Source organism: Primulina huaijiensis, chromosome 15, assembly GCF_012295235.1.
Source record: "Primulina huaijiensis isolate GDHJ02 chromosome 15, ASM1229523v2, whole genome shotgun sequence".
Lineage (NCBI taxonomy): Eukaryota > Viridiplantae > Streptophyta > Magnoliopsida > Lamiales > Gesneriaceae > Primulina > Primulina huaijiensis.
Genome location: NC_133320.1, coordinates 2,468,598 through 2,608,325, shown reverse-complemented (window position 1 = coordinate 2,608,325; position 139,728 = coordinate 2,468,598). Strand labels below are relative to the sequence as shown.

The following is a 139,728-nucleotide window of genomic DNA, read 5'->3' as shown; positions in this document are numbered from 1 at the left end:
TTTTCACTTTATTTTTTGATCTCCTTCAGTTTTAAATTGAATAATTTAGATTCACTTTCAAAACTTTTATTGTGATTAAATTTGTTTTACTTATGAGTTTTAATGCAGATGGTTTCTCAAACGGATAATTTGTGGTTTGCTTAATTTTTAACACTAAGGGTGACACTCTATTCGATAATTGAGGTTGGTTTTACATTCATTTTATTGTTTTCTTATTTCGAAATCCAATTTTATGCTCGATGAATAACACGTTGCTTCTTTTCCCACATCATTTCTTTTTTGTATTGTAAAGATATTTTAAAGTTTGATGTAATTGTAATTTAATCATCAAGTTTTATTTCCACCATTAGTCAATGCCCTCAAATGTTTGATAAAATGTGCAAAAATAGTCTGTTTGTGTCATTAGTAGTGTATTTGTTAATTTCAATAGAATGGTATCAAATTCGACTTTTTGATTCCGTTTGTATTGTGTTGAGTTAGATTTTATAGTTTCCAAGTGTCAAGGATTGATCAAACCAAAGATAGACCATATCAAGGAAGAAAAGAGCAAGAACAAGAGAAAAATTATATTGTGATACATCTAAATTCTGCTCATTTAGGCTTCACAAACTTAAATGAAAAATTAGAAAATTTTCCGTGTCAAGGATTATCATTGATACTGAGGGTCAAGAGTTAAGGATTGCCGTGCTTTTCTACCTATGAAATTAAATACAAAAATACTACCTTTTAAAAAAAAAGAAATAATAATTATTACAATTCTTTATTATCAATAATCAATGGTGTGCAACCTGCCAAAAAAAATCTAATAATCAGATCTTCTTCTGCTGCCAAGTATTTGCGTTGTTTCCTCTGTAATCAAGGTTGTTTCTTCTCTGTTTTTACTGTGTTGTGATCGCCTGTTGATTGTTCTTCATGTTGAAATGGAATTTCCCCTTTTTATTGTCTGCTTTTTGTCTCCCATTAGGGCCCCAGGGTTATTCAAGATTTTGGCTTTTGGCCTTCCATTAGCTTTCTTCGTGTTTTGGTGAGTTTTGAATTATTTTGTTCATGTGGAATGGTATAACCCTGATTCTCTCAAATCTTTAGAATGATTTTTCGAGTTTGATTGCCTGGGAATGCTTTTGTAATCAATGATAATCTGTTTGGTTCGTTCTTCGTGTTTTTCAACTTCTTTATTTTCATGGTCCATGGAGGATTGAAGCCGAAGAAACAACGGTTCACTGACCCCTGTCTCACCACATGGTAATTTCTTCTTAAAAATTGTGCGATTTGTTTACTTTACACAAAGAAATATAAGGCCTCACTTGGTAGCATGTATGTCATCTCAAGAACCAAATTGAATCCGAAATAACACAAATTGCGTTTTTGATATGTCGAATTTGCTTTTTTAATTTCTTTTAAAAAACATCCATATCGTTGTACAAAATGACCTTACGACATCTAAGGCCCCAACCAAAAATTGGATTTTGTGTGCATATAAAGCCGATGAATCGAAGATAGTGGATTCAAATGAATTGCTCCTAATTTTGCAGGGTTTCATCCAATAGGAGATTCAAGATTGTCATACAAAAAACTATGTGATGTAAGTTGTTCCTTGCTTACTACTCCATGGTATTCAATCCTTTACATCTTTTAGCTTTCCTCTTGGCCCTTACAGTGAAGAATAACATAATTGGGCAAATTTACAGTTTGTTTAATTTTGAACTTCTATTATTATAATTTTCATGTTGCTGCTGATGCAACGGAGGAAGGGAAAAAATAATTTCAAAAAGCATATAGGTTTTCAAGATCGATAAGGTGGAGCAAAGATGATAAGGTGAATAGCTAGCTGGGTGTATGTTATTTTAAAAAAAAAAAGATGATGGGTCTACCACTTTGTTTTTCTCGAAGAGTATATTGCTTGACATGAATTTTTTCTCATCCCTATTTGATTTATTGTTTTTTAAATTGTCTATCATCCTTTTTTGGTTATTAATTTTTTAATTCACTTGGAACAAATTCCTCTTACCATCATCGTGTGTTCCAACTTCGCATAATACTGCTTTTATTGAACTAAAAAATAGATTTTCATTTATGTCAGTTTTAATAAAGTTTTTTATTTTAGTATATTCAATCTATGTAAGTTTTAAAAAATANTATGTTATTCAAAAAAAAATATTGAATAATCAAAATTTTTTGATGTTTGCAAGCTATACGTATTTCTTATAAAAGTTACATAATCCACCAATATTCTATAACGAAACAAATATGGCCAAAAAATAATTCATCCTTCAAACAAAATCTAATTATAATACTCTCAAAATATGATATAATTAAAAATATGTACGTAATCAATAATATTTCACCTAACCATTTTTTAATCAAAACCCCTGACCCTGTCTACTTCCTTATTTGGTAACCATTCAACCCCATCTTTTTAGACACATTAATTGTTAATGTCGTTAATAATATAAGCCGAGTAACCCTACTCATATTCACAATAAAAAGTAATACTATTAGAATAAAAAATAATATTTTTTCATAGATGATCCAAATAAGAGATCCGTCTCACAAATAAGACTCGTGAGACCGTCTCACACAAATTTTTGTCTAATATAATAATATTATATGTCAATAAAAACAATCATCCCCTCAAACTTTTAATTAAGAGTGTATATATTTCAACTACAGTTAATTTAAAAATCAAAAAGAAGGAGTTTACCCTAAAAAATTAAAGAAGAAATTTTTAAAAATAATAATTAAACTGGGCCCCACCTCCACCACTATGCTATAAATTTCTGCAGGATCATTCTCCGTTTCTCATTTTCAGTTGCGCTCTTCCTTCAGCTTCACTCCATCTCCATTTCTCCAGCTTTTTCTGTCAACAGAATCAGTTCTCCTAGCTCAAAATACCCTTTTCTCTGCATGAATTTTGATCCTTTTTTGAAGATCAATATATATAGGTTATTTTTCACCTTTTTTTGTACTGATTTCTTCAAGTTTAAATTGTGATCGAGTACAAGAAATGGTGGACGTGGATCGAAGGATGACTGGTCTGAACCAAGCTCACGTGGCGGGTCTCCGACGCCTCTCTGCACGCGCCGCCGCCTCTCTGCCCTCGACGCCCCTCCCTCCACGCAACAGTCTTGTCTCCTTCGCTTCTCTCGCGGATAAAGTCGTGACCCATTTGAGAAACTCGGGCATCCGGGTCCAACCTGGGTTGTCCGAGGCAGAGTTCGCATTAGCAGAAGCAGAGTTCGGGTTCACCTTCCCGCCGGACCTGAAGGCGGTGCTTTCGGCCGGTTTACCAGTCGGAGCGGGCTTCCCCGACTGGAGATCGGCTGGCTCGGCACGACTCCACCTTCGCGCCTCAATCGACCTACCCATTGCTTCAGTCTCCTTCCACATAGCTCGTAATGCATTATGGTCCAAATCATGGGGGCAGCGGCCATCCGACCCGGAGAAGGCCCTCAAGATGGCCCGGAACGCCTTGAAACGGGCCCCGCTTTTGATACCCGTTTTCAACCATTGCTACATACCTTGCAATCCCTGTCTTGCGGGAAACCCCATCTTCTACGTCGACGAGAACAGAATTTTCTGCTGCGGCTGCGATTTATCGAACTTTTTCGACCGCGAATCTTCCCTTTTTCATCAAAGATCCGACACAAATGGTCTCTCCAAGCAAAGATCCATTTCTGGGAAATCAGCGGGATCGTTCGCCAACTACTCGAGAAGGAGTCTGGACGCTATCTCCGCCGGACGAACGCCGAGATGGGTAGAGTTCTGGAGCGACGCCGCCGTGGGACGCCGGCGGAGAAACTCGAATTCGTCATCGTCCTCTTCATCTTCGCCTGACAGATATTTCGACATGCCGAAATTCGAAATCCCAAAATGGATCGACGAGTACGTGACTCGGATGGGATCCGTTCTGAGAGGAGGAGGATGGACAGAATCCGACGTCTCGGAGATCGTACACGTGTCAGCATCTGGGTTCTTCGAGGGCGAGATGGTGATGTTGGACAACCAAGCAGTGCGAGACGCTTTGCTTCTGAAAACAGACCGGTTCTCGGATCTGCTCCGGCAAGCAGGCTGGAGCTCGGAGGAGGTATCCGATGTATTGGGTTTTGATTTCCGACGGGAGAAGGAGAAGAAACAGGCTAAGAAGCTGTCTCCTGAGTTGATAGAGAGAATCGGGAAACTGGCTAAATCGGTGAACCGGTCATCTTTGTCGTAAATCGAAGATTCCTTAAGCTGTTGTTTTATCACCCTATCCAAGTCTCGTGTTTCATTTTTGCCTCACACAAAACTTTGGCTCATAGGAAAATATAATTGTGAAAAAATCAGAAAATCAAGTTATTTTATAAATACATATATTAAAAAGTGTGTAAAAACAAATATAGTTCAACATGTAATGAAACATATAATAAATATATTGTTTAATATTAATAATAAAATTGTTTTTTTTTTATAATCTTCGTGTAATTTTTTATTTAAATATAATTTTACGTGTTTAAAATACGATAAGTTCAAGTTATCTTTAAGGTAAAATCTCAACTTCAGCTCATATTTTGTCATTAATATTATCTTATAAACTATAAGATAAATGATTGAAATACAATCTAAATCTAATCAGCATCTCATCAACCGTTTAATTAAATAGATGTTAAGCAGGGGATAAATATTCAAGAAACAGAAGGCGTAACGTACACGCACGGATGGGGAAGGCGGTTGTGAAAGCGAAACGACGACGTTGGGTGGGGCACTGTGTGTTTGAAATGGAGCGGCATGGTGCGCTAACGAGTAGGGCGTTGCAATTTACGTTTGAGGCACACTCACTCACGGAACCTAATGTCTCTGACACCTTTACATCTCATTAAATAAAATTCGAGAATAATACACTTGTTGGTAGATTTTATTTCATTTTGTTAACCCAGTTGCTACTTTCCGGCACTAATTTTAAATATAAACTTGTTATTTAAACATAATGTCTCGCGGATCAATTTTAATAAAGTTTAGATTTGAACTTTTTTCACTTTATCTAATTCAGATATCTCCCTTGAAAGGAGATATTTTTATGCCAAGTTTCTTTTTTGTGAGATGAAATATGAATATAAAGAAGATAGGAAGTGGAAGTTGGGGTGATGTCTTCTATTGAGATGAAATATGAAAGGAAAAAAGTGAGAAAGGGAGAGAGCGTGCATTGGAATTTGATCAAAATAGATCTGTTTGGATATTCCAACATTTAGCTTTTGCCAGACACGACACCGAGGTAAGGTCTGGTGCTAGTTATGTGGTCCGGAACTAAAATCATTCATTCGTTTAAGGTTTCTTTTAGTTGCATAACGTTACTTGAATGTTTGGGAAGAAAAAAAAAGCTCAACACCCTCAAGTTAAAATAATTACCATTTATTATACTTGATTTTATTATTTTATTTTTGAATAAAAATAGAATTAATATTAAACAATATCAGAAAGAATTGCAACAGAAATAACTAAGGAGAGGTGGTCCTTCCTATAAGATCAGGCAAAGAAACATCTGTCTTTTTTAGAGCGTGTGCTGCATGATTAGTTGATCTACAAACAAAAATAAAAGTACAAGATGTTATATCGTTAGATAAGAATCGGAAGTCTTCGATAAACAAACCTAAACTAGAGTGTTCTAGTTCTGGATTATTTAAAACATCAATCCTCAAAACATCATATTCAATTGAGAGATGCAAATTCTTGCGCCAACTAAAAGTTTCTCTGATTCCCAACGCTTCGGCTACAGTTGGATTATTATTGCATGTAATTTGCCATAAATTGCATCAATCACTTGGCTTTGTGAATTCCTCGATATGCGCCCATAACCAATATGTGGGTTGTTTGCAAATAAGGTTTGATATACAGGACATGACAACTACTCTTGGAACCTGAATTCGGAATTCCTGATGATAGTGTCTTCGACATAGATCCATCGCATATAAATTACTTTTTGATACTTAAAATAAAATCGTATTTTATATCTAATATATATCGATACATAAAATTTACGAAACAATATAAAGTATTGTGATTGTGATCCATATACAATATCATTGTCTTATGCTCTTTAATACATAGAATCGTAAATTTGCGTCATACAAATTAAAATAATGAACAATCTAACTAGTAATGTTACACCAAATTATAGGTGGGATACATGTAGATCATTAGTGGGAGATGGAGCATTAAAGAACCCTGTTCCCTGTTGGCGGCGGAGGAGGTGGTGGCAGCCTCACATGTCCGTCGTGTTACTGAGTTTACGGTATCAAGATGTTGAATGTTTTCCGTTGATTGACAATGTAATTTATCCTTAGACAAGTTTCGATGAACTTTAACTCATAAAAACTTTTTTTTTTAATGTTAATATAAATGGGATATCTAGTTTAATTAAATATCATATTTGGCTAAATATCAAGTGTTCTTGGACCTCGCTTCTGATCCAACCCGAAATTTATTTCTTGTGAACAAACAATTTAGCGTGGTGCTACTGCTCCATAGCAATAATTAACAGTTAGATTATATTGTTTTTAAAAAAAGTTTGAATATTATAATTATAATTATATTGTTTTGAAATAAAGTTTGAATATTGTAATTATAAGAAAAGTATTACTTAGTTTGGGCCTGGTTGGAACCCAGATTTTACCAAAATCCACAATCATTTGATCAGACCCATTTATAGCCCCGATAACCAAATGAGAATGACTATATTAGAACGTAGCCTACAACTAGAAATGAAAAGATAAGGATAAATACGATAAAATATATATTAACTGTTTGATATTATTATAATAAGATCATTCAAATCTCGTATTCATGCTTTCTTTTTAGGCAAAAATTTATGTGAGACAGATATCTTATTTGGGTTATCCATGAAAAAATATTACTTTTTATGGTAAGAGTATTATTTTCTATTGTGAATATCGATAGGGTTGACCCGTCTCACAGATAAAGATTCGTGAGATCATCTCACAAGAGACATACTTATAATAAGATAATTCAAATCTCGTATTCATGCTTTCTTTTCATTATTCTTTCTATTTTTTATTATTAACTTTCTCGCGTAATAAATGCGGACGGTTATCGAATTTAAAATAATTATAATCATACTCATGATAGATAACATATGAGTAGGTGATAATTAATACATTTATTGAGACAACTATTAAATTAAGTCCGACGTCTCTCACTTGAGAATAATGTTAAAGGCGTGTATCCGTATATCAATTTTTACGATTATTATATAGTGATTCAATTATATCNTAAACTTGAAATTACAAATATGATAGAGTAGTAAAAATCTGATCAAAAATGAGTTGTAATTGTTTGATTAAACATAATAGTTTAGTCATCTATGATATGGATGTGAGAATTAATGTAATTTTTCAATTAATTGAACTAAAAAAAGTACTATGGAGATGGTATTGATATCATGTACTTGTGCTAGCTCGATCATTCGTAATGACACTAGCGACGGTTTTTGATAAACCGTCGCTATGTTTGCGACGATTTTTGATAAACCGCCGCATTCAAACACTAGCGACGACTTTTAACACACCGTCGCTATATTAGCGACGGGTTTTGATATACCGTCGCTCATTTAGCGACGGTTTCCATACACCGACGCTATAATAGCGACAGTTATTCATAAACCCGTCGTCTACTAAAATAAGCGACGGTTTCAGAAAAACCGTCGCTCCTATAGCGACGGTTTTACACCAACAGTCGCTATATTAGCAACGGTTTAATGACACCGTCGCTATTTTGTGCGACGGGTAATATACCCGTCGCCATGTGCGACGGTTTATTTAATCTGTCGCCATAAGCGACGGAATTTTGTACCCGTCGCCAATAGCGACGGTTTTACGTAACTGTCGTCGATCTAGATCGGCGACGGTTTGGCAAAAACCGTCGCGAATGGCGACGCGTTTTTCGACTACCGTCCCTATAATTCTTTATATACCGAAGTTCGCCAACACCTTACAGCGATTTTCGCCTATTCGGATTTTTTTCTTTTTACTTGGACTCTATCAATTTTTTCGTATTTTCTGTTTTTTTTATTTGTACTAACATTTTTTTGTATTAATTTCGTAGATTTGCTCGTCGGTGTAATATTTCATCGTTACGTGGATCTGCATATCTTCGCGCAAGTAAGATTTTTAAAGTTTTTTTTTTATCGAAAATTTAATATTTGTGGTGTATCGTATTTATGAAATTTTGCGTAGTATTTTGATGACTTTAATTTTTTTTTACGCAAAACCGTAGCTTAATTAAGCTACGGTTCTTTAAAAAACCTTCACTTTATATAGCGACGGTTAACCTTCACTTTATATAGCGACGGTTATGTAACACCGTCGCTTAATATTAGCGCCGGTAAAGTTAAACTGTCGCTAGAATAGCGACGGTCTTGTTAAGAAAAACCGTCGCTCAAGGCGACGGTTTTTGAGAAACCGTCGCTGCAAAATAGCGACGCGACCTCCTGTTACGGTTTTTAAAACCGTCGCTTTTAGCGAAGGTTTTGGCCGTCGCTAACCCTTTTTTTTTTTTACTGCTATTTGACATGCTCGCTCGAGTAAGTGTTTGTAGTGAGAATCGAACTATTGACTATTGGTCAAACTTTTACTTATTCCACTAACTCAGTCACTCAGGTAGATTTGTTAGACGAGTCCCCCGATCTGCAACCCACACGGGCTAGCTGGTTTTCAGATGAGTTGATAAAATTTTGAACCAACCAGCTTAAATTATTTGGCTGGACAGGCTAAATGGACGGGTTCAATCCAAAATTGACGACTCTACCCTCCAGAACTAAATATCATGTATCTTAGTACATTTCTAGGTGTGTGACACATATATATGAGATATCATATATCAATATAAAATCGAATTTAAATATGCTAGAATTTTGTATAAAGTGTAATTATATTGTATGCATAATCGACAAACATAGAAAGGATTAAAATTAAAAGGTCATGTTAAAATCCGATTGACCAAGAATTAAATCTATAAGGTTGTATTTGAATTGATAAATTTGATTTTAGAAAGAATATGAAAGATGAATTTCAAATATATTAAATAACAATATCAATTACTACTAACCTTGCAGATATTAACTGAATTTGAAATCCACTTAATTTTATTCATTGCAAGTAAAGAAATTTGAAATTCTAAAAATTTATAAAATTGTTTATCCTTAAACATATGTATTTTAATTTATTTACGTGTCAAAACGTGATGCTCATGTATATCAATAGCTGTGTATAAAAAAAGGAGTATGTGCTGTCTAGAATTGACCCCCTAATTAACCATTGAAAAGTTTTGATATTTCACCAGCCCCCTCTTAGCTGGACTTGTGCTCAATATTTAGTTCTTGAAAATGGTGGACCTGCTTTGATTTAGTATGAAATGCAAGTTCTTTGTAATTTTGATGAAGAAAAGGACAATATATTTAATCAAAGCTTCAAGGATAGCAAGAGTTGTATTCTTCCATCTACCTTTGCTCCATTTTATAATCAGTTTTCACATTAATAATGGGTGCAATAAAACTAATTTGACCATTTAGAAAAACACAAAATTCGTCCTTTTTTTACTTTTAGTTTTCCAGAATGTTGGCATGACATTACGATTCCAATACCAAATAAACCACATTATCACAATTATACCAAAAGTTTGATCAATTGGATAACAAAATGCTTATATAGGTCAACTAATAAGACCGGGAGTGAGAAAAAATATCGAATTTTGAGTATACAGAAATTATCCGAATTTTCGGTGTATCGAAAATTTCGGTACAGTATGGTAATACTACCGAATTTTTCGATACGGTAATGGTATACAATTTGAAAATTTCGATATATACCGGGATACCGAAAAATATATAAATTTTTAAAATATATAATATTTTAAAACAATAAATTTATAAAATTTTAAAAATATAAGGTTTTTTTGGTATAAAACGGTATATACAGATACCGTACTAAAATTTTCGATATACCATACAATTTCTGTATAATTGGTATGCTAGTTATATGTAATTTCGGTATGTTATAGGTACAAATTTTTTTATACCGTAATTTTCGATACGATACGATACTGTATATCATCTCTAAATAAGATCAATTTTGCTTCATTCTCTAATTTATTTCTAAAAATCTCGATACATGTGTTAAATAATGTGCAAAGATGTCTAAACAATATAAATAAAACGTGTATGTTCCACATTCACAAAAACATTGATCAAAACATCAGAACTCAGTATCGAAAAAACGATAAGTCATTGGATGATTTACGTTATATGTGTCCAACTTGAAATCATGGTGATGTAAGCTAAGAATCATATATTAGATAATTGACGTGAATAGGACAAATGAAGCGTTACAACGATTGATTACTCCAGGGTTGGAAGACGGCGGCAGTTGACAAATCCAATCAAATTTTTATGGAAGAAATTAATTATTTGACGTTATTATTAACTGCGCACAACGTGGTGCTTTAAAGTTCAATCATATTTTGGAGATGGATCCTGAGATTCTTTGATTTAAATAATATCGACTAGTAATTTGGGTTGTTGGGTTAAAGTATTTAATTCGCATTAATCAAAATGAAATGTTTTATATTTTGTTAAGTGGTGGCATTTTAATTAATGAAACTTAACTTTTGTAAATCTTAATATACAAATAATGGAATTATAATCAAGAAATCAACTTTCATTAATGAACCATCAACCATATCGACTTTACATGTGTAAATTTCAATATAAAATTATGAAAATTGTTATCAAATAAATTAACTAGCATTAGTGGTCCATCAACCATTAAGATTTGAATAAGGTTCTAAGAGTTTGTATAGTTATATCACGAAAACACAACTATCTTAGGAATTAATTTTACGAGATATAGATCCGCAAAATCGTTATCCGCTCTTCTTATATCTAGTTATACTAAAATAATTAGCTCTTCCATCAATACATTTTTCGTCGTGACAAAATAATCTCTTAAATAAGCCACACTTAATACTGATACAAATCGAATTCGAATCAATCAAATCCCACACATTTGCAACATTTTACGAGCCGTGCCAAAATTTATTATATTTTTTTGTTAAAAAAAAAAAAGAAAACTAAGTTTTTATATTAATTAGATTAACTCTTTAATTAATTATCTCAAGATTTATCTATGTTATATTTACACAAAATGTTCACACGAAGTAAAACAAAAAAGCACGTGGAAAACTAGTCACCGCAGTTGTCAGCCGGGTCGGCTATTCAGGTTCCCACGAAACATCGTTTTCAAGTACCCAAATTTGACACCCGTCTGCGTCACCTATACGTACAAATCAACTCCAAAATCCTAATATAAATAGAATAGACGTCTTCAAATTTTCAAAATCAGTGTGCACATACACAGTCTCGTCGATCGCTTCGTCGCTTTAGATATTGGAGGGTCTGATTCAGGGGTACAAATCGGCCATGGATTGGGTTCGTGGTGGAAATTTGGGACACGGGAGTTTTGCTACGGTGAATTTAGCTATGCCCAGAAGACAAACTTCTCTATTCCCGCCATTGATGGCGGTGAAGTCTTGTGGAGTCGTGCGTTCTTCTTCACTGATGAACGAGAAGCTGATCTTGGAGGCGCTTAAAGATTGCCCACAGATTATACGTTGCTTTGGAGACAGCTTTTCGTACGAAAATGGCGAGAAATTGTACAATGTGTTGTTGGAGTACGCTCCCAGTGGTTCTTTGGCTGATAAACTCAAGAATACCGGTGACGGGGGCCTGCCGGAATCAGAAACCCGGCGGTATACAAAAGCTTTGCTCAAAGGGCTACATTATATCCACAAGTTGGGCTACGTGCACTGTGATATCAAACTTCAAAACATTCTCTTGGGCCCGAATGATAGCGTAAAGATCGCGGATTTCGGGTTGGCGAAGCGGGCAGGAGGGCGAAAAGAGAATTTTTCGGGGTGTGAATTGAGGGGCACACCTCTGTACATGTCGCCAGAGATTGTTACCGCTGGAGAACAGGGGGCTCCAGCGGATATTTGGGCACTGGGGTGCGCAGTGGCGGAGATGGTCACCGGGACTCTTGCATGGCATTGCTCCGACGTGGCGGGGCTGCTGCTTAGAATTGGCGCGGGAGAAGAGTTTCCTGAGGTTCCCAAAAGTTTATCAGAGCAAGGAAAAGATTTTCTTGGAAAATGCTTTGTCAGGGATCCGAAAAAGAGATGGACGGCTGAGATGCTCCTGAATCATCACTTTGTTTCAGATTATCAAGATTTTGATTTTAATGAAGAAACAGAAAACAAAGCTTTAATCTCTCCTACATGCCCATTTGATTTTCCCGAGTGGGAATCACCGGTATCAGGTTCTTCTACGACTTTCGCCTCGTCGGAATACCCCCCAGAGTCTGGTTCTTGGTCTATGACTCCAGCCAGACGGCTGCAAACGCTTTGGATTGATCAATTTCCTGATTGGTCTGTTACCGAAGATTGGATCACCCTGAGGTGAAGCATAGCATATGGATTCCATTTTTGTAGATCTCCGGTGGTTTTATTATTTTCTTACAAAGAAATTCGTTGATATTTTAAAACATAATTGTACACAAGAGTAGAGATTTTAGGATTCATACATTGTTGTTGTAAACAGTATTCAATTCATCAAAAATTGATCTTGCAATTCATAGCTCCTCTCACCCATCTTTTACCTCAGTTGCTGATCTCTCAATGCTACAGCTTTAATTTACATTTGCAACCATGTTGCAACTTCCCTGGAATAGTATCATACAGAAATGAAAATTGAATTCGGGTAATCCGAAAGGACGAAACGGGTTCGGTCTAACATGAGAAAAAACGATCTTCTCGGGCACGATATTTACTAGGTGGGTTTTTTTTTGTTCAATCTGATCGAAATAATTTTTTTAGCTAATTCTTCAAAACAAAGCTAAATTATTCAAATATTTTTTTTCCCAAATATATATAAGAATCAACCATGCCAAAAGATCACTGCCCTTTTAAAGTGAAGACGGATGATGCATTAACTTTCTAACTTGAACCATCAATACAGAATTCATCGCCTTCCAATTCACCAGTACGGCTACTCAGCCTGATTCCATTGTATGAGCTGATAGATGAGAAAAGCAAGAATGACTATCCATCATGGTTGAACAAAACCCATGAAGATCAACGGCTCTCCGACAGACACGAGTACTTACCCAGTAAAATGTGGTGAAAACATTGGGTTGTTAACAAAACGGGAAAGGTTTACACTACCGCCTAAAAGGTCTTCTCCGGGGAAGCATGAGTGCTCTAGTGCATTTGACTTGATACTGGATGGTAGCGCATAGAAAGGAAGTAAAGCGTTTCCTTCGGAACCTACTCGGCAGCATTTAATTTCATGTAGAAGAGAAGGTTAGAAGATCTAATTAATGATGTGCAGACATGAACTGATTATTTATTGAGTGCGAGCGTTCAATCACCTGTCAAAGTACTTGGAGGGCAATCCTCGATTCTATGGTTAAAATGCAGAACATCCTCCTGACAAATTTTCTTCACACGTAATAAATATTAAAATTTCAGATCAATCTATATAAACTTTGCAGCCTGAAAAAGGAAAAACCAAGCTTACTGATGAAGATTTGAGCAACTGATATGGTCCAAAATGTGCCCGCATTGATGATTCTGTTTGAAAATCTGTTCTTCAATTGATCATGATTGAGAAACCGGAATCCGGCATCCGTTCAACACAGTCATCTTGTAGACTGAGTATGGCTTCAATCAAGGTCTCTTGATCAATGGAAACTGCTTTTGTCATGTTCATACTTAAGAATCTAGTTCCATCGCAGCTGTCTGGTCTAGTTTGAGGGATTTGATTTGGATGCAGGATTCCAGGCAGGCAGATAGGGTCCATACTTAATCCATTTCGCACAGTAAGCATCTGGTGAATCGGATCGGTACATAAAACATGATTTTAACCTTTAATCATAGACAAATTTCACAAAAACAAATTGACCGGTGTGAACATTCTTTAAAAAAAAACCAGCCTTACAAGACTGGTGGACACTGCTTGATACAAATATTTTAATGGTTTCATTTCTCAAGTAAGACTAGAACAAATGTGTCTCATCCTACTTGGAATTTGAGAATTTTGAGCAAGTTGTATACACTTGGGCGAAAAATAACACAATACATGATTAGGTAGCCCGATTTCAATTGATGGTTAAACAACTTAATATGTCTAGATAAAATATTTAACACGGGGGGTTTGAAACAACTCTTAAATCTAGCGAGCTACGAAACCTTGAGACATGACGATTATCAAACTCAATCTTCGATGCTTTTCAAGCTAGCTTTATACTTTCACTAGAACTAGATGCTACTATTAGATAATGTATCATTAACCGAAGTTAAAATTAGTTTAAAATAGCTGAAATACATGATACACAAAAGGTTTACACACAGCTTTCAATCCAAACATGAATAATTCAACCGGAAAACAACAAGCCGACACTCTACTCACTTGTACTTGGAGCTGAAGCTGCTTGAGGTACTCGATCGCTTCATGATCAAGCATTGAAGCCTTATCCGTCTGGAGAAAATCATGATATCACTCCATCACCATATTATTAGCTAAAAGTGAAACACATGACATCAAACACCAAGTCCAGGTTTTCCTAACCTTGTTCGAATACCGATGTTAAAACATGTATATGACTCAAAGTCTGGAAAAGCAAATAGAGTACAACTTTTTCTGAAAGATTATGAACTTCAGCAGCTCTGCTTCTCTTGGATGAATTTATATGGTGTACTGCATTTAGCGCTGTTTCTTCCACCGATGCTTCAATGGCTTCCTACACATAATCAAATAATATGAAAACAGCTATTCTTGCATTGTTTCAATGTCTTATCGTCCGCTGTTCCATAACATTAAATCTTATCCAATTTTTTCTTTAATATATATAGATTGTATTGTACTGAAACATTAATATAATAAGAGCATTAAAAACTTCAAACTCACTAGATTTGAGAATTCCTTATTAAAATCTAGTTATTCTAAAACAAAGTGATAAAGTTTATTTCGAAATAAAACAAATTGTCTTTTATGTTTTTAATGACTGAAAATATTTATATTAGTAACTTAAATAAACTTTCAAAATGAAGGAAAAAGGTCATAAATCCAAAGCATAATCACGCTGATTAATATATATCTCTTATCTATATTCTATATAAAATTAAAGGATGAGGGTGAGAGGTTTTATTACGTGGATATAACATTTTTTGCTCACAAATTTTTTTGTGAGACGATTTTGCGAGTCAATTTTGTGATACATATATCTTATTTGGGTCATCAATAAAAAAATATTATTTATTATTGTAAATATGAGCGTGATTAACATGTATCACATATATAGATATGTGAGATCATCTCATAAATGACCTTTTCTTTTTGTATTTTCATTTTACCATTTATCTTCACTTTTTTTTTTGTTGTTGTTAAAAATGAGTTATAAGAGCATGCAACGTGTATATATTATACTAATATATGAAATATGTTACCCACGATATCAATTATCGTTCGACCAAAATTTTGAAAAATCTTTAGAAATTTTTTAAAAATACCAGTCATCTCTATATCAAAAATATTATGGGTAGATCTCTTGTCAGACGATCTCACGAATCTTTATTTGTGAGACGGGTCAACCATATCGATATTCACAATAAAAAGTAATACTCTTAGCATAAAAAGTAATACTTTTTCTTGGATGACCCAAATAAAAGATCTGCCTCACAAAATACGACTCATAAGACCGTCTCACACAAATTTTTGCCAAAAATTACATGCATCTTTTAAAACATATTTTATTATATATTAGTAAATTATGCACAAACGTTGTGTGTAAATATAATTTATATAAGATTTTAAAATTTTTTATTAATACTTCATTTTATGTTTAATTGAATACTAATTTATAGAAATTAGTGAGAGAGTAATTTGTGAGATGTAATATTAAAAATAAGTTGTAATGACAATTTTAAGAAAAAATATTGATATAAAGATAATTTGAAAAATAAAAGATGAATAAAATAGATTGTTTATATAATAGTGATATATATTATATAATTTGATAAAGAGATTATTTTAAGATTTTAAATATCAGTGAATCTAATCAAATTGTGCCTCCTATAAACCTTCTGCCCCAAAATTTATTGACCTAAATTCTTTGTTCAGAATCACATCGCAAATTAAGTAACAATGGCTGAAGGAAAGCATCAAAAAATCAATTCTGATAAGCTGCCCCATGTAAGTTATAGGACCCTTGATTTTTCCCATTTAATTGCAATTAATAATTGAATTAATCTCGACTAAGCTTCTGTTTTGATTTTGTTTGAATTTGTGATCAGTGGAAAAAACCTGGAAGAGAAAGGGATATATCTGAACTGCGGGCTGAGCTTGATGTTTTGGGTTTGAAAATCGTTCAGGTTACTCCAGATGGTAACTGTTTCTTCAGGTATCAATTGATTTTTTTTAGCATAAGTTATTCTTTGTGTAATTATTGTGCATGTGCTCATGAATTGATGAAGCGTGTGAATTATGGAGTACATATTCCTGGATTAATTAATGTGCGGTGATTTTGATCACCTGACTGTTGTTCGTTGCAGGGCATTGGCTGATCAGTTGGAAGGGAATGAGGACAAGCATGAGAAGTATCGAAATATGGTAGTTCGATTTATTAAGGTATACTTTTCGAGACATCCTGTTTCAGTCTAACATTGGATGAAGATAATTTGCAGTATTTATAAGAGATCACAAATATGATGAATGATGAATGAGTTTCCTAGTTTGTTATCTCATCTTTATTTTTTAAGAATTACCATAGATACTCCTAGTTTGTTATCTCATCTTTATTTGTTAAGAATTACCATATATACTGTTATTGTGCTACGACGGCGTCAAGGGCATTTACAACTTGAGTTGCTTTAATCATGGCTTGCATGGCTCTCGTGGGGTTTAAATGTAATAAGTTGATTGAGATCTTTTGTCTCAGCTAAACCCGAAAGCTGAAAGTAGTTGCATCTTATTTTTTAACAAAGTAAATTTCAAAACAAATTTTTGTGAATCTTTAGTTAATTGTAGAATAAGATGAATGTCTCGATCTCCAAGGTCACTTGAAAAGGAAGCAGCGGTAGCGAAGAGTAAAAGCTTGCGTCTTTTTGTAAGATATGTGCGGGCTGGAGGGAGGCAAGCTTTATCACAATGTAGATTACTCTTCTAATCATCAACGGGTGTCCACCCAGTTTAGGCTTCTTTATTGTGTTGCATAACTATTTACATTGATATTTGTTTTGGAACCAAATCAAAGCGACATTACAGATTGTCACATCATTTTCTTCCTCAAATCCAAGTGTGAAATCAGAAATGCCATGTTTATGCATTGGGCAAGTGTTTTGTTCAAGTTTCTGCTTCATTTATTGTACTACAAAAATCAAAAGGAATTAATCTCTAGAAATACTGATCCATGAGTTACACTTGGCAGAACAATCGTGAAATGTTTGAGCCCTTTGTCGAAGATGAAGTTTCATTTGATGAATATCGTCGGTCCATGGGACAGGAAGGCAATTGGTCAGGACATGTGGAGTTGCAAGCAGCTTCTCTCGCCACGCATTGTAACATATGCATTCATAGAGTGTGTTAATTATTCTTTCCAGATCATTACTTTTACAATCGTTCATGATTTTAAACTTTTCCAAGCTTGAATCATGGACAGCATCAATATCTTTCCACTGTCAATTTATACTGTGGAAATGTTTTGTAGTGTTTGGAATAATTATCAATTTCCACACCTTATTTGTACAGCATGGGTCACCTAGTTTGTATGCTCAAAATTTTGATGTACATGAAGCTCCACAAATTCACCTGTGAGTACTACAAAAATTTCAGAATTTAGTTGTCTTTAATTGTTGGCATACTTACATTCTTGTAATAACAAGTTTTTATATTAGAGGTCTGTTATTTGTTTTTTTGGTCTTTTTGTCCTGTATTGTTTGTTACGATTTTTTGTCATGTAATAATGGATAGGGTTCTTCTGTTGTTAATCTTCTCAAGTACCATTGCGTGATCCCTAATTACACAAAAAAATACCAAAAAAAAAAACCCTGTAAGTCTTTGGATCTTTGTTGATAACCATAATAATATCTGTAACCGTCTGGAAATCTCAGCTGGGAAATGAAGACGTGCCCTTGGAGTTTGACACTACAAGCAGAACAAGGTGCGTTGTCTTCGAAGAATAAGTCCAGCTCTTGCCATAAATCTTGGAGGTTGGGAAGTACTGTGTGACAGAGCGTGAGCCTTGTTTCATGTCTTTCAACTTAGACCTAATATCGAACATCTGAGAGGCATTCCCAAGATCAGAATACATCTTTCTAGCAGCATCCCAAACTTCTTTTGCTATTGTGAACCACAAGTAACGGCGACTGATGGCAGGTTCCATCGAGTTCACCAGCCACGCTAGAACAATAGAGTTTTGGGTCAGCCAAGAAATGTAAGATGTGTCAGTCTTGGCATGTGTTAAACAAATCGAATTCAGTGCAATTTTTTCGGTGCATAAAGAAGTGTGCGACATCAAAGTCCCCTTGCTTGAGTTTATGTGCCTTATTCCATCAATCAAATATTTGAGAAAAATTCTCAAATTTAGAATAGGCTAATGCTATGTGTCCCAATCTCCTTCACCGTAGGATAGAATACATATATCTCCAATATTATCCTTTATCGAGCGAATCAGCCAAGCCATCACCGTCGAGTTTTCGATATCCCATATTCGGCATTAGAAATCACTCGGTTGTGCTTTAGGAATTGATCCGTCCAAATAGCCGATTTTGTCAATGCCGTGAATCACCGTTGAAGGTGAATTTGACCATTGAAGTTAGTTTTTACCTTTCAGTTTTTAGGTTGTAATTTGCAGAGATGCGGAGGAGTTCTAAATTAATGCAGCGGGAATAATTGGAGAGGTGACGGTGAAGTTTGTATCCCAGACATTTGTCTTTCTCAACTTGCTTTTTAGCCTTTAAATCTTCCGGTATTATAAAAGCTAAGAGGAGAGACAATTAATATGTTTTATTTTTACCGATTAATAATTTACGGTATACGCAATTCTCAGTCCTATATTTAGAGGAAACTGAGTGAAGAAGGAAAATAATGAACCCTTAAAACTAGGGATAATGTTAATTCAATTTCTATAGTAACAGAATCAATCTAAGATTTTATGTAGCTATTCTGCCTACATTTCAATTCGAAGTTCTTTAACTGCTGCCAGAGATGAACTAGCATGACATTATTCCTTAGTGGGTTGGGATTTAGTTGCATATATTTCTCTCAGCCACTTTTTGATTTACACCTTCATTTATTTCTCGATCTGCTACTTATTAGTTGTTGCTTGTTCAATCATAAAGTGGATGGAGTTTGCAACTGTAGAAATTCTTCTTCCTTGAGTTGACAGGATATCCTGTCTGAAACTGCTGTGTTGAAAGTTCATATGCTGAAGATTGTCATATTATCAAGGAATGGATGTTCCTATTTAACTAACCATGTTTCCCATATCTTCATTGTCAAGTAGTTGAACCTCCTAAAACTTAGTTTTTCTCACTTAAATTAGAATCATATCATTGGTGCCCGTTAATACATTTCGTTTGTTCTTCTTCTGATGAAATTCTCTAATTTCATAAATATTGTTTGCTATTTTTTTCCTTTTCTAAATTTGCACGTGATCTGCAGATATGAGTATATAAATAGAACCAGAGATATATGATATGAAAAACCAATAATGCTACCATTCAATCATATGGTATTCCGCTATTTTTCGTTAATCATTGGCTCTCTGTTATGAAGCTTTGTTTCGATGATTTTTAGTGTTCTTAATCCTCTTCATTGAATGTTTTCTGCTTTGTTTGTAGCAAATTTACTTGATTTCCTATTAATATTTTTGAGGATTTTTAGATGAACAACAGGATATGAACCATGGACAGCATGAACTATGGGTTGAACACAAGGCACTTGAACATGATTTATCTAGCAATGATGTGGAAAGACGTTGCAATGTGAACATTACACGTGCTAATGGAAAGGTTTCTCTTGCATAAGCTGGACATTTACTATTTATAGCATAAATTTTTTGTATTTCCACACTTTTCAAGATGATTTTCCATTTTTTTCTGTTTGCAGAAAAAATTAAAAAATAAGGCCTGTCTATATGATTCAAAAAAGAAATACAAGCCAAGTTGCAGATCTGTCGCGGGGAAATCTTCTGGCAGATTTCCTGTGTAGGCCTCTTAATCAATGACCTTAAATAACTTTGTTCCACGCCATACTGAAGTATATGTACAGTTCTTATTTTTCTGAAGTTTTTAAGATGTCTCACAATTAAAGTCCTAACCAAGGGGAATTTGGAATGCAATTCTAACCTCAATATCTAAACCATATGCATGGATGGAAGGATTAAGGTGTAATGATTTCAAATCAAGAATTGCAAATCCACTTCAAATTTTCAGTTGCTATCAACTGCAACCTGTTTAGCAACAATTCTGTGCTATTTTTCATCATTGAAATCGTTTCATCCCCTGTGGTTTTTGCCAACAGTCTCAAATATTTTATTAGGCTGTACGATAAGCTCTTTTAAAAACTAAAGCGAATATGGATTTGAAATAGTTGCCAGTGGTAGTCCTAGCATGGTAATTTTCTCTCAACTTACATGGTGCTGTTACCTTGACAGTAACCAAACTGATGAACATAGGAAGAGTTGGAAAGACAGAAAGCTGGGTCGAAAAGGTTAGCTGCTGCATCCAGCTTTCGTTAATGTAGTAGAACTGCATTGTGTTTGGGAGATCTCTGTTGCATGGGCTGGATAAGGAACATTTTTAGCTGTTTCATTTGTGGAGTTTCAAATGTTTTTCCTTTGTCTAGGCGTCTACAATTGCATTTGGGCATGAGAATTTATTTGCCATTGATGATTTTACCACAGGTCCCTTTCATGATAACCTTTGCTTAGCTAGGTCATAGAGAAAAAAACCATGAAGTGCAGAAACGTAGCATTTGATATCTTTGTTATATTAGCACACTCACATAATCGTAACTCATCCCCAACCCGTTTCCCATCAGCCCTAAAATAAAATTAGAAGCAATAAAGTGTTTTTTAGTCTTGGGTTTAGCAGCTTGCCATATTATTTATCACTCCTCTCTCTTTCTTTGTCAGTATATTCGTTGATTTGAGAATAAATGTGAACCAATTTATGCATGAAGAAATTTTATATTATTCTTTCAAAGGCTAAGAAAAAAAATACAAAGGAATTCGGTAAAAGGCAGCTGAATTTCTAAATCAGCTACCAATCAGAAAAGGATTGAACAATGTCATTACATACTTTATTTCCTTTCACCAAAATTTGGGTCATAATTTGAGTTCAATGTATAAATATTTTAAAGTTAACTATACGTTTTGCCCCTTTTTGTGGGCTAAGATGTTTGCTCATTTGAATTGGGTTGTATGGCTTTAGAAGTAGAGATGAAAAGAACTCATACTCTATGCATCAATGCATATATCAACTGTTGGTTTTGTAACTAGATTGCTGTTGTCAATGTAAAGTCTGACATTCTTAGGTTAATATATTTGTCAATTTATTAAAATTATAAAAGTAGTCTATATTTTCATAGTCTGGAAGCTTGTCTGTGTTTTAAATGCTCTGAATTATTACCGTAACTTGTAGCGTTTAATATATCAAGCACTCGATCCTAAAATGTTGTATCAAGAACCAAGTTCATGTGTTTATATAGCACAAGTTGGTGCAATTCGTGAGAGCATTCGATGATCAACAAAATATTGTGATTGTGTTATATAATTGAAAACACATTAGTTATATTGTTATCATGTCATATAATTTTCGGTGCAGCGATAATCGGTTGATCTTACATAAGCCCTACAACATCTACTATTTAGATTAAATGGTCTTTTATTTTGATCGATGTTTTGAGATAGAAATTGAGAAGTACAAGTTTAAAAATAATATTTTCATAAATTCATTCAAAAAAGGAAGAAAGAATATGTAAAAGTGGATCAAGGACAGGAGCAAAAGGTTGATGCTTCAAGTTACTTTTTTCCCCGAGCATGAAATGACACCAGGACTACCTTGCAATGGGAGCATTGATGCATTCCACATCAAGTCACATGAAGATGTATGGGCAAAGACAAGATTGATTTGATATATTAACATGTATCGTAAGAATTGGCAAATATAGGATCAATTAAAGAACGCCTAATTTTGGCAAAGAATTCGATAAACTGAATTTAACCAGCAAAACCATCTTGTCGTAGTTTTTACAAGCCAAAAAATGGTGTAAAAATAGCATCCAAATGTCCAACTTTTAAGTTGAAATCAAATTTCATTTCGATGCCTCGTGACAGTAAATTGTTTGTAAACTTAGTACCGTGTAGTACTCAAATTTTGATTTGTGAATTGATGTTATTGATTAAAAAAATATTTAGATTAAAGTAGAGAATTAAACAAAGTGAACTTTTTGCTTCAACTGTTAAAATTCAATATTTTTTCGCATTTTTTTTTTTTGGAATTTTGAGTGTGGCCTACCATTGAATATAGTCTTCATTGTATTCATCAGATTAAATTTAATGAGGGCAAGAAACTGAATGGAAACAAAATGCTGAAAAATAGTGCAATTAATATTGGTTGATTAATTAAAGTTGGGTGTGAATTATTAACAACTTTATGTCATTGTCTCCTCCAGTGATTAATTAAAGTTGACAGAGCTCGCTAATTAAAATGTCATAATTGTTGGTGCCTAATTGGAAAGTCGTGTTCATCTCTTATTTCCATTCAAGTTTAGTCTTTTTATAATTTCAGTTAACCTAAGTCTGCGTCTGAAAAATCGATTTAATACAATCCTCACCCCGTTGTATATATATAAAAAAAATCTAGAATAAAATAGTATATGCAATAAAATTATAAATATATTTATTTCCCTTCATCATAAATATACAAATATGATCTGATGGAGATATTAATTTTGCTATAAAATGATTAAAAATTAAATAATAGATTGGTTTAATTTATCACATCAAAAAGTAAATATTTATCGTTAAAATTTCTTCGTTTATGTCATAATTCATTACCCAGCCTTTTGGTTTAAGAATACCACCTTAGGGGGAACGAATGGCTGGAGATGCTAGATTGATACTTATCGTGGCCACCACTAAATTAACCCTATCTATATTTCTCCATATTCTTTTTTCAATCTTCCCAAACATAGAAAACATCCAAATAAAAAAACGTATGGAGGAGAAAATTTTAGCAAAAAATGGAAAATTATGGGTCACTTCCTTCACTTGATCCCTACACCTATCTAATCTGTCTTCCATTTTCTTGAAGCTTGGTAAAGTCCTTGTCAAATTTCTCGTAGTATGTTATAATTGTCCTTCGAATATATATTACGACTAAGAGTACCTTATAATTCATGAGGTTACATATAACTCAATATGCAAGTTTTTTTGGGATGGAAAAACTCTTGGGTTTATACGATAATGTTGGTTGAGAGTCGATATAACGGAAAGAACAACCTAAAAGATAATCAATGTCGATAATTATGTAAAAAAGTATTATATGTTGAATTAAAGTGTATGAACTGGATACTTAAATGTATGTTAAAATCATCAAAAGATCGATAACATTACAATTGTCTCACGCCGAATATTAACAGGCAAGTTTTTTAGGATGAAACACGTATTGGTTTTATAACCTAACATCATCATTAAAAAAATAAATATGGAGACATATATAAAAAAAATAAATATGTGTTTTAAGTAATTAATCCAATCTATCAATTAGTATATATTCATCCTTCCCATCTCATATTTCCGACATGAAGTTCTGAGCTCGTTCGAGAAAAAACTGAAAGTTTAATAACTATTATAACAGTTTAATCATCACGTTTCATGCCATCAGTAATCTTGAATTGAGTACCGAAACTTGAGAGATGTGTATTTTTTTTTCTTCTCTCAATTAATTTATGCCGTTGTACATGCATGCTTAAGGTGTGATCCGATTAATTTATAGGTTTATTTTCCTTCTTGAACAAGTTAGCAATGTTATTAATGTCAGTGGTAATTTCAATCTAAAAAGCAAATTTCTTTGCCAACTTCTGCTGACATATATTTAAAGAAGAAGCTGGCAAACTCAACAATTAATGAATAAATTTCGTACTAAATTCTCACTGATATTTTTTTCCCATCCATTTATGTACAAGGATATTATAAAGATTTTATGACCAATTGAAATAATGCAATTGGAGAAGTTAGATTTAGGTCAAAAGCTAAAATCCAGTGAGTTACTGCAGACTCTGATGGCAGTGTACCATAAAGCTTCGGTTCTTGAAATTATTGTCCGTTCCTTTTCGGCTTCTTTAAGAAAAGGGTAATAATAATGTGCCAAACAAAAGAAAATTTCGTCCTTCTCTAAATCCCCATCGGATTTAGAATATTTATGATTAATTAACTATAAACAATTAATTCCGAGATATCGACAATCGACTCAAACAAAATTACACATTAATTCATGTGATACAATCTCACATATCAATTTTGTAAGACAAATATTCTATTTTGATAACTCATAAAAAATATTATTTTTTAAGTAGTTTTGTATATTTTGGGTTAAGGTCTTTTCAGTAGTCTAACTTGATTTTAATGCAATAAGTTACTTTTTTATTTTTAGAGTACACTGGTAAAAAAAAAAAAAAAAAAAAGTAAAAATACACCCAAAAAATCAACTTGTTGCACTAATCACATTTTGACCAATATGATCAAAATGTTATCTTTTTCATGACCATTTTGGTAAGCTAAATACATTCTCTCTATGATTAAAAGCAATCAGATTGCCACGAATGGAAAGCACAAAAAAGTTTTTGACTTGATTATTATAATTTTAGGCGATCATTCTAAAATCAATAAAGTAAAATAAGATGGTATGGATGGAAATATATATAGTCAACCCTACACATATTCACAATAAAAAGTAATACTCTTAACATATTCATGGATGACCTAAATAAGAGATCCGTCTCACAAATACGACCCGTGAGACCGTCTCACATAAGTTTTTGCATATTCTTAACATATTCATGGATGACCTAAATAAGAGATCCGTCACAAATACGACCCGTGAGACCGTCTCACATAAGTTTTTGCATATATATATTGTTGGAAATTTTGATGCTTAATGAATGAAAATTAAGCAAATAAATCAATGTGTTTGATTGAAAAAATTCGAAAAGAAAAACGAAGCTTAATGAACGAATATTAAGTTCGGTGGTTCTGAATTAAACTCGAAACGAGTTCATCATATGTTGAAAGAAACTCAAACGAGTAGTCAGAACATGTAGGGGACAAAAATCGAAAAAAAAAAAAAATTCGTGAACAGTGACTGGCGCGCGGCTGCGCGCCCGAGCCTGCCGAGGGCAGGAGCTGGCGCGCGGCTGCGCGAGCGCCTGCCGAGGGCAGCAGCAGGCGCGCGGCTGCGCGCAGGCGCGCGCTCCTGCCGAGAGCTCTCGGCAAGTGCTGCCGAGCGCTGCCGAGCGGGCGCCAACGTGCGCGCGGGGGCGCCTGCACGCGCCCCTTCGTGCTGTTTTCGTGTCCCTTCGATTTTTCTTGTATTTTTTCATTTCCTTGGCATTGTTTGATGATTGTGGTCAATTACAATGGCCAAGGGACACCCTTATGAATGAAAGCTCATGTCTTTTCACATGAAAATCATTAAATACATGATTATTCAAAATCAAAACATACATACATCATTTTGCATATCTTCTTCTTCCTTTCTTCAAAAAGAGAGAGTTCCTTCATTTCCTTGTGAAAGAACTTGAATATTTGAGTGCTCATTATTCAAGAGTTGTAGTTGTATCTTGGGAGAAGATTGCCACAAAACTCAAGCACATTGTGAGGGCAAATTCTTCTTAAGGAGAAAGTGTTCAACACTTGCCTCTACAAAGCCATTTCTTTGTTTTCTTCTTGTTCTCCTCTCATATTTTGTATACCCCATCAAACAATCTTAAGAAGAATTTTGGGTTTTGATCATTTGCAAGAAGAATTTTCAATGGCTTCATCATCTACAACACATCATCCAACCATTGCACAAGGAGAGAAACCAGAAAAATTTTCTGGTGCGGATTTCAAAAGATGGCAACAAAAGATGCTTTTCTATCTCACAACCTTGAGTTTGTCAAGGTTCTTGAAGGAGGATCCTCCCACCGTTGCTGAAAACGAGACTGATACCAACATGAGGGCCGCTTTGGATGCATGGAACCAAAGTGATTTCCTTTGCAAAAACTACATCCTCAATGGACTTGACAATGCATTGTACAATGTGTATTGTCAAGTCAAGACCGCCAAGGAACTTTGGGACATGCTTGATAAGAAATACAGAGCGGAGGATGCGGGCTTGAAGAAGTTCATAGTTGGGAGATTTTTGGACTTCAAGATGGTGGATTCAAAGTCCGTAATGAGTCAAGTGCAAGAATTACAACTTATCTTGCACGAGATTCATGCGGAAGGAATGAGTCTAAGCGAGTCCTTCCAAGTTGCTGCATTGATCGAGAAACTCCCTCCGTTGTGGAAGGATTTCAAGAACTATTTGAAACACAAAAGGAAGGAGATGGGATTGGAGGATCTCATTGTGAGATTGAGGATAGAAGAGGACAACAAGAGCACCGAGGCCAAGGCAAGTAAGATGGCAGCAAGGGTGAACATTGTTGAATCGAGTTTCCAAGGAAAGAAGAGGAAGTTTGAGAAGCAACCACAACAAGGCCAACAACCACCAAACAAGAAGAAGTTCAAAGGCACTTGTTATAACTGCGGAAAACCAAATCACATGGCTAAGGATTGTAGGAAGCCAAAGAAGGGAAATCCTCAAGCCAACGTTGTTCAAGAAAGGTCGGTACCATTTGATTTTTCTCAACTTGATTTGTCTGCAGTTATTTTGGAAGCAAATTTGGTTGAAAACTCCAATGAGTGGTGGGTTGATACCGGAGCAACTCGACACATTTGCTCCAACAAGGGGATGTTCTCCACATACACTCCATCGACCGGGAGAAAACTATACATGGGGAACTCCGCTACGTCTGAGGTGGTGGGCACCGGAAATGTGGTATTGAAGATGACATCGGGTTTGGAAGTAACCCTTGTTGATGCACTTCATGTACCAGACATAAGAAAGAACCTCGTGTCGGGGTCTCTGTTGGTCAAACATGGGTTTAGACTAGTATTTGAGTCTAACAAAGTTGTATTGACAAAGAGTGGTCATTTTATTGGAAAAGGATATCTCGATGAGAACCTTTTCAAGTTGAATGTAATGGCTATACGCCAAAATGTTGTTGAAAGTAATAAAGGAAAAAGTTCTATTTACTTGCTTGAGTGTTCTCATTTATGGCATGTTCGTTTAGGACACGTAAATTTTAATACCTTGCAACGTTTAATGAAACTTGAATTATTGCCTAAACACAACGTCGATCCAACACAAAAATGCGAAATATGTGTTGAAGCAAAAATGACCAAAGCGCCTTACCACTCGATTGAAAGATGTACAACTCCTCTAGAACTAATACACACCGATCTTGGTGATTTAAAGTTTGTACAAACTAGAGGAGGGAAAAGATACTACGTGACATTCATTGATGATAATACAAGGTACTGTTACGTATATCTTTTGAGGTCGAAAGATGAAGCTCTTGAAGCATTCAAATGTTATAAGACCGAAGTTCAGAATCAACTAGGCAAACAAATAAAGAGGGTTCGAAGTGATAGAGAGGGTGAATACGAAGGACCGTTTGATGAATTCTGCACATCTGTGGGTATAATTCATGAAACTACTGCACCTTATTCACCACAATCGAATGGCATTGCCGAAAGAAAGAATCGAACTCTAAAAGATATGATGAATGCTATGTTAATAAGTTCAGGACTACCCCAAAACTTGTGGGGGGAAGCAATACTATCGGCTAATTACATCCTGAACAAGATACCCCACAAGAAAAATGACAAGTCACCTTACGAATTGTGGAAAGATCACAAACCTTCCTACAAGTACCTTAAAGTGTGGGGGTATCTAGCTAAGGTTGAAATACCAAAGCCTAAACAAGAGCGAATTGGACCAAAGACGGTCGACTGCATATTCATCGGGTATGCACATAATAGTAGTGCCTATAGGTTTATAGTGCACAAATCTGAAAATGCAGAAATGAATACGGGCATGACAATTGAGTCAAGAAATGCAGTATTTTTTGAAAATATATTTCCTTGTAAAGAAAGGAAAGAAAATGGTTCTAGCAAGCGAAAACTTGAGATGGAGCATGCAGGTCAAGTACCTACACATGAACCAACTCTAAATGAAAATGCTACACCATTGGAAAGTTCTTCAAAGGAGCAAGAACCAAGAAGAAGCAAAAGAGCTAGAATCTCAAAGTCCTTTGGTCCAGACTTCCATACTTTTATGTTGGAGAATGAACCAAAAGACATACAAGATGCTCTGGCTAGCCCTGAAGCTCCCTATTGGAAAGAAGCCATCAACTCTGAAATGGATTCCATATTGCAAAACCATACTTGGGAACTAGTGGATTTTCCACCAGGTACCAAGCCATTGGGATGCAAATGGATATTGAAAAAGAAAATGAAAGTTGATGGAAGTATTGAAAAATACAAAGCCAGACTTGTGGCCAAAGGCTATAGACAAAGAGAAGGTCATGATTTCTTTGACACGTATTCACCAGTTTCAAGAATAACATCCATTCGTGTGCTCATTGCTATTGCAGCTTTGCATAATCTTGAGATACATCAAATGGATGTCAAAACAGCATTCTTAAATGGTGAACTTGAAGAAGAAATATATATGGAGCAACCTGAAGGCTTCATTGTTAAAGGACAAGAAAGAAAAGTTTGTCGTTTAATTAAGTCACTATACGGACTTAAACAAGCGCCCAAGCAGTGGCACGAAAAATTTGACAAAGTAGTATTGTCAAATGGATTTAAGATTAATGAGTGTGACAAATGTGTTTACATTAAAGGCGCTCGAGAATCTTATGTGATGGTATGTCTATATGTGGATGACATGCTAATAATGGGGAATAACCAAGAGTTGATTAAGGGTACAAAGAAAATGTTGACGAAACATTTTGATATGAAAGATATGGGTATTGCTGATGTAATTCTAGGGATTAAAATCTTTAGAACTCCAGAAGCAATAGTCCTATCTCAGTCTCATTATGTAGAAACAGTGTTGAAGAAGTTTAACGCTTATGACTCTACCCCAGTAAAAACACCTTTGGACGTGAATGTCCATTTGGCAAAGAATCGTGGAGAACCAGTTTTCCAATTGGAATACTCCAGAATTATTGGAAGCCTTATGTACATCACTAATTGTACTAGACCGGACATCGCTTGTGCGGTTGACAAGTTAAGTCGGTTTACAAGTAATCCTAGTGATGCACATTGGAAGGCGTTGACAAGGGTGCTTAGATATTTAAAGCACACTTTAGAATATGGACTAAATTATTCAAAATATCCTGCAGTACTTGAAGGATATTTTGATGCAAATTTGATTTCTGACACCAATGACTCCAAATCCACCAGTGGCTATGTATTTAGCATTGGTGGAGGAGCAGTCTCATGGAGGTCAACGAAACAAACTTGCATTGCTAGATCTACTATGGAATCGGAGTTCATAGCGTTAGATAAAGCTGCAGAAGAAGCTGAGTGGCTTCGCAACTTTCTAGAGGACATTCCGTGTTGGACAAGTCCAGTGCCAGCAATCATGATACATTGCGACAGTCAGTCGTCAATTGCAAGGACACAAAACAGTATGTACAATGGAAAGTCTCGACACATTCGTCGAAGACATAATACTGTGCGACAGTTGATCTCTAATGGAGTTATATCTGTTGATTATATTAAATCAAATGATAACTTAGCGGATCCGCTTACAAAAGCATTAAATAGAGATCAAATATACTGTCTGTCAAGAAGAATGGGTTTAAAACCTAACAAATAAAGTTCTCATAGTGGCAACCCAACCTTGTTGATTGGAGATCCCAAGATCTTGGTTCAATGGGACAACTAAATTATGAGAACTTGAGGAATCACTCCTCATTCCTATGACGATGAGTGAAGTTGCCTACAAAGGTAGTGAGGTTAAGTATTGTATTTTTAATGATTCCGTAGCTTGCAAAAGCGGGGTAAGTAGGATACCCTTTTACAAGGAGATCACCTATGTACGTGTGAGGACGGGCCGCCTCGATGAAACACGTATGAAGCCAAGATGTGTTCCATGGCCAAAACGGACACAACCGATAAAACAAATGGAAATGGAAGAAAGGCTATCATGTGGATACAGTTGTCTGGGTTTACATGAACCGCCAAGAAGTTCAAGACATCACGTTCACTTCGTGGCCTAGTAAATCCGATTGTATTCCACTAAGGAAGGTTCAAAGCCAAAAGCCACCTCTCCTGATGTGATAATTTTTCGTATATACTCTCTCTTATGCATCACGAGCATTCATGCATTAATTTCATTCATGTGGGGGATTGTTGGAAAATTTTGATGCTTAATGAATGAAAATTAAGCAAATAAATCAATGTGCTTGATTGAAAAAATTCGAAAAGAAAAACGAAGCTTAATGAACGAATATTAAGTTCGGTGGTTCTGAATTAAACTCGAAACGAGTTCATCATATGTTGAAAGAAACTCAAACGAGTAGTCAGAACATGTAGGGGACGAAAATCGGGAAAAAAAAAATTCGTGAACAGTGACTGGCGCGCGGCTGCGCACGGTTCTGCGCGCAGCCGCGCGCCCGAACCTGCCGAGGGCAGGAGCTGGCGCGCGGCTGCACAAGTTCTGCGCGCAGGCGCGCTCGGCAGCGGGCGCCAACGTGCGCGCGGGGGCGCCTGCACGCGCCCCTTCGTGCTGTTTTCGTGTCCCTTCGATTTTTCTTGTATTTTTTCATTTCCTTGGCATTGTTTGATGATTGTGGTCAGTTACAATGGTCAAGGGACACCCTTATGAATGAAAGCTCATGTCTTTTCACATGAAAATCATTAAATACATGATTATTCAAAATCAAAACATACATACATCATTTTGCATATCTTCTTCTTCCTTTCTTCAAAAAGAGAGAGTTCCTTCATTTCCTTGTGAAAGAACTTGAATATTTGAGTGCTCATTATTCAAGAGTTGTAGTTGTATCTTGGGAGAAGATTGCCACAAAACTCAAGCACATTGTGAGGGCAAATTCTTCTTAAGGAGAAAGTGTTCAACACTTGCCTCTACAAAACCATTTCTTTGTTTTCTTCTTGTTCTCCTCTCATATTTTGTATACCCCATCAAACAATATATATATATATATATATATAACGTGAATGAATGAAGAAAAGGATACATTTCTAGCGCTAAGCTACCATTTTGGCCAACTCCCAACCAAAAGGGCAAAGGCAGCGTTGAGTCGTGGTCGTACTAAATTTAAAACATTGATTTGCACAAACAAAATAACACACATTTTGCCCAAATTTGAATGAGAATTAAAGACAACGTAAACTTTTTAACCGATGAAGAAATTCCAATGGGGAAACCCACGAAGACCCTTCTTCGAAAGAATTTGTCTATTTTATTTATTCCTTTTTCATTAATATATATGGACCACTTCTTTATTATTAGTACTATTATATATGTGAAAATGTTTAATTAGCTAGTTATGTGCAAGGAATTAGAAGATGTATAACTTTCATTTTTATTTGTCAACGAGATAGGACTGCAGCATTATGCGGTGTGCATTTAAAGCATATATATATTTGATCTTTTGTGATACGATCTCACATATCTATATTTGTGATATGAGTTGAATCGGTCCATATATGTTGACATAAAAAATAACGCTTTTCATTAGTTGGATCGGAGCGAATATACATTTTTCAAAATTTACTCGTTAGACAATCTCATTAATTTTTTTTTGTCGAATTAATAAAGCCTCTAAAAACCTCACATTTGATAATTAATAGTGTCGCGTACGTATGCTCGGGTTTGAATTTATAAAATGCGGAGATTTCAACGAGCCTACAACTCATATTTTTCAAACAGCTAGCTAACATCAATAATTTTCCCATGATGCATCATGCACGTCATTTTTATCACTATTATTAATGCTAGCATTATTGTACATGTATTACCTGTGTATTATAATCTAACATATATATAAATATATGGAATGTAATTTATTGAATATGATTTCTGGGAAAATTGGATAAAAATTTGGTCTGCCAGATCGTATCAGAAGTGGTCACACAAATACCTTCGAGCATTAGCTAGTATGAATATATCGCTTTTCTTGTTTTCCGTCGTCGGTATCTTCGTCCTCGTCATCGTTATCGTCGTTGATATTTTTATAATGTGGTTATTTGTTATAATAATTATGAGAAAATGTGAATATGATGATCTCTGTGGATTTTGCAGAATTTCGTATGTTATTGCAAAAGGAAAGAATCTATGATGCTGGTATCTGAACCAGTGCTAATAACGCAAAGGAACAAATTAAACCCTAGCTATTATTTATATTTCCTCCCATTTATATAATAAAACACTCACATGCTCACAGAATATCTTAATTCAATCTTGTACCAACATGAGTAAATAATATAATTTTTTTTTAATAACCTGGAATAAGATAATCAATGATGACGTCCCAGATGATGAAACTGCACAAATATTTTAATAATTTTGTTCCCAACTAGAATATCATAAAGCCTTGGATGATCCCTGCCACATATCTTGATATTTGTTTTGATAGAGATATTTTAATACAAGCAAATATTATATAATGTGGTGTATATATGTTTGTGCGTATAGGTACTTGTACGTGTATATACAATATGTGTACGTGATTTTTATGGAAACGATAAAACTATAAATTTTGTCGAAATGATTTTGTTTTTTTATCTCGCACATATGATAACTTGGTATTTTTTCCCCAATCTTGGTATGTTTTTCTCGTTGTCGAACATAATTAATTACGTGATACGAGATATTGCTGAAACAAATATTATTGATATAGCGCCAGACATTGAAGAGTCCGAATTCACGTCGACACTTTTTTAGAAAGTATTAGAAATGAAAACAAAGAACAGATTATGGATTATGATCAAACTTGGACAACTTTCAGGACCAAAAGCATCCGTATGCCTATTACAGGGTGAAATTTTTTTTTAAAAAAAAAATCTACATGAAACACATGCAAGTGAAATATATACGTCCAACGGGGAAATATTGCATCAATGTTATTTTCTTTCGATGTACCTTTTATTTTATCTAGAACATTGAATGGTGATGCATCTAATTATAAAGTCAATTTTTATAAATTTTAAAGAATCTAAGATAATTCTACAAATCCAAATTCATTTTTTTAAATTTTGATTAAGGAAGGAAATAGAGACAATCATTAATTATCAATTAAAAGAATTGGTGTACATTATTATATGTCAAATAGAGTACGAGTTAATACATTGGAATATAGGTGGATCGAAGTCCTTGAGACTTTAGTAGAGTTAGGTTAAGTCCCTCTCGCCATAATAGCAATCCCTGTCTAATTTGTTTTCGCTCATCAAATTTTGCTGCTTCCAAGTTCACACAAGATGGTGACAACTCGTCTCTATATCCACTCAAATTTCACATGACAAAAACCACACATTTTATTATTATTATTAGCCCCTTTTATTAATTAATTATCGGTTTCGGTTTCGGTCTAAAAAAATGGAAAAATTGTGATATTGAAAGTTCATAAGATTGAATATTATGAAAAACTAAACTAGGGTTACATGTACAAGCTACATAATGTTTCCACCGAGTTAAAATGTTCGAGGTGGATCTAGAAATTTAGCTGGTCCGATGACCGAATCGAATTTTTTTTATTTTTTTTTCAAAAAATTACGTACACGAGTAAAATTTGAAAAAAAAAATAATTCGAAAAGGGTATCGAGAAAAATGGCATGGTAGAAAACAAAAAAAAAATCGACTAATTGGGTCTCGTGAGAGGATGGATTCCACTGAGATTTTGTGCCTGCGGGAATCCTGATGATGCTGCAGCATGGGCAAATAATTGTGTTTGGTTATTATTCGTCTGCCCTTGCCGATCACTTCTTGGACCTGAAAATTCTCCTCCGATGTATCTTCCGCTCACTAGAGGCAACTTATAAATCTGTCATATTTTTTTCCAAATCTGTGAGATATATGTTGAACCTAGGTGGGTTATGATCGATTTTTTCATATAACTGAAAGTTGGAAACTTACATGATTTTGTGACCTTCCATGATCGATTTGCTCTGCTGAAGTCATCCTCCAGGAATCGGGATTAGGCTGCTTTTTCCCATTTTGGAAACAGTGTTACACTCATGGGATTTCGCAAAATAGTCTAGTCTGAGATGGCAAACACTAAAAGTTGGACAAATTAACCTTGGGCCATGATTCTTGGCGTCTCCAAGAAACTTCAGATTTGGTCGAAGAATCTCGACAGTTTTGCTTCGGAGCTGATGAATTTCCTAAGGTCAAGTCCAAATTGTGGTCTGCTGAAGTACTCTCCTCTGGAGTACAAAAAAAGAATTTCTAGACTTTATTATCTTTTTTTTATGATTAAGGATTGGAAATTGATCAAATATTCACATAGCTAATTATTTACCTGCAACTTTAAGTTCATCGGCATAACTGGTGGGATCAAAATTAGTGACAGCATCCTTTCCATGACTCTTGATTGCAGCTCTATCATAAGCCCTACGATATATATCACAAGAAACAAATCCAAGCACAGTCTCAAAAAAATTTATCGTTTTGGAAAGTCCGTATTTTATGAAGGTGTAATTAATATATTAGTCCTAAAGCGTAGAGATTTCCTTTTTGTTTAGTGTTTGAAAGAGCATAGCATCCTGATTATTCAAGCAAATCAGACCCACCTAGCAGCTTCAAGTTCAGTGTCGAAGAGACCCAAATAAACGTACCTATAAAATAAAGCCTGAATCAATGATTGAATAAATAAGTTAAAGCTTCCAGAAATTAAATATTATTATTAAATAAAAATATGGGGGTCACTTTTTTCCCAAAAACTCGCCCATTCTAGCTTCCCATCTGCCACATTTATGCAAAGTAACACCTCTATACTTGGAACTCCCTCTTGGATAACCACTACTTTGTCTCCTCAGTACGTGCACGAATTCTTCCTTTGTTAAATTGTTCATCTGCATTATGCACCATAGAATTTATATATATATCGACAGCCCATGTTTCAAACAACACTGATCATAGGATCCACGAAAGAAAATGTCGAGAATACAACTGTTTCAGGTAAGGAAAAATACTGTGCAAGATAACATGAAAACAGAATGTTTTCTGTGCTTTGATATTGGTAAATACAGTCTCGCTCTTTAATTTAAAATCACAAATTTGTAATCAACTGACCGATTTTCAAAGTGGATTTGATCTTGTAAAGAATTTTGAATAAATAATTTTGCCAAATAATTAATGAATTTGATCATAAAATACAACAAATTTGATATGAAAACACAAACACGAGGCATATATACAATCATTTTCTTCTCGTCTCCCTTTCTATATGTCGGACAGATGACTTACTTGTTTCAAGTCATCTGCATAATCATTTAAACTAAAGTTTATGTCTGCTTCCACTCCTCGGAACTTAATGGCTGCCCTATCGTATGCGCTGCAGTATTACATTACTCGTTATATAACAGAAATCTTGGGACAATTTCATTTGATTTTAATATGTTCTAGCGAGAGAAAGCAGAAGAGACGGAGGATCATACCGGGCCGCCGTGTGAGCCGTATCGAAACCTCCTGTACAGGTTAAAACTCAAGTTTTCAGAATTCATTGTTGATCGAGAATTCTCATGAGGATAAGCCTTCGTTTGCTACGTTTATTTTGGATCGAGAAAAGATATTTTCAAGAAAATTTATTTATCAATGAACGTATATTAGAAAACTTACCCAAGTAAACCTGCTTTCCACAATCCCTGAATTAAGAGGATAAATAAATAATAAATAAAATAAGTACAGATATAGATATAGATATATATAATATAATATAATATAACATAGATATACAAGATGTCATTAATTTGCAGACAAAAATATACCATATATGGGACTCCCAGCGGCCAGTTCTCCGGTAAAACGTGACACCACGATATTGAGAACTCCGGGACCTGGGTCCACGGCGGCTTTTCTTGAAAGGCTGTGCCACTTCCGCCGTGGCTTTCCCGGAGGCTGTCGCGCCTCCGCCTGACTCGGATTTCCGGAAGTTAACTCCCACCCAGTGAGCTCTCGGAAATTCGGGCGGCGCCTCAGTACTCCTCCCCGTTCCAGACTCACCTCCCGGGAAAAACTGCCAGGTCACCGGAAGTTCACTTTCCGGCGAGCAAGTACCTGTTTCATCACCTTTGTTGTTAGCCACAGAAAACCCAAAAATTTTACTGCTTCTTCTTGCGTTCCTCTCTGCTGCATCTTCTTCATCCGCAACCTCCTCCATAACTACCGCCGAAGAACTTGAATTCGAAACGGATCCGACCCGTTTTCCTTTCTCATCAGAACATCCCCCCGAGTTATCTTCCCTTCTTTCATACGACGAATCGTTGAGATCCCACATTCTTAACCCCAAAAATATATTGAAATTACAACGAAGAAAGTATTGATCCAATCTCTCCACTTGAAGGAAAGAGAAATGACAGTATTGTATATGTTACCCTTTGCTGATACAGCCTATATATATTGCATAATAAAAATGCTTCGATTAAACTGTAAGTTGAATCTTGGAAGAACATTAAAAACCTATGATCATAGGGTTGCCCAAAAAAGGTACTTGTAGTATAGAAGAAAAATGTGTCGAAATTCCCATTTCAACGGTTCCATAGAGGGGATTTTTCTTTCCTATCTATATTATATCTAGCTTACATCATGACACAAGTGTTAGTGTGTGTGTGTGTGTGTGTGTATATACATACATACATACATACATACATACATACATACATACTCATGTTGAAATAATTTGTTTACCATCAAATTAATATGTGTTTGAGTTTTATTTCGTTAAATATATTTTATCACAAAAACTTCTATGAGACGAAGTTTGTGAGACAAATATTCTATTTTGGTTATTTATAAAAAATATTATTTTTTTATTGTAAATATGAACATGATTGATCCATTTCATTAATAAAGATATGTGAAACATTCTCACAATATATCTACTCATTATTTATTTTCTCATAAAAGAGGAGATATTATAAGAATGATTACTTTTATAAAAAAAATAATTTATATATATTAACGTTCTTATAAATATCTCTTATTTATAATATCACGAGTTTATATATCACGTACTATTACATAAGATTTATAAGAAGTAGCTTGTAAAAAAATCAAAATAGCATACCACATATGTTCAAATTGTCTAAAACTAGAGGGATGCCTTTTTGTTAATGGTCAATCAAGTACTAAATACTTGAGACATGGTTTTCTGAAATCTTTTCCATTTATAAATGCCTGCGGTGGGTGTTCCATTTAACCATTCTTCTTCCCTTTATAGTCTATATGTGCTGGGATTCATTTACCCTTTAATCACTCTAGCTAGGCTTTAAATATTGTTGTGAACGGACATCTCAAAACCTGGTCAACGGGGAGTTCGAGAAATTAAAATTTCGATCCAGAGACAAACCAGCTCGATGGGCTTAATCATTTTGCGTTTGATTTAGCAGGATGGGCTGGTCTATCATTTGACGGATATTTTATACTGCGTGTCGGGTCGGTCTCACGAACTTAACTCATTTTTTGTGCGATCGGAGCAATATATCACCAAAAACTAGAAATACATGTCGTATTAACAAGGAAAAAACATGTGTATGAATTCATTGATTAATCGAGAATGACATTTATGGAACTTTGAAAGTTAGAGATAAAATCGCCTTATTTTAACCAATAGATTATAAATATTTTTCATATGGATCATATTATTGTATATTTGGGCTTTATATGAAGGGTAAGTTGTTCTGCAGTTCCTATATTCAAACATAAATTGACTATAAATCTGTCAGAATTTTTTGTTTCAGCTCATTGGACTCACACGGTTTTTCATTTCAACTATTTGAACTTGAAAAAATAAAAGATAATAATTTTCATACCCAATTTGAGTTCATTGATATTGTTAGTACATATTTTAGTGCCTCGATTTGAATGTTTTGTACCAAAATTTATAAATAAATTTTACAAAATTTATAAATGAATGCTACAATAACAAATTTTTTTTCTAAATACATACTCAAAAATCATAGTTTGCATATAGAATCGTTAATTCATATATCAGTACCTTATTTTGAATGTTTTGTACACGAATTTGTAAAGAGTATGTCTCTTGTGAAACAATCTCACGAATCTTTATTTATGATACTGGTCAACCCTATCGATATTCACAATAAAAAGTAATACTCTTAGCATAAAAAATAATATTTTTTCATGGATGACCCAAATAAAAGATTCGTCTCACACAAGTTTTTGTCATTTGTAAAAACATTTGAAATTTTGTAATTTCACGGATTGAATTATTTAGCAGATAGCGGGTTCATTTACTAGTTATGCCACACATGTGAACCCGCTAAACATTCAAGATCACGCAGTCAAACTTTTTAGTCAACCAATTAATTAATTCGAAAGTTGACATTTTGATTCATATGTTCATGCGGAAAGACTGGAAAGAAAGAACCGTCTCTTTCTTAAACAACAAATTTCCGACGTTAACAAATCGAAAAGCAAAAACATTTTTCTACTTACAATAACCACAAATGGAATGTACCAACTAATTTCTGAGGTTAAACAAATCGATGAATTTCAAATATATTTTAATTGTTTAGAGAAATAAGATTACATACATTAAATTCGTCACTTTCACAATAATTATTATGAATTTCAGGTTATTAATGATGATGTCATTAGAAATATATTCTAATTTGTATTATTAATATATAAATAAGTAAAGTGTAGATTTAGATTTATAATATTGTTTTATTGTAAAATAAAATTTTATGTCTATATCATGGATTTCAAATCCATCGCAAGTCTACCCTTAATGTTTTTTGTCTCAATTTTCAGAATATAAGGTTTTAAAATATCTAGTCGATCATTTTCAATCATAATAAAAATAATACAGATATAATACAGCATAAAAACTTTTGTTAATGGTGTGCCGACATGTCAAGCCAATTTTAGGTGTAATTTGGAAATTTTCAACCCAATTTATCTATTTAATATCGCAAAATGAGTCGATATGACAAACCTAACTCATTTTAGCATCTCTGCTAGTTGGCAAAAACTTGTGTGAGACGGTCTCAAGGGTCATATTTGTGAGACGGGTCTCTTATTTGGGTCATCCATGAAAAAGTATTACTTTTTATGCTAAGAGTATTACTTTTTATTGTGAATATGGGTAGGGTTGACCCGTCTCACAGATTAAGATCCATGAGACGGTCTCACATGAGACTCACTCCTGCTAGTTACGAGAGTTTCACGATATAACTGTATTCTAGTGTTTGATATGATTATAAGCATAATAAATTGAATTAATTAATACTATATATATAAATGGTATGTTTTAAAAATATAAAAAAACAAAGAATACAAAATGACATGAGAGACACGAGATCTGTTAATTTATACTAGTGTATTTGTGCACGTGGTTCGTTCGTGTACAATATTTTTTTGCTAAGTAATTTGATTTATATTCTACAAGGATAATATTATAGTCGTAAAAATTAATAAATGATCAGACTATCATTTGAATTGATTATATTTATATGAGAGTCATATCATAATTTTAAAAATTATCGAAAGTTGAAATAAAAAAATAAAACAAAATAAATAACAAAAATGTAATATTTATATCATATAAGGATAATTTTGGGAAAAAAAAGATTGTGTCTTCTTCTATCAGTATGAGGAAGATTCTTTATACTAGTAAAAGATGTGCACGCGTTGCATGTGTTATTATTATTTTTAATTTGATCTAATGATACTGAACAATTAACACGAAATTATTTTTAATTTAGAAGAGTTGTTCGATTTAAAATGAAAGTTTTGTTTATATTTTTTCTATGTAAAATATAGAGTGACTTGAGGAGGTTTTTAGTAGCCTAAGAACGATAATTATGAAATTAAATATTTTGGTATCTTTTAAAATAGTTACTCTAATGGTCTCACACTTGATAATATAGTATAGATATAAAAATAAATGAGTGGAAGAACTGTGATGGTCTTGACTACGTTCTACAGTTAAATTGGGCCTTCAATAAAACTGGGACCAAGCCAGGCCCTGTTTTGATGTCCATAAGAGCCATTAGTCCAACTTTTCAGCCCAATAAAGGTAGAAGCTATTCAATATTTGCTTTTGGTTTTGCTTCTCGCTCCGTATCGAGCAAATAAATTTTTTTGGTACATTTACTTTTGATTAAATAGTAATTGATCTGTAAACTTTTTATCAATAGTCTAATTGGTACAATGATAATTGCGATATATTTCAAATATGATTAAGATTAAAGTCATTTCAATCGAATTTATTTTTCTCAGTTAAATTCATCATTTCAAGTGCAACATGAGAGATAAAAATTGGGGTAAAATATTATGTCAGGTTAAACAATTTAATGATAATTAAGATGTATTACAAATACACCAAAAAATAAATGTCATTTCAATTAAATATATTTCTCTCAATTAGATCTATCAGTTCAAGCCCAACTAAACGGTAAAGAGAGTGAAAATTATGCTAAAATATTATATCAAGTTTAAAATTTTCAATGATAATTTTGACAAATTACAAATACAATCAATATTAATGTTATTTCATTTAAATCCTTTTGTCGGATCAAATTCATCAATTCAAGCGGAACCTAAGAGTGCAGTTGGTGAGATGTTTTTGAAATATATTGGTTAATCTATAAACACGTTTTTTTATACTTAATTTTGTTTTAAAAAATTAATGTCTCAAACGTTCGTATCCAGTTGTGTAGTTCGGATTTTACCAGACTATCTCGATGTGATAAAAATAAAATAAGTAAAGTACATCGGATCCTTTTTTCATTAGTGTGGCTCCCTGAGCCGAAAAAGACATAATGATCATTGATGTCAAGAGATTGTATAGATAATAAGCGTCTTTTGACTAACTTCTAGACAAAGAAAAACGTGAACGAATCGATCTCACACTGGAACGAAGAGAGTTCAAAAAGTGCATATATGATACTGTATAGTAGATGATGGTTTAAAATTTTGATATATACTATTCATATCAATAAGATATATCTTCTTTTCGGGAATTCTAACTAGAAATTTAAATTTAAAATTGCTAAACTTTGAAATTTATATTTTACGCATAGTTAGAGTTATATATTTTTACAAAAAAACTCCCGTGAAACGGTATCACGAGTCAATTTTGTAAGAAATATATTCTATTTAGGACATTCATGAAAGAGCATAGTTGACTCATCTCACAAACAAAAATTCGTGAAACTGTCTCACAAAAAATCAATTAATATTTTTTATTTAAAATTTTAATATAATACATCACAATTTATTTGGTTGTCCTTCTACTGCATAATTTACATCAAGGTAAAGGCTTTCTATTAAATAATTAATCCTTTTATCAATATAGTCGATAGTGCGTATATGTGAAAATAATTTTATCCTATGTGGAAATGGATATATTCCAATCATATGAAACAACAAAAAAATCCAATATTAGACATATTAATCAATTTGTCAAAATATCGCAATTTTTTTTTAAAAAAAAATAATAAACTATTTGGTGAAGTGGATTGAAGATCGTGGGAGCTCAAATAGTGTAAACAAGGGGAAAGTGATTTGACGTGAATTGTGACCTCTTTCCATTCTTTTCCGCCATTTCTGCCGCCAACGGTGCCCACAACCGTCACCTAGTTGTTGCTCATAAAATTAAAATTTAAAATTAAATTTAAATACCTAATCTTTAAACCAAACGAGGGAAAAATACCCATATTCTAGTACTGAGGACAATTCCCATTTCCCACTTGCATCACAAAAATGATATATGTTGCCAATTCGAATGAGTTGTCTACAAGCTTAACGAAAGTATGTAAGAGGATATTTCTCTAAATTTATTTTGTTTCTAAATAATTTTATGGATTTTTCCTAAGTATGCTTGTTTGGATTTAGTTTCAAAAATGTCTAATCATCAAGTATACTATATTTTACGAGGACATTGAGTTCTAAGATTATCTCTATCGTGTTCAATATATATTAAACTCTAATATTAAGTATATATGTAAATAATGGAAAAGATTATACTTTTTATTGAGAGTTTTACTCTTGATGTAGTCTCGTCCATTGGATGAGTAAAAGACATTTAAAACCGGTCCAAAAAGAAATAAGTAGGATTCACCACATATGATGATTATGCATACACAAATAAAATATATTTGATACCCTCAAATAATATACTCGGGTCATCTTCAGTCCGAGCTCTGGGTAGTTATGAAGCAAGGAAAGAAGAAGGGAGCAAGAGCTCGGATAGTACGAGCTCAAGTAATATAACCAAGAGACAGTGGTCCACATCACGTTTATTTACTCGGACATCCGGATACATGTGTCATCTCCAACATCACATATATGAGGCACCGTGAATTAATCATCATTATGAAGTCTTTCATCACACGTAGGGGTGATGTAACTTGGCTGAAGCGAGCATGGGTTGTCAGACTTTTCAGTGACAATGAACAGAGTGTGGGAGATCATCTCGCCATAAGTAGTAGTTGAGCACTGAAAATAAAGTCATCATTAACTTATCTCTTATAAATACTTGATTCGCTTGACAAATCAGACATTCAGATAATCTTGCAATAAATACACACACCCTCTATATATACCAAAAAAAGCACTTAACACACTTGAACATCGAAGTGGTCATACCGGATTATATTCCGACGTCCTAACAACTTTCTCCGTTCTTTTAAAAGTGCGCAGAGATATCAGAGCCCAGGATTTTCATCTAAAAATCCAATATATCAGGACAGCAAACATACCGATCCGATGTGATTGCCCACCACGCTCAGACCCGATTCACCCAATGACCAATATCCGATGTAGCATAGTCAGATATTTGACACACATTAACATATCCAAACTTTGAAACAATTGCATAAGACCTCTTCCACATAGGTCGACCTACTCATACAATATAATAGGCCCATATTATTATAAAATTTACGGTTGTCGACTGAAATTCACCTAATGAATAATAGTAAAATCCGATCTGTCTATGGTACTGTAAATTTTACGAGGAGCCCATACAAATCCTAAAATCATGTTGCAGCAAAATCCAACGTGTTGAAGGTGTGGTGCAAGTGAGTTGACGCGGGGTTGAAGTTCGACGTATTTTACAATTTGAGTTTAGATTTTATTACATTTACTCGGCAGATCGAGTCGACTGATTTATATGTGTGAATGCAAAATTATACTTTATTTTTAGTATATATTAACTTTGGCTACTCGTGAAACCAACTCCAGCAATTGGTGGCCCCTAATTTTCCATTGCTGTGCCCCAGTCCCCAACTCCACCACCCCAAGTTGGATCCATCGATCACTTCCTCCTCCCCTCAATCATTAATTTTCTTCAAACGAATCAAAAATATAATTGTAATCAACGACATGATGACAAATTATATACTTTTTTTTTTTGGTTTTCTTCTTCAATATTCATTTTTTTTTTTTGGTTTTCTTCTTCAATATTCAAAATATAATCAAAGTCTCACGTTGAAAATACATCAAAAAAATAATGAGTTAATAAAATGGAATGATATTTTTATGATAAGAAACATTCTGGGTAAATTTTAAAAAAAATTTCATGAAAGTTTAGACTTAAAAAGTAAACAATATGATATNAAAACTTTCTTTCCTATTTTACCCTTTCTTATTTTTTATATTATATTTTTTCTTAACAAATAATATTATATTCACCGTCATAAGGAAACTGTTCACGTGAAAAATAATATTATTTCTTCTCCAAACTAGCCACTGTGAAAAATAAACTCTCTTCTTTATGTTGTGACGTCATTATGTTGTAATATCATGAATATTTAATATATTAGCCACACGTATTCAGGACACACGCAACGCGTGTGCCACGGTTACTAGTTATTTTATTAAAGTTGAGGATATCATAATAACTATTTAGGAAGGACACCAACTTTTTCTTCCAACTTTAACCTTATATGATACTAATATTACATTTTTATTTTTATTTTAATTTCAACACACACTTTTATTTTTATTTTTTTTATTTTAAAAATTCAGATATCAATTTAGTCCGTCCATAATTTGTCAAATTTCACTTTATTCCATCGATAATAAAAAAAATTGTACACACACATCACGTGTGTAAAGTAATTATTATATATTAACAATTTACACTTTCACAAGAAACTTGATTTAAAACTCGTCAGGGAAATAAATATTATAATATCGTATTGAAAATAACGATAAATTTTTTATAAAATCCAATTTTTAAATATTGGTTTTATGTCGATACAAAAACATCCCACTCAACCTTTGCCCTTATCCAAAAAACAAGATAAATTTAATGGCATGCGGCTGCAGACTACGAGGTGCATGTGACATTGAGTAATAAGGACCAAATTTTATACTACTATATATTATAAGACAGAGCGGATAATTAAATTAAAAATAACAAAAATTATCAAATAGATGAGAATTTGAGATTTTACAAAATCAAATTATATGATGCATGTTGGATAATAAAGAAGGAAGATATTTGAAATTTATACATCATATTTGGATTTAAAAATTATGAAATTTTAAATATGTTTTTTCACTTCGAAATGCCATTCACCCTCGTCAATGGTGGGGTCTTCCAGCTCCGGCCTTTTGTTCAGATCAATCTGTTCTTGAAACCAGCACGGTTTCAGCGACTGAGAAGCACGCTCCTCCTCATTTGCGGCGGGGGCCGCGGACAATGTGTTCGTCTGGACTGCGTCGAATCTGGCTCCCACCTCCGCCGCCTTTTTCCGTATGGAGTCGGCGGACAGGTCTTTAAGACCGCAGCAGATGATCTCATCTGGGAAATTGAATTTCGCCGTCGGGCCCCGGAGGTAGTACACGGCGGTGTCATAGGCCCGCGCCGCCGCCTCGGCGGTGTTGTAGGAACCCAGCCAGATTCTTGATCGCTTGTTGGGCTCCCGAATCTCCGCCACCCACTTGCCCCACTTCCGCCTCCTTATGCCCTTGTATGGCTTCTCGCTCCGCCTCCGAGTCACAGCTTTGATTGTACAGTCGCCGCCGCCGCCAGCTTCCATCTCTCTTTGGAATCTAAAATCCCTCAAATGTTGAGCACCAAACTCGTTAACAGCGTCTCTACCAGTAATAGAAAATGTCTCAAAAAATTATAGAAAGAAGTGAGAGGCTATACAGATCGTCGCTTTCTTTTGTGGATTTTGAGTTCTATTTCTTCCTCGTTCAAACCAGATTTTATGGGCAAAAAGTAACTTACAAACGACTAAGTTGATATATAAATAAATAAATACATACAAATAAGAATGTATATAAATGCATTCATATACTATATATGTGTATGTGTATGTGTATGTGTATGTATATATAGGTTTACAAAAATTAATATGAGACGGTCTTATGATTTAATTTTGTGAGACATATATTATATTAGAGTCATCTATGAAAAATCAAAAATATTATTTTTTTATTATAAATATGGATAAAGTTGACATGTTTTACGAATTAAGATTCGTGATATCATCTCACCAGATTCTTATTATGTATTATAATTAATCATATTAACATATTAACACAATTATATATAATCATAAATATAAACTGATTATTACACATAATATTGTGAAAGAAATATTAGGTTGTATTTGAATGCTATGACTTGATTCGATGGCTTTGGATTTGGATTCATTAACACTCAACTTCTCTTCACTACGATTTTAATTCAATGTGTTTCAATTTTCAAATAAATCTTCTTCAATTTAAATTTATTTTTTTATTAATCAAATCATCAAGTATAAGAGTTATTTCAAATACAAATTTTAAAATACACAATTTAAATGAAATCCTTCATAACAACTGAAATCTTTACAAAAACTCATATGGATTTGCTATTCACATAAAATATTTTCTAATGTCTTACATTCTTGAGTAAGTATCTTGTGAGACGGTCTAACGAATTTTTATCTGTGAAACTGGTCAATCCTAACTATATTCAAAATAAAAAGTAATACTCTTAGCATAAAAAGTGATACTTTTTCATAGATGACCCAAATAAAATATTCGACCCATGAAATTGATTTGTAAGACAGTCTCACAAGAGTTTTTGTGTACAGTCTTATATCAATCCCGTTTAAAAAATCATTATTTATCAAAAAGAGGTTAAGAAACTAGAAACAAGGTCTCCATGTTTCTATTTCTTGTCTTCTTCTTCTTTTTTTCTTTTTTTTTCCCCATTTATACAATAGAAGTTATCTTTTTATTTTATTATACGTATTTTACTAAAAATTCCATCCGTCTTGCCTGGTTTATTCATATTACATTCCATTTTTGCTTTTATTATATTATGATAAACAACATTGGTTTATTTGATTCCCAAAAAAAAGAAGAAGATAATTTTCCACTCTCAAAACATCACTTTACACTTGTTAATTTGTTTAAAAAAACCAAAAATTCATTTTCCAAATACGTGCTAACAAGAAAAAGAAAAACGAAAAGTAAAAACACTTCTCTTTACAAAAAAAACCCAAGAGTTTGCTTCCAATTTTATAAAAATATATTAATTATTATGTACCTTCTTGGTTAGTTTATTATATATTCCAAATTTTTATGTTTAATTATTTCTTATGAATGAAATACTTCATTATAGTATAAAGATCTCTTCTTAAAACTGTTTAAACGATTATTATTTTTAGATTTATTGTTTGAGTTAAATTGACGGACAGTATCCGTCACTCCTACACCAAAAAAAATTATATATTTCTCATACATATTCACTTCATAGTCAAAATAGGCAAAATAATTGTGCCACCACCACGACAAAACATGACTATTTAGAATATTAAAACCTAAAATATGTCGACTTAAACCAAGAATTTTCTCATTTTCCCGAATATTAACATATATTATGCTAAATTAATTCATCACTTCCTATTCGAATGATAAATTAACAGCATCCATCTTTATCGATTTTTTTTCAAATAAATAGGTCGGTCCCTTTTTTTTAATTATTATTATTGTTTCGCTGTCTGAAAACGATATTGGGAAAGAAACGGATAGAAAGATTCGATTAAAATATTGGATATTTTGTATGAATAAACAAGTAAGCCCTACTACTTATTATTAAACTTCATTCTGTATAATTTTAATATGAACCTTATAGATATATATAGACTTAAATTAATTATCAAACAAATATTAGGAAAAAAAATATTTATTGGAATGTAACACATACATCCGGTGACAATTAAGACACTAGGATTCGATAGATTAGAAATCTCAATACGTGAAATTAATATTCAAATTATACTTATATAGCAACATAAAAATTTTTTTTTTGTGGCACGAATTGAATATTTTAATGATAAATGATTCTTATGTTTTTTTTGTTTACTTTCAAAATAATATTAATTAATTGTTTTTATCCAACAATTTACTATTTTTATAAGATTGACTCTCTTCCTTATTTCTTGAGTATATATTAATTTCTACTATTTTTTAAACATTGCGCATTTTTCTTTGGTATGAGTTAATTTAATTCTATGCTCTTTTTAAATCGATTCTATTCGTCAAATATTTATTTTATCTGCCCCGAGCAATAATTATCATTAATAATGAGTATATACTAATGTTTTCCCCTTTATAAAATATGTTCCTAATTTCCTATGTAACAAGAAGTTGACTCAATCATGGGTCGACGCAAATAAGAAATAAAAGAAGACAAATTAAGATTAATACATAATACGAAGCGGAGTGTTTGGCACGTATTAATTGCACAATTAGTGTATTTAAGATTTAAGATTTAAGATTAAGATAATATACGTTTTTCATTAATAATAATTTGTAGGACGTGACTGCTATGTTGTGAAGACAAAGTAATATCGAGTGAATGATAGTTAATGAGATGTTACCGATCTTTACGACTTGACATTTCTGAAAATAATTAATAATAACTTCATTCCATAAGCTACGAAATATTTTTTTTCGTTATAAATAATTAAAATATTATTTATATATTCATCTCAAATTCAATTACGAAGATTATTCTTGATAATATTCATAGCTGAAAATGCTCTCTTCACTATAGTGGTTACGACGATTAAAATAAAAATCGAAGTCACAAGTTTGTAAACTAATGATTATGACACACATTGTTATTTGTACTATATTTCTAGAAAATATCATCTAAGTCCTTGTAATTCAGAAGCTTCAAAATTCACACTAATACTCATAAAAAACTTCTCAAATTGATCAGGAAGTGACAAATGCTCAATATGTAAATTTTTTTTGGGTAAAAGTGAGACAATTTAGTCAATGGATAATTTCACATCAAAATTAATTAATTCATTCTTACATTTGATGTTCACAAGAAAAAAATCACGACTCACATATGTAAGAGTAAATGTGAATTGTTCGATACATCTTTGTGGCTATATTTTAGGAAACAGTTTAGTGCGAATGATGAAATTCGATATTTTTACATCATTTTACGTCCAACTCAAATGTTACTATATTTAAGTTCAAATAGCTATATTATTAATGTATCATCCACCATATGAGTCGATTGATACTTGTAAGTTGAAGTTAACCCGTATGATGATGGAGATTGATATATATTATTTCTCGATAAAAATAATTATAGCTGACTATTTCTCGAACTATGCCGGTGCCATGTTAGATATTATAATTTAGCATGATTCCATAGGTTGTACCTAACGGTAATTATTAATTTCATCACTAGATTGTATCAAACCATTCAAAAAGACTTTTACGGATTCTCCTATTTTTAATCCGGCCACATTGCGTAGACTAATTTAAATTTCACGCTCGAGTATAAATTTATTTTGTCGCTTCTTTTCCTTCCTCTCATTATCTTGTTATTGATAAGAATTTTCGAATTGTACATCATAAATCGATTCAATTGAAGTTGAGGAAATGCAAATGTGATAAATCCATATTGTTTCTCATGAAAACTTGCGGGTGTGACATGTCAAAAGTGAAACGATCTAACTTCTTTTATCTAGCGTTATGTGTCCTGATTCGACTGTTCGTTATAATTCATTTGTTATGACTTCAAAGCTTAAGATATAAACTGAGGAATATGATGAAATTGTAGAGAAAATATATGAACAACATCAAATTTAATTATGTTTTTATGAACTTAAACGAAATCTTTACAAGAACAACAATGACTAAACAAATAGTAAAGCATAAATAATCAATTGTCACTCTTATGTAACTTGATAACAAATTGTTGGAAAAACATAGGTAAATTACTTTTTTCAGCAAGAACAACAATGACTAAACAAATAGTATAATTTGTTTGTCAATGCCTCACAATCTATGTTCATAATGATCACTATTTTCAAGATAGTAGCATTGAAAATCTTGGACCACAAAATATTTAAAACTTTTTCTCAGATGATTTTGTACTAAATAGCCACAAATATTGGCAGCTTATTTGGCAGGGGTTCCCTACAATGTACATGGCATGGTTGTTTCTGCTGAGTGAACACACATGTTCACACACAATTTCACACACACTGCTGCATGACATACTCTATTAGGTTGATGCTATAATCAATATAATTACTAATTCACACCTTCAACAACCATCAAACAACCACCACCGGCAGCCGCCGCGTACCACCTCCAACCATAGCAAAGCTTCGGCATTTGCCACCTACCACTACCGTCGGGGTCGAGAGCTACAGTGATATGATATAAGCTATGTAGGGTTTTAGAGTTCCGTTGAAGTTTTGACTAATGTTATAATTTTAATTGTTTCAAGTGATGATATTAGATATGACAAATATAGAATAATTTTTCTCGACACACGTACGCGCGCGCACAAGTATCACACAAAATAAAACACAACAGTCGAACATAATGGACAAAAGGCAATACAAATCATCGTCAATTTGTACAACACCAACACCATGGTTTACACACAGTTTGGAGAAGTTTGTTAAAGATTAAATCTCGACAAGTGAATATACCACTAACATGAATCGACCGGCAACATGGCAAGTTCCAATCCATAGTAACATTCCACAGTATTTGGTTCAAATTGGAAATTAAAACAAACTTGTATTTAGACAAGAGGCGGGTACTGCTTCGCCTGCTGTCGAACCCTCTTCTTATATTCTGTTGTGTCCTGCATGTGTGTTACGACAGAGGAATTCTTGATCACCAAATAATTCCAGAAATATACAATAAGGTATCAATGAATTGAATCGAGGGGGGAACAGGAGGGCTTAAGATCAAATTAACAGGAAATTTTTTATCTTGGATGAATTGAATGCATGCATAATTTTTTTCATCTTAAAATTTCAAGATAGCCAACCTGACTAAGATAATTCAAGAATGCTACTTCATATGAAAGGTTTATGGAATCAGTCCTCAAATTGGGTGGAAAAAGTTGCATATTCGGCAGGTGATAACAATAACATAACATCTATAACATAACATGGCTGAGATAATTTAAGAATACTGAGTGCTATGAAAGATCTATACGATCAGCACACAAAATGGAAACCAACAAGTTGCAATTCAGTAAGTGATAACAATAATTCACAACCAAAAACGGATGTTCTGCAATACTATTCTTGAATAATTACACCCAAGTATAATTGGTCAATGCAAATATTTCTTAAAAAAAATTTAAAGGGAAGTGAAAGAAATGCAAATGGTGACAACGACAACCTTTTTTTTTTATATATTTAATACCTGAATAAACAGATGGTAACCCTCAGTTTGTGCTGGATCAGATGGATTTGGTTGATCCAACAAATCTTGAATGCCAACCAAGATTTGCTTCACAGTGATGGCTGGTCGCCAGCCCTATAAATATATATGAGAAAGAGGTGGGGAAAACAAGTTGTTTTATATTTGAAATGAGCATTAATCAATAATTGATAATAGAAAGCAATCGAAATATACTTACACTATCTTCATTGAGAATTGAGAGGCAAACAGTTCCAGAGGGATATATGTTTGGATGGAAAAAACCTTGGGGAAATTTACATTTCGGTGGCTTACTAGGATAATCTTCACTAAACTGCATCGTGAGAGGGTAATAACCACCATCCCAGTCCGTCTGCGAGACCATCAATTATTAAATAGTGCTAATCACGGTTTATCGCTCTCAATTTATTCAGAACGAGCACTTCATAAGATTGGTGTTGAAACTCAAGTATATCTATAAAAGTAATCCCAAGCTCAACCACAAGAAAAAGAATAAATATGATCGGACTCGACAAAAATAATCCCAACCTCAACTCATCCAAACTCAAATAACTGACAAACATGTAAATAAAAATAATAGTTTGATAAATTATGTTTTGTGAACCAGCTTCAATACTTATAACTGTATCTAAAATGTGTTACCTAAAATATCATCACCTTTTATAATTTAACGTGTAATTGCTAAATGTCTATTCCCAAAAATCCAGTTAAACGAAAAAAGTAACAATTTCATCGAAAATTTTTACCAAAAAGCTTCTTATGTAATTTTATTTTCTATTTTTAAAAAATTAATCAAGAGTTACTAAAACGACAAAGTGATTTTGTAATTTAGAAAATGTCTTTGCACACATGCAAAATGTGGGCTTGATTTCCAGTACAAAATTAAACCATTGCCATTTAAGTGAGTTAAAAAAAAGATGTGCAAACATGCTAAATGCATCTTTTATTCAAGCATAGAGCAAAGATAGGCGAGACAAACAGCACCCCAAATCGTAACTACCTTATTATTAATAATACATAAAAGAGGCTAATAGAATCAAGCGAAGACAAGTTGCCAAGCACTGCGGAGATACAAATGCACTACATAGCAACCTCGACAGTTTCTAGCAAACTTTCAAACTTTAAAGTAAGAAATGAGAAGACAGATAGCCGAATTATGCCATATCCCACCCATAAAGGGAGAAAACATACATCATATTCATACAAAAGAAGAAGCAGAAACCGATTCAAGTTCAGTTGCTGAAACAACACATCCCATAATTGGTTCTTTGATGCCTCTTTACAAGGTGGACAACTTTATATTTCAGATACTGGATACCAAAAAACTCTAATTTAAGATCATTAACCATCATTTTCAAGCCCATCCTGATCAGAGCAAATGTAACATCTAGCAATTCTGGCAATCTGTCTATCAAATATTTTCCATTGTCACATTGTCACCGCTGCAAATATTTTCCATCACTAAGAACGAATCTAGTTATGACTAAGGACCATGAAATCCCAAGAGTTCACCGACAGAATTTAATACACAAGTGCCATGAGAAATGCAGGAAAGTGTCACATGCCACGCCAACAATAAGGTATTGATTTTTGTGCTAAACTAAACTCACAAGACAGACTGTTGACCTTCCAACTTCATCCACACTATTTTTCTTAAGAAAATAAAAAAAATTGCACAAGAGAATATTTTAATAGCCAAAATCGATTGAGATCCTAGCCTAGGTGCCACAAATACTAGCAAACAATCTGTGACTTCCGGTTCTAAACAGAATTAAGCTACTGCTATATATGCTTAGAACATGGTTATTTTCCTCAAGAAAACCTGAAATTTCCAAAAATTTCGACACCCTATATGCCGCCAAAACAGCAGTAAATGCATCTCAAAACGAAAAAAAGGAAAGACTAAAAAAAAAAAATAACTAGCAACAAAATGAAAAATCGAAGTACGAAATACTTACCCCGGCCTTACCAGGGATTGTGCAGTGCCAAACCATCATGTTCACAGTACCATCAGGAAGAGTCTCAGGTTTAGCCACAAAACCCTAAAAAAACAAAAATTTACACAAACCCAACAAAAAAAAAAACCACAATCAAAGAACCCACATAAAAAAATCCCCCACCCCACCCGGGAAAAAAAAAACGAACATGAGGGTGATTTTTGCGCCACGATTTGCGTTCCTCGATGAGGCGGCCGCGAGCTATACCTCCAGACATCCTTCTCCAAATATAAAAATTACCCTTGTGCGTAAATTCTTTCACAGAGGACAAGATAAGCAACAGACTTTCCAACCGCACGGCAGTGCTCGATTTATATCGAAGAGAGAAGAGACGGTTGAGATTGGATCTCATTGAATCGTGTGGATGAAAATCAATATGACTTTTCTTATTATTTCTATTCTAATGCTTGCGTGAAAACCACGCCCCTGTAAGTCTCCTCGCGGGGAAAACACGTGAGTTGTTGCCGGCAATGTCCCAACTTGTTTTTTTTTTTTTCCTTTTATGAAAAGTTTGAAGTTGTTTTATAATTATTTAAAATTATTGATATTATATAATAAATATATTTAAATTTTAAATATTATTATAACAAATTATTATATAAATTTTTTATATTATTTGTGATATATTTAAATGAAAGTGACAATATTTTGTCATTAAATTGATTTATTTTTTACAATATTCGATATATTAACTAAGTGGAATTGTAATTAATTAAATATATATTTACAAAATCATATATTATTTAATTTATCAAAAGTTTTAAAAAATACATAAATAAATTTGAAAAATAAATTTTTTTGGTCATTTATCAGCTAAATAAATTCTGATTAAAATTTAAATTATTTTTAAACCTGCTAACAACTATTTATGTTAATAATAATATCAATTTACAAACAATCAAAATATCAAAAATTCATAATTACACTGTTTACTTAAAAGTTGTCAAACATAAATTTTATATATTTATTTATTATTTTTGAGAGTATAAAGAACTTAACACATAAAAATAACACAAAACTCGAAATTGTGATCAAAATTAAATGAAATTATAAAATCAATGCAGATATTTAAATATAATTTATATTTTCAAATGACAACATATTCAAATTTAAATTGTAAAAAATAAATCGAAAAAACTTTCACATTAAATAACATATTCATTATATATTTATTATTATATATTTAATAAATTAAGCGGATATTTACATGATACAATAGAATACTAAATTTATAATAAAGCACTGCTTTTATACATATAGAGTATAAAATCTTTTTTTCCTCGAACGATACATATTAGAAAAACAATCAGGTTATAATTAACAAAAAACTTCTTTTATACCATAATTTTATTGATTCGAAAATATAAATAAGATAGATAAATATTTTGATAGATAGTTTAAATTATTGTGTAAGTTATTGATGATTTCTTTTTTCCAATAAAATAATATTTCTTTTCAAATCTTGCAAGCTTATCTTTATCGATATTCACAATAAAAAATAATAATCTTAGCATAAAAAATAATAATTTTTCATGGATGACCTAAATAAGAGATTCGACCTACGAAATTGATCCGTAAGACCGCCTCACAAGAGTTTTTGTGTTTTTATTTTAGATTAAGGAAAAATCATTTATTTGAAAATAATTAAAATTATTGTGTTTATATAATTATTTCAACAATATAAATAAACGAGCAAAAAGACAATAATATATATCGTACTATCTTATTAAATTATTTATGGAAGTACACGTGCTCCATCTATGAAAATTAAAGATAAATCCAAAACGTGAAGATCATTTTCTAATTTGGTCGGAATTCACAAAAATTTGTATGATAGTTCAATCTGGATTGGAAGTTGAAAAGGATGCGTGGTGCTTTGATCATACTCACGAGGAATATATTTTTTTTAATATAATTTTTTAATCATATAATTAAGGATATTATTGATAATATTAATTGTGATTTCACCGAATTAAATTAAATTTCTATAAATGGATCTTTACTTTAATAACACGGATAGATATATCGATATTTATATGTTATATGGTGAAATTTAGTATGGAAATTCCAACCAAAGTTGTTTAAATTTGTCTGTGTAAGCTATTATTTGTATTTTATATTTAAATTAATTTCTTAAATCTTCGGGACAAAACTCGTTTGTCTGATAAATTAAAGAACTTTTGAAAAAATCATTTAATAGACCTTCTCACGGGCTTCAGATAGATAAAAAGCCCGCCCAATAATGTAATGAGTTGGCCCAGTGTAAAAAGAGCCCACAGGAATCACCCGAGTCAGAATCTAGCAATCTTTTCCAGTCTGATTGGTTTGCTCCAGTAAAAAGAGAAGCCAAGCACAGAGCGCTCAGAACTCAGAAGTTCCATGGCAACGGACTTCAAATCCATCCCCTTGATCGGTAATAAATTTTATCGAATTCTAAAACGTGTTTGTTGCCAAATCCTCTCTCGATTTCTGTTTCCGTGTTCCACTGCTAAGTTTTATTTTTCTAAATCGAAGAAGATTCGATTATGCCAGCTAATAAGAGTATACTGGCATCTTAAAGGGAGCTATTTTTTATTTTTTATTTTTTGTCGTGAAAAAATTATGGAACAGATATCAGTCCTATGGTGGAGAAATGGGATGATCCAAACATGTCTCTGGATGGAGGTGTAGCCCAAGTCGTTCAACAATTACACCAGGCTTGTCGCGAAGCTGGGTTCTTTTATGTGGTAATTTTCTCAGTTTAATCTGGTTATGTGATGATCATTGTTTTTGTTTGTTTGGCTCAATCCCCGTGTTCTGAAATTTACTGGGAAATGAGCTGTATTAAACTTTCCGTACGTAGAGAAGCACAGTTCATTGTTGCGGTGATATCCTGTGATTCTTTTGTTGTTGATGGGATGCGAAAATGAAACCACACAGCTGCTAAACCACTTAACCTTCTTCAACCTCCATTACTTTTTCTCCAATTCGGTGTCCGGCAATTAGCCGAAGGGTATGCCACAAATACATTAGAGAATGGTATCAGATGAACCATTCGACTGTCAAGTGACTGACCGGGTAGGCTAAAATTTATACTGAAGAAATCTGTCTATGATATAACTGGGGTATCTAAAAACACATTAGGGAGGCTAGGATGTTACTCGGGGTAAACCCTCCCAACATTAGATTTGTAAGTAACCTTTGTTTTGTACTTACATTCAAAGTTTGGGGGTACAACTAAATTTTTGTGGGATTTATAATCTGGATGGATTCCTTGTCTGGCTGGGATGTCAGCTCAAGAAATCTGCAACCATTCATGTATTCTTCAATGGCTTTATTTCCAGCTTTGATACATGGGTCCTTGGTTCTCTGGTTTAGCTAGTAATTCGTTCAAATGTTGATATTGAGGAGTTGGCTATCAGTTTGAGAATTCACTTTTATTGATCCAAGTGGATGGCTGCTTATTAACATGTATTGAGTGTATGAGGTGTCGGCCACTTATTTTCAGGGTTATTATCTGTGTTAAAATATAATATAATAATATCTTATTTATAGGAGAAGTGGAAATTTAGTTAACAGCCATGATCATGTTAGGATGTGAAAATGAGATCATAGTGGTTTTTGAAGATAATAAAGATTTTTATGAAAAGGAAAATGGTTGTAGCCTTTGAATTCTTACGTCAATGTCTTTTATTTTGCAGAAGGGACATGGTATCCCTGACTTTTTCCTTAAAGAAGTTAGAAGTATAGCACACCATTTTTTTAATTTACCGTATGAAGAGAAGCTGAAGATTAAACTATCTGCAGCAACTGGATACAGGTTTGTGGAATGCAATAACAATGTCGTGTGAATAATGACTGAGGTTTGACGTGATCAGTACAATTTTTTTTTTACTCAAATTGACCTTTTGAATACAGAGGATATCAACGAGTCGGTGAGAATATAACGAAAGGCGTACCTGATATGCATGAAGCCATTGATGTAGGTTTAGATTCTATACACCTTTTCACTATTAAATGTTGCTTGGTTGGTCCAACTGTTCATCAGACATACCTTAGTCTTAAACTTGGTTGGTGCTGATCCATCCCCCATTGACACTTCCAGGATTATGTCTTGTAACTTGTATCGAGAATGCTGATTCTTGTTTACTCTATTGTTTATGAGTCTTGCTTTGAATGATATCTTTGGAATGTTGTGCTGGCAAACAGTTTTAACCAACGATGTTGTAACTTATTCTTGGCACTAATAAGATGTCGAGGAATTTTTTCAAGATGAAATTCAAGATGATGTTATTCATTTTCTCTGATAAATTGATGGGCTTTTGTTTTATGATTATTCATTAGTTTGTAATTTTGTTATATGTGATAATTTGCTTTGCAGATACTTATATTCTATCATATGATACCTGTGGATATCTTACTAAATAAGATGTGTGCTCCTTGGCTATACGATACCCATGCACCTTGTGCTTTTAGTAACTATGGCTGAGATTAATATTTAAATATTGTTTGTGAATAACAGTGCTATAAGGAAGTAAAACCTGGAATGTATGGTGCTCTTGGCAAAGTTATGGAGGGATCAAACAAGTGGTATATAAAGTTCAGTTTGAGCTGTTAAATTATTGGCAAAGAATAGTTTCTCATTTCATATGTTTTGATGATTTACCCCTTATCAAACTTTGTTGAGGACATGTAATTTCAAATTAAGTTATTTAGCTTTGGAGAATTTTATATTTAAACTTGTACATGACTGAGTTTTAAAATTGTGTGTAAGTTTTAAGATTGCCATTATGAACCTCAATATGCTTGCAGATTTGCACAAGATAGTTAACATAACAATGGGTTTTTCATATTTTACTAAGAAACCCATTGCGATTCTATTGTTACGGTAAATCTTTTTGTTAAGCACCCACTCTGCCTGTTTGATTTGAGTTGGTTGCTGAACAATTTGAAGTGAGACTAACTTCATATCCGTGACTGTTTGGTATTGAACCTGTATGTCCACAGGCCAAATGATCCTCTGAATTTTAAAAATTTAATGGAGGAGTACATCAACCTTTGCACGGGTACTTTGTCCAATAAAGTTCCATACTCTGTTCCTGAATCTTTTCGTCTAACAATCTATATGAAATCACCATATTATGAGTTTATAGATCTGTCTCGAAAGATAATGAGGGGCATTGCTCTAGCCCTGGGTGGATCAATGGATGCGTTCGAAGGGAGTAGAGCAGGAGATCCATTTTGGGTTTTTCGCATAATCGGATATCCTGTTGGCTCTCATCCATATGGACAAGAAATGCCAAAGAATGACATTGGGTGGTGAGCAAGGTTTTAATATTAGTTTTTCATCTTCTTTCACTTGGTTTACTGCTAATTAAATTTTTCTTCGTCTGCCATTTGAATGAATCTAGTGGAGCTCACACTGACTACGGTAATGTATGTTTTTTATCGTTAGATATCTATTTTTTTATCCTCTTGTTTATCCTCTCACAATTTATGATTCTTGTTTTCAGGTTTACTGACATTAGTCAATCAAGATGACGATATAACTGCCCTTCAGGTTTGTTCTTCTCTTTGTTTTATTTCTCTTTAGCAGGTTAATTGAGCTGTTAGATTTATTAAAGGTGAGAAACAGTGAGGGAGAATGGATATCAGCAATGCCAATTCCTGGCACTTTTGTTTGTAACATTGGTGACATGCTTAAGGTACACCCTTACCTCAAACACACTAGCGATCGGTCGGAAACTTTTGTATGCTGCAGCATACACTCAATCCTAAATATACAAATTGTTCACCGAAAGATAATTTCTGAAAAATGGCAGATTCTAACGAACGGTCTATACGAATCAACGCTCCATCAAGTCATCAACAACTCTCCAAACTATCGTGTTTGTGTTGCGTACTTCTATGAGGTAACTCTCATCCCAACAGTCGTAAAGAAAGTACAAGAATAGAATGTGGGAGTGTATCCTTGCAAGTCATCTCACCTCTTCCCACAAAAATTTCCATTTTATGTGGATTTTCTTCATGACAGCCTAACTTCGATGCTGCGATAGAACCGATGGATATATGTGTGCAGAAGACAGGGGGTACGAAGAAGTTTGAAGGAGCTGTATATGGAAAACATTTGGTCGGTAAAGTCGTTACGAATTTTGTTGAATAGGTCTTTTGGTGTAATGTTTTTGCCATCACCGTTGTATTATTGTAGAACGTCTATTTCTTGTCCACTTATGCTGCTTATGGTGCCCAAAAAATGATCTGATTAAACGAGGTCTTTATTTATGCCTGGTGAAATGACACATCTCAGTTCTTGATTATGATCAGAGGCGAAAACTGGTTGGACTGGTGTGGCTCAGACCAAATCTAATCTGGCCAGGAAGAACCAGGCTATGAAATTTAAAACCCAGTTTTAAGCCTGGTCTTGTCCCGTAGCAGGGGTATAATTCCTCCACCCCATTTTTTAGAATGTGTGTAGTTGAAACACGATGAGAAAATATGCCAAAATCTCATATTTTTAATAAAGTATGAATGAGCATGTATTTTATTTCTAAATTACTCTATGCAGTAAAGTGAAATATGAAAATCATCCTAAAGAAATTAGGGAAATTTGCATTTTAATTAATAACCGTACCCAGGCCGGTTCATATACCCTACATTATGAACGAGTGGATCTAAACCGATTGCTCAATCGACCCGATTTTCACCGGCTGGTTTGGGTTGGTTCTCCAGTTTTTAGTTACAATTTGCTAGACAAATTATCCCTTTGTGAAAATGTTATAGTTGGGGCAAATCGAAATTATCATCCCTGGGATAATCATAAGCTTTTTATTTTTATTATTATTGTCATTGTAAAAATAATTTTATAGTAAGATTTGACTTTTTGAAAAATTAATTTTCTCAAGTGTTCTAAATAAGTTCTAAAAAGAACGAATGGTGACAAATTGTCAATGTCAAACTTTACAAGTTTAAGTAATTTAATATGAGATTAAATGCGAACAAATATTGTTTTTAGTTTTTGATATGATTTTAATTATACCAAGGAAATAAATAGATTAAGAAAACGGCAAATTTCAGAAAAATACTTAAATCAATGTTTCAATTAAGGTTCAGTACCTAGCCATAATTTTGTAAGATTCAGTACCTGACTTATCCATACTTTTAGTTTTGAATCCTCATAAAGCAAAATTTACATTTTTACCCTTTATTATTTAAATAAATATATTATTTTATCCAAAAAAATTATATCTCTCTTCTCCATTTAAAAAAATATTGTTTGTCAATTATCATGGAATAAAAGTAAATACTTATTTTGACATACAAAGTACCTATTATTGGATTTCAGATACTTGATTTCGCTCTTTGAATACTCCAAATATATAAGAAAATACTATATTTTCGAGCATTCGCCATAAATTCAGTCATTGTTGGTCTTTTCATGAAAAATGCATTAGGATGACTTATTCATGTCATTTTATTTTTTTAAAAAAAAAACATAGGTCATCACTAATCATGAAATAAGATTAAGTATTTATTTTGACCTACAAAATACTTGTTTTCGAGTTCCAAATGCTTGATTTGACTCTTTGAATACTCCAAGTGTGTAAGAAAATACTGGATCTTCGAGCTATCACAATAAATTCAATAATTATTGGTCTTTTCATTGAAAATGCATTAAGATGACTTATTTATGTCATCTAATTTTTGAAAAAACACAGTTTCTCACTCATTGTTGAATTAGAAAAAATAATTATTTTGATCGATAAAATACCTATTTTGGGGTTCCAAATATTTGATTTCGCTATTAAAATACTTCAAATGTGTAAGAAAATACTTAAGTTTCAAGTAATATTAAGTGACTTTTGATGGTGTCATTTGTGAAATTAAAATATGATACTTAAATTGGTACAGAGAATATCTAATTAGAGTCTATAAATACATGATTTTACCCCATAAATACTCATATCTAATTATTTGAGGATGTCAAAATATAATTTGAAGTTAATATTAAGTGACACCAATGATAATATTCGTGAAGTAAATATGTGATACCTAAATTAATACAAATAATACATAATTCGAGTTCACAAACACTTGATTTTACATTTTAAATACTCAAATTCTATTGAGTATGTCAAAATATATAGTTTGAAAATAATATTGAATGTTCTTTGATGATGAGATTTGTGAATAAAAAACGTGTTACTTAAATTGGTACAAATAGTACCTAATTTGATTTGACATATATTTGATTTTACCCTTTTAAGACTCAATTTTGATTATTTTGGGATACAAAAAAAATAATTTTAAGTAATATTGAGTGGCTTTTGATTTGTCATTTGTGAGGTTAAATTCTGATACCTAAATTAGTAAAAAAAAAATATCTAATTCGAGTCTACCAATACTTAATTTTACTCCCTAAATTAGAAGTACTTTAATTTGAGTTTAAAAATACTTGATTTCGTAAATGAGATACTCACAATATGTATTAAAATACTGGATATTTCGAATAGACAATATTTCCATGGAATAAGTATTTGGATGACATATTCATCTCATTTAATATATTTTTTGTAAAAAAAAAAAAATTCTCGAATAAGAATGAAAATTTTAAAGTACTAAGTTTTACTTGAGAAGTACCTAATCCGAGTTTGCAAATACTTGATTTCCTAAATGAGATCCTCACAATATGTATTAAAATACTGGATATTTCGAATAGACAATATTTCCATGGAATAAGCATTTGGATGACATATTCATCTTATTTAATATTTTTTATGTAAAAGAAAAAACAAATTCCTAACTAAGCATAGAAATTTTAAAGTACTTATTTTTATTTGAGAAATACCTAATTTGATATTGCAAATATTTGATTTGGTACATGAGATACTTATAATATGTAATTGAATATTGGATATTCGAATATGCAACGTAAGCTCACCAAATGTTTATCTTTTCTTGGAAGATGCATTTGGATGACATATTCATCTCATTTAATATTTTTTGTAAAAACAAAAAAAAACCAAAAAAAAATTCCCAACTAAGTATTGAAATTTTAAAATACTTAGTTTTACTTGAGAAGTATCTAATTTGGGTTTGCAAATACTTGATATCTTGAATGAGATACACACAATATGTATTAAAATACTGGATATTCGAATAGGCAACGTAAGTTCATCAAGTATTAATTTTTTCATGGAAGATGCATTGATATGAAGAGTATCTAAATTGGTGAAGTTAAAATATTATAGCTAAACTGATAGAAAGAGTATCTAATGCGAGTTCACAAATATTTGATTTTACTCCCAAAATATTTATATCCAACTATTTGGGGATGTTAAATTATATAATTTGAAGTTAATATTGAGTTGTCTTTGATGATGACATTCGTGAAGTAAAATTTTGATACCTAAATTAATACAAATAATACATAATACGTGTTCACAAATACTTGATTTTACAATTTAAGTACTCAAATTTGATTATTGATGATGTCAAAATATATAATTTGAAGTTAATATTGAGTAGCCTTTGATGATGAGATCCGTGAAATAAAAATGTGATGCATAAATTGTTACAAGTATTACATAATTAGATTCAACTGATAATTAATTTTACCCTTTAAAAACTCATATTTGATAATAAGTATAATGAAATAATATTGATACATATAATGAAAGATTACCAATAAATATTATGAAAGAATACTGATGAGAATAATATCAAATAAAGTATTGCCTTGTCATTTAATGAATACCAACAAGTATTGTGAATGAATATTAAAGATATTATAAATTAATACTCATAAGTATAAAGAAAAAAAACACTAATAAGTATAATGAATAATTACCAATAAGTATTATGTCAAATAAGTATAATTGTCAAATAAGTCATTCAATGAATATCAAAAAGTATTGTCAATTAATATTGATGAATATTTTAAATCTTTAATCCAAGAATCGATAGATATGCTTAAAGTGCAAATTTCAAGCTCATTTACGAACTATGTTCATAATGTATCTCCCAATTAGTCCATGATTAATAATGAACTTTGTTTATTTATTTAAATGACATGAATAAGTATCCTAATGAATTTTCCATGGAAATATTGCCTATTCGAAATATCCAGTATTTTAATGCATATTGTGAGTATCTCATTTACGAAATCAAGTATTTGCAAACTCGGATTAGGTACTTCTCAAGTAAAACGAAGTACTTTAAAATTTTCATGCCTATTTGAGAATTTTTTTACCAAAAAAATATTAAATAAGATGAATATGTAATCCAAATACATCTTTCATGGAAAGACCAATACTTGGTGAATTTACGTTGCATATTCGAATATCCAGTAGTCTATTACATATTATGAGTATCTCGTGTACCAAATCAAGTATTTGCAATATGAAATTAGGTACTTCTTAAGTAAAATCAAGTACTTTTAGATATTCATGTTTATTTGAGAATTTGTTTTTCTTTTACAAAAAAATATTAAATGAGATGAATATGTCATCCAAATGCATCTTCCATAGAAAGACAAACACTTGGTGAACTTACGTTGCATATTCGAATATCCAGTATTCTATTACATATTATGAGTATATCATGTACCGAATCAAGTCTTTGCAATATGAATACTTCTCAAGTAAAACTAAGTACTTTAAAATTTTCATGCTAATTTGATAAATTTTTTTTTACAAAAATATATTAAATTAGATAAATATGTAATCCAAACGAATCTTCCATGGAAAGCCAACACTTGGTGAACTTACATTCGAATATCAAGTATTCTATTACATAATATGAGTATCTCTTGTAACAAATCGAGTATTTGCAAACTCAAATTAGGTACTTTTCATCCAAATGCATAATACCAACACTTGGAGAATTTACGTTGTCTATTCGAATATCCAATATTCAATACATATTGTGAGGATCTCATTTACAAAATCAAGTATTTTCCAACTCAAATTAGGTACTTATCAAGTAAAACTAAGTACTTTAAAATTTTCATTCTTATTCGAGAATTTTTTTTTTTTTTACAAAAAATATATTAAATGAGATGAATATTTCATCCAAATGCATCTTCCATGGAAAGCCAAAACTTAGTTAACTTACGTTGCATATTTGAATATCCTGTATTCTATTACATATTATGAGTATCTCCTATATCAAATCAAGTATTTACAAACTCAAATTAGGTACTTCTCATCCAAATGCATATTCCATGGAAAGATCAATACTTGGACTATTAGAGAACTAACGTTGCCTATTCGAATATCCAATATTGTAATACATATTGTGGGTATCTCATTTACGAAATCAAGTGTTTGCCAACTTAAATTAAGTACTTCTCAAGTAAAACTAATTAGTTTAAAATTTTCATTCTTATTTGAGAATTTGTTTATTTTTTTTACAAAAAAAAATATTAAATGAGATGAATATGTCATCTAAATGCATTTTCCATTTAAATACCAATACTTAGTGAATTTACGTTGTCTATTCGAATATCCAGTATTTTAATATATATTGTGAGTATCTCATTTACCGAATCAAGTATTTGCAAACTCAAAATAGGTATTTCTCAAGTCAAACTAAGTACTTTTGAATTTACATGCTTAGTTTGGAATTTGATTTTTTTACAAAAAATAATTAAATGAGATGAATATGTTATCGAAATACACCTTTCATGAAAAGACAAACAATGACTGAATTTATAGGGATCGTTTGAAGATCTAGTATTTTCTTACACATTTGGAGTATTTAAAGAGCCAAATCAAATATATGAAACTTCAAAATAGATACTTTATATGTCAAAATAAGTATTTAATCTTATTTCATGATAAGTGATGAACTATATTTTTTAAAAAATAAAATGACATGAATAAGTCATCATAATGCATTTTTAATGAAAAACCAACAATGATTGAATTTATGGTGATTGTTCGAAAATATAGTATTTTTGCACACATTTGGAGTATTCAAATAACAAAATCAAGTATTTGAAACACCATAATAGGTACTAATACTTTGATAGATGGAAAACACACAATTAATTTGGTGGATAAAATTATATATTTATTTAAATAATAAAAGGGCAAAAATGTAAATTTATCTTTGTAGGTAGTTAAAACTAAGGATGTAGTGTTGTCAGGTATTAATTTGTAAAAAAAAAAACATCTAGGTACTGAATTTTAAATCAAAGATAGACAGATGTATTTTTTTCAAAGTTGCCCTTAAGAAAACATGTAAACATACAAAAATCAAGAATAAATATGTAAATCTTAGAATTTTTTATTATCAAGAATAACCATTAAATAATATTTCACTATTTTTTGGGTATTTTGTTTAATAAATTTTATATTCAAATATTTAAAACTTAAAATTTAATTATTATTTAAAAAAACTCACGTGTTTTTCGTTCTTAATAATAATTAATGTTAATTTTGTAGATAAAAGAATATAATTATTGAATCTGACGTCTTAACTCATTTGATAATTGACATCAACTGGAAACAACTCAGGTCATCATTATTTCTACTTCCCTTAAATAGCGTCATTATTAGAGTAATTAATTGTTAAGCATTAGTCCTAAACCCACTCCGAAATCCCCAATTTACCCTCCATCTTGTCCCCCACGATTTGACATGTGTATTTCATGAACGGATGGACCCTTCGATTTTCTCCTCCAATCACCAACCAATTCATGTCCGAAATTTTCACCTGATTTTTGTGTTATTATAGGGAAGCAGGAGATGGATTGTAATTGGAAGCTGACATTGAACTAACGATTGAATCGTAAACCGAAAGAAATCTCTTCAATTAATTTCCTCCACCAAACCCTTCCCAACCAATCTGTTTCCATTTCTTCAAATCTACTCTGCTATTGGGTTTTTCTTTCTGCACCTGAATTGCATTTTGGAAAACAGTTGTGGGAGTTGGTGGGTTTTTGGCGGGGCGAAATGAAGCAGTTGGCGGCGTTGCAGCAGCAGAACCGTCGTAGCAACAGCTTCCGTGGCGGGCCTTCGCCGCTGGACGGGGCGGTAGAAGGCGGGAAGAAGTCGCCGGTGACTATTTTCTGGCTGGTCCTACACGGAATCTGCTGTTTGATAAGTTTAGTGCTGGGTTTTCGATTTTCGCGGCTTTTGTTTTTTCTCTTGTTTTCTACTTCCTCCTCCCCATTACCCCCTTCTGCTACCACTTTCTCCGCTCTCCATACTTCATCTTCTTCCTCCGAAGTGGCCACGCCGCTGCCCAAGGGTAATTTTTCCACGGGAGGTGGCAGTAGGGTGGTAGTTGGGAGGCATGGGATACTGATTCGGCCGTGGCCACATCCCGATCCTGCCGAGGTGATGAAGGCGCACAAGATAATTGAGAGGGTTCAGATCGAGCAAAGATCTCTATATGGTATCAAAACGCCTAAACCAGTTATTGTGATCACACCCACCTATGTTCGAACTTTTCAGACACTTCATCTCACTGGAGTTATGCATTCGTTGATGAATGTTCCCTATGATCTTATATGGATCGTGGTTGAAGCTGGCGGCGTTACCAATGAGACAGCCTCGCTGATTTCTAAAGCGGGACTGAAGACTATTCACATTGGATTTGATGAAAAGATGCCAGTTCTGTGGGAGGATCGGCATAAGTTGGAGTCGAGGATGAGGCTTCATGCTTTAAGGTATATATTGATAGTGTCCATGATTTTATTTCGATTGATTAACTAATTAGATTTTGGTTGATCTAGGGTGTTAGCTTTGGTAAAAGGTGGATATCATTGTGTGATTATTAGCAGGAAATATTCTGTAACTTAAGGCCTTACAAATGTGCAGGGTAGTTAGAGAGAAGACGTTAGATGGTATCATCATGTTTGCAGATGATAGTAACATGCATAGCATGGAGTTATTTGATGAGATTCAGAATGTGAAATGGGTAGGCTCTGTTTCAGTTGGGATTATTACACATTCTGGGGGTTCTGAGGAGCGAGAATTCCCTGCTGTTGAGAACAATGATGATAAGACCTCCGAATTGCCTGTTCAAGGGCCGGCTTGCAATTCTTCAAACCATTTTGTTGGTTGGCATACACTCGATATGTCTCAATTTGCAGATAGGAGTGCTAGATATATTGGTGACAGGGCTGTTGTGCTACCAAGAAAGCTGGAATGGGCTGGGTTTATATTAAATGCAAGATTGGTGTGGGAGGACACAGCAGATAGGCCTGCATGGATTAAGGATTTAGACGAAGTTGGTAAGGATGGAGAAGATCTCGAGAGTCCATTATCCTTATTAAAGGATACGTCAGTGGTGGAGCCCCTTGGGAGTTGTGGGTGCAAAGTAATGCTCTGGTGGTTGCGTGTTGAGGCACGAGCAGATAGTAAATTTCCTGCAAGGTAAGTCTTTTGTACTATCTAGTACGTAGTATAGTGGTTCCTTATGGCTCCAACCCTTTTTAACTTTTAAGTGGGTGTGATCTGTTTTACCTTATGCTCGTGTCATTGTTTGTTGTCGTATGGATTGATTTGGCACGTATTTCTACTAGTGTTCTTCAGTTTCCGTCATGATCATTATGCATTACTTGAGGAATGGTTGACTAGTTTCTGAAGTTTGATAGTTGTCGACCTCTTTATGAATAGGAAATAGGATCACTATCCATTTATGTGTAGGAACGCGCGCGCACATATATGTACATATGTATTGGATACATTCTTTTATTAACTATCAGGTGTGGTGAAGGACAAGCTTCATTTAATTCGTGGAGCGTGTGTGTGTGTGTGTGTTGTTTTCATGAAAAATGAGTCGTGAGTAGCACCATTTGTGTTATGAATTTCCATGTACAATTTGTATTGGCTACACAGATTCCACAGAAGACTGGTGCGAAATCTCGTTATTGAGATCTATCATGCTATACCGTTTTTGCTGAAAGTTGTCTTTTGATGAGGCCCCTTGTACGAAGCTGGTTAGCTTTCAGCCTGCCACCAATTTGTCGCTAGGATGATAACACTTTGTCATTCATGTATCAACTATATCGATTTACCCCCCTGCAATTAGAAATATATGTTTCTTAGACTTAGCTATGAGGTGTCAGGCACGAATGTTAACTATCAGATGGTGGAAAATGAAGATCCGACCAAAAGGTGTATAAGTTAATTGAACCCATAAAGAAGGAATGCCATGTATGACAGTCGGTGAATATTAGGATGATCCATGTGTGTTTGACCTAAATTTAGGTTTTAAGTACATTAATTCATTTCCAAGAATGACATGGATTAATTTTTCACTTTTTAATAGAAGAGCGCCTGGTGATGGGATTTAGGAAGACCCAATTTATTGTCTAAAAGATTGTAAAAAATAGGGGTCTGAGATAAACCTCTGGAAAAGATATATGGCCGATCGAAGAGAGTAATACAAAATCATGAAAAATCTGTATGAAAAGAAAGAAGATTTGAGGTACTAAAGCCAGTTATGTGAGATATTTAGGAATAGCTCCCACAAAAACTCGAACTGAAGCCCAAGACTCGACTCAAAATAGGGGTTCAATTATACCAGAAGTCCGCCTCACATATGAAACCAGACATCAAATACATAAATAACCAGTGGAGCCACCAAAAGAAGAAAGGTAGGTCTTCAAGGCAGAATACCACTTAAGACCAAAAATAGAGAGGAGACTCCCTGTAGAGCAAAAAACCAACCCTAGCAGCCACCTGAAAAATTTGATATAGAATACATTATTTCGTACGACCATGGAAGACTGTATTTATATTTGTTGTTTATCCATTCTGTAACATGGTCTTTCAAACTGATTTCTTTCATTAATTTTCTCTTTTTAGGCTCTATTGACTTTGGGCTAGGTTTTGTATTATCATCATGTTTTCTCGTGTCTTTCTAGGAAAAACAGTACCATTGTTAATCATGCTGCTTTGTTTTCAGCAGCGTACTTAAACTAAATATGCACTGTGAAATTTTTGTAACATCTTTTACGAGTTGAGATTTATAATAAGCTTTATTCAGGGAGTCAATCCTCAATGAGTACTAATTTGCCACTCGTTCTCAATATTTGCTGAAAATTAGTACAACACCCCTAGTCTCACATGTGTTGGAATAATAAGTTTAAAAGAGTTTATATGAGATGCAATGGATTCCTATAGCAACTTGGGTTAATCATTTTTGTAAAACGAGGACAATTACAGAGTAGTTGCTATAGGGGGCCATTTTGCTATCACATTTGCGCGGAATTGGGCCCAGGACATTACAATTAGTGACAGGAATTGGCATTTTTTAATACAAATATTATACAGTTTACTCGTTGCTCTGACTGCTTTTGTTGCCTTTACATTCATAAGTAGATTTATGTCCTTAATGCTTCAGCTTTTGTACGCCTTCAATTACTCAGTATCGATAGGCATCTATATTTTCAATATTTAGAATCATTCTTGTTTTGTTATTGTTATTGTTATATATAAAAAGTTCTAGCAGAGGGCACTAATTTCTTGCAACAAATTGTGATCTTGAACTATATGATTCTTATGCATATGTTTGGCCACGTAACCAACTTGAAATCTTGATATAATTATTGTTTCAAAACGTAGATGGATAATCGACCCTCCATTAGAGATCACCGTCCCAGCAAAACGCACTCCATGGCCCGACTCTCCTCCCGAACTTCCATCTTTTACAGAAAAAGTTCTTGGTATCCAAGAGAGCATCCCAGAGAACACTGAAAAGCGTGCACCCAAAGTTGGTTCAAGAAGAAAACGCACTCGGAGCAAGAAGAAGCACACGACAAAAGTATTGAACGAGCATGTTACTATTACAAGACAATCCGGGGATAACTAGAAGCTTTTATTTCATCAAATCTCAGATACCGGCAAATGTGAATTTGTGACCAACGAGCAAACCTTTTACATGATAACCATGGAGGCGAAATGTTTGATATTTCTTGTTCGGTAAATACAGAGGCACATGTCACATTAACGATGGTCAGTCGATACACACATTTTGATTCTTGGCTTGTTTTACTTCTGAGATTGGTTTTATGTGAAATTCTTCCTTATTCCATATTTCCATTCCTTCATTCGTGTGATATATATAGCATTTAAACTTGTTTTACTTCTGAGATTGGTTTTATGTGAAATTCTTATTCCATTCCATTCCTTCATTCGTGTGATATATATAGAATTATTTTGAATAAAAATAGAAAATGCAACATTACGATTTGATTCAATTGGTTTACAATCAATGTAATTTCTAAAAGTTACATGATAAACTTTGTATTAGGATAAATGTATATATAAATTAAAATTTATAGTAAAGTAAATGAAAATACTCCGCACTACTCCATCCAATTTCATAATTTAAATCCAAGAATTGAAAAAAAATAAAATAAATAAACAAAACTATTTCCCTGATGCAGCATCTTTAGCAGACTGGATGGCTGACACGATGGAAGCAGCGGCATCAGCCAAGACGCCACCGCCGCTGTTGGTTTCGGCGGCGGCCGGAGGATGGAGCTGATGGACGATTTGCACCGGCCTCGTTTCCTGGGCTTGCCCCGCGGATGACCGGATGTCTACTGTATCCACCATCTTCTCCAACATGTCACCCGATCCACTCTTGCTATTGTTCATTTTGATTTGTTGTCTTTCGTGTGGATTGATTTCAATGGCTTGTGTGATTTAACCGAAGGCAATGTGTTCTTATTTTGGGATAATTTTTTGGCGGAGGATTTGGCGGGAGAATTGGTCATCTCGGGGCTAACTTTGCGTGGATATTTGTATGTATATAGCAAATTTTTTAATTTTGAAATATTTGGTTTGTTTATAATATTTTATTTTATAAGACTATTGAGGTGTAACATGCATTAAAATTATTTCGCTTGATAATTAATTCGAAAATATTTGGGTCGTGAGAGTTATTTCCTTTGCCAAATTTGTGGAGGAATGGTGGTGTGTAATACGTATCCAAAGAATTAGACCATTAGCCACAAATTTATTTTCAACTAAAACTCCAATTCATGTGCCAATCAAGTAGTCGATACGCGTGTTCATTTGCAATCGATTTGGTCTTTAAGAAATGGACAAAACTTTTGGTTATTATTATTATTTTTTGGGGCAACCACTTGTAGTTTCACAAATAATTGGAGCCATGCAAGCATAATTGCAAAACGCTAGTGATATTTACTGAAAATTTAGGCTCCGATTCCAGTAAGTGATACTAGTCCAGACGCAGGTTTCGAATTTACTTTGAGCCTGAAATCACGAATAATACCGTTAGAAGTGGGTCGGGAGGGTGTCCCTGCGTAGCCCCTCCGACGCTCAAGTCAGAAACTGAGGATATAAGATGAGAGCAGCTAAGGATGCTGCTGAAAATGATATAGTAAATATGAATGAGTTGGACACTCAGACCTGATATTTATAGGAGAATACCTGGGCCCGTCATAGGTCCATCACCTTTGTCAGGGATGGGCCGGGAGCTTGGGTCTGATTTTGATGGGTCCATTCCTGTGATATCACCTAAGAACCCATGATTCATCACAAACCACAAGGGAGATTTATCACATGAAAAAGGAAACTCTCCTTGGTGCTTGCCAAATTGAGTTAAGGTTTTGAAGCACATTTACTTTTTAAGGTTCGATAGATGAATTTATTTGTTATGTCATTTAGATAAATTAAATATAATATTTATCACATTGTCTCTTTTATATTTTTTTGCCAAAAATATGCCCGAAATATATAAAGAATAAAACAGGGATGTACTGTTTTAAGCATGAATTTGTTCATCCATTCTAAGGATAGCAAGCATAGTTTCGTTTAAAATAAGAAAAGAAGTGGCTTGAGATGGGAATCGGTGCATTTTAATTGTTACGTTGGTTCCACTTATAAAGCTATAAGCATCCCAAATTCATTTGGCCTATTTGATATAAAAATCAGAAAATTTATTGTTATTTTTAAAGGTACACATTTCTTTTCATTTACTAAAGAATGGTGGACCTCAAGTATATTATTTAATATCCACACTCAAGGTAATACCCTATTACTAACATCTCATTTACAAAAAAAATAAATCATCTATATGACACAAACTAGGATGTTATTTATCTATCTTGCTACATAATTATATATTAACGGCTGCAGGCTCAATTCGGAAATACTAAGTTTTATCTTATAAATGACTTAAGGTTGAACTTGAGCTCGAGATCCATAGAAGCTCACGCTCGAAAAGCTCTAACTCGAGTTCCAAAAAATTCGAACTCAGATCTTATTGTAGCGACGACTCAATAAAGTTGTGGATCGAGTTGACTCAATCTACACACATGAGATTATACTCGCATTTAACACAAAATTACACAAAAACTGTTACTAAAAAGCTTCTCTTTCTAGCAAGTTTCTAACTCAATGTGACTTCACTCGAACATCTAAGTCGTGCTACGCATAAATGGCAACCCTTTTCTGGATAAATATTACACATGTTCCTCTATAGAATCGTAGGATCTTTAACAAGTGATTTTTGTACATCGTAAAATCACCACTCGAGTTAGTGTAAACTAAGATTTAGAACCTGAAGGGAAAAGGGACAAAACATGATATACTCCTAATGAAGAGATGACGACATACTTATTTAAATTATAGTTTTGATGTATATTTAAAACTATTATAGGAAACTAGAAATATTTTATGGGAAAGAAAATTAGTCGTGATTCCTACCAATCGTGCAATTTGGATGGCTAATTTGCTACTAAATTAAAACCTACTATTCTTGTGTAGTTCGTATGTAATTGGCAATAAAATAGAATGAAGTCACACCAAACTAACTCGCCCCTTCAATTATTGCCGACGGAAAAACAGAACAAAACGAGGAAAAGTAAAAGGCAAAAAGAAACTGAAAGGGACGTTGCTCTGGAAATAAATATATTGTGTGTATTAGAAGTTAATGTTGTGCTATGGTGTTGTCAACACGAGCACACAACACTGCAGCGAAAATTAATCATTAACACAAATATAATTTTAATAAATAAACATCAGTTTTAAATTATGCACAAGTACGAATATATGTGCGATGCCTCATGGCAAAAAATTCACTAGAAAATTATGTAAATCGTTTACACCAAAACAATACTAGTGAGATAAACAAAACTAAATTCCTTGACATTCCAAGGAATTAACATGCATCAAACACTCAAAAGTAAATACTAGATGCAAGAAACAAAAAACGTGTTGCTTAAAACCAAACAAAAACACTCTTCGATTAACACTCTGCGTCAGTGTTGGTCTTCGAGTGTTGGCAACACAAATCAGCAACACGGCAAAATCTGTGACTCAATCACACAAAGTCTTCAACATTAAAAATATTCTTCAGTAATCTCTGTAAAAGGACTATGCACTTGGTCCAAGAAAAACCACGCAGAGATCACACACGAGAAAGCTCACGAAGACACAAAAGAACACTCTTCAAAGCCACGAAAGGAGACTCTCCAAAAGATTACTCAAAAGATCACAAAAAGGTCTCCACGAAGAGTCTAGCTTCGCTCTATCTCCAAAGCTCTTCTCTCTCTAAGCCTCTTTGCCACTCAAGCCTCTTCTCTCTCTACAACCCCACTTGTATCTCAAAAGCTTTTTTTTCTCTCTCTCAAAACCTTGTACGGCGGTAAGGCTATACATCTTTATATTATGACTTTGACCTAAAAGTTATTCCATAGAAGAGTCCTGAGAAATATGGAAACAAGATTTTCATTAGATATAAAACTCTTTTAAACATGGATAAAATATCTTGGAGATAAAAATAATATTAAACTGCTTTAAGAGTAGGTCTCTTGTTAGACCCACTTTTAATGAATTGATCCAATTATTCCCAAAGAATGATTAAGAAGATGATTAGCGTCCGGGTCCCCACATTGAAAATGCTATTTTTTACGTCATCAATTTAATTCAAATTGTTTTCAATATGGGTGTCAAAATCAGACATTACCTACCAACCCGATACGGTTCAACCCGAAAAAAATCTGGTTTGGGGTTTTCGGGTTTGAATCAGATCGGGTTGGCCCGATAGCTGACCCGAAAAAACAAATCGGGTAAAATTTTAATTTTTTTTAAAAATATATAATTAATAGATATTGTCTACATTTATATATTGTATGACTGAAAAAATATTTATTTATATCATAACTTTTCATAATTTAATATTTATTTTGAACATTTTTTTATAAGTAATTGTTTATTTGATTTAGTAAATATACTTTATTTTTTACTATTAGACTTTCAAATTTAAATAATATATATGAGAGAGATTTGTTATTATGTGTTTAAATTAAAATAATATTATTTTTTTTGAATTTTATTTAATTTTCGTTAGATAAAATTTAAAAAATTCAAAATCGGGTTGATCGTGTTCGGGTTCAGGCTCAGGTTCGTGTTGAGCAATTTTTGAATAGTACTATTGTTTAACCCGACTCAACCAACATGGCCTACACGAATTGACACAACTAGTTTTCAATAGTTTAATAAGATGTGTGTGTGTATATATATATTCGATATATTGCTTTCTTATTATAAATGGCACGAATTGTGAACACAAAATAGATACAACGGTCCACGAATTAAGTCTGTACAAACAGTAAATAGCGTTCGCGTTTGAACATTGACTCGCATCTCATTGAAGGGAAAGGCTATTCTTATTTATTTATTTATTTATTTATTATTATTATTATAACTAACAAACAACTACACATTAGACAGTACCTAACACGTAAGTATGACGTAACCTTTCATGGCATGCCCGAGTATTTAAATATCATGGTAATTTAAATTATTGAGAAAAATAAATATTTTTGTCAAGTTCCTAAATGGCGTGAAGCATTATGATCCGGCTTCAAGCTGTATAAATTTAAGTGCTTACGTTTTTATATTTTTTTATAATTTTTATTTTAATTATATCAAATAATTAATAAATTAAATGATACGTAAACGTAAACTTTTTAATAATAAATGCATAAATATTCAAGTCATCGAACCATTCCTCTCAAAATCACAAATTATGTGGAAAACATTTGTGCCGCTCGTTGTTTGATCAAGTTTCATTTATTGGTCTTAAAGAAAGGAAGGGTTCTGCACAAAATTAATTTCAATGCATTTAACTTTTTTTGTTTATAAATATTTTTTTATTTAATAAAAATATTATTAAAAGAATTACGCTTTTAGCATTTTTTTTACATTCAATCAAAGAGTTGACATTTTTTAACAATTTTTTTGTTCAAATCGAAACTTTTTCCTCACGTTTAATTGTGCTTAATCGATGTTTTTTATCGTTATTTTAGAACACTGATTTTTTTCCCAAAAAACAATAAAAATCTATAATTAAGATAGTGTATTAATTACATATAAATTATTATATTATTTAAAGAAATTTAGTTATACAACTTTTAACTAAAAAATAATCATGACATTAGTCATTTAAATTACCACAAAACTTACCATAAGAAGACTTTCATGATATAATAATCTATTAATAAAAGGAATCACACGCTTTTGAACCCGAAGTTCCAGATCGTGACAGCTCTACCTTTTTTTTTTTTGAATAATTAAAATTTACCAGTGGATTATTAAAAATAATAACCATATTTTTGTTGGTTGATTTGGTCTTATTAGATTTAACAAATTAAATAGTAGCACCAATTAAGGCTGTTACGCACCTACAAGTTAACTCAATATTTTATTCGGCTAAAAATGTGCCTCTGTATGTTCCAATCTTATCAAAAGGTGATTAAAAATAAATAAAATTGGTGATTTGTATAAATTAATTTGTTTTGCATACAATATTTTGTTTTGTACACAAAAATTACTTAAAAATATTGTATGCAAAACAAATTAATTTTTACATACAGAGGCACATTTTTAGCCGAAATCGGAATTGTATTATCTATATGTTTTCCATCATTAGGGGTTGCAGGAATGTTCTCCAAATTAGGCTTGAAATGCAGATCACAACCATAATGTAATTTCATCATTAGGGGTTGCAGGAATTTGCTATAATTATTATGTGAAATGATTAAATTTATCTCAGAAAGTAGGAGGCCATTCTCCATTATGAGGTCGCTGTTCAAAAGTTTTTTTGGACAAAAAATGTATCAATCGGAAGTATACGAAAAGAATGAACAATTTTACTTGCTCATTCTCAGTTATTTCAGCTAAATGTTGACTAATACATATGAAAAAAGAACATAGCTCTCAAAAAATTTGGAAAGTTACCCTGAAATAATATTATCAAATCAATTCTCGATTTTCTGCCTACAAAATTGGTACCTGAAAGGACAGTTTGGCCTGGCCAAATGTCACATTACAACACCCTCAATATTGTGGAGAGCTTTTCTCGCAATCTTGAACTTTTTTGTCAAGGAACTTTGGCTACTCAGAACATACTTGGTGATGAAGAACTCGATCCCGTTCCTCAGAGATTCATACTCAGGAATGGTAGCAATACGCGTAAAAACATTCCAGACGAGTTTATCTGGAAACTCGAGTATGGCCTCAAATAAAACCCGGAAATGCATAATCCTTTTGGGAGTCGGATGGATGGCGTCGTTTAACTCAACTGCCTTCAAAACTGCTAATGAAAGACTAAAACATACAACCATTTCGACAACAAATTTAGCTAGGTGCATGGATCTGATCAATGGCATTGAATCCAGTTCCTTGAAATGATCCCACAAACAGTACTGTGAAATTTACACAAAGGGCTAAGATAAGTTAAAGAAATGCTAAAAAAAGAAGTGGAATGACCAGTTTTCCCATTATCACACGGAAATAGTAAAGCCACGGCAAGATGCATATAGGCCACGACTTTCAGTAATCTCAGATTTGTTTCCATTAAAGAATATTCAACAGCAAATGCCATAAATGGAAATCAATGCCGAGTAAAAATACATAAAGGAGTGGCTATATCAACAAAGATGCTTAGTTCGTGTTCACATTCACATCGAATTTAAAAAAATTGCAGAAATCATACTTCCATCATTCACAGCTAGCTACTTGCACAGTATGAAAGTTCAAAAAATAATGCAGAGTCGTAGATCTTAAATGAAAAATTCTTGACAACAGTGTTCTAAAAAACGCCGCCTAGGCGATTGGGCAATTTATTTTTGGAGAGCTGTAGCCAGAATAATCGGCTGCCTAGGCGAAGACCATAAATTCGAATAGGCGGGCCTCCGTCAAGATTTTTTAATTTTTTTAAAAAAATAAAAGATTTATTGGCCAACTTATCGGCTGTCTTCTCCATTTTCTTCCCCAACTATCGACCGAGAGAAACTCAGAAAAGAACCCAGCGAGAATTACTGAGAAATTTTCATCCCTCTCGCCCTCGCCGTCTGCTCAGTCTCAAAGATTGCTCATTCACTATCCCTTCTGCAAGTTCTGGATGCTCTTGGCCCAAATGGCTGCGGCAAATCAACCCTTTTAAAAGTATTCAGCACTCGATTCTTTTCAAAATTTCAAGTTTTTTGTTCTGTCAGCAGTTTTTTATATTGTTATTTTCTAGTGAAATTAACAGCTCTCGGAGGGAAATTTTATAGCTGTATGGTTTGTGCATCAGTTATTTTGCTGGCTTTGCCATTCATGCTCGAACTTGATATATTGTTTACTCTAGTATTATGTTTGGTGCCTTATTTTCTTACATCTTAGTTATTGTTGTGTATTATTCTGCTTTCCATGGCTTCCGAGCCTGTTAACTTTTGTGGATCAGAACTCGGTGTTTATTTCTTTTCTGTAATTTATACAGATTTTAGGTAGATTATTGAATCCAAATGGTGGGTTATTGCTGACGAACTGAAAACAGGAGTAGGTGATGTGAAAAGGCTATATGTAAAGAGAAGATTCAATCAGTGAAAGACCAGCAAGAACTAGGAGATTTATGATCTATTTCTTCTGGTTGGCTGCTTTTCAAATTTTCTTCGACTTTATTTACACCTTTAAGCTGATAGCATCGATCGAAAACCCAATAATGGCATCATCAAACAGACACTGGTCTGGCATGTTTAAGCTGATAGCAACGATCGGGTGTGATATTCATTGTTAGCTCATGTGTTTGAAATTTGAATATTACTGGATATTCATTATTTCACTTCTAGAAATAGCCTAATTTGTTTTGTTTGAATAGTTGAATTTCAAATTTGTGTTAGGATAAATTTTGTTGGCTTGAATTTCATATTTATGTTATGAAAATGGCAGGTATTGTGTCTTCTGAAGCATCTAATTTTGAAGCATAATTCGAATGATGTTGGAGGATGGGAATTTGCGGAGTTGGTGGATCTTAAAATTTTGGATAAGTTAAAATGTAAGTTGTGTGAAAAAATTACTAGTGGTGGAATTTATCGGATCAAACATCTAGCCAAAATCAAGGGACAGGTTGCCCCCGTGTAGAAATCTTCGGACGAGCATAAACTGAAGCGTAAGAATCAATTCTTTGAAGAAGCAAGAAAAAAAAAGAAACAAAATAATATGAATGAAGTGAAGGTGAGATAAGAAGATTTCTTGAAGAATACAATGAAGACAAATAAATTCTAGAGACAAGAAGAAACCCGGATACTCTTGGCCCTTATAGACCAACTTGCTTCCGTCAGTGATTTTGATTCTTCATCGGGTGGAAGTAAGAAGCCGAAACAACAAAAAAATATTATTGATACATTTTGGAAGCAAAGGACACAGTGTGTGCACGAAAATGTAGTCTGATGGGTGTATGAGTCCGGTATTCCTTTTCATGTCATTGACAATGATAGCTTCAAGAGGTTTATGGAAACGGTTGGTCAATTTGGCCCCGGTTATCGTCCTCCAACCAATGTTGTAAATGGCGAAAGGCGGTGGCGGGGCGGTCAATGACCACCTATCGCCTAAGCCGCCGCCTAGCGGTTGAATTTTTTTAGCAATTTTTTATAGGTAATTATATATATCATGCAATGCAATTACAAATAATTATCATTTTTTATGTAATTTATGTAATTAAATAATGTTTATGTACAGAAAAGTTTCATACAATATAATACAATCTAGTCAACGTGTAAATAAATATATAAATGCAAACTCGCAATATAATTAAGGTGGTGGCTAATGGTCGCGACGGATGGTGGCGGTTAGGCAGATGGTGGCTGATGGTGGACACTTGGCACCAAAAGTAAATACAAAAGATAGAGGTATTTTAATTATATCTAGGGTTTTAAAATTGATTGATTTTAGCTAATTTTTAAAATTATTTGATTTTGACAGTTGACTAAGATTTTCAAATCATTGGCCGCCTCCACGGCCTGCTCGCCCGCCGGATAGCCTCGTTCGCCTATAGAGACCGCTTTAAACAAAGGCGGGGCGGTCGAGGGTCGGCTACTGCCTAGGCGGCCGTCTCGACCGTCATTTAGAACATTGCCTCCAACTATCTATTAAGGGAGCCCTTATTGAAGGAAGGGGTGGAGATAACAAAAATCTTAAAGATGCAAGAAAAAGAATGGGCTTTGAATGGTTGCTCATTTTTTGACCGATGCTTGGACCGACCGAAAAGAAAAAGTATCATGAATTTGTGTCTCAACTATAAGGAAGGCACAATTTTTCTTTCTTCAAAGGAAGCATCGGATGAAGCTCACACCGGGAATTATATCTTTGAATATGTGGACAAGTGCATTGAAGAAGTTGGGCCACAATATATAGTTCAAGTGGTAACAAACAATGTTCAAATAATATGGCGGCGAAAGACTTGTTCAAGGAGAAGAGGCCACATATATTTTGGACTTCATGTGCAACTCACACCGTGAATCTTATGCTTCAACGAATTGGGAACTAACCTAAGTCCAAAAGGGTGATTGAGGAAAAAGCTTCACCATCTTTATTTATGCACATCACAAAAAAAAAAATTGTCAATGATGAGGAAGTTTACCCAAAATAGACATTGTGAGGCTGGGAGTGACAAGATTTGCAACCATTTTTCTAACTTTGCAAAGCTTGATGGAGAAGAAAAGTGAACTGAGAGCTATGGTTGCTAGTGAAGAATGGAATGTATGCAAACATTCAAATATTGTAAAGGGAAAGCGGCATATAATACCGCTTTGAGTGCCTATGGGGTAAGTTTTTGCTTGAAGCTGTTTGCTCCTTTAGTTAAGGTGTTTCGTCTTGTTGATGGGGATAAGAAACCATCTATGGGTTTTTTGTATGGTGAATTACTTAGAGCGAGAAAAGAGATTAAAGTGGGATTCAATAATCAAGAGCTTCACTATCATCCCATTGTTGATATTATTGACGAGAAAAGTAGTAATCGGTTTGATAGTCCACTACATTTGGACGCCTACCTCTTGAACCCTTATTTCTCGTTCAATGACCGGAGCATAGGAAATTGTTCAATAAAGAGGGTGGATTTGGAAGAGCATTTGTTAAGGCGAGATGCGCAAATGATGATGAGAAATATGATTCGGGTAAGAAATAAGTATTAAGTAATAATTGCTTACTCTATTTTGTAATTTTTATTGCTAGTTTTTTGGTTTACTAATTGTAATTGTTTGATTAGTTTATTTAATTGGATAGTGGCATCTTTATGGAAATGGTGTACCTAAATTGCAAAAAATGACTAATAAAATCCTTTCTTTAACTACAAGTTCTTCTGGTTGCGACAGAAATTGAAGTACTTTGGAGAGGGTAAGTACTTAATTACTTATTGTGTACTAATTATTAAATTTTTAAATATGTATTCAATATTAATATTTTTCTTTAATGTAGATCCATACAAAGAAAAAAATAGACTAGATATCGAAACTTTGAACAATTTAGTCTATGTTCAATCCAATACCAAGATCATCAAGAAGAAGAAAAAAAAATGGATGTGTTACTTGCTAGTGAAGTAGCTATGGCACAAGGATGAATTGTTGAAGGTGGAAAATGGAATTCAAATGTTGAAGATATAAGGGAACTTCCCGAATAAGAATTTGTATCGGATGGAAAGGAGGAGATGTCATGGATTTTGAGTTTGAATTCGATACACAGAAAGTGATGGAAAAATATGGAGACGAACAAGAAGAATTAGATGTTTAGTCTTAATATCCATATATTATGTTGGAAAAATGTTGAAGATGTTTAAGTCTCATGGTATGAAGGCCGTAGTAAACATATGATATATAAAAATTTATTAATATCTATACAATATTATAGCAAGTGTAAAACTCATGAATGTTCCAAGATGTTGTTAAGGGTTAAAAAAACTGCCTAGGCGGTGGGCAGGCGTCCGCCTACCGTCCACCGCTTTTTAAAACAATGCTTGACAGGGACCGATAAAGCAGGTATTACCAACTCCAATCTCATAAAAGTTCACTATAACTTTTTTATCTCCATTACTGCTAAACTATGAGTTCATTTCAATTCCAGATTCTAAATAACTACCGCAAAGGTCTGAAATACTTGGTACTTCAATCTCTCAATTATTGAGTAAGTGGTTAAACTAGATAAAGACATCCAGATACAGAAATCAAGAAGTCCTACCTGCAAAGTGAACCTGTGGTTTTTGTCGAAGCTGCACAATTTAGATGCAAGAAGACAGTAGTACTTGTTAAATATTTTTTCCTGCAGACAACACTCCACAAGTACCCGCATGATCTCTCGATCCTAAACATAAATGTATAAAAGATGAGACAAATTTTGAAATATCAGATAAACAATTAAGAAAACCGAATACATATATGGAACCTGCTTCCCCAGTAACTCTAGTCTCAGAAGTTTCTCAAATGCATCAATGTAATCCTCGGCACTCATAATTATGCAAAAAATTGCTCTTCTTGCATCTGTATTCATCTTTTGCGCTGCAGCAAGCTGTAGCATCTTTTTGGTTTCAGGAATCTCCTTATCGATTGCTCCGGCAACGTCTTCAAGGTTATCTATACCTGAAGCAATAACCTCAGACAACCACCATTGGCCTTTCTTGTAGGGATCAAGAAACTGACTCCATTTTAACCCTCGAATTAATATATTATCTACTTTTAACTGCAAAAACAATAGAACGTTACCAAAAGACCATTGGCATTCATCACAAAAAATGGCAAATCACATTTTTTCATTATCTATATCTATTTAATATGGAAGAAATAAATAGAAAAAACTTCAGAAATATTTTAAACTATTTTTCAGGCCATTATTATTATGTTACAACTTGTGTGTTTCGCTGAGTAATCAAGCTAATGCTTTCTTTCACAAATTTCAACATTTAGTAAACTTTGTCATACTGCATAATTAAGTCTTGCAGCTTTTTCCAACAAAGTGCTTGATCATTGTTCCAGGCCATCTTAGATCAACCAAAACATAAGACAGAAAAAATTACCAGAATTCAACACGTTGCCTGAGACAAATAACTGTGAAAATATGGGGGAAATTGGAAAGATACTAATATACTGGAAAGCAGACAAAAAAGGGTGTAGCTTGCAGCTGGGTCCATAACAGTAGACACGAGACAAAAGAATGATAACATGAAATTAATAAGCTATAAGAATCAAAATAGGAATGGCAGGGTTTTCAAATGCATTAATGCCCATCCACTCATGTAAAATGTCTTATGGAAGTAATTCATGATGCAACAGATAGTATTAAACAGGAGGGAAAACATAAGCCAGTGGACACCTTTTGTAGCCACTTCTTTACTTGGGTATACTTTGGAGTAATTTCCTCAGATCTTTTTCTATTGTTCTTGATATCGTAAATAGTTTCAAGCATAAACCTCATCTGCAGAAAATGATGAACATCAATTGATGTTTGAAGCAGATATGATTCAGAAAATACTGAAAAAAATATGTACTCTGTTACAGCTCCAATTTGATTGCCCCTCTTCAGAAGACGCCTTCAAATAATTTGCCCTACTCTGAACACTTGAGATTAAGTTTTTCATCTCACTAGGATCATCTCCTCGTAATTTCATGCCACAACCTATCAGAAGCAAGAAATTTTATGAGAAGCTAGCTTAATAAACGACAACCAAGTTCATTTAAAGAATAAAGAATACAATAAATAGCTGGCTGTCAAAAGACATGACAATAAGTATATACAAACGTGTTGGTAAAGACATTCTGCAAATAGGAAAAGAAAGTTAGAACAAAGAATATTTCCAACAAAGAAGCTCCAAGATGTTGTGTTTGTGTATCTAGTACATTATGGAAATATCAAGCTATCACATAAAGAATCTATGAACTTTTGGTGCAATTACTTTAACTTCAGTGTTCCCTGCACATAGACGTTTCCTTGATAATTGTAAATAATTGACAACCAGAACTACTTGAATAGTTGAGCAGTGGAAAAGTTTACGGTTTCAAGCATAAACAAATACAAGCATCGCATTTCTGAAACTGATCTTTCATATCTATCACTGAAAAAAGGGTTCTTGTTTAAGATGAGGTGATATTGGCAAACAGGCACAAAAACAAAGGTTAATTAACATCATAGTTATTAAAGACACTCGCCTGGCTGCGCCAATAACCCAGGCGCAACACTTTAAACAAGCGTGCCCTTTAGGCGTGCCTAGGCAGATGGGAGGCGCAGAAGCATGTGCCTGGTTGCTGTGTATTGAGATTTTGTGCATACATATAAAATAATTCAACCAAACAAATTTTAAAGCCCAATAGCAAAATTCTGCCTATTTAATGTTTAAAAAACCCTATATGCATATGTTTCATCTCCCTCGTGCTCAAATTCTCTCTGCGTCTACACGAGTCGCTAAATTGAAGAGTGCAACTGCGCAGCAGCTAACCTTCCATCAAGGAAATAATAATACTCAGTTTTGTTTCTGTCACTGAAGGTTAGCATAATTATTCCTCAGTTCTGTTTCTGTCAAAGTTCAGCAATTATTTCTCAAAGGTTAGCACTAAGTTATCATGATTCGTGAGAATAGCAATACAGCCACTACTCAATTTTGTTTTTGTCAAAGTTCACTAGATGATGATGTTCCTTATTTCAATATAATTTACACTTTGTATTTCAGCAATATATTTATATTTTATAATTTGTATTTAATTTATGTAATATCTTAGTATAAATCACTTTATACATATGTTGAATTTTAAATGCGCTTTACTTCTACTTTGGTAAAGCCTGCGCCTTGCGCCTCAGGCTCCTGCCGCTTTAGTGTGTCTTGCACCGTAAATAACTACGATTAACATCCAAAGCCATAAAAGGTTTGATCGCTGTCAAAAAACATTGGGAAAAAATGAACTTACATTGTAAAACTGTTTTGATTGTAGAAACATCAAGCTCTGTTAACCGCTTGCTTAGAATGATCAAGAAATCATACATCAACTCACTGGAAATTGTCAAAGAGAGAGCTTATCAATGGGTAAAAATATGCACATACAAAAATAATCATTGTTTAGACAAGAATAAAGTTTAAGTGTCAAATATGTAAGTCACTGATGGAGGGATTATTGATTATTCATTTGAAAAAGTACAATGGCAGAGTTCAATAGCAAACACAACTTTTTTGGTAAAGTCAATGACGTTACTACAAATTAGAGTACAACAAGAATCACAAATTTCCAAAAGTTAGATGCTCAAGAAAATATTTTCAAGAGACAGCTTAACTTCTCCGACCTCATAAATTACCTTGAGCAGACTCCAAAAACATATAAATTTGATAGTAGAAGAGCCAGATTCTGTAAGGAGATTTTGTCCTTCTTCAAATACTCTTCCTGAAAATAGAACAAAAAATAGCCTTAGTTGAATGAACATAGAAGCTGGTCACATTCCACAACTAATTACACATAATTTTGAACTACATAATCAATGCCTTTTCATTAATTGCAGAACTGATTACTTACTTAGAATATAATGACATAAATACAAAGGTGTAAAACATGCTCTAAAAATAAGCACCTCAAAACGTTTTGCCAGGCATGACAGAAGCTTGGCCCCAAAGTCAATCCCAACCAAACAAGCCATGCCAGCAACAGAAGCAGCAAAAACAGCTGCATGCCTTGAAAAGAAACACGAAGCGATGTTCCGTGTCAGCAAAAATGATAAAATAGAAGTTAATTGATAGGAATCATAAAAAAAAACTAAATAATATTTGACTTTAAATATCATTCAACGGCAAGTAAAAGTCAAAAAGATTACAAGTGCAGATCATCGAACACTTGGGTAAAAGCTCAGATGGTAATAGTGGGATGTACCAGAAGCAGTAAAGAAAAAAATGAGTTAAAGCAAAAAACAGCAAAATAAATGGCATTAACTTCCAAAAATACAATTAGTTTCTTATTCTTGCATGGCTTATCACCTGCATGTTCGAAAATCTGTTCACTTTATACTTGGTGCACAATTGATTCCTGCAAGCCTTTATACAGGAATGATTAAACCACATACGAAGACGATAAAGAAATAAATCCAACATTTCCTCAAAAATCTGCATGGTTTGACCCTGGAGGAATATTAGCAGACCCAAATGTTGAAAATATTGGGCCAAGAAAGAGGCCTATAAAGGAAACCCAACAATTTATAAAGCATACCAGAGGAGATAGAAAAAGCAAGTGGGAGGGAGCCGGTAGTTTGTTATGCAAGCTGGGGTGGGAAAAGGAGATGAATAGAGAGGGAGGGGGGGATGGAGTGAGTATGTCAAATATTGCTATGTAAATGCTAGATAAGCTAGGGCAAGAGAGAGTATTTCCTTCTTGAGAGTAGGGGTGAGAATCGTCTTCCTGTAATTCTTCTTATTATACCAGCAATATAATTCAATACATTTTACGTTCATAACATATTAGTTCCATTCATCAATTTTTTCTATTCGAATATCCTATTTGTGTTAACTATTGACGACTGCGTTAGAACCATATACAGAAATTCTCAAATAATGTGTCAACCAAAAGATACATCTGACTGGCGCAAAAAGTTGTAAACTTCTAATTCATTGATAGTTCAACTGGGGGCAAATGCGGGAAAAAAGAGGAAACAATAAGAAACTTAGAGGAGGCATCAAACTCAACTGTTCGAAGCCACTTATCTCCCTAGAACATGATCTGACAACCTCTTCACACACAATTTGAGAGTAAACATTGTGGCCAGCTGACTGCATATAGATCAAGTTATCAGAGAATGGAATACCAACAAATTTGCTCTGCCATTCCATAATGAAGCAGGCATTCATAAGAACAAACGATAGTTGAAAAAGTGAAATAACACTCCAAATATCATATAAATAGATGATACAAAATGAATATAGTAATATGCGGCTTACTTGAATACATCTAAAGACTTCACCCGTTATTGATTTAGCGTCAGAAAGCTTATTTAATATCCCTGAAGAAAAACAAGTAAATCAGGAGATATAAAATCATGGTGAAGAGATCATACACTTTAGTTATTGTCAAGTGCACTGCACCTTCACTTATTTATTTATTGGTATAAATTGACAATCATGCACTTTATAGATTAATTCTCAATCTAAAACAAAGCCACCTCAAACTTTAGTAGCTAAAAAATTATATTTACTAACATTGTACACATGAAAAGAATTCAAAATAATTTCTTTAACTTTAAAATTTACGAAAAAACAAAAGAGGGTATACCAGGCATTTTGCCAAAGAGAGAGAACGTGGAGTGCACTCGACAAGGAAAATGGCGAGCATCTCTCAATCAGTACAAAATTAAAAGGAATCAACATGCCAAGGTAAATTTGTACCTCGTACTTGGAGACGTAGTTGATCGTATTCTTCTGATCCATCTCCACCATGAGACCTAAGATGAGGATGCAAATATTTTGTTGGTGCCTCGTTTGGAAAGTTTTCAAGCACCACATCAGCGAAAGATGATTCAACCTTATCAGAGGTTCTAATATCTGAATCGTTTGCTAGTTCGATTTTTTGTTCTTTTTTGAGTCGCTTACAAGTTTTAAGTTTTTCAGCTGAAAATTGGTTATCGAGGCCTTTCCTTCCTTTCACCTTTTTGGTATTATTTGGTAAGATCACCTCATCCACCACATTGTTATGCTCCTCAAAACTACCAACCCTTGCCGCAACAGAATCAAGAACAGAAGGTATTCCCTCGATTAATGCGTCAATATCATCATTGGCGGCACTCAACCTCCCATTTTTCACCTTGAGTCTCTTCGCAAGTTTCCTCTCAAATCTTAAATCATCCTCTGCAGATAAAGACCTTCCTCCCATCTCCATTTCAAGATACTGGCTGAAACCGCTTTTCGAACACCCTCCTAAACCTTTTTTTCTCTTGGATTCCTTCGACTTAATTTTGGAAACTGCTATTGTAGAAAGTTGTCCAATGCAAAAATGAATATCTCATCATCAGAAAGCACAAACTCCGCTGAATTAACTATTCATTGAAACTGATCAATTAGAAGCAAACAAAAACAGGGCATATAAACAAAATGAATCCATCATACTATATATATATATATATATATNTATATATTACTTGATGTTGGACCCAAGAATCGAACTTTTTCTTGTTCTTAGCTGATCGAAATTTTTTGGTCTATTCTGTTAGGTCGGAAACCCAAGTAGCATGTAAAGAATAAAACCTTAATCGAATCAAATTTCATCAGACTCGACTATATATTAGGTTTTTGATTCGGTTATGACATTGCCGGAGAAGTGTTTAAGTATGATTTTTCTTGACTCTGTGGTGTTAATGAATTTCGATATCAATCTGTTTGGAATAATTTATTGAAACAGAATTGCCATTAGGTATATACGGTGCTGACGATCCAATCTCACGTTTCAATATCTATACAAGTGCGGTTGCCGAAGAATAATGGGTGAGATTTTCTCAACTTCCATGTGTATTTCAGTCTATTAGGAGAAAATGTTCTCAACTTCCATGGTTTGCTGAAATCCTAAAAGCGCGTGATTAGAGCAAGACAGTTAATTACCGAACCCAAAAGCTATGCAGTGGTGGTCAGTAATCACCAAAATATCTTAAGAACAGAACCAAAACAAGACCATATCATAGAGGCATTCGTGTCTGCTGAGATAATCAAATAACTTATACAGTTAACATTTATCCGGGTATAAATCATAAACATATACAGAAGTTTTAGCATCAGCACAACAAATTAAAACATAAATTACGGAAAACGCCGATTTCATGCAATTATAACATATATAAGCCACCGTAACAGAAAAATTGGAGATCAAACCAATAAAAAAACCAGAGCACCAGGAACAAAACACGAAAAAACAGCGAAGGAATAAATCCCAAAAATCAGAATAAAACACGCGGCATGTTCTCTTTTCGAAACACCTTAAAAATCCTGATCCGAAACCCTAAATATCTGATTGCGCAAATATCCAATAAATCAACATACGCACATCAAACACTACTCCGATCTAGAAAAAGAACAGAACCAATCTAGAATGTCGCAACTTGTAGGCGAGAAACGGTACCGCGTCGGTTTTACAATATGAACGGAGGAAACAGGCACTCCTTCTCAATCCTACCAAATTTTCAATCGTGAATCGTGCGAGAGAGATATAAAAGGGGAGAAACAGCCTCGCTTCCCAGAATCGAGAAACCTAGGCAAACAAAGAGAGCTCATTCTATAGTTGATCTGGGTATTTATATTACAAGGTCGGGCAATCAGAGACGCGTGGTTGGTTTATTTTTACAGCATCATTGGAGCCGACGCAAGGATAAAACATTTCAAAATAACACTTTTAGTCCTTCAAAGTTTTTAATTTTATAGAAAAATATAATTGTAATGACTAATTTATAATATTTATTAAATTTTAGGGACACAAAAACAACATAAAATTTAGTAAATAGAAATATTATGGAAAGATGAAAATATAAATATTCTTATTTTGTGATATTTTTCTTACATAAAAAAGAATACAGAATAGTTGTCTTGTAAACAAGAACTATCTATATATTTTTATTTTGGAATTTTACATGAAAAATACACAAATTCGTTTTTTTATCAAGTTTTATTTAAAAAAATAAATGATATTTATTTTAAAAATATATCGATTACTTGATTTAAAAATAATCAAATTATATAATCGTTTGTTATTTTTAATAAGCCTGAAAATTTTATATTAGTACGTTAAACATCAAGCATAAATTTACATTTATAAAAAAACGACAAAATATAGTCTGTCAACCGAAATATTATTTACTATTTTATTATCTTTACCATAATTAGTTTCAAAAAAAAAAATGGTTCATTTTTTTGTCCTAAAATATAATAAATATCATAATTTAATCCTTTTCATTATATTTAACAATAAAATTGATGGTGAGAACTAATTTTATTACATTTTTAAAAGTCTAGGGACTAAAAGTGTTTAATTAAAATATTCAAGAGGACAAGTCTTTTTAGTAAGAAAGAGAGTAGAAAGACTAAAAATAGAATATGTATCTTGTGAGACGGTCTCATAAATTTTTATCTGTGAGATAGGTCAACCCAAGCGATATTCACAATAAAAAGTAATACTGCTATGTGAATGCTAGATAAGGTAGGGCAAGAGGGAGGGGGAGGGGATGGAGTGAGTATGTCAAATACTGCTATGTGAATGCTAGACAAGCTAGGGCAAGAGGGAGTATTTCCTTCTTGAGAGTAGGGGTGAGAATCGTCTTGCTGTAATTCTTCTTATTATACCAGCAATATAATTCAATACATTTTACGTTCATAACATATTAGTTCCATTCATCAATTTTTTTGTATTCGAATATCCTATTTGTGTTAACTATTGAAGACTGCATTAGAACCATATACACAAATTCTCAAATAATGTGTCAACCAAAATATACATCTGACTAGCGCAAAAAGTGTAAACTTCTAATTCATTGATAGTGCAACTGGGGGCAAATGAGGGAAAAAAGAGGAAACAATAAGAAACTTAGAGGAGGCATCAAACTCAACTGTTCGAAGCCACTTATCTCTGTCTTGCTTTTACGTCTCCTTTTACCGTATCGTACCAAAGCTTCAAGCACTTCCTTCTACAAATTCAAAAAAAAATATACTCATTCTCTATAATTCAATAAGTTGAACAAGAATTCAATTTCAATCGCACCTGTACCAACGTGTCCATACAGTAAGTCTCAAATCCATAATCCATACTTTTCTTTTGCATTATTCTCATGTACACATTTATCATAATGCCACTGACGAGCACACCAAACAAGAAGTCACAAAACACTGGTCCAGTCAAACAAATATACTCATCCATCCAAATTGTAACACTACAGGAATAGAATACAAAATTCATTACAAACATTGACATAAAAATATTATGAAAAAAAAAATTATCAAAGATATACATACTCCAATTCTTCACTATTCAGGAATTTTGTCAACAAATTCCTCTGTTCTACAGAAATTTCTTCACTCCCACAAAAATCGCTCCTACCTTTGAATTTCAACATGCAAGTCTTAAGAGGACTACTTCCCTCGTCAACATCTTGGACAGAATTTTCCTATGTTGCAATATATTTTTAATATAAGATGCAAAAAAGATTAGCAGTGGTATAAATAAGAAAATTGACATATTATTGAGATAAAAGTAACTATTCGGGGATTAAATTGTGCAACATTGATCGGCAAACCTTTTTTTTAGAACGTCTATTACGTTTTGGTGTAGAGCTGGGTGGAGTCACAAAACTCGTGGGCTTTTTCTTTTTCACACGATCATCCCTAGTTCTCACGGTATCTACAATTGAAGATTAAAAAGGGTGATCTTCGGCACTTCTGAAGTACCAATGCCACTGCCAGAATCTTTCTCATCATCGTCATCTGTTCCACTCCCACTATTTCGACCAAACACATAATTGTTTTCATCAAATGAAGCGGTTGCAAATTCAGGGCCTAATACTTTGTTGTTTTCTATCTCCAAATCAACATCAACATTATGCACCATCAAATTTGCTTTAGGTCCAATTGCAATATTATCAGCTGAAGGATTTCCAGAATCAATTCTTTTCACTTCGTTATGCTCTTTATTACCTGAATAATTCATAGAATCAGCTGCCCTCGGTTCATGGTTTTCTTTATGCAAATCAGCAACAACATTCTTCACCATTACGTCAACGGCATCATCAAAATTATGAGCTACATATTTTGCAGACTCAGCAGCCCGTTCTTTATCAAGCTGCCTAGCCTCCTCCCACTGTTGCTCAATAATCTCATCCAATGCTTTATCACTCTGCTCAACATCCTCCAACTTCAAATCACTAATCTCATCGTTCTTCTTATAAACCAATGATCTTGTGGCTACATGTAAAATACTTTCTCGCTCTAGTTCAACCCATTTCATTTTCAACTTTTTCAGTTCATCCTTTTGTTTTTTTAAAATTTTTACAAATTTTCTCACTTGAGATCTACCATTTTCCAGCTCAGTTGCTTGTTTTATGTCCAACAACTCCCTCTCCTCAGAAAATGGTGCAATTGGTAGAACCTGTTCACCAGTACAAAACAAATTTCTGTAAGTTCATCCATCCATTATANGACGTGCATATATTTTTAAAAAACTAAGTTCGCTTGCTGCCAGTGATGATAGCAGTGAAGTCGATGATTTTGTTCGTTTTTTTATCTTGTTTGTTTTCAACTGCATAATATTCCCAACTTGTAATTATTCAACCCCTGGTTTTATTTTCCCTTATCTCGATGACCTTTCAAATTTTTTCTGAGTATGCTTGGGGAGATGCTGCCTTCCGATTTTTGTGCCGAAGTTTACGTGACGTCGGAAGTAAAACCTATTTAGACGGAAGCACTGTTGGTTTAATGGTTAGTATTGTGTTCTATTTTTATGAAACACAATTTTGTTCTTAATAATTTTCCGATTTTCTTATTTGTTTTAGGCGTGGGTATATGAGNACCAGGGGTTGAATAATTACAAGTTGGGAATATTATGCAGTTGAAAACAAACAAGATAAAAAAACGAACAAAATCATCGACTTCACTGCTATCATCACTGGCAGCAAGCGAACTTAGTTTTTTAAAAATATATGCACGTCTGGCATTCGTCACTTTTCCTTCAAAATGACGAGACAAAAATTTGGAATGCACTTTCAGGTCCAAATCAACAGGTTGTCCAACATGACGCAGCCCGAGAATAAGAGAGAAATCCGCTGAAGTAAAAGATATTGACAAATCTTCACCAACAACTAACGAGCACGAATCAAACTGAAATCTATTTAGAACATAATCAATTCTTGAACTACTTATCGCAAGGACAGGAATATCGATCCACTTCGCAAAAGGCGTATCTTTTATCCGCCCAATTTGTTGCTCACCTAAGACAGGCTTCAGTTTTCTCATCACAAATTTAAAGAAATGGGGGGAACAACGTGAAAGTAGCTTTGAACATAATTCATTTTCATCCTTCTGTTCATCACCAGATTCAACAAGGTTCTTCTCAACAGCAAACTCTACATTAAAAAATGAGAACAAGATAAGGAATCTATATCTGATGTATATCTATATTTATATATCAAAACGTGAATTTTTTTTTTACAAAGAATCTAGGCTAAATATATACACAAATACAGAGAGTCGATCAACTATCAATCATATCACTATTACCATAAAAATAACGTGGTCATTGTGGATAATTGGTTCATAAAGCCATCACTTTTTAACATGATTTATAAACTGCATCTGTAATCTTCAGAAATAATGCAATATAATTAAATAACCAAGTTCAGAACAATATGAAAAAGAGAACCCTAGAAATTGGGGATAAATGCGCCTAATCAATGGGAAAACAATTCCAGCGCTCACTGTCCTAACAAGAACCAAAATTACGAAACAAAATAAAAGAAATATACAGACCTGATTTCCGCGTTCTCTGCTTTCTCTCTTTCACAAATTTCTTCACTATCTTCTTTTGTGGTGATTTACTCGTCCTTCTCTCCATTGGTTCTATACTCTTCTTCGGATTCTTGTACTCAAGTGTTTTACCCATTTTGTCTCTCTGTTGTTCGCTTTCTTTGCCAATGTTTTCCTTCGATTCACAGTGGTTTGAAGTAGATAAAGTTTGGGAGACGTTGGGATTTCTGAGGAGATTTCGGAAAGATACAAGAGGGAAGGGGAAAAATAAAATACAAAGGCTGTTTAAGGATTTTCAAAAAATATCAAGGACAAAAATGTAACTTCATGCGATTTAGAGATCTTAAACATATATTAAAATGGGTCAGGGAGTTTAAAACGATTTTTCCCGACACGGGACTGGATAAACATTTTTGTTTGCTTTCGGGGATTTTTTAGGAGTTTGACTTTTTTTGTTCATGCATTTGTGTGAACTAGATAAGGAACTAGGCACGTACAACCTAAACCCAGTGTTTTAACGTTGCTTTTATCTAAACAACATTAAAGCCCTCTAATAAAATAATAATTGTTTTATTTTATTACTAAAATAAAATATGATCCGCTCCGAAATGCATGGGGAGGCGTGCGGTTACTGAATCCGTACAGGTAAGCTTTAAAGTTGGAGGGCGTTAGGGCGACCGGCTAAAACTGGCGAACACCGAGAAATGGAGGGAAAATAATATAATGACAATTTAAAAAATATATATTACAGGCTGACCTGACAGGGTTGCAGAAATGATTCGCCCTCCGGTTCGGTGACAAATCTTGTCGTTTTCCGCCATGTCATCACTTCCGTTTATTTTCTATTATATTATCGTTTTTAGAAACAATATTTAAAGTGTGTGTGTGTGTATATATATATATATATAATTTTTCAGTTTAAAGAAAATTATAAAAATGTTGCTTTCACAATAAAAAAGGAAATGCTCTCCAGGCTGGCCCCTTTTATAACTTTCTCTCTGTGGTGTATCGGTCAAAGCTGATGGGCTATTTTATTATCTTCTGTCTAGTTTTAGATTATTTCGTTAATTAGTGTATAATTTACGCTAACAACAGCTAAAAAAAGATCTTATCTTCTGATTTTGTGTGGCATTTTTGAGTGATAATGATGAATTCAATTGTATTTATCGGTTTACATTTTTTAAGTCAGACTTAAATTTGATTTTGGCCATCTAGTTAGCCGGAAATATGTCAACAATGTTCAAAATCATTTGAAATTTAAGTGAAGTTACACGGTAATTTTCATATAATCGGTCGTTAAATTTTTTAGATTTAATTGAAGAATAGTCATTTGAAATTTTCTTAAAATTTAAACAAGTGTCGCCTAGTTATTAACAAAAAAGGCTATTATTCAAATTTCAAACGCGCAGTCTACTACTACCGAAACAAGGACATGCAATCGAAACCGAACTCTTTTTTTTTTTTTTTTAGTGGTTTGGTATTATTGGACACAGAGGGATAAGTAGCAATAAACAATAATGCCAACTAAGCACCATACCAAACCCTAATTCATTACACAGAATATAATTACTGATTTCATGATCCTATCATATTATATATATTTTATGAAAATAAATTATACCAACAAAATACTTTTTGCAAAAAATTATATCATATATATACAAGATAAAAAATAATGGTGAAATATCCATTATTTCTCGCTATATTTGATATAAATCAACACATCCCTTGTTATCAATGAATAAATATTTTTGGATTCTACATTAAACTGTAATTTGACTTTTGAACTATGTTTCTATATTCAACACTCAATTTACGTTTTTATATTAAAGGAAGTTATTATTACTTTATTTCCTTTTATATTTAATTTTTTGGAAAGAAAAAGCAAGTTTAGGTAAGGTTGAGTGTGTGTGTGTGTGTGAAGGTTACGCCACTAAAAGCAAAGCAAAGTAGGACTTACCACAAAATGTTAATTATTAGAACAACCAGTTGTAAAACGTGTTCTTACAGATTTTTTAAAATAAAAAATATATATGAAATCTGTCTAAATATTCATATTTTGATGATTTTTTGTTAAAAAAAATGATGTATTTTATTTTAATTACTTTTTAAACTTAAATTTTATTGTTTCAAAAAAACTTGAATCTTATTTTATATTAAAATTTCATAATAGTTCGATGTGACGCGTGTTCGTTATCCAGCTGTATCCCACTGGATATATTTCAACCGCTTCATCCTTGTGTTTCCCCATGCACAGCCCATAACTCCCCCTCCAAATCCACCGCCTACTCCGGTCACCCGTTATTCACTTCTCTCATATAAATTATCTCAACTCCTAGTCGTCCCAATCCAAATTCAGATTTCTCTTCCATTTATAGGGGAATTTATTTATAGGGGAAAATGGCAGCGAATATCCACAAAACGGATACGGATCGGATCAAGGGACCGTGGAGTCCCGAAGAAGACGACCTTCTACAGCATTTGGTGCAGAAGCACGGCCCCAGAAACTGGTCCCTTATCAGCAAATCCATCGTCGGGAGGTCTGGGAAGAGCTGCCGCCTCAGGTGGTGTAATCAGCTCTCTCCGCAGGTGGAGCATCGGGCTTTCAGCCCGGAGGAGGATCGGATCATCATTCGGGCCCATGCCAAGTTCGGTAACAAATGGGCCACCATAGCCCGTCTCCTTTCGGGTCGGACCGATAACGCCATCAAGAATCACTGGAACTCGACCCTCAAGCGCAAGTGCGATGAGGGTGGCGGTGATAGCAATTTTGCGGAGTTTGAGATTCACCAGGAGAAGCCGCCGTTGAAGAGATCCGCCAGCGAAGGGTCGGGTCTACCCGTTTACTTCAGTCCGGGCAGCCCGTCTTGCTCTGACGTCAGCGACTCGAGTTTGCCGGTGGTGTCTGGGTCGAATTTGTATAAACCCGTGGCGAGACCCGGTGGAGTCTCGCCGAAGAAACTAGAAGTAGGATCCGCCGGCGGCGATCCTCCGACTAGTCTTAGCCTCTCCCTTCCAGGGTCGGATTCATCTGAGTCGACGAGTCTCAAGATTGAGTTGACTGAGGCAAAAAGGAACCCAACTCCACCCCCGCCGCCGACGCCTCTGCTTTCGTTGGCAGTGTCGCCTAAGCCCTTAGCTGTTGCTAAGGCGGCCACTTCGTTGGCGGTTCAGATACCGCAGCAGGAGATGGTGTTCACACCGTTCAGCGCGGAACTGATGGCCGTGATGCAGGAGATGATAAAAACAGAGGTGCGGAACTATATGATGGGATTGGAGCAGCATCAAAAGAAACTTTTCCACCATCAACAGCAGCAGCATTACATCCAACAGCAGATTCAGCAGCAGGTTCAGCAGATGGGGATGTGCATGCAACAAGCCAATGTCAACGAGAGACTAAGGAATCCAACCATAAATCGCCTTGGAATCAGCAGAATCGATTAAGTTCTTGGTGTTCAGGTCTTTTGCGAGAAATGAAATTCAGAAACGGCCTAATGGGGAGTTCGGGGAGAAAGAAAGAAACGATCTTTGTTTCTAGTTCGTTGTGTACAGTTAGGGAAAAGAAGAAGGTTTCGAGGAGACGACTGAGGGGAAAAATGAAACAGAAAATGCAAAATCCAAGGGGAAAAAAAGAGATTAAATTAAATTATATTCCAATCAAATCCATGTTAATTATGAGCTCTCTTATCTCTATATTCCTTTTCTAAATCTATATAAATAAATAAACTTAAATTTTGTTTTAATTTAGGGTTCTTCTTGAATTTTAGTTTTGGTTAAAAAAAAGGGCTGATAATATCTATGAGCAAGTTTATGGTTTGAAGGGAACTAAAAGCGAGACCCAGAAGTAGACTGAATTGTGGGACTTATTCCCATTGGTTGAAATGTATGAATATGCTTTTGTGATTATTCCTATCCCTCGGCTCTGTACGAATTTACTGCAAAGTGGGCACGCTTTTCTTGGCTCTGATTGTATGAATTTAATCATTTACATGTATTGAACTAATACAATTTCCATCAAACGAAGTAAATACAAAATTCGTTTTCTTTCTCGTCTCTTCCAGGTAAAAAAAAAAAAAACCATGCTAGTCGAAACTAAAACATTCATTAAAATTTTAAATAATAGACAAAATAAACAATTTATTTTTAAAATTAATATTTTAAGAAAAACACACTTAAGCTAAAAGCCTAAATGTAAATATATGTGAGTGAGAGATGAAATATGTCGATACAGTTGGTAAAGCACTGCCTACAATAAAAGCCTATTAATAAATGCAAACAGCTTTGTAAAAATAACCGATCTGATGCAGAGGATGATTTTGAATAACCTAAATGAGCTATTGGTAGTTAGTTGAATTAAAGGGTCCAATCAGGATCGAGCGAATTTTTCTGAATTCGGAGACATTTCTTGATAATTCTTCCGCCCTACACTGTAGCTGCGCTGTGCTCAGTGGGGAACTTCTTCTTCTTCTTTTTTTTTTTTTTTTTTTTTTTTTTTTAAATTAAAGAAGAAAAATATGAAAGGAAAACAAACCGGGAATAGTCTCTTTAAGGAGGTTTGAGATTGTGTGACTCGTTATTTAGAATATATCTATTGTGAACCGGTTTCACGAATATTTATTTGTGAGACAAATCAACCCTATCGATATTCACAAAAAAATGTAATACTCTTAACATAAAAAGTAATATTTTTTCATGAATGCCTCAAATAAGAGATCAATCTCACAAAATACGACCTGTGAGACCGTCTCACACAAGTTTTTGCCCGTTATTTATTAATCAAAGCCTTGCAACTGCAAATTTATATTTTCCTACATTTTCTTTTGATGTATTGAATCCCACAAATTTGACCCAGAACATATTTAAAAAAAAACATGTAACATGTATATTTTTATAAATGAAATTAATCATGTAAAAAATCAAGGAATTTTTATTTACACAAAAATTGATATGAAATCATCTCACAAATCAATTTTTTAACAGAAATCTCCTATCCAACCTGATTCATGAAAAATATGGTTTTTTATGCAAATAATATTATTTATAAACTGGATCCACACGTCGGTGGGACCGTTAGCTACTCTTCTATTTATATATTTATTTATTATTTATTATTTATTATTATTATTATTATATGTCCATTATCTGTTGATTTGAATCGAAGGGTCCAAGGCAAAATATGGGCTTTGGGTCAGAACCATAATCCATAAGAATGCCTCCTCCAATTAAAGCTAGCAATTGATTTTGAACCAAGTAGGCTATTGGTCCATTATCCTTCCCCCCCGTCACCTCAATTACAAACCTTAGGGCCATTGTCTGCATCACAAAAGATAGAAATCTCATTCTTTTTCTGGAATCTTCATCGACTATCAATTCAAATAATTGGTCAATAAATTTTTGTCGTTCCGCTCGCCATGACCAAAGCTCGGAAACTAAGATGCAAGAAACAAATTTTTCTACGTGTATTTGACCACAAACATGTAATTTGCCATAAAACATTGATCCATGAATATTTCAACTGTCTTGCCGGGACCATAAAATAAAGATGGAACTCGAATTAACCTCAATATCGCAGTGATCTTGATCTAACTGAGATATAGTAGAACAAAAAAGTTGCGTTTTCTATCTTCCCTCTGTCAGACCAGAGGATGACAAGATAATAAGAAGATAAACAAACCTCGTACTTTGACATATGCGAGCAAATTGTGCTGCATTAAGTCTAGCAACTTCGTTGAAAATACGAGAAATGCACAAAAGGTGAAACTTTAACTAGCAAAATGTGTACATAAAGACTAATTTTCACAACGAATTCTATGCATACACAAGGCTACTAGTTTGTAAAGATGATTATCGGTGCTCCGTCCCAATACCTGCCTCAATTATTGCTTAGTATATGTAATGAACACATGCAACTTTTTGTTAATGGTGAGCCGTGAGCGGTATATATTTTGTAATCAGAAGTTGGTTGATGTCCTCCAACTTCAACCAACTTCTGAGTTTTTCTTACAAAATTATACTTGGAACCATTAGTTTTCTAGTTAACATTTTCCTAATTTCCTCCGTCTCCTGGGCTAGGACCAGATGCGTCAATATTATGTTCTTCACCGAAGCTCGGGGCACTGATAGGAGCCCTATGTCCACTACCTGGGGAGCTTGGGCGCCTGCTCTCAATTTCGTGCCCTTCATCTGGGCTTTTGGCCGAGCTCTCCATGTGGTTCTTCACACTCGGGATGTTGATAATCGTGTGTCTGCACTTGTACTTTGCCTACCCTTGGCCACAGCAAGATCAAACCGATGAAAGAATCGGGTGTTGATATGTTGAGCCGGGAATGCAGTAACTAAAAGAATTGAGCTAAGCGTCAAAATTTGCACGAAGAAAACGGCCGGTTTGGTTTTTGTTGTCATTTTTAGTTCAGTTGTTGAGGGAAAAAATGAGTAAGAGTTGAAATTTTTGAAGAGATCGATGTTCACTCGAGGTTCGGACATTGACGATTTCGATCCTTCACCGAGGCTTGGAAAGTTTATGATTACATGTCCTTTCCCCAAGGGCCAAGAGGGCTTCGGTAAGAGTTCAGTTTTTAGTTCTTTACTCACACCGGGGAATTTTATGAGCTAGCACGTGTTCTTGTGCGGGGGGTTGGATCAGAGCCATCGGTTTTTTGTCTTCTAACCACGCTTGAATCTTTTATGACTCTATGTCCATCTCGTCGACACTGGCACGAAGAAGGCGGTCACTTTCGTTTCTTTCATCATTTTTTTGATTAGTTATTTGAGAAAATACGATTGATACAGAGTTGTGTATAATTTGTTTGTGAAATGAGAAAAGTCTTATACATGCATATGAGGGAGGCTATCACAACACTATAGTATTATATATATAAACAGCATGTTTTAGTTACATTAATATAACCATCGATATTTCGATATTTTAAATGTCACGTTAGTATCCAATTGGTTCAGATCCGTCAATTTAGTGTCCTTCACTCGAGGTTGGGGCGTTGTTGATTTTGTATCCTTGGCTGCTATGCCCAAATCCTGGCTCGCTTGGGCCAGAGCTCTTAACTTCACGTCCTTCATGGAGGCTTGGGACATTTATAATTACACGTACTTAAGGGGGCTCGGGTCAGAGCTATCTTTTTTTGTCTTCTAACAATTATGTTTGGAGCTTTTACGACTCTATGTCCTTCTCCAAGAGGGCTTGGACCAAAACCAATCGTTTTTTTTTTTTTTTTATCATATAACAATCATTCTTGGAGCTTTTAACATTCTTGATTGTGCTTTCATATTTCGAAAGTCCGATCCGAGCTCTTCAACTGAAGATCCGACGTCCTAGCTACCATCCCGAATTTCAACAACATCAATATCCAATCTTATCTATCCAAGTTATAAACTGACCCTAATATCTAGCATATTTAACTTGATATTTTTGGATAGAGTATTTAATTTCGATAATTAGGATAATAGATTAATGTTTTGAATCTAGGGGGCTAGATTTTAAGGGAAAAATTCATTGGCAAAAAATCACTTGGTCAAGATCTCTCTCTTATATTATGTCGATTTTTTATTCTTTTAACTTATATATCTTTTGATTTTTGTATGTGATTTTGGGTTTTGACTACTAATCTTCCTAATAATGATAAATAAATTAAAAAACCCTAAATTTTGTTTTCTATATTAGCATTTCAGATTTTATTATCTTGATATTTTCTAAACTTAATCATAGAATACTATATTATATTTGGGGAGCGTTATTTACACTGCAAAAAATGTTAATAACATCTCACCTTATATAATCAGTCAATTTCTAGACGAATAAACTCTTGCATATAATTCCCTTAAATTATAAGTTCTTGATTCATCTTGAAAAATCTAAAGACAAAACTTATTCAACTACTAAAACTTTTATTTATTAAAAAAACTAAAAATTTCCCATATTTTTTATTATATACAAATAAAATATAAAATTTAAAAGTTTATCCCAAGATCCAGTAGAGATATATAAAATTTTGGTTAATTTTTTTTTTACAGAATATATAAAAGTATTCGGATATATCACAAATTTTCTAATCTTTAATTAAATTATAATATTTTTAACATGTTTAAATATACAGTATGTAAGTTATTTGCCAACTAAATAAAATATGTTCAAATTTTTTTACTTTGTAGAATTTATTGTGTTAAGATAAAAATTTGGATTTAAGTTTTAGTGATAACAAAATTAAATTGATCTGTAACGAACATCAAGCGAGAGATATACATATTAAAATTTTTATTTTGAACTTAAGAAGTCTGGAGCTATTTACAAGCCGAACTGATTATTGTGGAACCAATGCGTATTGAGCCAATACAATTGAAGTCGTTGAGACTGAACCTTGAGCTGGGAGCCAACCGATCTGAAGACATTCTTTATAGTTAATAACCAGATTTATCCGAGTCTTTTTAGGAATATTCATAAATGACATTAAAAAAAATATATAAAACTGGTTTCCCCAACTTGCTAGTGTCCGAGAGAGTTTATTGCTCAGAACTAAAATGGGAAAGACGACGAGAACATGTGACATTCTCTGTATAAACGTTGGCTACACAATAAGTTTACTATTCAAATTTATTAATGTTGTAACGACCACCTATAAAGAGACCAAAGCACCAGAACTACTGAATCTGCAAACATTATGAAGCTTTCAGCATCTTCTTCAAGTTATCTTTATTCGAGATGTTCGCACACACTATGGAGTTGTATCATATCATTTAAGGATCACTTTGTGAATCATATTTTACTCACTCAATCTTTCTATATTTAAACTGAGTTGTGTAGTGAGTTGTCGTAAATTGTCAGAAGTATGTTTTTGGACAAATTGTAGTTGTCGAGAGTTGCTAGAATTTCAGCTAAATAGGATTGTGGAACCGAACTGAAGTAGATTTGTACAAGACATTGTATCAATCAAATACTCTTGTGAAATATTTATGGAAACAGAAGAAGGACCATAGAAGCTTAGTTTTCGAACTTTTATAAACAAACTATTACCTTTTATTTATCTTATGTTATTAATGTTATATCTTTCTTTCATTTTACTAAGTACTAGAGTTTCTTCCGCTTTTTAAAATATTTTCAGTTGCTCATAGTACTTAGTTTGATTGAGAACATAACCGAGATGCTAATCCAGCTTGATTTTAAAATTTATTCAAAAAGAGATTAAAGTGTTTATTCACACCTACAGTGAATACATCTTCGATTATAACATATTGTTTATTGCATAAAATTTTAATTCCAATAATTAAAATAACAAAATTAAAGATTTAAAGTATGTAAAACATAAATATATATTTTAAAACATTGGTATATATGTTATTTTTAAAATTTTGAAATAAATAAATAAAGAATCAAAATAAATTTAAAAATATGTTTAAAATACATGATCTATGTCAAACCAAAACGCAAATTTAAATTGGTTCAATCAACTATTAAATTAAATCAGATTTATAAATTTTAAATTATGATAGTTAAATAATGAGTTTATTTTTATTATAAATCTAAAATTATAATTATTATAGTAGTTAATGTGAAAAAATAATAAATGATAAGTTTTGTAAAAACTGACTAAAATTTAGGAAGAGTAACATTGACCATTAGTTAGATAAAATGATAAGTTAGAATATAATTAACAAATTATGGAGTGCAAATAACACTCTCCATTATGTTTTAAAAATTAAATTTGATTTTGGATTCGATTTGGTGTATAAATTTTTTTTTGTATTTTAAAAATAATAAGGGCATATATTTTGAAATTTTAATTTATATTAATGTTAATTTAGAGATCAAGTCTGTTATGAGAATTGAGACGGGTCGATATAGCCCATACATGAAAAATAATATTTTTGATATAAAAAATAATATTATTCATTTATCTTCTAGAGATTCATCTCACATGTCAACGAGTTGGTCTCATAGCAATTTTGTGTGATATATATTATACAAAATAAAGAATTGTTGCGCTGCTTACTTAAGTTATCTGGACGTCGAATTATTTACCGATTTAGAATACAAATAAATTTGTTTCTAACATAAAGCTTCCATTTTCCTTGGGCTTTTTTTAATAGGCTTTAAAAAGGAAATTAATTTTTATGGGCTCACTTGCATATTCAATTCGAAATTGATGAGGCCCAATTCAACATTCTTTCAAACGGACATCCTGGCCCAGCTTCAAAAACAGAGAACTTACAGGAACTACCAGTCACGCCCGGTACGCTCCATTCTTCCGCGTGAACAACCTATAAATAACATCCCCATTCTTCAGGGTCTCGCAAATCGGCCGCGAGTTTGTTGGGATTCTCAAATTTAAGTCCTCAAGTCGTTCCAGTCCATATTATTCCTGAAATTTCAAGTTTTTTTCTGGGTAAATCAATGGAGTCAATCACTTCTTTGGAATTGAATTATCTCGTATACCGTTATCTTCATGAATCAGGTCTATTGTCTTCCAGATTCGGTTCTTTCGCAGTATATATGTATCTATAACTTTTTACCCTCGCATGTAGGGCTATTATTGATTGTTTTGTTTGGTTTATTTCTCCACATGGATGTTAACTACTTGAAAATCTGTGGTCTATGTTTTAGTTTCAACACCCCCTTCCCCGCCTTTCTTTGGATATATGGTTTTGTTTACATTGATTTAGTTCTGATTGTGAAGGATTGTGCGACTGAGCTGTAATTTATTTCTTGTCTTCTATTTGAATCGCTGCTTTTTGCTGTCAAATCAGAAGTATTTTGTGCTCGTCTGGGAAGAGGGAGCCACTCACTGAGAAGATATTCTTAAAAAATTTGTACCTTTTTATAATCTCCAATTTAACCTATAAAATATAATTGGTCGTTGGAGAACTGCAAAATTATACATATGTATGTATAATAAGTTTTCGGATGGTAGATTTTTATTGTGCATCAAGGTGAAATAGATTTGAAAATATTTGTTTATGTTTCAAATGGATTAATTCCGATGTGGTTGTCTCCTCCTCTGCTCTTGTGAGTTAGTTGTGTAAATCTGTGCCTTCCCTGGTTTTTAGTAGTCATCTTTAGACTTTCTGAGTGTAGATTGTGGAAATTTTTAGAAATTATCATATCAAATTATCATATCATCAAGCTTCTGCAATTTTGATTGTGGAAATTTTTAGATATTATCATATCATCAAGCTTCTGCAAGTTTGATTGTGGAAATTTATAGAAATTATCATATCATCAAGCTTCTGCAATTTTTAGGTGTACTTTGAGATATGATTCTTAATGCTTAGAGGTGTTGGTCATATTAGTTATAGAAGCATGTTTTGTTTCTTACCTTTTTTCACCTTTCACACATTACGATTATGTAGTTAGGTTAGTTCGTTACTTGAGTTGTATATAAACGATTCATACTCTTTATTACATTATTATTCATAATGAAAAATGAGTTTTTTGCTCACTTCGTCTCACACCTTAACAAGCTGGTACCAAGACAAAAACAAAAACTGTATAATATTTTAAGAACATTGTCACTGTTGTTCATTAGAGCCTGCATTGAACATTCAGTCAGGCATCAATTTAACGATGCCCTTGGCTGTAGGACGTAATACATCTATTTCGTCAGATGCGAGACATAGAAGGAAGTTGCTTTGTCACGCTCCCTTTATGTGAGATTACCTCAGAGAGTTCAGTTTCTTAACTGACATTATTCTGGTCACAGGGAGCGGATCCAGCTGGGGTGACGTGGCAGTCGCTCCTCCCCAAGTGGAAAAAGATTAATAATCTATGTGTAATGATTCTAAAAGTTCAACTTTCTCCCTCAGAAGAACTCTATTGACTTGCTCCCTTTCCTAGAAATTGTTGATCCACTCAGCCCGGTGATAATGTGGCTGTATTTTCCTTTTTCTGTTTATTATACACTGTCTTTCAAAATTGTTATGTCTGTATTCGTTAAATGTTTTGATGCTTCCTATCGTTTTATGTCTTCAAAAACGTTTAGCAATTAATGTGGTAAATGTTGTACAACATTTGAATTTTTATGGTAAGAGATGAGACAATGCATTTGGGACAAATGGTGGTTTTCCCATCCCTTCCTTTCCATGCCATCTTGCTTATGCATTTCTTCGTATGATTTTTTCATAGGATTTACGCATGCTGCTTTCACTTTTGGATTTGAGTCTGGTCTCAACAAATCCTCGATTGATGGCAATCTGATTCCACCTGGATCTTTAGTTAAAGTTGTGCAAAAAGGACTTCAATTTGTGGAAATGGAAGCAAATGTTACTAATGTTAGAAGTTACATAACTCATCTCAAATTATTTTATTTTCCATAGAAGGCCTGTGTTTTATGTCTGTTAATATAATATCTTGCTTATCAGGCCGAGATTGACGAGGACGACGACTTCACATATTTGCAACCATTAGATCTCATCACAAAGGACATGAACGAGCTATATAAAATAGTTGAGAACAAAAGGGACAGGAAACAGGAGGCTAGAGAAAGGAAATTGGATGAAGAAACCGTTGAAGCAGCAACTGGCAGAGTTACCGATAAGGAGAAGGTAAAGATAATACCAAAAAAAGCTAGGGATATAAAGGGATAGAGAAAGTGCATGTAAAGATGCAGTCGCTGAGGACAACACCTAGAAATTGACACAAGGAAAAATGTGATGTTTTTTGGGTTAAATCTAACTTGGGTAACTCTGAAAGATAACTTAATTTCATTTATTTATTTCTCTGATTCTTAGTTTAGAGATTGAAATTCGATGCCTTGCCCGATCTAGTTACTATTTTTTGTTTGTTGCCTATGCAGAGAACGTTGTTGTACAAATGTTTGGTCAGAAGTCGTTTTGGTTATATAAAGTCAGAGCATACACACACACACACACATATATATATATATATATACTCACAAACATATGTATATTCATATGTTTTTATAAGTATATATATATATTTGTACACACACGGTCAGATGTGTAATTGGTTTATGGTTTGTCAAGTACTTTTATGGTTTAAGTACCTTTCATAAACCAACTGCACGTTTGACACTATTGTGCGTGAAGAGTCGTCTCCATTTTCGTTAGAAGAGCCAACCCGGAAACCTTGTAATCGATATATTACATGAATCCGAAATACCTTCGGCTTGGACTTAATGGATAGCAATCTTTGGTGGGAAGCGGTGGGATATTTGGATGGAAGGGTTTGATCAAATTCATCGATTGCAGATTAGCTCAAAATTTAAGTTAAATGAGTTGAAATCTACAAATCCATCAAGTATTTCAATCGGAACGAAGTGGATGTCGACGTAATGGACCCTTTTTTCTTCAAGTTGAGTCGATCTGTTCGACTGGTTCGAAATTGTTTTTCCTCGTTCGAAAAAGAAGAAAAAAAGAAAGAGAAAATGTTTCTTTCTCGCGTAATCCGTCCATTTAGACACAATTTCGAAGTTTGTTCGTGCATGTTTCGGTAACCAGGCTACCATTCATCATTCCGAACAAAAATATATATACGGTATTTACTAATTTTTTTAATTAAATATTAGTGTTGCACGTGATGTGTACTTGTTACTTAGAATAATTATCATTGATTTTTTTATATAAATTTTTTATTATTGATGATATCTAAAGATTTAATGATGTAGATATATAAAAATAAACAAACACGTTTATACTTTTTTTTTATTTTATCATGAACAATATCTAAAAATCTTATGATATATATAAATTTAATTTTTTTAACATATATAAGGTATGCTACATCAAAAATATCAGTGTTAGTCTAAAGCTTTACTTTATAATATATAATATAGTATATAAGATAAGTGAAGTGGAATATCGAAATATATTATCAAACAAATCAATTAACAAAATTAATTTTAAAATTAAATTAATAAACAAATACCACCGATAAAAAACTCTTTTTTTAAAAAAAAAAAAAAACAACCGATCGATAATAATAATAATAATAATAATAAACAAATACCGCTACCTGAAATCTCGTTAATTAATCCCGTATTTTTTGGATTTGTTTTATCCGGAAACGGCAACTTTCGACAAAAGTTGGCACGAAACCAAAGGCTACCTTCAGATTTTCCTTTATCGCTTTTTATTAACAAAAAAAATGGATATTGAAAATTCTAAAACTTAAATCGACTTATCTCATAAAAATTCTAGATTTTTATTTCAAAGACATGTATATACCAAAACATATATTAACTATACGACACCAAATGCATTCTATCAAAAGTAAAATACAAAGCAACAAATTTAATGTGTAAAGATGATTTTTACATAATTCTTGATTCAACTAGCCTTGTAATGTATCTAATAATCTCTTTAACTCTTTATCAAACCCTTTTTCTCCTTGTACCTCCGCAACACCCCTTCAATTGTAATATCAAAAGCATCTCTATAATCCCCCGATTCATCACTAATCGTATTTCTATACACAAATATAGGAATCGAATTAATAATCCTTTCTCTCATCTTCCTTACCTTGTCCCTACTATACCCCTCCAAAACTTTTCTTATCGACGTCCCGTTTCTCACGGCTCTCCTGTCTATAAAAACCGAAAAATCATCCGGTTCATCGCCCAAGAACCACTCGTATTGATACTTAATGCTTCTTCGCCAGAAAAAAACCGGGATCGAACCAGCCAACATGCAATCGAACGTTGACTTTCTTGTATGTGCATCACCTCGAGGTTGTAAGCAAAAATCTGAGTCCAAAAACGATTCGAGAATCTCCCAAGTACCGTCGTAGCATCGAGTACCCGAGCAATCGACGACTCGACACGAGCTCGACTCGTTGTTGCAATGGTTTAGTAAGAGGGTCCTAAAATCACCTTCTAATTGTCTCTTGGCACCAACAAAAGTGAACAAGTTGCGTCTTTTGTGGGTTTGGACAAATCCCAGCCATTGATTTAACTCTGACTTGGACTTGGGATGAAATCCGGTGGGGTACGGTACACTGATCTCGAGCTGGTCCCAAGGGTCCTTTTCAACGGAGAGTCGTAAGATGTTTTTCATCAACGGCATGTTGACGAAGCTCGAGCCCCATTCTTCGTCTTTCCACCGCCGGAAATCCCACGTCATCCGGCCGAGCATGATGAAGTGATCTGAACCGTTGGATCTCGCCCAATACGGCTGCTCCGCCACCCACCGAAGAAGCATCTGGCACTGTCGATCCCTGTCCTTGGCGGTGTAATTTGTGAACAAATACTTCGCTACCGCTAGCCCGGCGTAGAAGGGTGTGTAAAACGCCGCGGCGTACTCCGGCGCCGCAGTCCTGCACTCGTGCCTCAACATTCTCTCGTGGTAAATAACTTCCCCTGCGAACATGTCAGTCCAGTACCACGCGGAGGAAAGATTTTTCGGCACGACGCGGCCGAGACCGTCCGACCTCCGACCGGAACCCACCGCTCTCGGGCCCAGACCACCGTTTGAAATCGCGTTACACCTGGAGTGCCACGGGTCCAAATCACGACAGTTGACCAACATCTCTCTGTTGAAAATCTCCGGCAATTCGTAGACATAAAACATACCGTATTGGCATATCCCCTTCTCCGGCGGAGGCTCGATATGTTGTTCAACGGCTTCACGAATGGGTGTGTGTTTTGGTGGTTTGCTGGAAAAATATGACAGGAATAAACCTTGGAAGACGAGGAATATTATCAAAAGCTGGAAACATTTGCATAAAATAACTCGAGCAGAAACTAAATTAGAAGAAATATTCTTGGATTTTTTATGGGATTGATGTTCGTTCCGACCAAACATCGGTGAAAACTAAAGATTTTGAGCTCGCCACAGAATTTATTTCAAAGATAATTCGGTGCAGAAACGGTATGCTTAACGGCTAAACCTAAAGATCAAAGGACCCTTAATTATATATGACTATCACAGTATATTCTACTAATTATATTTTTATATAATAAATAAAAACTCCTGATTGGAGTTTATATTATATAGTTTTTTTAGTGAAAACATGTAAATACGTGTGACTTTTTTTATTTTTTATTATTTATTCACGATGTGAAAGTTGGTGGCGAGAACATAATGATGTAATACTCTTTCTGGGATTCAGTAAATTATTGGATATCCAATTATTTATTATTATTTTGTTTCAGAGAATTAGAAAACGATTGAATCCCAGAATTCAAAATCTTGCTTTGATTCTCTAATAAGCATCACGGAAACAGTGTGTTTACTTGGTCTGAAAGAGAATGCTCGGAAGATTACATTTCCGCTCTTTTGAACTCTTTTCAATCTGTATTATTAGTGTTATAAATGTGGTGAGAATTAAGCTCGTCATTTCCAATTTTGAATGGGAATTTGGGGTCCAATAATTCAGACTAATACCTCCATAAGGATCTGAGTCATGGATAACCCGAGATATTAATTGGATAGCCCAGATAAGAGCCAATATGTCGGGTACTCTCCTCAACTAGCCGGGCATTACTTCCCCTCCCAGGGTATCAATAGCCGGGTCCTCATACAAGCACTCGGGTACCTTACCACCCGGACCATCTCGAAAATTGCACCGCACTCGAGTGTGATTGATACGGGCTGTCTAATCTGTCATAGCAACATGGATTTGGAGTGTTCTAGAAGTCATCAGAAGGTATAGTATAGGCAACCGACTTGCCATACCTAGTATGTGGCACTGAAAAAAAGATAATCATGAGATTTTCTACTATAAATAGCAGGTATTAATGTCATTTACAAATTCTGAAAACTTTTAACTCTCAACCATACATATATTCTCTACATATATTGTTTGTGTTATTCATCTTCAAACCTGTTAAATTAAGCATCGGAGTGGTCACGCCGGACACCCTTCCGGCGCTCATTCACGAGTTCCTTTCTTGTTTGCAGGTGTTATTGAAGTCATTATCTTCACTAAAATTCCTAAACACTAAATTACTTTCATTATCCGGTGGATCGTACACTTATATCTGACCCGATTCGCACGGATATCATCACAGACTAACAATGAAACAAAACTATAATTATTTTTCTAAACCCTGCTTTAATCCAACAATCTTCATTTTCGTCCTATAGTTTACGGAAATTTTTTTTTTATTTTTTTGATTTAGTAACTTTTACAGATTAATTAACCTCATGACTTTTACCTGCTCAAATCCATTGATTTTTAATGTTTCATTCCCATCGAAAACTTTGTCATGCCAATTCGATAAATTAAAATAATTATTTTTGCACGTGGAGAAAAAAAGTTGAACTAGACGGGGACATAAATGAATATTATTGCCAGAGGCGGCTTAGGATTTTAGGTGTGGGGTGACCGACCATATACTTACATGACGACAATGTGCAACGGTATCAGAGTTATCAATTCTTTAAAAGGTTCGACAATTTCGCTCTTCAAAACTTGTAATACGTACTTTAATTTCTTAAGACTTTCTATTTGAATGTAAAAAATATAAAAATGAAAAAAAAAATTGAGAATTTGATGACACAAACCTTAAGGTTCCGTTTGGTTGAGTATATTAAATAAGGATAGATTAATAGTCAAATATTTATCGTTAAAATTTTAAGATGTTTTAATAATCATTTTGACCCGGTTTAAGATCCAATTTTATGGATAACTATTTGATCAATAGTATTGGATCTTAAAATGGGTCAAAATGATTATTAAAACATATTAAAATTTTAACGATAAATATTTGACTATTAATCTATCCTTATTTAATCCACTCAACCAAACACACCCTAAGTGTAAGTATAAAAACATGAGGGATCTCACCACCAATAAATATACATTGGAATGTCAATATATATATACTAGGAAATACATTTTTTTTAAGAAGTAGGGATTTAAAAAATTTCGAGGGTCACAAAGATCTACTACTACTAAGAAAATCAAGTTTCAACTTAATAAAAAACTTATTTTTATTTTTTTGCCATTTTACAATTTATTTTTAAATTTTTTAATTTAAACTACAAAAAATATTTTTTTGCTAATTTTTTTCAATACAAAGAAGCAAGTGATTTTTAAAAAAAATATCGAATGAGTATGTCACATTGAACTTGGTCAAAGCTATTTATTTGACTAATATAATATGTAAACTATCATGTTCTGCTCAATAAATAACATCAACGACTATACAAACAGCAAAATCATATGTGGAATCATTATTATTTTGTTTTTAAATATAATAGTGTCAGTGTTAGCAGGGATGGTATTAACTTAACTTGTTAGCAATACGAGGCACTTTTGAAGGAAAATTGGGTTGNACACCTACCGTGCACACCTATGTGAGCACCGATGAGGTGTCGCTCATCCTATATATGTATTCTAAAAATTCTGTATAATTAATTTCAAGGGATAGTTAATTTTATAACTGAAATTATTAATTATGGTTACAAAATTTTTAAATAATAGGTTTTAAAACCATCATAAAATCATACTACTTTTAGAATTGTGATGGGCCTGTTCTACCAAACAGCGGTTTCCGGCAGCAAGTATGAACTAGATTAATGGGTCTAGTGAAAATTCATAAGAATAATATTACATTGTTTCAATTGTTCATAATTTTGTTCTTCGGCTTAATCACATCCAAAACTTTCTCGCATTGCATAAATCTTTTTCGCGATTTCAAAAAATAAAGTTACATTCTTGATTTCTTGTGCATACTTTGTGTGCTCGTATTTTGTCGCACGATGAAACTCATATATCTCCACATTAATATGATATGATCCACTTTAAATTTAAGTCACCATAAAGCTCGATGCCACTCATCTCCACTGTGTAGAGAGCACACACACTACGTGAAATACTTGGAACACTATCTGCCTCAAAAGTTTATCATAGATTTATTGAAAACCCTCACCTCCATCGTTTAAGTATCTGAATATTCTACCCACATGACTCAATCTAAACCATAACCCATATATATTTATAATTGTATGATACTGTCCACTTTGAATCAAAATTTTAATGGATTTGTTTTAGGACTTTGTTAAAAAAAACCTCATACCAATGAATATTATTTTTATCTTATTAATTTATGATCTTCTTTGTGTATTTCTAATATAAGATTTTGATTTTATTCTAAACATATTTGTATAATTGATTTTGAAATAGTTTTTGGAGTTAAAGTCATGTCATATATAAATGATGGAGGCATTTGGGTGATTTAAAATTTTTAACATGTATAGTATAGATAAACAAAGAAAAACTACGTACAACTCCGAAAAGTTACGGCAATATTCATGATGGGACAACACATTAAATAAAATCAACAAGATATATAAAATAAAGCGAGGGCCCATGAAAATCGCCTATATAGTTTGATAAGAATCATGGATAATGTTTATTTAAATATTTGTACTGGAGTGGAAAAAAATATTGAATTTTTGGTATATCGAGATTATCGTATCGAAAAAATATCGAATTTTCGTTATATCGAAGATTTTGGTATGGTATGATAACGGTATGCAATTTGAAATTTCGGTATATACCAGAATATCGAAATACTTAAAATATATATAATTTTAAAATATATAATAATTTAAAACAATAAATTTAAAAAATATAAAGTTTTTTCGATATAATACTGTATATATCGATATCGTACCGAAATTTCGGTATAACCGTTATGTTAGTTATATGTACCGAAATTTTCGGTACGACATCGGTATGAATTTTTTTATACCATAATTTTTGGTACGGTACGGTATATCACTCTTAATCTCAAGTACTTTAATTTATAACTTAAAATTTATATAAGTTTTGTGCTTTAAAAAATTATATAAATTTTTTAATAATAAAACGTGACGGTTATCCGTACTCGTATGATGTATCTACTCGGTTAAGTATTGTAAAGAATCTAATACGATATCTTTTTTTCATACGAAGGAAGGGCTGTAATGCATAGTGATGCTTTCAAAAAAATTTAAAAGGTGAATAAATGTGAATACGACATTTGAATTGATTTCCTTCCATCCAATTTGGAATCTTTTAGTTTCTTACAAATGAATGATTTATTTTATTTCGCAAATGATAAATTATTTTGTATCAGCTGACTTTCGAGCATTACTTTAATGATACATATGATTATCTTTATTCATTTTCACATATTCTGTTTATAATATGTAAGAGAAAATGTGGATAGTTGGATAATGAGTAGATCTCTTGTGAGATGATCTCACGAATCTTTATCTGTGAGACGGGTCAACCATACCAATATTCACAATAAAAAATAATACTCTTAGCATAAAAAGTAAAGAGTGGGTCTCATGTGAGACCGTCTCACGGATCTTAATCTGTGAGACGGGTCAACCCTATCCATATTCACAATAAAAAGTAATACTCTTAGCATAAGAAGTAATATTTTTTTATGGATGACCCAAATAAGAGATCCGTCTCACAAATATGACCCGTGAGACCGTCTCACACAAGTTTTTGTCAAAAGTAAAACTTTTTTATGGATGACCTGAATAAGAGATCCGTCTCACAAAATACGATCTGTGAGATCGTCTCACTTAAGTTTTTGTCATAGATAATATATTTCGGCTAAGTTGAACTCAACCTAAAAAATAACACAACAATATCAATTTCGAGAAATATATAGGATTTATCTATTCCAAATGAAAATAATAATAATGCTATTTACAAATTATTAAAAAAATTCGGTGCTGAATTCTTGATTTGAGCTATAACTATGTATTTGATAAATAACCACATAACTGGTTAAATTATATTTGAAGAAACTTGTTTGATAAAAACTTGATAGATGAAAATTATCTTACGAAATCTTGCGAACTCATTTTAAATAATCAAAAATTTCATAATATTGACATAATCGACTCGCCTCAAATAATAATTTCTTACTTATAACTGTTTTAAAAGATAGGATAATTTTTAATAAAAAATTATGAATTTTAAAATATTCTTATATATTTATTTTTATATAAAAAATCGATAATCTTTATATGATCGTCCAATTTCATCATTATTTTGGTTTTAAATATTTATTTTTTTAATATGACAATAAATAGATGATAGAACTCGCCTTCATTATTTTTCGATAATATACTATATTATTTGCTGCTTACTCTAAAAAAATTGACTAATTTGATTAACAATCATTTCACTGTTAGTTATCGTGATCAGTTGTTCCGATGTCACCTTGATATTAATATTTGTATTGTACATTAATCCTGTCGCCCTTTAATTGGTTGAAATCTTTTATTTATTATTTAAATTAAAATTACCCACACACAGTATTATTAATATGGCCGAAGTTTACTTTTAAAGTTTTCTTTAATAGGTTAGTGTAATAAGTGGGCATGCACTATATGAATCGGATAAAATTTACAGTAATTTTCTGCATTGAATTATCATATAATTTATAAACAATCATTTTTGGGTACGAATGTAGATTAACTAATTTTCGGTGTCACGACTTGTCCAAATTTTCAAATATTTAAATAATCCTATATATTATAACAATTATGAAAAATAATTACACTAAAATAACCAAAATTATCCTACTCAAAATGTATCCCAAAAAAATCTTATTGTTTCTATAAAATCTAAATAACATATATATTTTACAATAAAATTATATATCTATACTATTTTATTAAGTGTAAGACATATATACTAAGTTTTTTGATATGTCATTGTTACGCTAAACTATCAATACCAACATTTTATGAAACTTTTTTACCTTCTTCCTCGAAATTTTATTTCGGAACATTTAAAAAATATATCAGTGTTTAAACTTAAATTAAAACTATAGGATACTTTATTTCTTACATTTTTTCCGCTATAATTGAAATTTGTTGTAGGTTAATTCTATTCTTCGTATGAAAATTTTAATATTAGAGATATTTTTAAGTTTAGGGAAACAATTTATTTAAACAAGCGCATATTTTGTTTTAAAAGTTCCAATTTAATTATAATATTTTATAAAATTAAATATGACATGCGATTTAGTAAGATATTTTTTTTATATAAAATATTAAAAATTAAAATCACTACAAAATTATATATTTTTAGAGTTTAAACGTGTGAAAGACTTGTTTTGGAATTTTTTTAAAAAAGGTTATTACCAAAAGTGGTTACTATTCAATCATCTTGCTTAATTAGTATTAGTGGAAGATACATAGACGTTGTGTGTGTTATTATTTTTTTAAGTTGATCAAATAATATTAAATAATTAAAACTAAATTGTTTTCGATTTAAAAGAATTGTTCAATTAAACGAAAAATTTGTTTAGAAAGTTTTTATATGTAAAATGTGGAGTGACATGAGTAAGTTTTTAGTGAAAAAGTAAGTAAGAAGGATAATTATGAGATTAAATATTTTGATATTTTATAAGATGGTCCGTATGATGACCTCATCTTGTTATATAATAGTATAGATAGAAAAAGATTACATAGAAACAAATTATCCGCTAAAATTTTAGCAGCAACACATCAAATATAATCCAATCATGTTCCAGATAATAATAGACTCACAATTTAGGAAATAATTATTCAATTTTCCCCATTATTTAACGTGTGACAATCTCACATATCTGTATATGTTTAATTAGATGGATCGATCTGGTTTATAATTTGATTAACAAGTAATACTTTTGACATAAAAACAATATTTTTTTTAATGATTCGGGTAGGATAAGACATCCTTCTCAAAAATTGTACTATAAGACGATCTCATAGCAGTTTTTGTGTTGTAAAACTATATCATAAAACTTTAGTGAGACGGTATTACAAGTCAATTTTGTTATAAAGATCTTCTATTTAGGTCACCAATGAAAAATATTATTTTTTCTTAAAAGTATTACCTTATTGTAAATATGAGCAGAATTAGAGATCGTTTGCAAGAGACCTACTAAATTATATTTGATAATAATTTCATAAAATATTTTTTTTTTTTTTAAAAAAAAAAACTCATTCGGTTGACAAAGAAATGGGTGCGAGAATTCTGTATTATTTCGAAAATTATAATCCACTAAAAGATTAAAATCAAATTATTTAGGTCCTATAAAAAATATTATATCCTTTTTTATACTTTGTTTTTTGCATTATTTGAAAACAATATGGTGACCATAACTGAAGGTTTCGACTCTTGTATTTTCCCACGTCGAACTTTGCTCTCCTAAAATCTCTTCCAAAATCCCTTCACTTTTCTACCTTTCTTCTTCACCGATCAACACTTTTTGATCAAAATGAATCCACACGACAAAGAAGAAGAAGAATCCCAGCAACGATTACTCTCAAGTCAGCCTTTCGTTTTCATCGAGGGAAACGAAGAGGAGCGTGCCTACGACTCCACAGAGAGAATCCATGTGATCGGAGTGGACGTGGGATCTGAAGCCGACGAGTACTCCTCCGCTGCACTGCCGTTCTCATGGCGAAAGCTGTGGCTTTTCACTGGGCCCGGATTCTTGATGAGCATAGCGTTCTTGGATCCTGGTAACCTGGAGGGGGACCTCCAGGCCGGCGCTGTGGCCGGGTACTCCCTGTTATGGCTTCTGTTATGGGCCACGGCGATGGGTCTCTTGGTTCAGCTTCTGGCGGCCAGACTCGGCGTGGTGACCGGCCGACACCTGGCGGAGCTGTGCAGGGAAGAGTACCCGAAGTGGTCCCGGATTTTACTTTGGGTGATGGCTGAGTTTGCCTTGATCGGGGCTGACATTCAGGAAGTAATTGGTAGTGCTATTGCGATCAAGATTTTGAGCCATGGGTTCATCCCCATATGGGTTGGTGTCATCATCACAGCTCTCGACTGGTAAATATTTGGAGATTGTTGACAACATAGTTCTTGAAATCATTTTTTTGAGTTAAGATAATTTTTTAAATCTTTAGCTAATGCAAATTTGTCCAAATTCCGAGAGCTTAGTTTTAATCAAATTTTACCTTTTTCTTATATAATAAACTGAGTATTTTATTATTCTTCATCAGATAAAGAAACACGTTAAAATGGTGAGAAATGTAAGTACTGTTTCTTAGGTAAAGAGTGGTTGAGAGTTCATATTAAATGCTATAGTATTTTTCATATATCGGATAGAGGAATATGCTAGTATTTGAAAATGGTAAGTTGTGTACATAAAGTTTCAGTTTTGTGCATGAAGATTAAATCTTTGTTTTTTTTCTACGTTTACAGTGGTTGAGATTCATATGAACAAAACTAATACATTTATTATTTTCTTTAAATATATATTTCCATTAAAAATTTGTATTCTATCTTATGACTTGTGTTCCTTCTTCTTCTTGTTTTTTATCTTCGTCTTGATCAGCTTCGTCTTTCTATTTCTGGAGCATTGTGGTGTGAGGAAATTAGAGGCCCTTTTTGCTGTCCTGATAGCGACTATGGCAATATCATTTGCTTGGCTCTTTGGCAAAACAAAGCCTAATGGTGTTGAACTTCTAAGCGGTGAGAAAATGAGCTTTCCGAAAAATTTAACTTTCTTTGCATTTTTGGCTATCTAATATGTAAACTGCGATATTAGGTGTTTTGGTCCCAAAACTCAGTCCCAGCACAATAAAGCAAGCAGCAGGAGTGGTGGGGTGCATTATAATGCCTCACAATATATTCCTGCACTCCGCACTTGTACAGTCTAGAGAAGTCGACAATCGCAAGGTTTCACGAATTCGGGAAGCTCTCACGTACTTTTCAATAGAATCTGTTGCTGCCCTCACTACCTCTTTCGTCATAAATCTGTTAGTTACCTCGGTTTCGCGAAGGCATTTTACGGTACACAAGAAGCCAACAGTGTAGGTCTTGGAAATTCAGGGCAGTATCTTCAAGAAAAATATGGTGGATCATTTCCAATAGCATATATTTGGGCTATTGGTTTACTAGCTTCTGGCCAAAGTAGCACCATGACCGGTACCTACGCTGGACAGTTTATTATGGGCGGATTTTTGAACATGCGGTTGAAAAAATGGCTACGAGCCCTTATAACAAGAAGCTGTGCTATCGTCCCTACACTAATCGTTGCTCTAGTTTTTGATACATCTGAGGATTCGTTGGATGTTTTGAACGAATGGCTTAACGTGCTTCAGGCGATTCAGTTCCCTTTTGCTCTTATCCCCCTCCTTTGTCTTGTGTCAAAAGATGAAATCATGGGCGTTTTCCGAATCGGCACTGCTCTTCAGGTACTTTCTTTCTTCATGAGTGCATTCGGTAGAGTCAATATTAGAATTGTTGAACTTAAATAGTAGAATTATATTGTAGAGAGAATTAAATGCAATATAAGATATAAGTGGGTGAAATGCATCAGGATATATCTGTTAGGTCATCTATCCTTACAATAAAACTAAAATCAAGATATAATGATAATCTTAATAATATGAAATCCAATCCTAACTTATGTTGACAAAAACATGATAATTTGGATCCTTATGCTGGTAGGTAGCATCATGGTGTGTAGCTGGATTGGTGATGTTGATCAACGTCTATCTTTTGGTGGATTTTTTCTCATCCAAGGGACGCGCAAATTTCTTTACTCCTGTGGTATCAGTGTTTGCAGTTGGATATAGTTGTTTCATCATGTATCTTGTTGGAAGGGGGACTGTGTTTCCAAGTTTGATTCGAAAAACCAAGAAATCGACTAGTGGTTCTTGCATTTGATCCATCAATACAGGCACCTGCAGATACTAAGAAAAAACCGAGATTTATAGGTGACAGACACATATTGGATATTAATAATTATATCGTCTAATTTAGGATTCTGAAGGTTTGAAATAAAACGAAACAAAATTCAACGCGACCCAACGTGGTTTCAAGCAAGGAGAGTTGGGGTTCAGTCACAGATTAGGCTAATTTATAAAATGTCGCCAGTTCGGAAGTTGTTATGAAAGTTGTAAAATACAAAAATATGCTTGTGTACACACAAACTTGGAGTTGGAATAGTAGTATGTTTATAGAATCATGATATTACTGTTAGATCGATTAACCAAAGGATATTATTGGTTTCTGTAAATCTTCAATTCGATTAACCAAAGGATATTATTGGTTTCTGTAAATCTTCAGTTGGATCAAGAGTGCAATCTTATTCTCTCTATGGAATAGCGTGATATCAATGAATTAGTTTGATTGGTCAAAAACTGGTGTGCCCTTGGAGTCGAGCATATATCTGTAACACGGGTACTCCGACTTGTTTCCACATCTGTTGCACTTGTTGCAGCATATATGCAGCAGTTTTTAAAGCAGTTCTTGTAGTTTCCTGCTTTCCACACCTTGTATCGCACTTTGCATTACATGGTCTTGCGACTGAACAAGAAGACGAACATTACTCATTTGATTTCTGCTCATGTCTACCTTATATATTACTTCTGAGCATATACTTTCCAGTTGCAGGGTGACACATTCCAAGCTTTGTTAGAGTATAAAACTGCTATTTGGATTGCCTACAGGGATTTCGAAATTTTGGAAAGTGTAGTTTAGCATAATCTTCTTCTTTTTTCTTATTTTTTTTTTTCAGGGTTGTTACGAAATTCCTATCGAATCAAGACATAGGACATGCTATAAATACCAGGCAATACAAAAAAAGATAAGAACACCGAGTATTTCCATATGATTCTCCATCAACGGCAATGTAATAAAAAATGTGACACCTAGTGTTTCATTAGATTTTAAAGAGATATTGAAGGCTAAATGTTACTAACCGGGGTTGGAGACGGGACAAGCACAACATCCGCTACAAAACAAGAGCTCAAAAACAGTGAAACGGGAAACCAAGGAAGAAGAGAAGCTTCATTTTTAGTAATCTGAGGAACTGAAGTTAGGGATTTATTCTTGATTTTGTTTTCGACCTAAGTGAGACTCACAGCATTATTTATAGTGCCACTTCATGTGACGTGAGGGCCGAAGAGGGGTAATTGTCGGTGCCACGAGGTTACAAGGACAATTAGTGGTTCCTATCAAGTTTTTTGACGAAGGAAAAATAAATTAACAGATCTCACACTGGAATGAGAGTGATTTAAAAACTGTTCAGGTATATGATTATGCAATTGAATAGGATTTAAAGATTTGATAGGTATTACTCATATCATCAAAGTACATCTTCTTTTCGGAGGATCATCACTTAATAAGTTCAGAGTTAAGCGTGCTTGATTTTAAGCAATTTTGGGATGACTGACTCTTGATAAATTGTGATTGACTTTGAGCAATTCTGATATGACTGACCCTTAAAAAGTTTCGCATAACATGTGTGAGTGAGAAAATAAGAAGACACGGGCGTTATACTTCAAGATTCGAAGTTGAACTAATCTGAATTAACAATGTTAATCCCATGTTTGAATCTATCACGGATCAAATGTTTAATCTCACGTTATTCTGTTAAATCTATCGTGGTTAAATGGTAAAATCATAATGTACCATTTGATCGTGGTCTAAATAATAAAGTCCTCCATCGCGGACATATTTATTAGTCATGTGACACTCCAATCATTTGAAATCATCACAATACTACTTGTCAACACACAAGAGCAGTTCCATTAAAAAATTAACAAAAATAAAGTTAAAAAGGCATTAGAAGCTGTAAATTGGGTGTCAATAATAGGCACCGACTGGCGTCTTCATCCTGTTGACCCCTATAGGACACAATCTTGGTTTTGAAGTAAAGTGTTGCCTGCCTGCCTGCACTTTTAAAAAAAAGAATTTAATTAATTATAAATGTGACAGCTGCCATGATCATAATTGGTTTTATTAAATTTGCACTTTCTTGGAAGGTGAAGGTCACACTTTGTCTTGGTGCTGCCGTTTCATTTTCTGACCAAACTTTTTTGCTCGTCCTCTATTCGAATTGATATTATTTTATCTCTTTTGAGGAGAAACAGCAATATTTATGGCTCATCGAATAATTATTTCAAAATTTACACTTTTGTTTGTATCGTAATTTCGAAGTTTAACATAAGCATGCATAAAAATAAAATTTTTATCAAGTTGTTGAGATGCTTGCTAAGAGTTATTCTAGGAATATTGAGTGCTCTTATTCTGTGAAAGCATGATATGTTTGTTTAGTTCTTGATATTAAGAGAGGCCCGATTATAAGATAATGGCCGTTTTGGACCCGATATGATGAGGTTAATTCTGATTTATTTTACTCATCAATTCGTTTGGTATGATCCAATTTTATATTCAAAATTCAAAACTGAATAATAATTTAAATTGAGAAGCATAACTGTATTATTAAATTGCAAGATAAAAAACGCACGCTGGAATTAATAAATAAATAATCAATAGAATCATCAAATCATCATACAAAACTCAAAAAGAAAGAAAAAGGTGTCTAAAGAACAGAGAGAAACAAAGAGACGCCAGGTGTCCTGTGTGTGGCAAATAAGGTATGTGACGAATCGTTAACGGGAGTGGAATGAAATTTCGTGGCAAATTGTTGGATAAAAGTGATTTATCACTAATTTCCTAGATGATGATGATGAAGAAGCATCCGACGAACAGGGCCAAACTTCCCAGTACGGCACTCCTCAATTTCTCTGCTCCACTCTGAAAAAAACAAACGAAAAATGTAAATAATATAGCACATAATATAATATTAAAAATTTTGCCCAAAAAAAAAGTGGGGATATCATTGCGGCGCTATCGTGTACCGAGAAGGTGCACGTTAAGCACAAATCGCTTTTTTTCCTCAGACACGCTCAATTTGAACGATAAGTTGATTTACGAGCAAATAACGACTCGTAGTACCAGATCTGGATGATTCTTAGGTTAAATAAATTGAAGGAGTTATAATGCGCACCAGATCTTTAACTGCCGCGGGACTGGGAGATAGCTCAGTGCTGGGGCCAGGAGCTTCGGTCGGCGGTGCAGGCGGACTGAGTAGCTCAGGAGCAGGAGCAGGAGATATGCTCTTCTTGCTAGGAGCCGGTGCGGTGGCCGGAGGCGCTGAAATCGGAGCAGGTGGAGTTGCTGACTCGGGCGCCGGAGTTGGCGGGGACTGTACTGGGGCTGGTGTCGGCGGCGAGCTCACAGGCGAGGAAGCCGGAGGCGGAATCGAAACTTCAGGTGGAGAACTTACCGGAGCTGAAGTCGGAGGAGTCGAAACTGGAGCTGCAACGGGCGCAGCTGACGGTGGTGTGGGGACGGCGACTGTGGCTGGAGCTGGCGCAGCCGCAGGGGACTGACCGCTGACTGAGGAAGCCGCAATGCAGATAAATGCAAGAAGAAATCCCGTTCTCCGATCCATGGTCGCAATTTCGTTGAAAGAAGCGTGAAATGTTTACAGGAAACCGAAAACGCTCACAATGGACTATTAATTAATTAATTAAGAAATAATTAATGTGGATTTAATAGAATTGAAGGGGCGGAGTGATATATAAATAGGCCTGAATTTGCGTGGGCTGGACAGTCACTGTGCTGTACTGAGGCCAATAAAAAGACTGGATCTGGCCCATTTAGCCTGTGAACTAGTCACCTCACTCAACGGCTATATATATATATATATTTAAGACGTTGTAATGTTCTTTTCTTTTCTTTAAAATAAATAAACAAATAAAGTTATTACAATTTTAAAATCAAAGTAAGCCGTTGGTGAGATGATTGATTAATCTTGGTGGTTGATTAAAAGAATGATATGTTGAACACCAAATATAGCACTTTTTAAAAACATTCAACAACAGTATATAAAAAATTCTACATTTTAAATATTTTATTCAAAAAATAGTTGTTTCATGGTTCCAAAATATTTTAGGACAAAAAAAGTGTTTTTTTTTTTATATTTGGCGGCGAGTAACATAGGTGTTTAAAACATTATGCTTGCTCCGAACCTCCGAGATTTTCATAATTTCATAAATGTATGTTGGATCATTATTGTAACATTAAACGGGAAATGAATTTTCTATGCACATAATGAATTGTTTACAAATGAAAGCTAATAGATTCTCAAAACATAAATTTGACACCTGTGTTTTATCGTTGAAGTAGCGCGCGCACATACCTATTATATGTACAGTATTGATATATTTAGCACATCTAATAGGTGAAAGTTACTTCGATGTTTCTTATATTTGTGTGCATTGTGTCTCGTGCAAACGAATGAAAACTCTATGTATGATTCTTTTTCCTTATATTGTTGGTACTGTTTCTATTGGACAATATGTTTTGCCAATAAGAAAATTGTCCACATCCGTATTTAAATACAAATTCTCAATATAAAGGTTAGGAAAGTGAGAAGTTTCAATCAAGGTCTATATCAAAATAATGATTTAATTTTTTAAAGGATATTTCCAAATCAACAACAAATATTTATAAAAAGATAATCACATTACTATTTGGTCTAAAAAATCACATTTCATTTACGACTAAAATATTCCCCAAAAAAAAAGGGGAAGTTGGTGAAAAATCCCCAACCAAAACATTTATTTGGGTTCACTCCCTACCCACAAAATTGTGGTACTATGTCATACAAATTGTGGTACACTTCATGTGGAAATGTGGTACACTTCATGTGAAAATGTGGTACTAAAAAAGTACCCAGGGACTGAACACAAAAAAGAACGGCGGCTGGGGAGTTAAGTCCAATTTCCCGAAAAAAAAACGATTATTTTTATTTTTTATAATAAAAAAACAGAAAAAACTATTATTTTAAATATATAAAAATAGATTAGTTGATTAGGAGCTATTGTTGCAGCTGGAATGGAAGGTTCGGTGAGGTGACAAAACGATTGAAACAGCACAAGCTGTAAAGCAGCGATAATCATGGAGCAATTTCTCTTTCAAATTCAATCCCTTTTCAACAATTTACTTCTTGGGAAAAAAATTACACGAATAATACTAAAAATACATCTATTTATCTGATTTTACGTTAAAAATCGATAATTAATTAATAATAATAAATAAATCAAGACACAAGTAATAGTTAGACAATAATAATAGATTCTGATTTTACGCTACAATTGATTGTTAATAATTTTTTTTTAAAAAAAAATTAATGTTGCAATAAAATTAAAAAATCTTTTACTGAACACATGCATAGTTTAGATAAAAGCTAGTATAAATTTGTTTTAAAAAGTGATCAGTAATATAAATACCGTATACCAGCTTGATAATTATTAATAATTCATGTATCATGATAAAAATAATAATAATCATGCATGCATCCATTAATTACCATTAGTTCGTATATCGATTTCATTTCACTATCAAATTTAATTAAATTAATCATATTTTACATATCATTTAATAATAAATCAGCTGTTCATGTGCCAAAATAGAATCTCTTAATTGGGAGAGCGTATAAGCTCATTTAAATGGCTTATAATTTGATTAATTTCATAATTTTTTTGTTAATTTTTTTCAAATTAGTTTATAATATTCTATATTTGATACAAGATTCTAAAACCCGTGAAGCGTGATTGTCAAGCTCCAAATTTTACAAGTTTAAGCAAGTTTAATATGAGGTTAAGCTAAAAAAATTAATATAATTTATCCTTTGGAGTATAATAACACACTCAAAAATTTCAAATATTTTTATATATAAAAACTATACTAAACATAAGGAATTGAGCGAATCTCTTAATGTTTGTTTACATTCAAAACTAAATATATATATCATTATTTTAGATTTTAATGTTGACGTCAATACTCATAATAGTGTATTGACATAAATTTTTATCGATAAGAGAAAGACGTGAGTTCGACCCACATTAAAACAAATATCCCTAACCTCCTTCGTAATTTTTAAAAATTGATCTCATCATCAATGAAAAAGAAAATATGGTAATAAATTTTTTTATAGTAATATTGAAATAATTCGACACGCCTACCAAGTTATACTTCAAAGTGTAGACAAGAATAGACACAAACCCAACAAGGATCCGTGAATAACAAGGAACCTTGCTAGCTTTATCTGGAATCTCATCCCGCTATTAAAGCAGGATTGGCCACTGCCTACTTTTTCTGTTCTTTATTTTTCAATAAAATAAACTAATCAATTCATCTAATTATTACTCGACGAAATAACCAAAATAAAAAAAAAATCTTTTTAATGTCGGATCACTTATGTATGTATGTATGTATATCAAATATTCACAAATTCAATTGGAAAGGAAATGTAGTTACTTTGATCAGTATACCAAATCAGACTGCAAAGTAGTATCCAAAACAAAAACAGTAAATAAACTATAAATATTGAACTGAACGAATAATGGCACGGAAACATTAGGCCCCATTGTCAAGTGGGGCGACAAGGGCGGGACTACAGCCCACACCACTGGTATGAAGTATATACAGATTATAGAAATTTAATGAATTGCTTGAAATACTTCATTAAACACAAAAGAAACAAAACACCCATTGTGCATATAGATCAATAATTTTGAATTATTGGATTTCAAATAGATTAAAATACGTTAATTTCAAATTCATTATATATCAAATTAATAATTTTATTTAAAAATAATTTTCAAATCAAATATTTATATCCAAACGCAATATTATTATTGTTCTAAAATATGATTCATACAGCAGAACTCGACAAAGAAACATAAACTAAATAGTTAACACCGAATAACGACATTATCACGATACCTAAGAACAATCGAACATTTTCATCACCATTGTTTTCTCGTTGAATCATTCGTCAACGATATCCCGCGTAATATGTCGCAGCAGCACCGGGATGGTGATCTCCGGCAAGCTGAGCTGCGGCAGGTGGCCCTCGGTTGACATCACTTCCACGATGGATTTCCCGCCGAGATTCTGGTGTAAATATTCCGCCACGGCCACCGGCACGGCCAGATCCTTGGAGCTCTGAAGGATGTGACACGGGACAGTGACGCGCGACAGGAAGTGCCTCAGATCAAACGTGAAAATGGTTCGAAACACACTGAGTGCGATGTCGGGTCGCATGTTGAATAAAGTCCGGCTGAACTCCTGCACCGCCACCGAATCCATGTCTCCACCCACCACCAGTGGGGCGAAACCTGAAATCCAGGATTTGTAGTTTGCTTCCATTGCGTTGCACAGTTGGTCGATTTCTTCTTTCTCGAATCCTCCGTAGTAATCGTCCGTGTTTATAAATCTGCTCAAATGGTGTTAGTGAATTCAGCTCTGCGAAATTCCATTCGTCGTCCCATTATCCAAAATAAAAATAAAAAAAAAAGACAGGAAAGATTGTACCTCGGAGAAGCTGAAATCAAGATTATCTTGTGGAACAGATCAGGGCGGAAGATGGATGCGATAGCTCCAGTCATGGAGGACAAAGAATGGCCCACATAAATACAGCTCTCCACACGAAACTCCTCAAGAATCGCAAGCAAATCATACGCATACCCTTCAAGAGTGGCGTATCTCTCGAAATCGAAATAGTCCGGATTCGTCGGCCCGGCGCCCATGTTATCATACACTATGACTCTGTAATTGTCGACAAGGTGAGGCACCAAATGCTTCCACACAGATTGATCAGTGCCGAAGCCATGACCGAGGACGATGGTCTGCTGGCCGGAGCCTAGAACCCGTACGTTGTGGGCTTCTTCGACTGTGCCCATGTTTGAGGAGTTGGGTTTAATCTACAGTTAGCATTTAAAGGAATTTGGATTTATGGGCTGATATTTTTGACTTTTTGTATGTGGTGGCCATCACATGACCGGGCATAAAACGACTTGTGTGGTGTCGATGTCGGCCAAGTGTATGTGTACATACACTGTGTCTGTTAATGAAAAAGGTTGAAAAAGAAAGGTTGATAATTGATCAGGGTTATGCTAGCATCAACCAACTGTTACTAGCAAAAACGTACGTGGATGAGATGTTATGTTATCTTCTTATTCAAGTATAATAATATAAATCGTTCTTGTATTTTTTATAATCTCGTCAATAAATTATCAAGTTCCATGTTTTAGAATATCGATTGTATCGTCCTAGTGCATCCAAGAAGAGGTGCACAATTTTTTAGTGCATCCTTCTGCTGAATTCAAATGAATTCAATCTCGTTGGATTTATCAACCTTGCTGCTGGCGGTCAATTAGTCATATATATAATATAATATGATATAATATCTTGTCCACATGCTCATAATGAAATGAAACTCATTTATTAGTGGTAATTGATACAAAGATTGACGATGAATGTATAACATATCAAAATTACTTATTTACAGAATGAGAAAATGAGTGAAATAAAATTTAAAAAAATATATTAATTGTTAGTTATAGGTTACGTGGAATTTATTAAATTAGAAAAAGATGCACACACATTGTATGTGTTATTATTATTTTTAATTTGATCAAATAACACTAAACAATTAACATGAAATTATTTTCAATTTATAATAGTTGTTCGATTTAAAAAGAAAGTTTTTTTTAGATTTTTTTATGTAAAATATAGAGTGACTTGAGGAGATTTTTAGTATGATAAGAAAGGTAATTACGGAATTAAATATTTTGGTGTCTTCTAAAGTATTTATTTTAAGAGTTTCACACTTAATAATACAGTATAGATGAATGAGATTTGGTCGTTAAATATAATGTGTTGACAAGGTCCTTTAGCTGTAGTATAGTAACGTAGAAATACATATGATATAATTGATCCATCGTCTTATTTTTTGGAGAATAAATCTTGCATGTAATCTTCTGTGCTTTCCCAAGACAACATAGCATTCAATAGAATTTTATTTAACAAACAAGATTTTGTTTTCATAATCATATTAGGTCCAACTTAATTTAAAATCGAATCAGAACGAATCTATTACCGGGATAAGCCTATCGTTATCCATCTTTTTATCCATAACAAAATTCGAATCTGGGATGTTATTTAAATTATTACACGTGGGCGCACGTTCTTCACTTCTTTGTTAGGACAACAAAATTTAATAGTTCTGGAGATGATAAAATATCCTGCATCTCGAAGTCGGTACACTTGGAAATGGAAACAAGATATTTAATAAATGTCAATCATCTGCCACCCAAAAATAAAATATATAGAAAAATCCCTACAATTAATTGAATTTATTATATCATGAGTGAGCATTTCTAAAAAATCTTAATAAAATTCTTAATTCTTGATTTCACGCTTGTAGATGTTAACCAACTCAATTAACACACTATATATGACAAAAACTTGTGTGACACGATGTCACGGGTCGTATTATATGAGACAGATATCTTATTTGAGTTATCTATATATATATTCCTTCTTTTCATTGAATAAATAGATATATTTAAAATTTTATTTACAATATTTTAATGATTATTATTTAAAATAAGTAATAATATTATTTTTAAATATATTTATTACTTAAATATTTCATTTTATTTTACGATCGTAATTTATTTAAAATTAAAATTTTATTTTAAATTTGAAAATAAGTACAAACTAGAAAAAAAAATCTCACTTGCATAAAATTAAAAATAAAATATAAATTAAATTTTTTTTAAAATATGTAAAATTTAAATCTTGTTGTGTTGTGCCCAAAATTTCTCAATTAATTCGGCACGAAGTTGGTGATGCACCTCATGTACTTTAGAATTTCTCCGTAAATAATCCTTAAATCCTCGATTTGTGTCTTGGATGGGTGGGCCGTCATCTTCATCTTTGTAATATTTTTCATGTGACCCACTCTTTATTATCAATAATCATGTTATGCAAAATAATAACATAATATGTTTTAACTTTTTCATGTATCAATAACGAGTTGAAATCTAACAATCGCCCATCGAACTTGGAGCATTCTAAATGCTCTTTGGACATCTTTTCTCAAAGCCTCTTATATTTCCCTAAATATCCTCCTCTTAGGATCTTCCGGACAAGAAAATACCTTTTAGAAAATAGTTCATTCGGGATATATTTAATATGTTGGATAATACTCTTTTGTATATTGAGTGTTGTTCACTATGAAATTAATCTTCGTGGCATTTTCCTTGCAAGAAGTTGTTGAATATGAGATATTCGTACAACACGTTAATATCATTACGTAAACCGACTACCCCAAAAACTGTATGTCATATCCACATGTACCGAGACGTCACCGATTCAAACACAATTTTTGGTGCCCATGTCTCGTCTTTCCAATAAACAATGGAATTTTTCCATTCCCAGCATGCAATCAAAGATGCACAACATGCCAGGGAAGTCGTGCCTCTCATCATGCATTTGAAGAAGAAGTTGAGTATCATCAATATTTGGTCTTCTCAAGTATCAATCATCAAAAAGTTCAACCACATATCCTTAATAAATGAAAAGACGTTTGATGATAATTGATTCACTCATAAAGTACTCGTCAAGATAATCAGTAGGAACTTTGTAAGCCAATTGACAAATAACAACAATAAATCAAGATTTATGAAACATAAATGCCTGCCATCCTAGGAAAGAAGACGAGACTAATACACAATGTTTCTTTTTTTATTTGACACAAACAAATCACACATAGATAAACCCAAGAACACAATAGTCCACACCAGAAAGCAACACAAAGACACCATTCCATAAGGGGGGAAAAAGCTCCACCCCACACTCGAAGACAGCACACACAAGCGGGAAAAAACCAGGGGATGTTTGATGTCTAAAATCTCAGTGTGACTGCTTTGAGAAATGATAAACAAGACCCCCATTTAGATTCGTGCACATAGAGCCGTATCTGTGTTGAATGAGGCCTGAAACGAAAAATGAAAAATGGACCCTCTTGTTGCACTAATAAATATAAAATTCAATTTCCAAATAGCAAATATAATAATAAATACATAAATATATCAAAACTAATATATTACATCAATAACAACTCAATAAATATTTAAAATAACTACATAAATACTATTCGTTTAGTTTTTTAGAGAGGAAAATATTTATCAAATTTGTGTAATCCAATTGTCATACCATTTCTTTCTCAATCGACAACATAATTAAATCATTTAGTCTATCTTGCGACATTGTTAATCGAAGATAATTATCGTAGAAACTACACTTTTAGTCTCTATAATTGTAAAAACTACAAAAGGCGNTATATATATAAATTTGGGCCCTTTATTAGGTCACGCCCTGAGGCAACCGCTTGGTTGGCCTCATAAAATGTACGGCTCTGCGTGCACAAACTATGTCACCAAATGAATAGCAAAAGGGGTGCTACTCACAAAGAACTTGATGTTCTCCAATTCAGGGTGCAGACTGTAGAGTCTCTTTTTCACACCAGGCTGTAGACAATGAAGTCGAGCTCATTGCATGAGATGATGACGTTGGGGAACAAGATTGAGACTTCATCGCTGCATCTTGGAACAAATGCCCCTGGTACGAGACAAGATCGATGATACCCCTGTAAGAGCCCGGGTCATGGATGACCCGGGATATCAGATGGATTCCCAAATCAGGGTCAATCTGCAGGATGGATTCTTCTGAAGCAGGGCAGGTGCAAGCCCGGGCTCTACTCCCCGGACAACCAGACGCCCGGGCTCTTATATAAGAACCCCGGTAGGCATTCTAATCGGGCCACCTCGATATGAGCACCGCACTCGAGTACACTAGCAGAATAGGATATGGGCGACTGTCCCATCTCTGACACCAGGCTGATGAGTTGACAAAATCAGATGGGCTGGATGTGACCAGTATGAGATTTGACATGTCAGAATATAGGGTGTGCTCAGCCGTCCTACTATAATTAGTAGGTAGCACGCAGACCGAGGTAATCATTACTTCTCCTACTATAAATATCAGGTTCTCCTTTTACATATAGATCCATTCATTTTATTGTCTACACTCTTACACCAATATCACAACCATCACTCGGTTACATTGGTCTTTTGTTGAGTCATTCACTGACTTAAGCATCGGAGTGGCCACGCCGGACTCCCCTCCGGCGCCCATTCACGAGTTCATCTCCTTGTGTGCAGGTTACAGCTGAAGCCATATTATGGAGATATATCTCCCTGCTCTTATTCTCTCCATTATATTGATAGCAGATCCGGTAGAACACTCGACCCGGCTAATCCATTTCACCAGGATCGCATCAATCGGCATAGTAGATTGGCGGCACAAGTGACACCGCATTGTGCATCGAGCAAAGGAATAGCACATATCGTATATGAGTTTCTGCAACTTATTAGACGAAAAGAAATTCTCATCCAGAAGCACGTTGTAGTGAGTTGGCTTGCTTGTACCTAAACCTCCACAGTGGCTGGAGAGATAGAAGTCAAAGTGGAAAGGATGAACGATTACCTTGTCCACCACAGTTCCTGGAGGCACATTGCCGGTTGGCCGGACGTCATCTCTGCTCTCACCAAAAAGACGAGTCTGGTGGTGCTTTTGAGCAACAATAAGAGTGATTTTTGGTTGGTAATGGTCTTCATAAATCGTATTCTTTATGTCACGCAGCTCCTCAGATAACACCATTCCGAACTGGTAATCGCTAACACCACTTCGAAAGATCACGATCTTGTTTGGTCTAACCCTGTTGCACCCAGCGTAAGTTTTGTTCAGATCCAAACACATGACTCCAAAATTTGAATATTTTCTCCGTGTGCTTGGGTACTGACCCTAGCTGCATAGAGATTTGCAGCAGGCCAGCTAACAGTGCCTACAACTGCAGCTATTGAGGGACAGAGCGAATTATTTGGCGGGTGATTCACATCATCTCCTATAAACATCACATGGTCTTAACTAACAACATGGGGAAGCTTTGCCAAAGTTGCTGCCCTCAAGTTTAGCATTGATCTTGAGACAAAGATTTTGCTAGGTAATGGCCCTGTCCCTTATTGGCATGGGAGGACAAGCAACATTGGGTCAAGACACCAATTTTAGTTTCAGAGACCTACTTGAGAAACCTGTATCCAGGATCCTTCTTAGCCATCACAAAAACAATTATTTGTAAATTTTCTTTGCTCTTACTTCTAGCTCTATCCACGACATCTTTCAGGAGATTCTCAAGGCTTTCAAATATTTGGCATTCAGGTGGTCCAAATCCTCCTTGGGCTACCTCTGACCCTCAACCAAGACACATAATTCCACAGGAACATCGTCTGCTGATTTGTTGCTTCTCCCAAGTTGTAAACAAGGAATATTTAGGTTTTCAATATTTCTTCCCCACTTTTCCAGAAAATAGGCAACAAGGCTCACCTACAATGAGATACTTCTCTTTACCGGGGCGCTGCGTTACTCATGCTCTCAACCCTTTGAGAGCCTAGATGGTCAACTGTCTATATCTTTTGGTGTCATCTATTGATTTAATTTGTGGAACGTTTTCCATAAGGAAATCTCTGACTGACATTGGCTCACGAAATGGCAACACAGAGTAGTCCAAACACAAAGAAACACCTTGTGAAGTAGGCTTCAAAAACCTCTATAAGCTCCGACTCCATTACCAAAGTCATCATCTCTCATGTATTTCGAGGAGTAAAAGCAATCCCCAACACAGATTCGCTGCCTAGAAGGATTTTCTTTCATTACCAAGTCCATCCCTTGCAATATATCACGAGGAATATAGGAGAGTTCCTCACTTTGCATAGCTTCAACTCCTTCACAAATCTGATCTTAAACAAATAAGAACGCCCCTTGACATTTTCCCCATCAGAAAGATACCGTGGCCATTGCACTAAATCGATAATTAAGTATTTTAACGGGAAGTTGGTGAAAAATACTCAATCAAAATATTTCTTTGGTTCACTCTCTACCCACAAAATTGTGGTACTATGTCATACAAAATGTGGTACACTTCATGTGGAAATGTGGTACTAAAAAAGTACCCATGGACTGAACACAAAAAAATCGACGGCTGGGGACTGAAGGCCAATTTCCCGTAAAACGGAATAAATTATATTCTCTTTGTATTATTTATACTATGATCTATACTATCTTATTAAATATGAAATACTTAGAATAACTACTTTTGAGGACAACAAAATATTTAATTTCATAATTACCCTTCTTACTATATTAAAAACCTCATCAAATCACTCCATATTTTACATAGAAAAAAATCTAAACAAAATTTTTTTTTAAATCAAATAACTCTTCTAATTGATAATAATTTTGTGTTAATTGTTTAGTATTATTTGATTAAATTAAAAAAATAATAATAATACATGCAACGCGTGTGTATCTTTTACTAGTATTATATTATACTTAATAGATGAACTTAGATTAACTCTTTTTTTTTCTTTGGTGTGACATTATTTAAATATCGAAAATAACCCTATATATAAGCACACGTGTGTATCTTTTACTAGTATCTAATATATTTTACTGCTTTTAAAATCTTTGAAATTTATAAAAATGTTTGCTTATCTTTATATATCCATATATTACAATTTTAAATGTCATTCCTATAATTAACCGAACCGAGTGATCACAGTCACCTTTATGTAGGCACGCAACTCTTGCACGAAGCTCTAGTGTTAGGAGAAAATAACCGAACCGAGTGATCAATTACCTTTTCTGGTCATATTTGCCACCAATATTCTATTCAAAAACAATATTAATAAGAATTATTATTATTATTTATAAATAAATAAAAAGTTCGTAAAATATATCACTCTGGGCGGCACTATGGTTCTAACAAATGTGATGGAACTATATCATGATAATTGTCAATTTAGGTTGTATCTCTCGCCATATAATTTAAATGGGTTAGTTGAATTTTTTTCAATCCATTTAAATGAAGGCCTAAATGGGCCAATCTGCGTGATTGGTGAGCCTACGCGGACTTTGGTTGATCCGTGAGAATGGAATGAAAAAAAATTACATTAGGAATTTAGGATGATATATATTTTTTTTAATGAAAATTATGAATTTTTTGTATTAATTATTTTTTATAAAATGTAAACGTACAAATATTAATAATTAAAATTTTTATTGATATTTTTTTATAAATATATATTTATATAATAACTTTTAATTCGTTATAAAGATTATTTATTTATTTATTTATTTTTATTTTTTGCGGACTGGTCTAACCACAAACATACCTTGGATCGGAGATTTTTAGATCTCGGCCAGAGGTTCTTGGCAGACCAGCGCCATCATGTATTGACCAGTTTGCCAGCTCTATGTACTATTGCATTCAATTAAAAGATAAAAATGATGTAACGTCTCTAATTTTTTTTATTAATTAACCGTTTAGTTATTGATGTGACCGGGTAAAAACGGATATGATATGCGTTGGCACTTTCATCGAATCGGGGTTATGAAAATAATGAGATATGAGAGCACATCTGCATCCAAACCGAAGGTTTTTCTCCAGAGAAAAACTGGTGATGTCCTCAAATACGAAGATAACTATGTGAATGGACGCCTGAGACATGTTCGGCGTGGTCACTCCGATGCTAAAGTCAGCAAGTGAATGAGAAAAGAACTAGGTAGCAAAGAGAAATGATGTATATAAATGATGTGGGCAAGCAATATGTGAATGAAAAATCCTTTAATGTTTAAACAAACATGATATTTATAAAAAGAAAGTCAATGATTACCTTGTTTTCAAGGCTCACTTACTAATTATGACAAGATGGTTGCACATACCCTCATTTCTGACACGCCAAACTGTCCATTTCATCTTGTCAAAGCCATGCGATTTTGTCAGTAATGATTACCAAGATAAGGTATCTCATACTTATGCAGTCGAGTGAGGTGTTATTATCGAGATAACCTGGGGTAGAAAATCATCACCCGGGAACTCGTCCGGAAGCCCGGGTTTCTGGTAACCCGGAGAGATGATATCTCGAACATTCATTTGCCCAACTATTTGTCAGATTGGTCGGAAACTTCTCATAACCTGATCCATAATCCGAGATAACCTAATACACATGACCCGAGCGTCCCTGGGTGCCACTATCTTTAGGACATTTCTTCAACATACATCAAAAGACATATTATACCTGAGATCTACTTAAACGATAAAATGTAAATTCTACGTACTAACGTTTATATATTTTTTCTAAAATTTAACTAAACAAGCTGGTCAATTCTTGCTGGAATCCTTAGTGGAGAGTTAAGCCTGGGGATTTGTGGGTCCACCGCCGGTGACGGTGGGGGCATCCGTGGAGGCGGCGGCGCCACGGCCAGGTTGAGGTTGGAGGTGGCCGTGTGTGCCATACCCTTGTTGCTTGTAATCTTCCAGGTCCTTGTACTGTGTGTAAGGACTTGTTTCCGCGGGTAACCCTTGTACATTCCCTTTCTTCTCACTATCTTGTTTCTTCTCCATGATTCTTCTGATCTTTTTGTGAGATGTGGGTAATTGGTCGAATTATTTATAAGTGTTTCTTTTTCTTCTTTTTTTTTTCGCCACATAAAATTAAAAAAATCTAACAATGATGTGTTTTTGTGACGTTGACACGAGTCCTGGAGCTGTTTGTTCTTTGCCTCAGGTGTGTCTATTTCTGAGTGACCCGTGGCTATATGTATGTAAAGCCAATCAATTTTGAATCTACCCATATTGTTTTCTTCTAATATTTTATCCAAACAATAGAAAGGGTTTGCCTGTTCTGCGATTATCATCTGGCCCAACTGATGAAAAATCTACCTTACGATTCTTGCGCTCGCGCTCTGGTTGTGGGCTTATCCAATTTGCTATCGGACTCGCATAGTCCTCATGTCCCTCCTAGGATTGATTTCTGAAAGTAGAATTTAAAATATAAAGAAATAGAGAACAATCATACACATTTTATCCAAAAAAATATATATATATTTCGAAATTTATATATTAAAATTAAAAGTATTCTAAGTTCCACATACATTTAGTTTTCAGTTTCGTGTAGCAATTATGTATATTTAAATGGTTAGTTAAGCGATATTAAGACTTTTACACCCACCAAATGATCCAATAACCCTCCCTAACTTCGATTTCTTGTAATGATTTCATCTCACCAAGCGATGACACATACACCACGCTTTTCTCTAGAAACCATAATTGTCCTGCCCAATTCACTCCGCCCCTTTAGGATGACTCAAAATGACTTTCAAGATTTTGGAAAATGAAATGTTACATCACTAGATAAATCAAACTGATTGACAATGAAAACACGTGTGGATTCTTTCTGAAGTTACGAGGACATGTGATTCCATGTAGCAAATCTTTTGGGGGCGGTAAACCAAGTAAGACGAGTCAACGGTCTCCGAGGATTTTTGGTAATGTTCTTTAGATTTTGGACGTTGGATGTAACAAATCTTTTTATATGTTTATATAGTATTTTATTTTAATAAATTTTTTTTAAATTAATTCAATAATGATTATTTGAAATATATTTTATTTTTTATTTGATCTATTATTTCATCGTAAATGATAAATTTAATCGAAAATTATGAAATTAAAATCTATCACATTCAAGGACAACATAAAATAAAAGAACAACATGCTAAAATTCATTTTAATAGATCGATGAACACAATTTAAAGACAATAATAATGACTGAAAAGGGCAAAACAACTAAAATATAATGTAAACTACTCTCCCCTTCGGTAGAGAAGTCTACGTCCAACTCACAGCAATTGGGCTCCCCACGACGTGTTTCCCGTCTGACCATTCGATCCTACCAAACTCATTTGCATCCACCGGTTCTTGTAAAACCGCGGTAAACGTTGCGGTATATGATTTTTTCTCGTTTGTTTGACTAAAAGTCAACTCCTCAGGATCCACTAATACCTTGAAGACATCACTCGTCGAAATCGAAACCTTGTACGTTCCAGGTGATCCCACGTTTGTTACAGTTCTTGTGTACTTCACTGTATTCGAAGAGGTACCATCTCCGCTGCCGAGGGTACGATCTGAGGTAGCCGGAAGGGACACCGCGAATGAAGGATAATTGAAGTCGTTTATGCTGTGGCTCTTGCTGGAATCGCATGTGAAATTCTTCTTGGCCAGGCCGCTGATCTCGTCGGCCGTGTAATTCAATGCACAGAGGAAGTTTAAGTAATCATCCACATCTAAGTCGTAGATGAGGCCCGGATTCAGGGCGGAGACGGGATCCACGTGGCCGGCACCGTGGTCGAATGGTGTAGATGGTTTCCCTGTGGAGACGTCTTCGATTAATTTCCCATTTTTGTCTACGACTTTAGCAGTGGTCATCAACGCCGATCGTATGGCGGCCGGGCTCCAGTCTGGGTGCGCGCCCTTAAGCAGAGCTGCTAAGCCGCTTACATGGGGGCAGGACATCGACGTGCCAGAGATTATGTTGAATCCCACGCGCCTGCTGTCCTCTGCGAGGCCTGTGGGGCCCACAGCCCCGGACCAGCCTGCTAGTATGTTGACACCTGGTGCTATAATGTCGGGTTTCATAATATGCGAGGTGATGGGGTTTGGTCCCCTGGAGCTGAAAGCGGCCACCACGGGCGAGGGTTGGATTCCGACTTTGGTGCCTTCGAAGAAAATTGTGGCGGTTGGATTTGAATCGGAGAACAGATATGATTTGATTGTTTCACCGGTGGTTTGCCCCACCGCCATGGCTGGAAGAAGATGGGCGTCTGCCACCAGCTCCTCGCCGTTTGCCACGGTGTTGGTTAAAACCATCCCTGCCCCGCCAGCAGCTTTGACGACGGAACCCTTTTGAACTCTTGGGTTCACCCCACGGTCGCAGAGCACAACCTTTCCGGCGACTTTTTCAGGAATTAGTGTATCCGTCATGCAGAGATTACCATTGGTGGCATTGGTTGCGTTTCCGGCGTAAATTAAAGGAAGCATTTTTCCAGGTAATGAGCCGCCTTTGTAAAGTGAAACGCCAGAGTAGTTTTTCCCATTTCCCAGGCTTACATACGCCGGGAAGTCACGGTCAAGGGTGCCGGCACCGACGGTGGTTATCCACGGTGCTACATTAGACAAACTATAAGAACTTGGGCCCGCGTTACCAGCGGAGCAAGAAATCAAAATACCCTTCTCCATGGCGGCAAAGGCTCCCGATGCAACGCTATCCCTGAAGTAATCGGAAACGCCGCCGCCGAGAGACATCGATAGAACATTAACATTGTCGTCTATGGCCTTCTCAATTGCCGCCAAAATGTCGGAACTAAAACATCCGCCGATCCAGCAGACTTTGTACACAGCAACCCTGGCACGCGTTGCCATCCCTCGTGCAGTCCCGGCTGCGTACCCAAACAAGCTAGCGCCGGTGACAACCGATCCAGCTGCGGTGGAGGAGGTGTGCGTGCCGTGGCCATCGTCGTCACGCGGAGATTTTGATTCCTTGGATTGATCAATTGGGCCTAGAGTTGCCTCGTAACCTTTAGAGAAAAACCTGGCTCCAACCAACTTCCTGTTACAGTTGGATTTAGTGAAATTCGTTCCAACTTCACATTCCCCCTTCCAGAAACTTGGCACAGGCCCAAGGCCAGTGTCATCATAGCTTGGGCTTTCGGGCCAAACACCAGTGTCCAAAACCCCGACAATAACATCACTGGCAGACTCAGATTCCGGGAACATAGCAGAATTCTGGTCCAATCCTAAAAACGATGGCGTCCGCGTCGTGTGAAGCTCATACCTCAGTTCGTCCATAACAGAAACAATTCCAGGCCGATTCGCCAGCGCCTCAGCCTCCTCCGGCGTCATCCGGGCTGAGAATCCGTGAATCGCATTATCGTACGTGTACAGAATCTCCGCCGAGCCCGACACCGATTTCAGAGACGAGTCGTACCAGTGAGAATGATCCTCAAAAATGGCGGGCATTCTTGATTTCGCCATGTGGATAATGTAAGTTCTCGTCCCTGTGACAGCGACAGAAACATGGCAAGAACATGCCAACAGAATGAAACCCAGAATCCAAAACACGTAAAGTTCAGTTTTTTTCCCCATTTCTTGGTGTAGTTCGTAGGGAAGAAAGTGTTTGGACTAAATAGTGCTGGATAGAAATACAGCTGGAGTAGGAGGCTTGAAGAAAACGAAGAAGTATGAAACCATGGAGAGGTGAGTGAGTGGGGACTTTGTAGTTTGTCCTGTTCGTGAATGATTGCGTTGCCACAAAAAGAGGAAAAGGAAGACAGATAGGTAGAAAGATAAGAGGACTAACACGTACGAGTAAATAAATATTTTCATTTCATAATATCGAATTTTAATTTTAATTTTTTTTCTGAACAGTAAACATAATATAATCTTTTATCAAAATTGAAGATAATTAGTGAAAATAAGTATTTTAAAAGTATTTAAAATATTTTGATATGTTACTTTTTTTTAATTAAATACATATTCCATACCACAATCGAGTGTCCAACTCGATAAAATAGATAAACGTTTCACTAATAATTAATAGTTTGATTTTTTTTATCAAATCTACAGTTTGGAAAAAAGGAGCTATTTGGTTATCGATCTCGGTGTTTGCATGGATAATATAATAAATTCATCATAGTGTCCAAGAGTGAAAATCAACTCACTGGTTCATTCTTATAATAAGACGATAAATTGAAAAATAAAGATTTATTTTAATTTATTTATTGCAAAACTCAACCAAACATGAGATGATATAATGATATTGAATTTCATAATGTACCACACAATATCTTAATAATTGTATCATAAGATTATATAGACATGAAATATATATTACTACAACTTTTCCTTTGTTAACAAATCTTCAAACAACCACTGTTTTTAACACCCTTAAGTTTATAAAAAAAATTAAATAAAAAATTAAACCAATCATCACTATAACCTGAATTTAAATTCTTCCAATTATTAAACTATAACAAAAAAAAGAATAAAATAAATATGGTCGTGTGGAAATGGAATATATTCGAATTAATCACCTTTTGATCACGTGTAGTCAGGCTTTAATCTCAACAAATTATTCTATTTTATCATAAAGGAATACAAGAAACCTTCAATGAACCCGTTGGTCCATTGAGTGGCGCAATTCACGAACCGCACTGCAATTCACTGCAGCCGCTAATTGGGAACATAAATCGTATCTTCAACATCACGTTTGCTTGGTCACGGGCTACCTCCTTTTTGGATTATTAATCTTTTTTCGTATATAAAAATATGCT

General features: G+C 33.8%; 18 protein-coding genes, 2 long non-coding RNA genes and 2 pseudogenes across 27 annotated transcripts; 10 read left to right on the top strand and 12 right to left on the bottom strand.

Annotated features, from left to right (window-relative positions):
* Positions 1-6: 6 nt before the first annotated feature.
* On the top strand, positions 7-6,377 carry LOC140960010 (uncharacterized). 2 transcript variants are annotated; one of them, XR_012172087.1, is made up of 3 exons: positions 7-1,242; positions 1,533-1,582; positions 6,152-6,377. It is a non-coding gene; the product is annotated as an uncharacterized lncRNA (long non-coding RNA). The 2 variants fall into 2 exon arrangements; XR_012172086.1 differs by lacking the exon at positions 6,152-6,377 and adding an exon at positions 1,748-2,117.
* Positions 2,789-4,246, top strand: LOC140958509 (uncharacterized). Its single transcript, XM_073415969.1, has one exon. It carries the CDS (start codon positions 3,005-3,007, stop codon positions 4,211-4,213), a length of 1,209 nt encoding a protein of 402 aa, XP_073272070.1. The 5' UTR covers positions 2,789-3,004; the 3' UTR covers positions 4,214-4,246.
* Positions 6,378-11,371: 4,994 nt separating the features above from the next.
* LOC140960178 (mitogen-activated protein kinase kinase kinase 20-like) lies at positions 11,372-12,674 on the top strand. The gene has a single exon (XM_073418335.1). It carries the CDS (start codon positions 11,465-11,467, stop codon positions 12,500-12,502), a length of 1,038 nt encoding a protein of 345 aa, XP_073274436.1. The 5' UTR covers positions 11,372-11,464; the 3' UTR covers positions 12,503-12,674.
* A 316-nt stretch (positions 12,675-12,990) lies between these two features.
* On the bottom strand, positions 12,991-13,923 carry LOC140958728 (uncharacterized). The gene is made up of 4 exons (XM_073416292.1): positions 13,619-13,923; positions 13,470-13,539; positions 13,206-13,365; positions 12,991-13,114 (listed from the first exon to the last, which is right to left on the bottom strand). The coding sequence occupies exons 1-4, from the start codon at positions 13,661-13,663 to the stop codon at positions 13,036-13,038; spliced, it is 354 nt and encodes a 117-aa protein (XP_073272393.1). The 5' UTR covers positions 13,664-13,923; the 3' UTR covers positions 12,991-13,035.
* LOC140958810 (transcription factor SPATULA-like) lies at positions 13,691-15,448 on the bottom strand. Its single transcript, XM_073416376.1, has 4 exons — positions 15,428-15,448; positions 14,682-14,840; positions 14,510-14,578; positions 13,691-13,927 (listed from the first exon to the last, which is right to left on the bottom strand). The coding sequence occupies exons 1-4, from the start codon at positions 15,446-15,448 to the stop codon at positions 13,691-13,693; spliced, it is 486 nt and encodes a 161-aa protein (XP_073272477.1).
* A 698-nt stretch (positions 15,449-16,146) lies between these two features.
* Positions 16,147-20,109, top strand: LOC140960087 (OVARIAN TUMOR DOMAIN-containing deubiquitinating enzyme 7-like). 4 transcript variants are annotated; one of them, XM_073418218.1, is made up of 6 exons: positions 16,147-16,291; positions 16,393-16,499; positions 16,651-16,726; positions 17,601-17,655; positions 17,846-17,907; positions 19,982-20,109. In XM_073418218.1, exons 1-5 carry the CDS (start codon positions 16,244-16,246, stop codon positions 17,857-17,859), a joined length of 300 nt encoding a protein of 99 aa, XP_073274319.1. In that variant the 5' UTR covers positions 16,147-16,243; the 3' UTR covers positions 17,860-17,907; positions 19,982-20,109. The 4 variants fall into 4 exon arrangements, with proteins under 4 accessions (XP_073274319.1, XP_073274318.1, XP_073274317.1 ...); XM_073418217.1 differs by having other exon boundaries at positions 17,601-17,675; XM_073418216.1 differs by having other exon boundaries at positions 17,526-17,655.
* A 13,730-nt stretch (positions 20,110-33,839) lies between these two features.
* Positions 33,840-37,023, bottom strand: LOC140959512 (AP2-like ethylene-responsive transcription factor TOE3). The gene is made up of 10 exons (XM_073417383.1): positions 36,213-37,023; positions 36,064-36,089; positions 35,883-35,913; positions 35,692-35,779; positions 35,152-35,297; positions 35,016-35,060; positions 34,745-34,836; positions 34,522-34,649; positions 34,360-34,425; positions 33,840-34,267 (listed from the first exon to the last, which is right to left on the bottom strand). The coding sequence occupies exons 1-10, from the start codon at positions 36,719-36,721 to the stop codon at positions 34,085-34,087; spliced, it is 1,314 nt and encodes a 437-aa protein (XP_073273484.1). The 5' UTR covers positions 36,722-37,023; the 3' UTR covers positions 33,840-34,084.
* Positions 37,024-44,824: 7,801 nt separating this feature from the next.
* Positions 44,825-45,669, bottom strand: LOC140959810 (ethylene-responsive transcription factor ERF011-like). The gene has a single exon (XM_073417824.1). It carries the CDS (start codon positions 45,459-45,461, stop codon positions 44,964-44,966), a length of 498 nt encoding a protein of 165 aa, XP_073273925.1. The 5' UTR covers positions 45,462-45,669; the 3' UTR covers positions 44,825-44,963.
* A 4,589-nt stretch (positions 45,670-50,258) lies between these two features.
* LOC140960071 (SUMO-conjugating enzyme SCE1-like) lies at positions 50,259-53,506 on the bottom strand. The gene is made up of 5 exons (XM_073418189.1): positions 53,284-53,506; positions 53,097-53,180; positions 51,338-51,490; positions 51,121-51,234; positions 50,259-50,548 (listed from the first exon to the last, which is right to left on the bottom strand). Exons 1-5 carry the CDS (start codon positions 53,485-53,487, stop codon positions 50,486-50,488), a joined length of 618 nt encoding a protein of 205 aa, XP_073274290.1. The 5' UTR covers positions 53,488-53,506; the 3' UTR covers positions 50,259-50,485.
* Positions 53,507-55,372: 1,866 nt separating this feature from the next.
* LOC140960200 (homoarginine-6-hydroxylase 2-ODD-C23) lies at positions 55,373-59,431 on the top strand. 3 transcript variants are annotated; one of them, XM_073418364.1, is made up of 12 exons: positions 55,373-55,548; positions 55,746-55,861; positions 56,816-56,934; positions 57,033-57,096; positions 57,637-57,704; positions 58,122-58,180; positions 58,268-58,433; positions 58,526-58,545; positions 58,628-58,674; positions 58,739-58,819; positions 58,937-59,026; positions 59,149-59,431. In XM_073418364.1, the coding sequence occupies exons 1-12, from the start codon at positions 55,515-55,517 to the stop codon at positions 59,275-59,277; spliced, it is 993 nt and encodes a 330-aa protein (XP_073274465.1). In that variant the 5' UTR covers positions 55,373-55,514; the 3' UTR covers positions 59,278-59,431. The 3 variants fall into 3 exon arrangements, with proteins under 3 accessions (XP_073274465.1, XP_073274464.1, XP_073274466.1); XM_073418363.1 differs by having other exon boundaries at positions 58,122-58,433; XM_073418365.1 differs by lacking the exons at positions 56,816-56,934; positions 57,033-57,096.
* A 6,362-nt stretch (positions 59,432-65,793) lies between these two features.
* Positions 65,794-70,165, top strand: LOC140959478 (probable beta-1,4-xylosyltransferase IRX14H). The gene is made up of 3 exons (XM_073417311.1): positions 65,794-66,789; positions 66,941-67,498; positions 69,695-70,165. The coding sequence occupies exons 1-3, from the start codon at positions 66,071-66,073 to the stop codon at positions 69,939-69,941; spliced, it is 1,524 nt and encodes a 507-aa protein (XP_073273412.1). The 5' UTR covers positions 65,794-66,070; the 3' UTR covers positions 69,942-70,165.
* A 6,070-nt stretch (positions 70,166-76,235) lies between these two features.
* On the bottom strand, positions 76,236-88,687 carry LOC140960038 (uncharacterized). 2 transcript variants are annotated; one of them, XM_073418155.1, is made up of 12 exons: positions 88,483-88,687; positions 86,763-87,335; positions 86,319-86,380; positions 86,068-86,150; positions 84,965-85,064; positions 84,695-84,780; positions 84,313-84,395; positions 82,902-83,029; positions 82,727-82,828; positions 81,803-82,096; positions 81,599-81,721; positions 76,236-76,812 (listed from the first exon to the last, which is right to left on the bottom strand). In XM_073418155.1, the coding sequence occupies exons 2-12, from the start codon at positions 87,250-87,252 to the stop codon at positions 76,429-76,431; spliced, it is 1,935 nt and encodes a 644-aa protein (XP_073274256.1). In that variant the 5' UTR covers positions 87,253-87,335; positions 88,483-88,687; the 3' UTR covers positions 76,236-76,428. The 2 variants fall into 2 exon arrangements, with proteins under 2 accessions (XP_073274256.1, XP_073274255.1); XM_073418154.1 differs by lacking the exon at positions 88,483-88,687 and having other exon boundaries at positions 86,763-87,373.
* Positions 76,819-80,300, top strand: LOC140960039 (uncharacterized). The gene is made up of 2 exons (XR_012172090.1): positions 76,819-78,019; positions 78,320-80,300. It is a non-coding gene; the product is annotated as an uncharacterized lncRNA (long non-coding RNA).
* A 6,488-nt stretch (positions 88,688-95,175) lies between the features above and the next one.
* Positions 95,176-96,607, top strand: LOC140960208 (transcription factor MYB44-like). The gene has a single exon (XM_073418378.1). The coding sequence runs from the start codon at positions 95,265-95,267 to the stop codon at positions 96,306-96,308; it is 1,044 nt and encodes a 347-aa protein (XP_073274479.1). The 5' UTR covers positions 95,176-95,264; the 3' UTR covers positions 96,309-96,607.
* Positions 96,608-103,115: 6,508 nt separating this feature from the next.
* On the top strand, positions 103,116-105,656 carry LOC140960064 (WD40 repeat-containing protein HOS15-like). The gene is made up of 3 exons (XM_073418181.1): positions 103,116-103,324; positions 104,992-105,137; positions 105,228-105,656. Exons 1-3 carry the CDS (start codon positions 103,264-103,266, stop codon positions 105,450-105,452), a joined length of 432 nt encoding a protein of 143 aa, XP_073274282.1. The 5' UTR covers positions 103,116-103,263; the 3' UTR covers positions 105,453-105,656.
* Positions 105,657-107,025: 1,369 nt separating this feature from the next.
* Positions 107,026-108,762, bottom strand: LOC140960063 (xyloglucan galactosyltransferase XLT2-like). Its single transcript, XM_073418179.1, has one exon. The coding sequence runs from the start codon at positions 108,624-108,626 to the stop codon at positions 107,187-107,189; it is 1,440 nt and encodes a 479-aa protein (XP_073274280.1). The 5' UTR covers positions 108,627-108,762; the 3' UTR covers positions 107,026-107,186.
* A 7,161-nt stretch (positions 108,763-115,923) lies between these two features.
* Positions 115,924-118,773, top strand: LOC140958358 (metal transporter Nramp3.2-like; annotated as a pseudogene).
* A 2,279-nt stretch (positions 118,774-121,052) lies between these two features.
* LOC140959684 (uncharacterized) lies at positions 121,053-122,146 on the bottom strand. The gene is made up of 2 exons (XM_073417638.1): positions 121,589-122,146; positions 121,053-121,335 (listed from the first exon to the last, which is right to left on the bottom strand). Exons 1-2 carry the CDS (start codon positions 122,033-122,035, stop codon positions 121,255-121,257), a joined length of 528 nt encoding a protein of 175 aa, XP_073273739.1. The 5' UTR covers positions 122,036-122,146; the 3' UTR covers positions 121,053-121,254.
* Positions 122,147-125,263: 3,117 nt separating this feature from the next.
* Positions 125,264-126,363, bottom strand: LOC140960558 (karrikin insensitive 2 receptor IA). Its single transcript, XM_073418863.1, has 2 exons — positions 125,968-126,363; positions 125,264-125,869 (listed from the first exon to the last, which is right to left on the bottom strand). Exons 1-2 carry the CDS (start codon positions 126,333-126,335, stop codon positions 125,422-125,424), a joined length of 816 nt encoding a protein of 271 aa, XP_073274964.1. The 5' UTR covers positions 126,336-126,363; the 3' UTR covers positions 125,264-125,421.
* A 3,570-nt stretch (positions 126,364-129,933) lies between these two features.
* On the bottom strand, positions 129,934-133,211 carry LOC140958808 (protein argonaute 2-like; annotated as a pseudogene).
* Positions 133,212-134,191: 980 nt separating this feature from the next.
* On the bottom strand, positions 134,192-135,003 carry LOC140960057 (uncharacterized). The gene has a single exon (XM_073418174.1). The coding sequence runs from the start codon at positions 134,963-134,965 to the stop codon at positions 134,753-134,755; it is 213 nt and encodes a 70-aa protein (XP_073274275.1). The 5' UTR covers positions 134,966-135,003; the 3' UTR covers positions 134,192-134,752.
* A 1,100-nt stretch (positions 135,004-136,103) lies between these two features.
* LOC140960055 (subtilisin-like protease SBT1.7) lies at positions 136,104-138,740 on the bottom strand. The gene has a single exon (XM_073418172.1). It carries the CDS (start codon positions 138,539-138,541, stop codon positions 136,229-136,231), a length of 2,313 nt encoding a protein of 770 aa, XP_073274273.1. The 5' UTR covers positions 138,542-138,740; the 3' UTR covers positions 136,104-136,228.
* Positions 138,741-139,728: the final 988 nt, after the last annotated feature.

Bases quoted from the DNA above. Each gene is read 5' to 3' on its own strand.
- LOC140958509 (XM_073415969.1), top strand. From the start codon at position 3,005: ATGGTGGACGTGGATCGAAGGATGACTGGTCTGAACCAAGCTCACGTG.
- LOC140960178 (XM_073418335.1), top strand. From the start codon at position 11,465: ATGGATTGGGTTCGTGGTGGAAATTTGGGACACGGGAGTTTTGCTACG.
- LOC140958728 (XM_073416292.1), bottom strand. From the start codon at position 13,663: ATGCGGGCACATTTTGGACCATATCAGTTGCTCAAATCTTCATCA. The intron at 13,540-13,618 runs GTAAGCTTGGTT...TTACGTGTGAAG, and splicing joins AGTTGCTCAAATCTTCATCA to AAAATTTGTCAGGAGGATGT. The intron at 13,366-13,469 runs GTGATTGAACGC...GCTGCCGAGTAG, and splicing joins CCCTCCAAGTACTTTGACAG to GTTCCGAAGGAAACGCTTTA.
- LOC140958810 (XM_073416376.1), bottom strand. From the start codon at position 15,448: ATGAAAATACAAAAAGAAAAG. The intron at 14,579-14,681 runs GTATTCGAACAA...GATTTTCTCCAG, and splicing joins ATATACATGTTTTAACATCG to ACGGATAAGGCTTCAATGCT. The intron at 13,928-14,509 runs GTGAGTAGAGTG...CCGATTCACCAG, and splicing joins AGCTTCAGCTCCAAGTACAA to ATGCTTACTGTGCGAAATGG.
- LOC140960087 (XM_073418215.1), top strand. From the start codon at position 16,244: ATGGCTGAAGGAAAGCATCAAAAAATCAATTCTGATAAGCTGCCCCAT. The intron at 16,292-16,392 runs GTAAGTTATAGG...ATTTGTGATCAG, and splicing joins ATTCTGATAAGCTGCCCCAT to TGGAAAAAACCTGGAAGAGA. The intron at 16,727-17,525 runs GTATACTTTTCG...TACACTTGGCAG, and splicing joins TGGTAGTTCGATTTATTAAG to AACAATCGTGAAATGTTTGA.
- LOC140959512 (XM_073417383.1), bottom strand. From the start codon at position 36,721: ATGTGGGATCTCAACGATTCGTCGTATGAAAGAAGGGAAGATAACTCG. The intron at 35,298-35,691 runs GTAAGTCATCTG...TGCATAATGCAG, and splicing joins ATGCAGATGACTTGAAACAA to ATGAACAATTTAACAAAGGA. The intron at 34,268-34,359 runs GTAAGTTTCCAA...AAAATATGACAG, and splicing joins ATGGAAGGTCACAAAATCAT to ATTTATAAGTTGCCTCTAGT.
- LOC140959810 (XM_073417824.1), bottom strand. From the start codon at position 45,461: ATGGAAGCTGGCGGCGGCGGCGACTGTACAATCAAAGCTGTGACTCGG.
- LOC140960071 (XM_073418189.1), bottom strand. From the start codon at position 53,487: ATGAGATCCAATCTCAACCGTCTCTTCTCTCTTCGATATAAATCGAGC. The intron at 51,235-51,337 runs GTAAGTATATTT...ATATATTTATAG, and splicing joins CAATTCTCAATGAAGATAGT to GGCTGGCGACCAGCCATCAC. The intron at 50,549-51,120 runs GTATTAAATATA...ACACACATGCAG, and splicing joins GTTACCATCTGTTTATTCAG to GACACAACAGAATATAAGAA.
- LOC140960200 (XM_073418363.1), top strand. From the start codon at position 55,515: ATGGCAACGGACTTCAAATCCATCCCCTTGATCG. The intron at 57,097-57,636 runs GTAGGTTTAGAT...TGTGAATAACAG, and splicing joins ATATGCATGAAGCCATTGAT to TGCTATAAGGAAGTAAAACC. The intron at 57,705-58,121 runs GTATATAAAGTT...GTATGTCCACAG, and splicing joins ATGGAGGGATCAAACAAGTG to GCCAAATGATCCTCTGAATT.
- LOC140959478 (XM_073417311.1), top strand. From the start codon at position 66,071: ATGAAGCAGTTGGCGGCGTTGCAGCAGCAGAACCGTCGTAGCAACAGC. The intron at 66,790-66,940 runs GTATATATTGAT...ACAAATGTGCAG, and splicing joins ATGAGGCTTCATGCTTTAAG to GGTAGTTAGAGAGAAGACGT. The intron at 67,499-69,694 runs GTAAGTCTTTTG...TTCAAAACGTAG, and splicing joins GATAGTAAATTTCCTGCAAG to ATGGATAATCGACCCTCCAT.
- LOC140960038 (XM_073418155.1), bottom strand. From the start codon at position 87,252: ATGGAGATGGGAGGAAGGTCTTTATCTGCAGAGGATGATTTAAGATTT. The intron at 82,097-82,726 runs GTGTCCACTGGC...TTGTTTTTGCAG, and splicing joins TAAAGAAGTGGCTACAAAAG to TTAAAAGTAGATAATATATT. The intron at 76,813-81,598 runs GTAGGACTTCTT...TAAATTTCACAG, and splicing joins ACCACAGGTTCACTTTGCAG to TACTGTTTGTGGGATCATTT.
- LOC140960208 (XM_073418378.1), top strand. From the start codon at position 95,265: ATGGCAGCGAATATCCACAAAACGGATACGGATCGGATCAAGGGACCG.
- LOC140960064 (XM_073418181.1), top strand. From the start codon at position 103,264: ATGGAGTCAATCACTTCTTTGGAATTGAATTATCTCGTATACCGTTAT. The intron at 103,325-104,991 runs GTCTATTGTCTT...ATTTTTTCATAG, and splicing joins CCGTTATCTTCATGAATCAG to GATTTACGCATGCTGCTTTC. The intron at 105,138-105,227 runs GTTAGAAGTTAC...CTTGCTTATCAG, and splicing joins TGGAAGCAAATGTTACTAAT to GCCGAGATTGACGAGGACGA.
- LOC140960063 (XM_073418179.1), bottom strand. From the start codon at position 108,626: ATGTTTGGTCGGAACGAACATCAATCCCATAAAAAATCCAAGAATATT.
- LOC140959684 (XM_073417638.1), bottom strand. From the start codon at position 122,035: ATGGATCGGAGAACGGGATTTCTTCTTGCATTTATCTGCATTGCGGCT. The intron at 121,336-121,588 runs GTGCGCATTATA...TGTTTTTTTCAG, and splicing joins CCGCGGCAGTTAAAGATCTG to AGTGGAGCAGAGAAATTGAG.
- LOC140960558 (XM_073418863.1), bottom strand. From the start codon at position 126,335: ATGGGCACAGTCGAAGAAGCCCACAACGTACGGGTTCTAGGCTCCGGC. The intron at 125,870-125,967 runs GTACAATCTTTC...CCATTTGAGCAG, and splicing joins TTGATTTCAGCTTCTCCGAG to ATTTATAAACACGGACGATT.
- LOC140960057 (XM_073418174.1), bottom strand. From the start codon at position 134,965: ATGGAGAAGAAACAAGATAGTGAGAAGAAAGGGAATGTACAAGGGTTA.
- LOC140960055 (XM_073418172.1), bottom strand. From the start codon at position 138,541: ATGGGGAAAAAAACTGAACTTTACGTGTTTTGGATTCTGGGTTTCATT.